We start from the raw sequence: 124853 nt of genomic DNA on the forward strand, positions 1-124853 counted from the left end.
TTGTCAGTCCTTTTTCTTATCTCATTTTTTTCTTTTGTTAATTTGTTTGATTTGGTTTTTAATTTTAAGTTTTTTATTTCTCTTTTTTTCTCTCTCGCTTTTAATGTATAGTTTGTTTAATACCATATTCAAAATGTTTATTTTATTTCTAAGTCTTTTGTTCAGACAGTGTTAAAAATAGTAAAAATAATGTCAAAGAGAGTAAGAAAGTAAAAATGTTATCCACAAAGGAGAAATGAGTGCAACCCGATTCCCGTTAGAAGCTGTTGAAACTAGTGTTGATTGCGAACATTGCAAAAAATTATTTAAAAGCCAACAAGGACTAGCTTGTCATGTTAAAGTTATTCACGGAATTAGCAAACAAGATTGTAAACATTCACAATCACAGGTTCTTCAAAGTAACGAAGAACTTATCGCTCTAGCAATGAAAAAATGTGCTCAATAACATAGTCAACAGTTGTTAGTGAAATGAAAAAAAGTGAAGAGTCTAGCAAATTGGTTGGTAAGAAACGCCACCAATATACTGCTGCCTTTAAAGCAGAAGCAATTAACGCCTATGGTTATGAGGAACTATAGCAGAGTTGTTTGGTGTAACATAAAGTCAGATGCAGAATCATCCCATCGCAAATTATTTTTGAAGGAAAGAAGTTCCACAAAATATCTTGAACTATACGAAGTTATTTACGAAGAATTTTTACAAGCCAGATCGAAAGGTCATTTTGTTAACTGTTCCTGGCTTTGGAGTAAAGCTAGAAATATACAATTAAACATTATTCTAAATGTGGAAATAAAACATCATGTTATGGTTCAATTTTTACGAAAAAAAAAGAGTTAAAAATGAGATCGAAACAAAGAAACAAAAGAATAAGAAAAAAACATAAGAAAAAAATGGAACCGTTATTACAGAAATGGCATGCGACATACAGAGAAAAGTGTATCAGAACAAGTTCTAAAGATCCAAGTTACGACAAAAAATGGGGACGTTACCAATCTGGACAAAGGCTCAATGTTGACCAGAGCCCATTTTTTTTTTGTTGTTCAGTGTAAGAAAACTTACGAGCATGTACCCAAGGGTCAAGGTGCAACACATAATACATAGATCCACAACCGGGCTCAGGATTGGAAAAAAGGTAATGTTCCCTTCAAATTAAATTTTCGGAGAGCAACCAAAGCTAGCCATCGTTTTTAGAGGTCAAAGAAAATGCATTTCAAAAGACGAAAAGTTAGCATGGCACAATGATATTTACGTTTACTTCCAACAAAATGCTTGGTTAGACCAAAACGTTTGTGTGCACTGGTGTGATAAAACATTCTTTTCATTTGTCAAAGAACAAAAGCTTGATAAATTTGTTCTTTTGCAGGACAATTTAAAGGGACAGATGCAGGAGAATTTTAAAGATGCTTCGTTGCTGCTAAAGAACTTCTCTGGTACGGTCCACCAAGTGCCACTGACCTTTGGCAACCAGTTGACGCAGGATATGCTGCCACTCTGAAAAGACTTATTGCCATTGAACATCAAAAATGGCTTGATAGAGATAATCATTCTGATAGATGGTTCAGTAATAAAATGCCCTACACTGCAAAAGAGAGACGAATTTTGATTACACATTGGGCAGAGGAAGCATGGTAAACTTTAAAACTTCGAAGTATGACAAACAAAGGAAGAAATGTTGGACGATGACTAGGTGTTTAATGACTTCTGATGGCTCAGAAGATTCAGTTGTTAAACCAGAGGGCCTTGATAGTTACAAAGTGCCGCCACCATTCATCACTGATCTTGGCAGTGATCAACCCATAGGAAATCAGGGTGATATTCAACCGGTGGAGGTAGATGATGCTATAAATGAAGATGCCAACGAAATTCTTCCAGATGACACCTTTATTGGTCCGGATGAGAAGGAATACGAAGTTTATATCTTTGATTTCATTGATAACATTTGTATATAGTATATATGTTTTATTTTTTATTATTACTCTACAACATTAATTCAGCTACATTAAAACCAAATACAGAGCACGTCAAAGAGCAAGTCAACTTTTTACTTTTCTTATACCCATTAACCTTTAGTAACGCGCACACTTTTAATAGTATTGAAATAAGTATTCTATTAGAAATATGTTTAAGCTTAAGCATATTTTTGAGCCTCTTTTAACTTTTTGCTTAAGCTTACCCAAGCCTGTTTCAAAAATTTCATATGCTTATAAAACAAACAAAAAATGTAGCGTATTTATAGGGGTAGGCGGTCCAAAATTTTATATTTTTTTTTGTTTAACCAGTTATTCTTAACTAATTTTTTTAGAAAAGTTCAAAAGCGAATTCATTTTTTGATATTTTTTTTGTGATTGACCTTCATCTTTGATTTTTAACATTCTAAAAATATTGAAAAACTTAAAAACCAGAAATCTTTGCAACGTATTCATTGTGTGTATTACGCAATTTTATGTTAAAATTTATGCAATTTAAATTTTGATTGGATAACTTTGATAATTCAAAGTTTAATATATGAATAAAGTTTAATATATGAATAAATACTAATATACGAATAAAAGTCGCATTTAAACAAAAACTAAGTCTTATCTAGTGTAAAAATTTGCTTTGATTTACTTAGCTAGAAAGTACTTTGTTATCAATTTTGCAAACTAAATTTAGATACCGATTAACTTATACCAATACAGGGGCCTGGGAAGCTTTTATAAACTGGGGGGGCTACACTGAAAAGGGCGCATTCCTTTGATGTACCCCCAAAAATAAATGTTGTTTTATATGTTTCTTAGGAGTTATACATATTAAAATTACATATTATTATTTTATATGTGTTGAATAGTGAATATATGGGTACTTTTGTACATATTAGATTCTATATAAAATGAGAATACAAAAGGCTGATAATAACCAGAAATAATTTATAATAGTATAAAATAGTTTAGGTTTTAGGTACATAAAACTGTATACACATGTAGTACTATAGTTCAAGTTCAAAATAAAGACACTAAAATCCGAATAAATTTGTTCTATAAGGATGATCCCTACAGTATTCTGTTATCACTTTTTCTGGATCAAGTTGGTTTGCACAGTTGAAATAGATGCGTAACATTGCCAAATTATTCAGCCTCTGCTGTTTCATCGTCGTTCTCAGAAAAGTTTTGAGTCTTCTCATTGTTGAAAATGCTCGTTTACTTACAGCATTTGTTGCTGGAGTAACTAGAATCAGCTTGAGAAATTTGACAACTTCAGAAATAGAAGATAATTGAGAAGAGGAAAACTGTTTGAGATGTGAGACAACATCACTGATATACCTTGGAATTTCAACAAACATTGTTCTGTATAGCCCAAGTTGCACATCTAGTAAGTCCGTGTCAATATCTGAGTATGTCTTCTTTATCCATGCTATGGTATCTGTGACATCTTCAGAAAGCTAAAGTTTCTTCAGCTTTTCAAGTTGTTTCTGTCCTGCTTGATCAAAACGATATTTGATAGTGTCAACAGAAGAATCAATTACATTGTAGTATGTGGCACGATAGTACTGAATGGCTGTCTCAGCATAATGATATGTGGTGCTACAACCCTCCTCATACCGTGCTGGCATCTTCCTTTTTCTCGGAAGCTTGGGTTCCTCGAGGTCCGGGATATCATTAACATGCTTCTGAATTTTTTACCACCACAAATTGAACCACTCTTCATTTCGCATATCCATGAGTGTTTTGACAGTCAACATTGCAATGTCCCTTCCTTCAGAAGCAAACAGTCTGCAAACAGTGGATCATCTTTTGCCCGCAATAGACAGAGTCCATAAAAATTGCTAGTATCTTTAACTTTCCCTTGAATTGCTAGTCCATGAGAAGATAAAAATATAAGGTTTTCAATAATTTTTCGTAGCATTTTCCGATTGTGGACTTTATGTTCTGAATGTTGACTGGATAACATTTCCACACATCTTGCTTTGATTTTGATGCATCAGACTCAACAGCGGTTCTATGGCATGCAGACAATTGATGATTTTTAAAAGCTTCAATACCTTTCTTCCAGTTAATAAATCCTTTATTGATGAACGACATATCAACTGAATGTGTTCCGATAAGTCTCTTCTCATTTTATTTAGACATGCACATGTGGCAAAGAACAGAATCATTGGCTTCATTATAATGAAGCCATGGAAAGGTGCCAAACCAATGTTGTTGAAAACATCGTCTCTTGTCCTTACCAAATGTTTTATATGGAAACTTGAATGATTGATCTGGTTGATTTTTAGGGCCTGAAAAACCTTGTACACACGGCGACTCGGGGAATGCTTCGGAAGATGCCGAGGGTTGTAGCGAGAAATAATGAAGAATATTTCTCAATTTAGATGCGTCTTTAGCTAACAACCGCCTATTATTTGCTTTTTTTACTTCTGCACCCGAAAGTTTGCGTTTTGATGGCATCTCTAGAATATAAATAAAAATTTTAAATAATTAATTTGTTATTAAATGAAATGGGGTCACAAGTTCGAGTACAACTACAGATTAAATTATTTTTTTATTTATAATTAAAAAACAAATTTATTTTTATTAAAATACTTATGATATATGTAACATTTAATATTTTGATTATATAAATAGATATATACATAATCTATCAAAATATATATTTTTTTAATATAGATAGCTTGGCCTTTGGCTACCATTATATAGTCTAAATGCTAGGCATGATAGCATATAGTAGTTACCTTTTTTTTAATAGTGACATTTAAATAATAAAACTTAGTCAATATATAATATAGTAAATACTTCTATTATATCATTATAATATATATAAAGAATAAAATAATTATTAGAAATTTTTTGCTTTAATATTTATATATATAGGAATTTTATATTACCTAAGAACAATTAATTAAAATTTGATTATTCAATTCAACAAAACAATCTTGATTTATAAATAACAATTTCCATCATTAAGAAACTTCTTATTTTTAGCCAATTTTGGAAGGACTCTGATAAAAAAAAATTCGAAAATAAACGTATTTCGAATCAAATACTTTAATCAAATTACTTTAGTGTGCATGCTCAACACCGTTAATGCAAGTTCTCAAACTTTTTTGTCTTGTTTGTTCTCGGTGATAACAAACATATTTTTTTTCCGGTCTGCAACATTTGTTTATAAATAATAAATGTTAAGTTTTAAAAGATATGTTAAGTTTAAACAATATCTATATATATTGTTTAAGACTCAACATATCTTTTGCGATGGAGTAAGAAAGTATGTATACATATTTTCTACAAAAAAAATAAAAAATATATATATATTCAAATAAAAAATATATATTAATCTATGGTAATTTAAAGACCGAAATTTTAGTTAAATAATTTTATGGCATTATAAAATAGGGGTGGTTCACATCACAGTAATGTTTAAATTTTGAGCTTAGACTTTTAAATAAACCTTAAAAGGTTTAACTTTAAAAGTCTAACTAGTTGTACGTCAATTTGTGTGTTCTTCAAACTCATATTAATAAAAACTTTCATATAAAATGGAAAAAACAGATTTTACTTGAAATAACTTTTTCGACCTTTAATATGTTTGCAGACATATGACTGGTTAGAAATTAAACATATAACTTAAAACTTGTTTGAAAAAGTTGTTTTCTCAATTTAATGTTTTATCTTCATTGAGAGCAGTACCATTTTATACCAAAATATGGCTCATCAACCATAAAGCAAAATTTTATATCCAAACTTAAGAAATTTAAAAAAAATTTAACTTTTTTTAATTTTAGACAAACTAAAGCGCTAGGAGAAAAAAAAAAAATTAAAAAAAATAAATTATTCGGGCTAAAAAAATGCAGTGAAACATAGCCTTTTTATAAAAACGCAAAATTCGTGTATTTTCCAGTACATGCATTAACGGCGTTGAGTGTGTGGTTTTTTCAGATAATCGGCTTTTTGGCGCTATCAAAACAATGTTACTTATTGGTAAATATCTTGTTAATCAATTGTTAAAAAATTTAACCAAGACAAGAAGACCAAAAAAAAAGTTAATATAAATATATATATATTTTTTTAAATAGATATATTTTAAACAATTTTTTTTTAACAATTTAAAAAAATTATTTTTTTTTTTCAGGGGCAATTTTTTAAAGGCACACCTAAAAAGGGCGCCATCATTTTTTCTCGGCGGGCTCTGGCCCACCCGGTTCCGAGGCCCATGCAATAAAAATGAAAAATATTGCAACCAGAAGTAACAAACTAGTAAGTGAATAAATCATAAATTAGTAAACAAATAAGTCAAAAAATTATAAACTTCTTTAGAAATCTCCCAGTATTTGAAGAATTTTATCAAAAAAATTGCCTTTACTCAAGGTTGTTTTTGTACTCAAGGCCTTAGACAACTTTTTTTGATGTTTGAGCTGAGCAACTTTGAAACATGAAGAAAACTCCGTATTTAAGTATGTTCATATATATAAGGAATGAGGATGCTACGCAAAAAATTGCGGTGATTAGAAACTGGGAACAATAAAAAACCCCAAACGATAGCCCCCCCCCCCCAGCCCCAAATAAGAGGGCAATGAGTCAAATTTATTATTTTTTAATTTTAAACTTCATTTATATTCATTGATAAATTTCAAATTTGATTCAATAATCTCTTTTTGATCGGCTTTTATGACTTTATAAAGCTTACAACCCCCCCCCCCCCCTTCACCTCAAATTGAGTAGTACTTGCCAGGGGCAGATCCAGGATTTTTATTGACAGTAGCAAAAATGCCGTAAATATTTTTTCCGTTTAAAAAAAAAAAAGTCCTTGCTTTTCACATTAGTCGGCAGTACTAAAAGTCCAGTTTGCCGACTGTACTATATGGTCTACATATGCCGACTCGCTTGTCTAAAAGAGCTAAATTTGCCGACTAAATGAAATTAAATTCATTGATGAGGGAGAAGGGAGGGGGAGGTAAGGGGAGGGTATTACACAAAATTCGCGCCAGCCTTGGATGTACAGTGGTTTGAAGTGATACACGAGGTCCTCTACCACTGCTCTCTTCATCCGTCCGTTTAGAGCGGAAGAACGTTGATTTACACGACGTTAAAACCATCCAGTTAAACTATTTGCTTTTTAGCGAAATGATAGTTTACTTGTCTTTTACGACCTATAATTACGACTAAAATCCTGACTGAACCCTTATCCTCAGTCGATGAATTACCATTTACTTGATATTCCGATTGCCAGTGAGTGTATTTATGCCAAATAATACATAAAAAATTATAATATAAATTTATCTATATATTTAAATCAATAAAATATTTGTGGTTGTTAAAATGTTTTGGTCTGCAAAAAAATTGAGGGTTGATATTTGAAAATGAAAATGAAAAATTTTATCTAAATATGTTTGAAATTCAATTTTTTAATTTAACTTAAATTTGTTTTAAAACACATTATGCTTTGTTTAATGGCTTCCTTTATAAAATATCTGAAAATTAAAGTAGACACTGTAACGATTTATATAAATTTACAAAAACAGTTTATAAATATTTTCATATTTTTAAGTGACATCTTTGGTTTCAAAGAACACTTAAAAAACATGTCTACAGATACTTTTTTTAAATTTCTAAATTCTGTTTCAGGCAATTCTGTGACAAATTTTCCTAACATAACAAATTTGTAACAAAAGTTTTTCTCTTAACAGCATTTTTATTAGCTAGACTATTTTTATCACATGTATAATTTGTGAAGTGCCTTGTGACATCCAAAAATCCAAAACAAACTTTCTTTGTTTATCAGTTAGATCTCTGAGGAAGCTTGTTGATCATTATTGAACCTGAAATATATGTCCAAATTTTTTACATTAAAAGTTTTCCATTATGTGACAGCAAGTTTGAAAAACCCCCACTAGTCTTGTTAACGTTTGAGATGTTAAAAGTTTCAGGGTGATTAAGAAGAGCATTGTAAGTATTATCAGAAAAAGACTTTTGCTTTCTGAGTTTATAACTTCGTATATTTTTAAAATTGAGGACAAAAGTCAAACAACAAAAGAGTTCCATTTGTAGTTTACCAAGTTTTTTCATAAAATGTTAGAGTTAGATTTTTATTACATATAATTGCCGAAAATGTAAAATCGCCATGGATTACGAAAAGTCTAAGAAAATCTTCAGAAGTCAAACTAAAATTGTACATTAAATATTTAAAAGCTAAAACGATTGAAAGTAAAACCATCTCTACAAGAATTATGCGAAAGTTTTTGAAAGACTTACAAAGAATCTAAAAAATATATACTATTCTAATTTACTTAAGCAAAACGAAAATCATTCCAAACGCACTTGGCAAATTCTAAAAGATATTACTGGTAACACTAAATCTAAATCATGCGCTTTAAAAAATGGCATTAAAATTAATGATGAAATCGCCGTGGCGGATACAGCATTTTTTGATCTTTGAGATAGCTAACTTCCAGACATGGAGCTAACTCCAAACATTTATATATATTTATACTTATATCAAATAATGAGGGTTTGCAAAAAATTGCGATGATTGGAGGCTGGGAACAAAAAAGCCCGAAAATTTTTGCTACACCTGCCCCAAACGTGAGAGCAACAAGTTGATTAAAAATTTTTTGTACTATTCTCAACTAGACTTATATTAATCGATGAATTTTAAGTTTCATAGTATTATCTCTCAGCGTTCAAAAATTATGACCATATAAAAATTACAACCCCCTCAAATTGAGGGGGGGTTTAAACTTTATATGGTCATAATTTAGTATGCTAAATTATGCAATATAACATAAGCAATATAAATATACAAAAAGTTGTTTTAAATTCATAGTAAACCACCAAAATATATAAGAGGTATATGTTAGCAATAGAGGTGGGTGTGGTGGTGATGTTTTGATACACCCTTGTATCAAAAACGACGGGAAAGCGGAATAGTATCGAAAATTAACTGATCGAAAAAATGATTAATATCGAAAAATAACTGACCGAAACCCATTTTAATGATTAAGATCGAAAATGTAATTTTCAGATTAATATCGAAAAGTTTTTATATCGCAATTCACAAATGCGGAACAATATCGAAAACAATAAAAACGGAATAAGATCGAAAACTTATTTTAATGACAAACATCGAAAGAGTGATTTTCAGATTAATATCGAAAAGTTTTTGTATCGAAATTCACAAATGCGGAACAATATCGAAAACAATAAAAACGGAATAGGATCGAAAACTCATTTTAATGATTAACATCGAAAATGTGATTTTCTGAATAATGTCGAAAGCAATAAAAACGGAATAAGATCGAAAACTCATTTTAATGATTAACATCGAAAATGTGATTTTCTGATAACACTTTTTTTTTTTTTTTTTTTTTTTGTATGAAAAACTATTACTAGGAAAAAATCTTAAGAAACTTTTAATACTAAGTCACTTTTCAATAAGAAACTTATTTAAGAGTTCGATGAATATTTCCTAACTTTTCACCTAAATTAACTTTACATCAACTTTACACGTAAATTAACTTTACACGAAGTTAGTTATCTGCAACGGAGAACAGCAGTTTAAATGAACAGTTTAATTTGCAGCACAATAAACAGTTTAATTTGCACGTGCAATGAAATTCAATTCAATTTTAAAGTTGAAATATAAAAAAATTTTAAGAAACTCAATATTCCAAAATGTCGTTAGAGAACTTTTTAAAAAATTATAGTGAAACTGAAGGAGAAAGAAAAAACTCAAAAGTTTTTTGGTCTGGTGATTTTGGATACACAAAAGATAAATTTTATAAAGATAAACTGCATCTTAAGTGCCGTTTTTTTACAAGAATGAACTGCAAAGGCAGAGCTTTTTTTCATAAAGATAAACTTCAGGTTACAACTGTTCACAGTTGCAGCTCAAGAGAAACAGATTTTGAAGTGCTGCTTGCTAAAAGTACCATGAAGAAAAAAGCAGAAGCAACATCTGAAGACCTGCGCTCAATTTTTCAAAACACTGTGAGTAAGTTTCCTGCAGTTGTTTCTGAATCTGTTAGTTTTCCTCAAATTATCCCAAGTCTTCAGAAAAGGAGAAGGCTAAATGAGCCCTCGAACCCAAAATCACCAAAAGAAGCTGCTAAAGTTCTGAATGACAAAGAATGTCATCGCTATGGAGATATATTCTTGGGATCAGTTGCAGAACAGGACAACGTAGCATTGCTGTTTGGGCATATGTTAGTCATTAACAAGGCGAAATCGGCCAAAGTGTGTTTTGTTGATGGAACATTCAGGTATTTATATGGAAGCTTTTTACTTTTTCAAAGAAAAAATTATCTAGTGGGCTGTCCATTAATTACGTCAACAAACTTTTGGCAATTTTTACCTTCCCCCTCCCCCTTATAAACAATTTGTCAAATTTCCAGAGACACCCACCACCCAGACCCCTCTTTTTTTGAGTAATGAAATTAAATAAAGTAAAGTAAAATAGTTGACGTCAACTTTATTTGACCTCCTCACCTCACCTTTGTCAACAATTGTCAAAAAAGTTCAGAACCCCTTCTATTTGTTGATGTAATTAATTGACAGCCCCAAGACGAAAAAATTGATATACTAAAAACGTTAGGTAGAACACTTTTATTTACAGTTGTAAGTTATAGTTACATTTATTGTACTTCCAGCATGACACCACGCATGGAGGAAAGCAAGTGGTGTCAGCTCTTGATATTTTCTGTTGAGTATTCAGCAGTGCTTGAAGATCCAATTCCAGATGAGGATCAGATAAATTTTGATCCTGATAACCCTCACCTTTGGGGCACATCTGTTCCAGCTGTATGTGCTTTAATGACATCCAAATCCGAGGCTCTATATAAGCTTGTTTTTTCCAAAATAAAAGAAGTTTTAGATTTCTCTCCAGCCACCATTATGTCGGATTTTGAACGAGGACTACAGAATGCTCTAAGAACAACTTGGAGTGAAAGCTTGGTGAATGGTTGCAGGTATAAGTTATTAATTTGTTATTACTTTGTCCCAGTTTCCAACATATCAAAGTTTTTCATAGTTTGTTATCAATTAATAATTTCCTTTAAATCCTTATCTTTAGGTTTCATTTTGAAAATGCAATCACCAAGCAATTAGCAATTCTTGGTCTTCAGAGGGAATACCGCCACCAAATTCAAGTAAAGAAGTGGGCACGAAAAGTTATGGCACTTTGTCTCCTTCCTGCAAACAAGATTTTGGTTGCTTGGGGATCTCGAGTTATTGAGATTGCACCATTCAGTGGCGAAATCAAAAGCAAACTACTTGCTTTTAAAAGGTATTTTGAGAGGTATTGGCTCAATGTAGTGACCCCACGAGGGTTCAGTGTTTATGGCTTGAATCACAAAACCAATAACAATGCAGAAGGTCTCAATAGACGTCTGAAAACAAACATGGGTAATCGGCATAGAGGATTTTGGCAGTTTATGGAATTGCTTAATCAGCATGTAATAGTGCATACAATTCAAGAGCTTCAACAGCTTGCTTGCAATCAGCCAGTCCGCCGTGACCAACGCGACTATAGTGCAATTGAAAAAATGCGTTGTTTTGAGAAAAACCTTCGAGACGGAGTTTGGACAACTGAGAGATTCCTATCAACAGTATCATATCTTTTTCAAAACTTCAAAGCTATGTAAGATAATTTTCCAAGTTTTTGTATAACGCTTCTTATTTATCAACCTTCTTTAACCTTTTTTACCAAACTAATTAACTTAACTTTATTTGATAATCTGTCTTTTTCAATGAAATATGGAAAATTGCATTTGAAGTATTTAAACAATTTTAGTGCTTTGGATGAAAACTTAACGGACGAGCTTGGTGAGAGTCTTCCTTTGCCAACTTCCACTTCAACAGAGTCACCAAAGTGCATTGTTTGCACCGTCAATGAACGAAATGCTTTGGTGATGCCTTGCAGACATTTTTTGTTTTGTCAGCCATCCATTCAACAAGTCCAGGAAAGCAACACACCTCATTGTCCCACTTGCCGAGGACCAATATCATCCATAATTGAACCTTTTCAATGATTCAGTAAAAGTTTCCTCTTAACCTACATTTTGAACACTAGAATGACACACAATTGTTCAAATTTATTAGAATAAATTTATTATATAAAAACGGTATTAAATTATTTCCAATTTCTCTTACTCCGCTTGGGATAAAAAACAATCAATAACGTAATTTCGTTAGTTAACACAAATACATTTTTTATCCGTTTAAATGGTATATGAAATTTAAGTGACGCAGTTACAAACAATGTTGTTTATCATCTGTCTTTCTGGTTAAAATTTTTGACTACCCGTGTTTTAGTAACTCTGGCTTCAGAACTTGGTTATTTTTGACAAATTTAATTAATAAAACTTAATTTAATTAATAAAACTTAATTTAATTATTAAAACTTAATTAAACTTAAAACAAATCTAATTTAAGAAAACTTATCAAAACTTCTAACAGCATCATTGGAGCTAATGAGTGAGCTAACCAGTGAAGTGAATTTTAAAAGTTATTTAATAACTATGTATACGCGATATAAAAGCCATATATACTATATAATATATATAAAATATAATTAGGTTTATATTTCGACAAACTGAACGAGTTTTCACTAATTCATACTTTCGTCTTAAAGTTTTTTAACAAAATATTTCATGTCAATTTTTCATTCAAAAGTTTGCAAGAAAAGGAAAATTAGAAACTTTGATCTTCAAACGTCATTGGTATTAAACAAAGATAAAATTTGACAATATATCATAAAGTACTGTAAAAAAAACCTTCGATAACTTGAACCTCCTGGGGACCAAAAGAATAGTTCAAGGTGACAAATGTTTGAATAATCGGGAGTATAATTAATAAATTTGGGTCCAACAGAAAATCAAAATAAGTTTTACTCGCTAGTTGTTCGAATTATCGGCTTTTTATTGAACTATGAAACCTTCTAAAAGTAATAGACAAGTCAATAATTATGTATCGACAAAGTTATGTATCAATTATTTATAATTTTTTTTTTTTTCTATTATGGTTTTTTACGACAAATTGATAAAACTTGAAAACATCATTGATATAAAAGTTATAGAAAAAGTTTGGTTCAATAACAGGATTTTTCAAATATAAAAACATAAGTTTGTATTAAGTTACTCCTTCAATTGAACAGCTTCCAGCAAGGGCGAGGGTGAGTAGGTAAAAAAATAAGTAAAAAAGTGCCATGAGTATTTTTGCCTACTAAAAAAAATGTTCTTGGTTTTCGGTCCAAATTTGCAGACTGATCTAATTGTTTGGAAAGTGGAATTAAACTAATAGACCCAAATATGCTGATTGACTGAACAAAAACATATAAAGTTCTCGACTGGATGATCTAAAGTTCATTGATAAGGAGTTCTATTGCTTTTATCACAGAGCTCCGCCACAAATACCATTTAATAAATTGGTTCTCTGTCTCCAACCTCAGCGGAAGTGTTTTTGTGCCACGCCGAGAATCGAACCCAAGACTTTGCGGTTTGAATCCGAATGCTTGACCACTACACCACGGTTGCAGAGATTTTAGTTACATATACTGCTATAGATTTACAAACACAGTGCATGCAATAGCGAGAGCAAATAAAGACTTATGCGATAATTACAACTTCAAACCTAGTAAACACCATGTTGTATTTGACTTTTTGAAAACCATTAGCAAATATATAAAAGTTAGTGAAGATGACACAGTTCTTACAAAAGCTGATACATGCGGACATACAGCATTAAATTAAATTTTTTTTTTTTGGAAAGCACATGAATCAGTCTATAAATAAACTTTATTTAGAAAGCTCATTAAAACAACACCCCCTACGTATGAATGAAGTTCGGACCAGAAAAGATAATTTTGTTACTTCTAATATTGATATCGAGAGCAATTTAAAAGTACTTACTGAAAACTGTATTTTATTTAAGGTTGAGAGATTTTAACTATCTTTGATAAATTAAGTAGGCTGACATAAAAATAAATAGGTAAACAAACGTCAAAATATGCAAACATACTTCATAGAACTGAAATTAAACAAAAATTTTTTTTGCATTTTGAGAGAAGTTTTGTAAAACATTTCGTCGCATGAGAATTATAGGGTTCTATCTGCATTTTTTTATGTTGTGAGAACTTAACTTTTGATATTTAATTTTAAAATGTTTTAATGCTATTATTCTTTATAGTTATAAATTACAAGTCGTTTATGTTGTTATGGTTTCATTATTAAAAATATATTACTATTCATAATATTTTTAAAGTTGTTTGTTTTTATTATTAATTATTAATTAAAACTTTAATTGTTAGATTCTTTTAACATAAAAAAATGCAGATAGAACCCCATAATTTCATGCGACGATTTGTCACTAAACATTTATCACGAAAAATCAAACTAAAAAATTTTTCAAATTTTTTTATACATATTTTTATTATCTAATTGCTTTTAATAGAAAACTCATATCAATAACAACTCTTCAAACAAAATGAATTATAAATATATGGCCAATTTAGGATGAAAGAACCATTTTTATAGCTTTTTTGTGCTGGTCTGTAAAATCTGGGTCTGTGTTTTATATAATCTATAAAATGTTGTACTTGGGAAGGAAACATTTTCAGCATATGGTTTTTGCATATTTTTTGTTCCGCTTGACGACCTCTTTCTGATTATATAGGTTTTTATTTAGTTTCCTAATTTTTTTTTTGCTGGCTCTACTAAGTTTGACGTCATGGGTCCTGGCCCCAAATGTGAAAAATTTTTCTTCTTATTTTTAACCTAAAAACAAATTAAAAGCAAAAATTTGCCCTAACACGCTTGTGCACACGAAGTACACAGTGACCCTCACTATTATCCGTAACCTTACGTGTTTTATATTATTTTTTTCAGCGAAAGTACAATGCTTAGAGCGCAATATGTTAATCCAATTCTTTTCTATTTTTATAAAATATTCTCTCCTAGTATTATTACTGAATATTTTTGTGTTATTAGCACTATTATTCCGAAACACTTATTGAAGCTCGATTATCTAATGCCTTTAGTTCTAGGCGAATGGCTTTGGGATTGAATCCCCGTGGTGTTTATCTTTTATTTTTGAAATGAGTATGTGGTCACTGCCCCTTCTCTTTTCTTTTCAGTCCTTAACTCTCATCTATGTCATCATGCTTAGCACAAAATAAGTTTTTATTACGCAAGATAAATTCAAAACAAACTGAGCAGCTGTTCAGAATGACAAATCAGTATTGATAATAACATTAAAAGTAAAGTCTAAAATTGAAAAAGATTTACAAACATAAATTGTTAATATATTGTTTATCTGTTAACATTTACTAACTGTTTGTGAACTTTTTCCTTTTAACCTGTGATATGGAAGATGACTTCTCTACTACTTCTTATAGGAAAATTTTTAAAGAGGATAACTGTAGTCAAAAATTTGTTGAATTTATATATTAAATTGTTAATTTATTTAAAATCGTCATTCTTTAAATAAAAATTTGGTAACTCACAACGAAACATCTTTTAAGTAACCAAAAGTTAATGCCACTCATCTATTGATACTGACCTAAATTATCGACACAGTTATAATCGTAACTCAAAAGACCTTGAAATAAGAAGTCATATTTCACAACTGCAAAGGAGCACACAGATTTGTATTAGATTTTTATCCTCAATGCACAATATAGCTGTTTAAAATTTAGGTTTTTATCTTTTTATTTAAATTTTCCTTGATTCAGAACTTTATTTGCAAGTTTTGAGATTTTATATAAATCTGCAGTTAAAATACTTGCCTGTTTAACTGTAACATCATCTTTGAACAAAGTATACTCAAATGGGGGAAGTCTGGACAGTTTATCGCTTATCGTTTATAGTTTAAAGTAAATCAACAAATCCATAAAATAAACTTTTTTAAAGTTATTTTTATCTTCTGATAGCAATCTATTAAATCTTTTAAAATTACTTGCATGATTGCAAAATCATGCTAGTAATTTTAAAAGATAGTCACAGTTTTAATGGTTTTATTTCTCAATAAATTACTATAAATTTTTACAACTGAGGCAGTTTTTATTATTGACGGAATGTTCCTATTACTTAAATGAATGTTACTACAATGAATGTTCTTAACAATATTCTATTGTATACCCTTTTTGAAAAGTTCAGACTTAAGTTTTTTTAGTTCAAAGCTCAGAGTATTCTGTATATTTCTGTAAATAAATTTCATTAAATATTAAACAGATATTTTGCAACATTTTGGGCCAATTTGGAGTAATGATTTTGCATATTATATTGTGTCAATATTACCAGAATGTGATTTCGATAAAGAAAGCAAGGGAAAATTTTTCCAAATAATTTTTAATGGTGTTATAATGTATGCTTTAAACATGGAAGTATACACTACATGGAAGTATACACTAAAATAATGCATACATATTAGTGTTTTGTGATTTCTACTTTATTACTTTTTAAGTTCTTCAAAAACTAAACCAAAAAGATTCTGCAGGATTTTGTAATTAAGTAGGAAAGTGTTCAAACATACATACGTCGAGGATAGTGCAAAACCGCGTAACTAGCATTGGATAATACCGTGTATCTACAGTACATTTTTTTTACTGGAAAAGTTTAAAATTCAAATTTTTTTTTATTTTAACAGATTTTGGTTTCATTTTAGTATGAAGAGCATTATTCATGTTTTTTGTAATGTCAACAATAGATATTTGTTGTTAAAATTATTAACATCCAAATATATTAGCCAATGCTAGTTACGCGGATTTGCACTATCCCCGACAATATGTAGGCATTTTTATGACTATTACAAAACATTATGTAAAGATAATAGACAACTCTTGTAAAAAAACTTCATATAGGTTCTCAGCAACTTGTATAATAACCTCAATAACTTCTAGTATGAAAATTTTATTAAATAGCATCTTGTAAAATAAAATATAATTACTTTTTAACATTTGGTAGCTACATATCGTAGCAGCAATGTATTTAAAGTTGTGTGCTCAATATTCTTTTAGTATTTTCAATGTTAAACATTCTGTAACAGAATGACCAGATGACTACTTGTAATAGTAATTTTTCCATGACAATTGGAGGAAGAGTGGGTATTGCTTATAATCTTTTATTAAAAAAGATCTTTCAGCATGCTCTTCTTGCTTAATTAATCATTTTGTGCACATATAACAGATGACTTAGTTGGCATATAATTTTGAATATTTACAAATAACTTTATCCTTTAAACTTTTTATGGTTTGTTGACATTAGCTGTAAATAAATCAATACATCTTGTTTTAAATTGTTTTATAAATAGCCAACAATACAACATTCAATATTTTTTGTTCTACTAATCGAACTTTAATTTTATATTGTATAAATTATACAATTATACAGTATAATTACTACTCTTTAATTCACAACCGCAAAAAACTGGCCTTTCTATTTATTCTGCTTTTGGAATTTTTTAATCCATTCCTTTTTTTCACATTTTCAATATTATTCCGGAAAGTCCCTTTTCGATTATATTCCGTTTTTCACAATTTCGATATTATTCCGGAAATGCCCTTTTCGATATTGTTCCTTTTTTCACAATTTCGATCTAATTCCGTTTTTAAAATTTTCGATACTATTCCTTTTTTCACAATTTCGATATTATTCGGTAAGTCCCTTTTCGATATTATTCTCTTTTGAGCTATTTCGAGATTATTTTGCTTTTCGGATTTTCGATACTATTCCTTTATTTACAATTTCGATGTTATTCTTAATTTCGATGTAATTCCAGAAAGTCGCTTTTCGAGATTAATCAGTTTGACTGTTTTCGATACTGTTACTGCTAGTCAAAAACGACTTGGTTTTATAAATATTTATATCTTTACTAAAATGAGTAAAATTAGTATACAATATAAAATTATTTTATACAAGTTCTTACATATACAAGTGGTGTTTCTATTACGGAAGAGGCGTAAGCCTCTCCCCCCTCCCCTTCCCGCCGACCTAAAAAAAATTGAAATTACTGTTTTTAAAATTTGAATAAATTTAAAAAAAAACTTGGAAATAAATTTAAAAATTTGAATAATAAATTTTAAAATGAAATTGGAAATAAACTAAAAAATAAATTCATACCAGACAAACACCAAATATTAAGTATACGAAAATAAAACTAACAAGAAATAATATTGTTAGACAACAATCTATATAGGCATAATAAAGAACTACATTTGAAAATTAATAGTAAATGACTAAATCATATAATAGGGATATAACTGACTGATCCTCTCTAAAGCAACTTCATCTAAACGAAAATTAAATAAACTTTATTTTTACAAAGTAATATAAAAATTTGCATATAGTAAATTATATATATATATATATGTATATATATATGTATACATATATATATATATATATATATATATATATATATATATATATATATATATATATATATATATATATGTATATATATATATATATATATATGTATACATATATATATATATATATATATATATATATATATATATATATATATATATATATATATATATATATATATATATATGTATATATATATATATGTATATATATGTAAATTATGTTAGTGTATTTTACAAATAGAGTGCTTAAAGAACAGTTCTTAAAGAACAGAGCAATAATAAATTAGTAAAAAACACTTATCTAACTTTTTTCTTCTACTTGAAGTTTCACCATTGCTGGATCATCAGGAAGAGTTCTCTTCGTCTGGATAATCCATCAAGAGGAAGAGAACTCTTTTATAACCGATGGTTATAAAAGTGCCACTATAGTATATTATACTTTTATTTTTTAGTGCCATCATCATCTAAGCGAGTTGGTAAGGTACAATCTGAACTTTTCAACATGATTGTAATTGCAAAATAAATACAAGATTTTATTTTTTATTTTAGTGCCACTCTCTTATGATCATGGATGGTCATAAGAGAGAGGCACTAAAAATAAAAAATATGGATGGTACTCCACTCTCTTATGACCATGGATGCACCACTAATGTATCTTTTAATCTATTGGAATATGTTTTTTACTTCTTTGTTGTCGTACTTTAAATATTCAATCAGATATTTCAAGAGTTGAAATATTTTTTGATATTATAGTACTAAAACATCATCAATATATCTACTCTGAGTTTTACATTTATCTCCCATATTTAGTGTTTGTCTGGTACGAATTTATTTTTTAATTTATTTCCAATTTCATTTTTAAATTTATTATTCAAATTTTTAAATTTATTTCCAATTTTTTTTTTAAATTTATTCAAATTTTAAAAACAGTAATTTCAATTTTTTTTTTTAGGTCGGCGGGAAGGGGAGGGGGGAAGGGCATACGCCCCTTCCGTAATAGAAACACCACTTGTATATGTAAGAACTTGTATAACATAATTTTATATTGTATACTAATTTTACTCGTTTTAGTAAAGATATAAATATTTATAAAACCAAGTCATTTTTGATACAAGGGGTATCACCCCCACACCCACCTCTATTGTTAACATATACCTCTTATATATTTTGGTGGTTTACTATGAATTTAAAACAACTTTTTTGTATATTTATATTGCTTATGTCTTTAAAAAGAACTTTTTCCTGAAAAAAGTGTTCAGTTTCATACGGGCAAGGTGGTGGTTTGGTGCCCCCTCTGTCCATCCAATACGCCCGGTGGTTAGAGTTTAACATAAAGTTGTAGCCAACTCTTACACTTATCTTTTGACACCAATATATTTGTGTTTCGATAAGAATTGATAAAGTTATGACAATTTAAGTGAAGAAAAACATTATTTTGACCACAGTTTCTTCAACAAATCCATATATAGCAAAATCGGTACTTAAACCGTCATAACTTTTGAACTAATAGTTCGATTTTGAAAATTTTTTACCTTCTAAAATACTGTAATAATCCTCTTTTTAATGATATATAATATTATAGTATTCAAACAATTTGAAATTTTTACTCACGTACCTAATATATATATATATATATATATATATATATATATATATATATATATATATATATATATATATATATATATATATATATATATATATATATATATATATATATATATATATATATATATGTAAATTATGTTAGTGTATTTTACAAATAGAGTGCTCAATGTTCTTAAAGAACAGAGCAATAATAAATTAGTAAAAAACACTTATCTAACTTTTATCTTCTACTTTAAGTTTCGCCATTGTTGGATCATCAGGAAGAGTTCAGGATCATCAGGAAGAACTCTTCCTGATGATCCAGCAATAGCGAAACCTAAAGTAGAAGATAAAAGTTAGATAAGTGTTTTTTACTAATTTGTATATATATATATATATATATATATATATATATATATATATATATATATATATATATATATATATATAAATATATATATATATATATATATATATATATATATATATATATATATATATATATATATATATATATAGATATGTGTGGGTGTGTGTGTGTGTGTGTGTGTGTGTGTGTGTGTGTGGGTGTGTGTGTGTGTGTGTGTGTGTGTATGTGTGTATGTGTACGTACGTATGTATGTGTACGTATGTATATATGTATATATGTATATATATATATATATATATATATATATATATATATATATATATATATATATATATATATATATACAGGGTTGTTACGACGTAATAAGTCTGGCAAATCTGTCGACATATTTTTAGACATATTTTCTGCCGACATAAAATATGTCCCACATATTTTCTATCGACATATTTTGACATAGTTTTATGTCTGAATTATTTGCTGCTTGATATTCTTGAAGAAAAAATCAATCTAACAAATTTATTGCGCATTTCAGCTTAATTTAAAGAGTAAAGTGAAAATACTTTAACAAATTTGTTGCATTTTTTGCAATCAACTTATTATGCTTCATAAAACTTTTATTTTAAACCCTATAAGCAAACATCAGTTGTTTCATAAAAGTCTTTTTCTGCCCTTTTTAGCGATGTATCATTTGATAGTATTGACTAATGTTGACTAGTATTGATGCATCATTTGATAGTATTGATAATTATTGATATATATATATATATATATATATATACATATATATATATATATATATATATATATATATATATATATATATATATATATATATATATATATATATATATATGTATGTGTGTATATATATATATATGTATGTGTGTATGTGTGTATATGTATTTATGTGTGTGTATGTGTGTATATGTATATATATATATATATATTTGTATATCCCCTTTTTACCTTCTATTTTTCAAAAAACTTTAAAAAAAATATATATATATATATATATATATATGTATATATATATATATATACTTATATATATATATATATATATATATATATATATATATATATATATATATATATATATATATATATATATATATATATATATATATATATATATATATATATATATATATATATATACTAAGATTTTTATGCAATTTTTTTTTATTTTTTTGTTTTGGATGTATAGTATATACATCAGGTTTTAATAATTTTAACGAATTATTTTGTTAAGAAAAAATTTGTAAACATCATGTTTATCTTCTACGAATATTACGAGAAATTATCACGTTTATGTTAGCGGTTCTCGACGACAAGACCTAACGGTCTTCTTCGAGTCCGGGCGTTCTTTTATTTTTTATCGATCTAATTTTGTAAATTTTTTTATTGTCATTTACTTATTATTCTTATCTTGTAATCTTGTAAACTTTATATTTTATAACGACATGTTGTTTAAAATGTAATAAAGAACAAAAAAAAAAAAAAAAACGAAGAAGACAGTAAAATCTTGTCAACAAGCACTGTTTTTGTGCATACAATACAGAATATAATATTTTCTTATTACAATGATCTTTATAAAATAAAGAATTAAAAAGATAGGGGCTCAAAGAAGATGAAGATGACAATACGTCATCGCAATCTTTTCATGTATACAATCAATAGAATATAGATATTACATTATTAACCCTAATGGGCATAAAACTGCTGCGCTGATCAGTAAACCAAATAAAGTTAAAAAACTGAAAAAATACAATCAACAAACTTCAGAGTTACTCAAGCTTTAAACATTTTTTTTTTGATTTGAAACTTAAATGAACTTAATGACTTTGCCATGCATTTAAATCTTTTTTGATAAAAAAAGATTTAAATGTATGGCAGATATCTAACTCCCAGTCTAATTTAAGTTGATACGCTGCAAAAATTTGACATTCTTTCAAAAATTTATGGGCTTGTGAGACAAAATTTGTTAAAAAAATGAGTTTTTCAATAAAGAATTTAATTTTCCAAATGAAATTTCGTATTCGAAATTCCACAACATAGTCAACTTTGCTCAGCTACAATTTTGAATAAATTTTTGAAGCGCCGCATTTTGATTACTTGTAACCTCCACATTCTGTTTAAATTATTTTTATCTTTTGCATGAAAAAAGAAATGTATGTAACAAATAAAAAAAGAAAAAAAAACTGAGCTGACTATAGCAATTGCTTCACTTGCTACAGCCTGGATATGCTACTTCATTGAAGACAAGTTGTCTTTATGAAGTCAACAATAAATTATTTTTTGGAAGTTTTTATTAAATAAGATTGGCTGCTCAGTAGTCGTATAAGCAATTTATAAATACGCACAAAAAAACTTGGATGGTTGCATCATTCTTGCAAGTATAATGGGTTTGGAAAAAAATACAATAATGGAATAACTGATGTATTACGTTTTTAATCACGTTTTTGCAATTTATAAAACAATAACAAATAACATTGAACTTAAGCGTCAGCGTGGCACTCGTTTCAATTGGCTTCGGAAATACCGTCGATCACAAAAATGTCTTGTGGTAATATTTAAATATCCATACCATTGTGAAATCAAGATTCAGATAACTTAGAAATATTTCGGGAAATGTGTCTCTATTAAAAAATTTTAAAATATAAAATACAGTTGGAACCAGTGACAAAAACAACTGAGACAGAGCGGGTAGCAAAAAAAAAAAGAACTGTAAGCTTTACATTAGTCGTCCAAGATAAATTATATCTTAGCTTTTAAAATTACAAGGCAGCCCATTTGCTAATCAGATGTCAATAAATATATTGAAAAAGAGAAAAATCTGTTAAATCTCAAAAACAATTGATGAATGGGATGTTTATTTTAGTAATACAGTAGATCATTTTTTAAAAATCATAATTGTTAATAAAAATACAAAAAAATGCAGTCTAATGTCTATAAAAAAATAAGGTAAAAAATTTAAAGTTTCTTCTTTGAAAGTCACAACAATTTACACAAATCACCTACGGTGACTTTTTCCTTTTAGTTTTTAAGCTGCTCCAAGAAGAACTAAGTGTCTTACCACAATGCATCGTGGAAAAGCAATTTAACGAGGAAGTTCGCACCTCCTGCCTTCCCAATGTCGCTTATTTGGCCAGAGCCAACATTAAAGCTTAGACCTCTTGATTCTGAGAAAGAACTCCAATCACAGCACTACGGCTGTTATGAAGTTATTTCGCATTTTCACTAATAATTGCTACAAATTGTTTCTTATATGGACTAATTTCATGCATAATGCCTAATTTTTGTTGTATTTTTAACTACACATTTTATTGATGAAGTGAAAAGAAAAAAAGTTACCATGGAATCTACTTTGATAATAGTAATGATTTCATTTAGTTTAACAATTGCTTTGTCAAAATAATCAACTTTATTGAAATTGAAGTAAAAGGCTAAATAATTATAATAAAAAAAAAAAGATTAAGTGATTTGAAATCAGCATAAAAAATTAAGAAAAAGTGGTTAAACTTTACAAAATCCAAGAAAGTTAATATTGGACCCCCCTAGTATTTACTTTCTTTTCTTAATTTCATTCTCATTTCATTTTCAACCACTTCATCCCAGAGTTTTTTACACTTTTCTATTTTTTCCTTTGCCTTAGTCTTCGTTAATAAACACACCTGTTCCGCGAAGTTTTTTTTGATTTTTGTAGAATTAACTTTTTATCGTTGAAATTTCAAAGTTTGATAACAATCGTTCCTTACGTTTTATTAATCGACCTGACCAGGGCGCACTTTCGATGATGATATCTTTGCTGATTTTAAGATTATTTAAAAATATCCTTAACTATTTTTTCGCATTCATCCCTTGAATTTTCTCGATACCATCAAAAGGCACTTAAACATTTTTTTTTTAAATGTAAAAAGAAAACAAAACAAAGACCAAAAGTTAGAGCTAAACATTAACAGTTAAAAAAAAAATTTTTTGTATGACTTTTGAGGTTTTTATCGATTTAATGTTTTTAAAGGCCGTTTTCCACAAGACGAAATATTAGCGCGAAACAAATTTTTTTGCTATGACGGAACGCCGTTTTGATTTCCACTTTAACTTCTTTTGCGCTACTTTTTTTTTATTGTCAACAATAAAAATGGCAGCAATAAGTTTACGCTGTACGTTTAACTAAAAGCAATCGTTACTTTTTTAGCATACTTTCTACTTTGGAACATGTGGAAAATTCTTTCCATGCATTGATTTTAGCATTTCTGTCTTTGTTCGTAAGATGTGATATCATTTTGTAATATTATAATTTAATATAAGGTTTTTTTATAAAAAGTATAAGATAATAAATGCTAAACTCTTATATGAACATTTCTGTTAAAAAAACTGTTGCTGCAAGAACGAACAGCAGGTTTAACTCAAGGTAGGATTTTTCACAAAAAGGTTTATCTTCGTTTGGCCACTTGAATCCCACCTCTGGGCAAGTTTTGCAACATCGGTTATAAAAGAGGCGTGAACTTCCAATTAAATTCTCATCCGCGGTGCTCTGTGGTATGACCGCAAGGTCTTCTTGGGGCACCTAAATAAAGTTAAAAAAAAAAAAAAAGATGAAATTTCTTATGAAGTGTAACTTTCGGAATTGACAATCTGCAAATTTACATTTGTAAATTCTTGATTTAAGTCTTGCTCCTTATTTGATGAATTTAGTAATGCTTGCCAATGTTCAGAGTGAGTTCATAGAAAATCAATAAGAACGCCAGGTTAAGAATTTTGCTTCTTTACCATTTTAAAAACAACGTTCTTTTGCTTTTTTTACTGTTGGCATAGCGTGATATAATATTCAAAAGTTTCCGTCTTGAAAATTGACAAGTGCTAAAAATAAATTTTTTTTTTTCTTTTTAACTTTTAAAAATTAACTTATTGGTGGGAGGCATATTTTTTGTGTGATCAACGCTTACTATTCAAAATTATGCACACTATTAGGGTAATATAATGCTATAATTGATTTTGTTATAAAATCAAAAAAACACTAAATACTTTCAAAAATATTTGGGTTATAAAACGACCTTAATTTTTGAATCAAATTATCTCTTAAAAAAAAAATTAAAAAAACAAACATTTTTGTTAATGTTGTTAAAATGCGGTTCTACTTTTTGCAATTTTAAGTCATCGGTTGAACGATGGAAGAACATACGTCCCTCAAACTTTTTTGTCGGCATAGAATCTCAGATCTTTTTTCTTTAGCCGCGTTTTATCGATTATCGATATTACGCGCTCAGATATTGAAGTGTCTACCATCAATTTAAGATTGTTTCTTCTTGAACAACTTTTTAAATCTATGAGTTTTTCATTTATTATACTAATAGTTTTTGATTGTATTTCTGACTCCATATTTTTTTTTTCGTTAAAGATTCTTTTCTAATAGTCAATGCGATAATTAATTTCGTTTATTTTTTTAATAACTATATCTTCTTGGAAGTTTATACCTTCCTTTATTTCATCGTTTACTTTTTCCATTTTCATTATATTTAGTGCGTTTTTCTGCATATCATTTTCAACTTTATTGAATCTATCTGTTATTAATTTCGTGTTGGCAAATGTTATTTTCGCAAAATTAATTTCAAGAAGTCGTCCAATCTCTTTTAAAATAAATACTTTATGATTTTCAAGCATTTTTTTCATTGACTTCTCAATATTTTTAATTGATACTTCCATAGTTTAGAGTATGACTAACTTTATTATTATTTATTCGAGTAATAAGAATTTAAAACAATGATAAAAAGGGTCCTTTTTTTTTACACTTATAAAAAAAAGTTTTTTTTTTAATACTAACGAAAAAAAGGCTTGCGTATCAATTTGCATAAGTTATACTCCCTGAATTTTTTTAAACTATTAGAATTACAATGGGATACGCTTTCCAAAAATAATAAAATACCTTGCGGAAACCTTTTACGTTTTGAGATAAATGTATTTAAAGTAGGCCCCAAATTCTGGAATGTATGATTTCAGCATAAGATTTTTAGACTAAAGAAAGGTTTTCCTCAGTTTTTTTAACTCTTTTTTTTGAAAGTTCTACCTATACTTCCTAATATAAAAATAAACTTAGGATGCAGTTGTCTAATTGCCTTTAAACTCAGTTTAAAAATCACAAAATTCAAATAGTAACTTTTTAAGTGTTAAAAGGTCAAACATTTGACTGACCATTACTCAGGAACTATAAATATTTAGAAAAAAAAAAAAAGGTTACAGGCTTCTTTATTACCCTATTAGCACTGCTATACAAAAAAAAATGAGAGTGATTGAATAATCACAATTTCGATGATTAACAATTTGAAACAAACTCGTTTGATTTAGACGAAATAAATTATTTTATGTAATAAAATACATTTTAAGAATTTAAAATAATTTTTTTTTCTAAATTAGTACCAAAAAAATTTTTTTTCACAGTAAGAAAAACGCGTTCAATCAATATGATGTTCACCACGCAAATCTCAATTATTTCTGAGTTTACCTTGACCATGGAAGTATAAAACTGACGGAAGTTCAACCGCATTAAAATTCTTTGGGGTTACGCTTGTACCTTTAATTTTGTAAACAAGCAAAAAACGATATCAAGACTGTACTTAAACGCCTAATCTTTATACGTAATCTTTTTACTAATTCTTTTGTAAATCGCCCTACCAGAGTAACTCCAAAATCAGCTACTCTAATTGATAACATTTTAACAACTGATACTTTTAACAGTGACTTAAATAAAGGTATCTTAAAAATAGACATATCTGACCATTTCCCCATCTTTTTTACCATTAACTTCAACTCAAAAATTATGACTAAAACTAACATGAAAGTTAGATTACGCAACTATAACCAAAAAAATGTTAAGTAATTTAAAACACAATTATCATTGCTTCATTGGAAGAACATCGGCTTTAAAGTAACGCAAACAACATTTACGATAATTTTTTTAATACATTTTACTCTGTTTATGATGCGAATTTTCCTTTATATGAAAAAACGATAAATCAAAAAAACATTAATTCTCCCTGGGTTACAAAAGGTTTAAAAAAATCATCAAAAGTTAAGCAGAAATTATACATAAAATATCTAAAAAACAAATCATTCGCCAATGAGAAAATATACAATGACTACAAAAATCTTTTTGAAAAAGTTTGAAAAATCTTTGAAAAACATTACTATTCTAAACTTCTTAATAAAACAAAAAATAATTGTTAACCTGGGAAATAATTAAAGAAATTACCGGTAAAACAAAGCCATGCTCAGGTTCCCTGCCACACATGATCAAAGTGGATAACAATAATATAAATAATTCTCAAACAATAGCTCACGAATTTAATAAGTTCTTTATTGAAATTGGCCATAAACTAAAATCTAAATTAATTTCTATTTCCGAAGCCATTTAAAGATTTCTTAGTACCGATGGATAATTGCATTCACTCAGATGAGTTATATAAAGAGTTACTATTTGAGTTCAAAAATGCCTTCAAAACACTAAAAAAATAATAAAGCAGTTGGACCGGATGAAATCAATGGTAACATAATTTTAGATTGCTTTGAGCATATAAAATATATTCTTTTTAAAGTCTTTAAATCATCAATCAAACAAGGAGTCTTTCCTTATTAATTGAAAATTACTAAAGTTATTCCACTATTCAAAGGTGGTGACAAATCTGACATTAGTAATTACCGGTCTATCTCTATCTTATCTATATTTTCAAAAATGCTAGAAAGAATCATGTTCAATAGAGTATTAAATTATTTTAGTTTAAATAACTTATTATACAGCAATCAGTTTGGATTTAAAAAAAATAACTCAACTGAGCATACAATTATTCAGTTGGTACGTACTTAATCGTAAACAGTTTTTAAACGTTTCCGTGGTTTCTGTGGTGTTCCGTAAGGTTCCATCTTAGACCCTCTTTTGTTTTTTAATTGTATCAAGGACTTGCATTGAGCATCAAGTCTTTTAAGTATTATGTTTGCTGATGACACAAACTTATTTCTCTTTAACAGTGACATCTATCTACCATTCTCCATGATGAACAAAGAACTTCAAAACATATCTAAATGGTTTAAAAGTAACAAATTAACATTAAATGTAAGCAAAACAAAATGGATTTTTTTCCACCCGCTCTCCAAGAAAACGTTCTCTACCCCCAAATCTACCAAAAATTCTTATTGACCATATTGAAAGAAAAAGAAATTCTGTAACTAAACACCTGGGGGTTTTCATTGACGAGAACATCACATGAAGGATGCAAGGGAAAAACAGGGAATGTCAGTTTTTGAAAATATTGAGATTTTTTTATTTACATATTGTACAAATCATAAACTACCTTCAGTGTTAAATTTGAAGCAAATAAATAAAAAATAATGGTCTAATTTAGTGATAAGAAAAGGAAAAAAAAATAACGTACTGGAAGTCTTTGAAAACTAAATTTGATTTATCTCAGTTTGCGAAAAAATGACATCCCCTGTTCTTCCCTTGCACCCTTCACATGGAAACATTATATTAACTATGTCTGCTCGAAAGTTGCAAAAATTATCGGAATTTTATATAAGGTGCGTACTCATTGAAATAAAAATAATTTAACTAAACTTTATTATTCTTTTATTCATAATTATATTTATAATTATAATTATTTTATTCATAGTTATAGAGTTATTGCCTGGGGTAGCACTGATCAAAGCAAGTTACAATGTCTCTATTGCCGTCAGAAGCATGTAATCCGTTTGATTAATTCTGCGGATTGGTTCGCACATTCCTCAATATTTTTTAATCTAATGAAAATCTTCGATATATATAAACTAAACGTATATAAAAATTTATCTTTTGTTTATATGTGGAAGTATGATTTATCACCTTTAATTTTTAAAGACCTTTTTATTTTGAAACCATTAAGCAAGTTTAACTAGAGGAATAATTATTATTTAAATGAACCACTCTGTCGAACAAAATTCAATCAACTCTTTATCACTTATCGTGTAGCTCATCTCTGGAACAAAATTATTTTGCCTAACTTCGACTTAACCCTAACTTATCCAGTTTTTAAAATTAAATTAAAAGATCTCATTCTCTCTATTGAAAATATCTTAGAATATTTTTAATTTATTTTTACGTACTCTTATTGTAAAAAGGCGTTTTTATAATATTTTACGTACTCTCCTTTGTAAAAGGCTTCTGACAATAAGTTCATTGTGATCTTCTTTTAGAAGCCTTGTTTGTATTTGAAAAAAATGTAATTTATATATATATATATATATATATATATATATATATATATATATATATATATATATATATATATATATACATATATATATATATATATATATATATATATATACATATATATATATATATATACATATATATATATATATATTACGTCAAATGTAAACAAAACTAAAAAAAACAAAAAAAAGACGTTGACGCAAAAAGTTACGTTTATAATATTCAATAATATTCAAGTATAAACTTAAAAAATGGCGACATCGAAACGGTAAACAACAACTTTTTTCATAAACTTCATATTAAACGAATGGAGTATTACAAGAATTGATGGAATTATGATATACAGCTAATGAAGCTTTAAGCTTTAGTAATTTAGAAAACATTTCTTTTTTTGATTTTTTAAAAATTGTTTTAGTTATTTTTTTAACCAAATGTTGTATTATGATTTGAAGCATATAATATGCTTTTAAAATAAAATGGTTCTATTTAATTGCCGAGTTTTAATAAACCTTTTGTTGAATAAATACAATAACTAATGGTTAAAACTATCTAGCATATTCTTAGAATAATTCTTTTGTTAATGTTTTAATAAAAATTATTTCAGTAAATTTTGTTGTTTTTTGTCTAGTGAAACTTCGGAGACGACTTAAAATTACTTTGATGTTTGGGGCTTGATGAACTTCCATCTGTTTTATACTACCATGCCTTGAAATTATCGTAGCAAAGAAAGAAGATAACATCTGTCATTAATATTTTTTTTCAAAAAAAACTATTAAACTAACTATGTCTGATACACTAACTATGTCAAATATTTTTACCAAAATATTTGACATAGTTAGTGTATCAGACAAACAAATGAAGGTCAACTTCTGTTGGTTTTCAAAATGCTAAACACATTTTAGTTTAAATATTTTAGTTTTGTATATTTACACACTAGGCAGGGGCGGATGGAGCATTTTTTTGATGTTTGAGCTAACTTTCAGACATGGAGCAAAATCCAAACATCTATATCTTATACTTACATCAAATATAAGTATAAAGTTTTGTTCCCAGGCTCCAACCATCGCATTTTTTTGCAAAACAAAAAAATGCGATGGTTGGAGCCTGGGAACCAAAAGCCTTAAAATTTAGGTGACATTTGCCCCAAACGTTAGTGTAACAAATTGATAAAAAAAAATTTTTTTTTTATTCTTAACTAAATTTATATTCATCGATAAATTATAAAATTCAAAAAAAAAATCTTTTTGCGTCCAAAAATTATAGCTTTATAAAATTTAAACCCATCAAAATAAGGGAGTTCAAACTTTATATGTTCAAAATTTTTGAACGCTAAGTGATAATTGTATGAACTTTAAAATTTATCGACAAATATATTTGAGAATAGTAAACAAATTATTTTATCAACTTGATGCTATCACGTTTAGAGAAGGTGTCGCAAAAATTTTAGAGCTTATTTGATTCTAGGCCCAAATCATTGCACTTTTTTGTAATGCATCCTTATTTGACAATTTAAATATATAAATGCTTGAAGTTAGCTCAATTTCTGGAAGTTAGCTATATCAAACATCAAAAAATGCTGCATCCGCCCCTGCAAGGAGTTATATATTTTCAATTTTGTACTTTAAATTATTTTTTTTTAAACTTTAAACTTTCGAATTTTAGCCTAATCTATATTCTTTTTCATTTCTACTATTATTAATTAAAATTTGATGATCCAAATATTCATACTACTAAATAGGAATGTCAAAAGCCAAATATTTATGTAGGAGTACGCAGTACAAATCTTAATTAAAAACAAGTTTTGCACTTCACTTTTCTCCATAAATAACCGGGCATTCCTATTTTGACAAGTCTACTGATAAGTTTTTATGCACTCGCATTGATTTTTGACCTTTGGCCATGTTTTTCAAGGATACTGTCCGACGAATATCATGACAACTTGACGTTTTAAAGCCGAATCTTTCCGTTGCCGTTGAAATTTTCAGGATTAAATATAAATTTTTTTTGCGCAGCATCAATAAAATAACATTTTTGTAAATTTGAATTATCTAAATGTTATGGAACCGTATGAAGTTCCAAGTGACAATACTACAAAAAACCAAAAAATTAAAAAAGATAGCTCGAAATTTTAAAATTTAGAAACTTATTATTTTGCAAATGATGATGGTTTAAAAGGAAATATTGACGCAAGTTTACTTGATGATAAAAGTGATCAAGATATATACTCAAGATATAGTACTCAAGCGTACTAAAAAGAAAAAATCACAAGAAACCTTACTGTCAAAGTATTTTTTAAGTAATTTTTTAAAAATACATTAGGATGATTACTAATTTTTTACTCATGGATAATCTTGAAAAAATTCTGAATAATATTTATTCACCAAAAAATTTTAAATCTATCAAATTTGCAGTGTGCTGATTTATCAGAAATCTCTTTTTTGATAAATACTTTTGATAAAGTGACATTTAAACAAAACTTTCTTGCTCTACCTTTTTTTTTTAAATCAATTGGTAATTAGAATTATTTTGAAGGAGTATAAGGATTTTAAACTTATTTCATTTATTCCTTGAAGCATAGTGCCCATACCCAATCTACTAGGCTATCTTAAAAAGGCAGATTGTGTGTTTAAGCTTTTGATACAAAATTCTATGGTAGATTCTATTAAGAACTCTGCAATTAATTACTGGAATTTCCTACTAAAAAAATAAATACTCCTCAGTTTTGTAAACTAAATGATAAAATTCTTCTTCTTAAATTCACATAACTAGAGACAATAGTTTTCCATTAGTGTTATAATAATATATACATACATGTATATATATTCTGTTCTGTTTTTTGCTTTGTTTTTGATTTCTTTTTTTTTTTCAACTTGTTTATTTTTTGTCCTTTTCTTTTATGAGCTTGTATTGTATACAAGGTCACTCTCCTCATTTTAACCAGGCTATATAAGAGTGAACCTTCCAGTCAGTATCATGTTTTTTAGCACCTTCATATGATATTTACTGGTAGATATATTACTATTATTGATGTTGATGTTGCTTATAATGTATTGCATATAATGTAAGTTGTGTTGAAAACCAAATGTTTAGTCCATTTAGTAGTATATCAAGTTGTTCTATATAAATAACCAGTCTATATAAATATAAGTCTGCAGAAAAAGATGTAATTATTTTATAAAGCCTTCCACATAATTAAATTGTCTATTATTGCTTTGATTTATTTTAATAAGTACATCTCCCAATTAAATTTATAATATATATATATATATATATATATATATATATATATATATATATATATATATATATACACACTTGATACTGATTGATATTTATACTTGATATATATATATATATATATATATATATATATATATATATATATATATATATATATATATATATATATATATATATATATATGCACTTGATACTGATTGATATTGATTGACTATATAGAAATTTAGTCTGGAGATATATTTTTATAAATAAAATAAAAGGTTTGTTAAGCAAAGGCAATTGCGATGAAACTATTTGATATTTCTCCATTTCTTCTCAAGAATAAATTACACGGCTTGCCACCAGGTTTAAATGGTTCAGCCTGATCTAAAATTATATACAGAACAGGATTTAAACCCTTCTTTTTAATACTCTGCACAAATTTAGAAGGCTTGGTGAAATTAGTTTCATTTTCCTTACTTTTTACTTTTACTTTATATATATATATATATATATATATATATATATATATATATATGCAGCCCTCGGAATTAGGGTCAGCATTCGGCAATGCCAACCTAACTGCCAACTTTAAAGTGTTTGAGGTCGGCAAAAAATTGCCGACCTAGTTTTTATGTTTTATGGTAACTCCTTTGTGTAAAATTTATCTATCTAATTTATTTAATCTAACTTTTATTTTCGATAGCTTGTTTCTCCATCAGTAGGTTCATCACGAAGCTTCTTGATGAACCTACTGATGGAGAAACAAGCTGTCAAAGATAAAAGTTAGATAAGTGTTTTTACTAATTTAATAATGCTTTGTTCTTTAAGAACATTGAGCACTCTATTTGTAGAATACACTGACATAATTTATATATATATATATATATATATATATATATATATATATATATATATATATATATATATATATATATATATAAAAAGAGAGAGAGATTTAAATATTACTAAAAATTGATTTGATATTATAAAGTGATATATTATAACTAGTTTTAGGTAATTATTTAGAGGCATTATTTTAGGCTTGTACAGCGTTTTCGGGAGCAACCACCACAACCCAAAAATTTTTACGTTGGCCGCGATTATGAGTTTTTAAGCTTGTCTATAGATTTTTTTTTCGCTTATTCCCTTTATATATATGTAGTATATCATTGCACTAAATTTCATATTATATGCATAAGTTGTTTTAAAATTGTTGTGTCCCAAGTTTTTTCTAATTTTGCTAGTGAAAAACTGTAAAAAAAATGCTGACTCAGCCTTAAAAAAATGCTCATTTTGTTATAAAATTATCCTTTTTGAATTCCTGCTTAATTCTAGTATTAAAAAAACTGATATTAGAACGATTCGCTATCACTATAAAAGAAAATAGCTTTTTTCTAGGGGTACTACCTTAACGTGCCGCTCTAATTGCTATGGGATTCTTTACACGGGATTCTTTACATGGGATTCTTTACATATTCTTACAACTGCTATGGGATTCTAAACACGTCTTACGTGCCGCTCTAACTGCTATGGGATTCAGAAATATACCAACGTCAATTCGTAATCATGCAAAAACACAATTCGTAATCATGTAGTAGAGTACAGCAAAAAAATTAGATTATGTTTAGTTCATCAAATTGAAGCGCGCAAGAAAACGGAATTCGGGGTAGGAGAGATATTTTCTTCGTCTTTTGACAAATGGACTTCACTTCGAAATCGTCGCTGCATGAATATTAAAGTTCACGGACAAAGCTCTCAGTTCAGGAATTTAGGTTTAGTGCGAATAACAGGTTCAACGCTAGCGGAAAAAGGCATTGAACTATTAGAAAAACCGACAGAGCTAGTGTTATGAAAAAAGTTGGAATCTGGCTGCTAATCAACAGTTATGTTTTGCCCGCGGCTTACAACTTGCTGTAATTAATGTTCTTTATAAAAAGAGAAAATTCGATGCAAATTAGCCAGATTTTAACAATAAAATTTCTGACAGTGATTCATCCGAGAATGAGGACATTGAGGACACGACCGAATATTAAACTAAAAAAAATCACCATCAAACAAGTTTTGTTTTTTAAATTAATATATATATATATATATATATATATATATATATATATATATATATATATATATGTATATATATATATATATATATATATATATATATATATATATATATATATATATATATATATATATATATATATATATATATGTATATATATATATATATATATATACACACACATATATGTATATATAAAAATATACTCCATTGATCAATATTCCAGTTAGCTAAAACATTATTGACCAAACTATTCTTGGGTTAAACTATCTAGTTCTTTACAATTATATTATCAATGTAAAATTTAAATCCTAATAGGAATAATAAGTTGCGTTAATTTATAATTTATTATCTCAGTATATGTGCGCGCATGCGTGTATGTGTATTAACGTTCAGGTACGAACGCCTCTATTTGTATATGTTAGTCTTGGTATACACATATTTGTTTATATGTGTTAATTCATGCACTTGTGTAAGAATATATGCAGGGGTGGTACGGGATTCATTCGTAGGAAGTATTATATTGAGGTGAGGGTTCGGGTTAAGTATTCCTCATGAGTAAGGCAGAGACAATTTTCTTGATTTAATTTAGAAACTAATAGTAAATTTAAGTACAAGATATTAATTTTGATGTTTTCTATTTTTATAAAACAAACACTCTTGAATAAAAAAGGTTTCATTGGATCGACACAACATAAAACCTGGTGGTCTCCAGTGGTGGAGTGGCTAAATATATTTTACTGACCAGGCTAAAAAATACAAAATTATATTAAAAATAAAAAAACTAGCAAAAACTAGCAAAAGATTAACCATCGAGCAGCGGAAGAATAACCGGAATGTAAAGTCAATTTGAAAATAAATTACAAAGAAGCGAAAAAAGAAATAACTATTAAGGACCGGACAATAGAACATTCTGAATAGGCATAGGTGTCTAGCTGTCATAGTATGTCAAAAAAAAAGCCATAACATGAAGACTAAAATCACAAACTAACTTGAAATTACAGTAGAAAAAAATTAACAGATAGGAATTTATATTATTTATATTTTTGTCTCAAGGACCGTCAACTTCTAACTACGCCACTGAATTAGATCTAGTTTCCAAACAATCGTAGAGAACAAAGTGAAAAGCCTAAACGTTTTTCTTTTTTTTTTCGTGATATATATATATATATATATATATATATATATATATAAATATATATATATATATATACATATATATATATATATATTATTGATTCAAGGGGCCTACCACCTTGCTGGCCGATAGATTATTGGGCCAGTCCGCCAGTCCTGTCTGGCGGTCTCTGGTCCATATAAAATATACTAGCAGTAAGCAACCCGTAATACGGGTTATTAGTAATTAAATCATTGCTTATAGTAAACGACAAAAAAAGACTACATTAACATCGTTAGGTTCTTTTTAAAATCTGTTACACACAGCAGGTACCATAAAAAGAAAGTCAAGTAAAGTCTGCCAACACCTAAAAAAAGAAATGAAAAATAATTACAATTTTTAATTACAAAAGTATCATTTGCATTTTATTGTTAGTAGAATATAACAGATAATAATATAACAGAAAATATAAAGAATTAAAAAAATAGCTATAACAGCCCAGCTCTATCAACACAAAACACAGAAACAATAGCGCATAGCATAAGATATTTGTAAGCACACATTACAGACATCACAATGTCTCTCCAAAATAATTAAAAAAGAAAAGATTATAAAAAGGCAAGACAACTTAACGTAAAAACACGGCCAAAAAACACCACAAATTAATAAGATATTTTATCGACTAAAATACTTGAACTAAGAAGATTTTATTTGTTCCAATATTGAACAATTATGGTTAAACAATTTGAATAATTATATCATAAAATAGCAAGCAACTCGTAAAATATTTTATATACATGGTCATTATCAATTGTGGTATTAAGAAATACGTAAGAGCTCAGTAATTACATGTTTTATTGATGCTCCCTGTACTAATTCTCATTTAACTCTCATCTAAGAGAGAGAGAGGGAGAGAAAGAAAGTGTTTCCAAAGCAGCATATTAAAAAAAGTAAAAGACACGCAATAAATAATATTAACTGGTTTTATTAAGCAATAAATAATATTAACTGGTATTATTTTAATAAAATAAAATTACTTTTACCTTTATTATTTGAAGTTCGAGCTTCTCTCTAACTTTTGACTAATGATTAATAGAGTAAATTTCATATCATTAAATTTACAAAATTAAAACCATGTTTCAACAGTAAGCAAACTCATCAAGTGATGACAAAGGCAACTAAAAAAAAGAACATAATTATGTTTGAATTTATAAAAAAATTTAAAATCATTTTAATTTAAAACTGTTATCAACTGTTACTATAAATAGTAAAACTCATTTTTAGTATTGTTCTAAAGTGTTTAAAATCAAATAAACAAACATTAACACTGCTTGCTGAACAGCATTTTTACATTTCAACAATGACTAATTTCATCTTGCCTAGCTCTATCTCTTTCATTTGGACAACAATTATTTTTGCCAATTAGAATTTACACAAATAAATTCTTCGCCTATTAATAGCCATTTCAATTTCACTGTATTCTTTAAACATACTACCAGTGGTATTACTATTGTTACAATTGGATAATAAATAAATGTAAAAGAATCTTACAAATTGTGATCTTTTCTAAGTTGTTTATCAAAAATAAAACAATATTTATTTACTAAATTGTAATTTAACAAAGAATCTAGACTGTAAGTGTAAAAAATGAAGCAATATTAGTCAGTATATTTTACTCTTAAGCAATAAATAAAATAAAGGAATTTAAGAGTATGTGTATATTAATATTTTTTAAGAGAAAATATTCATATTCAGAGAAATATAAAATATACTGATATATAGGCACATTTATGTATATAAACTTATTTGTCAACAAATTACAGACAGTTTTCCATGTTAAATACATGAAATATATATCTAATAAAGAATATACCCAATACAAAATAAAAAAAAATAGCAAACTTACTAAAATCAGTACCAGTTCTACTGTAAAAAATTTTTTATTATCATTAACCATTTTAATAATAACAAAAAATAACAATAAAGTGATCTGAAGTGACTAAAAATCCCTTCACCTATTTCTAATCGCTCGAAAAAATAGTTTTCAGCTCTTTCCAATTTCAGTAAAATATAAAACAAAACTTGCTTAGCTAAGTTGCTTAGTTCTTAATAATCTGAAAACAGAAAAGCAAAAAACCTGGAACAAACATTTTTTTATTAAAACTACTATATTTAAACAAATTAAATTAAATAAAGCTCTAGGACTTCCTACATTGTTGATGGCAAAACTACAACACTCCTGGTATAATATTATGATCATTTCCAAGGATATTTACATGTTTGTGTAAGGCATCATACTGCTCGCTTCTCTGTTTAGATTAATTGTCTAACTGAGAGTCTATAATTGTAATACTGAGATAATGTAACATGATTTCTAACCAATGTAGCACGTTCAGGGTTGTGAACCATTTGATTATGCCAACCAGCATCACCCCTTGGAAAAAATAGCGAATAAACCATAGGATCTAAGTTGGCAGACATACTTGATACATTTTTAAGAGGATGACCTCTTGGGTAAGTAAAAACTTCCCTGGAAGCAGGTGGAACACCATCTTTGCCAACAAATACAATTGCAACATCATGTGAAAGGAGATTATAGCAACGTCTATCTTGCCCTTCAAGTAAAGTCATTTTTATAACTGAGACTGAGCAACCTTCTATAGCTGTTTGGCGAATTACTTCAACTTCAACTTCAGCTATGTTTTTAAATGCAGGATAAATTGGGTTCTCTTCACTAATAACATTTTACAATCGAAACATTAAATCATTTAAGCAAAGATCATTACCAGATTGTCGCATTCTAAAATTAACTGCTGAAAATGGATCATAGATGTATAGTTAACAATATGTCGGCGGAACATCTTGATTTGGCCTAAGATTACATATAGATGAAAAACTTGACCACATATTTTAAAACATGGCGGCCCATGATTCAAGGGTTGAACTACATTAGCTTTAAATGAAGCAAAAGAAAGACAGGTGTTATAATTTCTAATATATTAAAAAAAATTCAGATTGGCATTTCCATCTGCATAATTTTCTTTAAATAAATCTTGTGGAAATGGTGAAGGTTGCAACAAAACTACCTTTCCACTATGGCAACATAAAAAATGTGTTTCATCAGGAAATTTCTTAGTACCACAATGCTGACAAATACAATTCATTTCTCCTAAATAATTACAATCTGAAATAGTATTACTTCTTGCTATACAATGCATACTTGCGTATCTAGCAGCATACCTAGTATTTTGTTGACTATTAATTTCATCTTGCCTAAGTCTATCTCTTTCATTTCTGCAACAATTATTTTCAACTCGCCTAACCAAGCTCTCCTCATTTGGGTTCGAAATATTTGCTGCTTGTCAAGCAGCATTTCTAGCATTTTGTTGATTATAATTTTCATTTCGCCTAAGCCTCTTTCACTTCTGCGATGATTAACTTGCCTATTAACATTTCCATATTCTAAACTAATATCTGCCTCTAGCCTAATACCATCCATTTAAACTTCACTTTTAATTGAAAGTAGTAACAAAAAATCTTAAACGAATTTTGAAGAATGTGATCTTTCCTATATAATTTTTTTTCTACTGTAAATAGCACACAAAAATAATTTTTATATATAACAAACTGTCATTTAATATAAATTATACAATACTCTTACAACTTTAAAAAAAAATATATATATATCAGCTAGGAGATGTTTGAAAAAAAATTAACTTAGCAAATAATGATTAAAAAAATTATTAAAAACCTGCAATTTTAATAATAAACATACTGTTAACACAAAAAAATTAAAAAAACAAACAAACATTGTTAACCCTTTTTTGCAAACTTCAATATTATTTCTTTAAAAATGTTATTAGTAAACGTTTTTAAAAAAACCACAAAACTTTACAATATTTTGTTTTAGATTTATCAGTTGATGTATTATGTACAACATAAATACATCATCTGATAAATCTAAAATAAAAAAATGTAATGAATAAGTAAATAAATAAGAAAAACATTAGATACAAAAAATGAAAGTCAATGTACCTTATAGAGAAAAACTGTTGTGATTTATCAGAGTAGTAGTTGTTAAATATTATTATTTCATGTTAGCTTTTAGAAAATAATTTATGCTGGTACATCATAATTCTAAAATATTTATAGCAAAATCATATAATAAACAGTGCTAAAGACAAAAAATTAAATTGAGATAAAATAAATTGCATATATGGCAAAACAATTTGTCTAGGCTTTTAGTGAATGATTTAAGGCAGTGATTTTTAATAATAAAATTACCTATTTAAGGCCGATAAGGCCACAGATGAGGAGGCTACTTAATAGTGGTTATAACCCTCTCTCTTTATTGCTTAAGAGTAAAATATATTGACTAATATTGCTTCATTTTTTACACTTACAGTCTAGATTCTTTGTTAAATTACAATTTATTGATGTAACTCTATAACTCCGAAACACGAACCTTGACGAACAAGGCCACTGCGCAGAGAAACAAGTTGAGTGCGGTACTACCAGGGACGTGGTGGGGATCGAACTCGGAACCTCTTGCTTATGAAGCGAGCGCTTTACCACTACACCACTACCGCATGCAAATAATAAACATGTGCAAACAAAAATTTTTAAAATGACGCGAGAAAATTTAAAAAAATTCAAAGTAAACAAAACAAATATATACAGCAATACTCTTTACCTTCATTTTGTTTTTTTATAAGAACTGTAATCCTCATAATAAAATTTAACCTTTACATACAATAACATTTGACATGCCATGTCAGTGTTGGTACAAAATTTTAATTTATTTTTCTAAATTTTCTAAAAAAGAACAAAAATAGTTAACAGCATCACAGAAATTTCAAAGTAGTAATAACCAATTTTATGGAAATAGCATTAGTATAACTTTTTTGTTGCATAAAAAATAATTAGGCCTCATCCATACCCCTATTTTCCTTCTAAAAAATAAAATATAAGCTCAATAAAAACAAAACTGCTAAAATAAAAAACAAAGCTAAAAGAAAAATTAAAGCAAACAAAATGTAAACGATTTAAAAAATTAAAAGGAGTGACCCTTTCTACTTTATATCTAAAAATGTTATATATAAATTGCTATTTTCTATACTTACTTTAATTATAATATGATCTTAATGATAATTATTTATCTTAATATGATTCTTTATGTAATATTTCTAAACTAATAAATAATAACTAAATTCCAAAAGGTAAAAAGTTTTAACTCACTTAAGAGATCTTTCTCTGATGAACGCATGCATTTGAAGAATGCGCTCTTTCAAAGCCTAGTAACTAATGAAACCACGTTAAACATTAAACGTTAAACGTTTCTGTCGCAATTATATTATAGATTAATTATATACTTTTATATAATCAAGAACTGGAATTAAATAGAAAGATATTTTGACATTTTAAAAAATAATATGTTTATATACTTACATAAAAAATAATATATTATTAACTATATTTCAACTAAATATTATTAAATAATTGATTTAGATAATAATCTTTATAAATAAAATTTCACCCGAATATCAAATAAATACATATTTGTTAACTATATAAAATAGACCAAACAAATATAAATAAATAACTTTTCAACTTCTAGTTTTAAGAAAGCTCTATCTATCTATCTATCTATCTATCTATCTATCTATATATATATATATATATATATATATATATATATATATATATATATATATATATATATATATATATATATATATATATATATATATATAGGTTCCTCTTTTAAAATTTTGTGTGAATCTTTGCATTTTAGAGTTGATATTTGTTTTACTCATCAAAATTAACATTTGTTGAAGGACCAGTACTCATGGAGTCAAGACTTTGATAATATAAAACTTTTTTTTTGCTATCTTTTTTAATGACTCCATAATTTTTTTTTGGAGATACTGTAGTTTTAAGAGGAAGCACAGATGCATCAAAATGACATGCCTGTTTTAAAAGAGCATAATACTCAACACTAGGTTTTAAATTATGTTTCTTCCCTTTTAAATGTTCACCAATATTTTTTGTGACTGAATAACAACCATCAATCGGGCATATTTTTGTATAATGTGATGATTTATTCTTTGTATGTTCTTTTAAAACTGTTTTTTTTCTTAATCTGAATTGATTTACTGCTGCTAAAGAACTTTCATTTGACCAAAAATGGACTTCTCTTAAGTGAAATGGGAGCTTTAAAAATAAATATCCACAGACAGGACATTTCTTTTTAGAATGAAAAAACGTTCTTTTCCTAATTAAAATAAAAAATATAAAAAAACTGTTTTTAATATATATAAATATACAATATCTATATATATATTATATATATACATATATATTATATATATACATATATATATATATATATATTATATATATATATATATATATATATATATATATATATATATATATATATATATATATATATATATATATATATATATATATATATATATATATATATATATATATATACATACACACACACACACACACACCATATTATATATACTATTTACCTTTTACAACCAGTGTCAACAGAAATGCTTGGCGAAGAGGTAACAACTTCAATTAAAGAATCTTTTAAATTATTAGCTTCTGCTGGCAAATTTTCTAAACATTTATCCATAAAATGAATGTCATGGCTACTGCTTGGCAAAGAGTCAGTCACATTCAATACAAAATTTTTAGTAACAACATTTTTCATGCATCTATTTGTTAAATCAATGTCATCGGTAGCGTTATTTGCACTCACAAAAATATCTACATTTGACACAATAGCTGTGGTTTCTATGAAAAAAATAATTAAAAGGATATTATTTAACAACAAAATACAAATATAATAATAGACTAAAAACTAATTATATAAAATTAAAGCTTAGTTGAAAATTATGCAACTTATTATTTTATTCCTTAAAACTTGAATTTTAGGATTGTTTTAAAATAAATGCATGTTTAATATAAACAAAAAGTCAAATCAGGATTAGTAAGTCAGGTTGGGTGGAAATAAAATTTCAAGGAGGGTGGAAATTTCTTTATGAAGGGTGAAAACTTTTTCAAATTGTTTCTCTGTGCTTTATTCTTTAAGTGTTTTGGAGTTAAAGAGTTGAGAGAGGGTCCTAAAGCAACAATTAAAAATAAACAAACATAAGAATAGCCTCCTTGACTGAAGTGGCGCCCTCGCCTTTGAGTAGGTGAATACCGAAACAGGGTGGGAATAACAGGTAAAGAATTTTTCTCTAGAACTAATAAATGGGGATCTTAAGAAAAGGTGGGAGAGGATTTTTTTCAATGTAAACTTTTAATAATTTTAAGTATTAGTTTATCTTTTCCAATTTTTGAGGCCTGATAGCATTAAAAAAAAGAAAATTTAAATCATACATTCCAATAAAGTTTGTAAGTAAAATATATAAAAGTAAAAAATACATTCCAACAAGTAAAAATTATTTAATAAAGGGAGGTCTCATTATAATAGAGGTGGGTAAGCATCTTTTAAATATTTTGCACATTTGATCCAACAAATGAGGTTTCTGAGAAAAACATTTGGAAACAAAATTATAATATCAGAATACTTTAGTAAGCAAATACATACAAAGAAAATTAAAGTTAAGTTGTTTCAAAAAATTCAAACAACGTTGCTTTCAAAAAACAAAAAGAGTACTTTCAATTATTATAGAACCTTACTAAACTATAAAAAAAAATTAAAAATTTTACCAGGTAAATTAGCATAAGATTTCATATTCTCTCCAATATCTTTTCTTGCTACCAATTGAGGGATTTTTATCTTTGATGGGGGGTGGCTCACAACCTAAATGATTTTGAACCAGACATAACTTTAAATAATTAAAAAAAAAAACAATATTAAAATAACTCTTGTCATTTCTGCAAAAAAATTTTTTAAAGGCTGTCATAGGAAAATATCCAGAAGTAGACAAAAAGTAAATTTACATATATATTTACAAGCAAGTAATTTTATATATTTTACAAATAAGTAAATAGTGTATTTGTTTGCATAAATAAAATCTATTTGTTATAAATGAAAGATAAGACTAAATCACTTTAAACTGTATTTTTTTTTAATGACCAGAAAGGCCTGCAAAAATGGTCAATGGATCGAAAAAATAAAAACTTTAGGACGAAGATGAGTACAAATCAATTTCAAGCTAAGATATGAACAATGGTGTGACAACATTTTAAAATTAACTCTAAAAAAATATCCTGATTCTGAAATTGTAGACTTGGATGAGTTAGATAAAGATTTTAGGATTTCAATTCAAATTTTGATGTAATTCAAAAAGGAAAAAAGTTGATGATTTTATAACAGCTTCTTTGGTTAAAGATATAGTCAAATTAACATCAATTGTTGCAATATTTATTCAACAGGTCAGGTAGCTATAATTTCAAGCATCACAAATGCAGGCAATATAGATTTTTAATAAGTTTTTGCTATCAGAAACAACTTCAAGAAAGCATTGTGAGATGATCACTAAGTTGGGTTAACGAAGGATATTGGGTAACGAAGTTTATTGCAGTTTTTGTAACAAGATAGTTTCTGTTTACTTATCTACATTTGGTATGTTTAGCAGCCAAATAAATTACAATTAAATTTCCTTGTTTATTAATACTAATAATTCTAAAATATTTTTATCAACTTATCATTTTATATATAGAAAATGAACTGAACAGCAATTATTAAATAAACAGTAAATAAAATTATTAAAACAAATAATTAGTAAATAAACAGTAAATAAAATTATTAAAACAAATAATTAGTAAATAAAATTATTAAAACAAATAATTAGTAAATAAACAATTATTAAATAATTAAAACAAATAATTAGTAAATAAACAGCAGCAGTGAACAAAATAAACTTAAGGTTGGTTGCAAATAAATAGCATTTAACTTACATTGACATCAATATAAGTGGATAAATTTGATGATATATTTAATAAATTATTTTCTTCAACACTAAAATAAATAAATTGCAGTTTTCAAAAAATAATTTTACAAAAAAATATCATTAATTATTTCAATATTATTTAAAATGATTGTTTCATAGTAAATTAATAGTCACTGGAACCGTTAAATTTGTTCTGAATCTTTTTAAACCTGATAATGATAGAAAGTAATGGCTTCCCTCTAATAATTCAACTTCAGATATCAAAAACATATAAATACAATTTAATTATGTTTTAATTAAAAAACAATTGCTTAAAGTGTGTGTGGGAACTGCGAGTGGTGATGGAGGGGAGTACCGGGATAGTTTTTCATTAGTTTCAAATAACCTGTCTAATCATTGTTGTATTACAAAAAATATAAAAAGGCGGCAGGATGCTTTTTTAAAAAAGTGGTGGGAAGACATCTCTCACTTCGAGCTGGGTTTATCAAATCCAGCTTTTCAGTTGATCTCACATATCTAATATTAATGTTAACTAATAATTAATATATACAAAATAACATACATACAATACAGTTAATTTCCAATAACTCTAACCACCACGGGACTAATGAAAATAGTTCAACTTAACGAATGTTCGATTTAAGAGAAGTAAGTTGAACTTTAAAGAATATAAGATGTTAGTTGGAGTTTTTTTAAATCAATGTTAAAATATAAACATTAAGTCACAGCGTATCATTTTAAGAGGGGAAATAAAATTTTGAATAAACCTAAACTTTTAAAAAAGGTTCTCTTGAAAAAGCATCTAAGATTATTAAAAACTAGTTTTTCATAATCTTTGAAAAACATAGAGGAGGTAGCGTGGATTGCATCACCTTGACCCATATGAAAAAATTTATGGTTCACACTCAAAAAATAACATCCTCAAAAAATTGTTCAACAGAATGACTTATTATTCTGTTTAAAATTGTGTCTTCTGACGGTTTTTAATAAAGAAATTTATAAGAACATAAAAAAAAAAATTATCTTACATCGGGTTACTATTACTGTTTTCTGAATGGCATTTTTATAATATTTTATTATAGCATTATTTTACGTTTGATTACGCCTGTTTTATTCCAATCGAAATTTAACCAAAAAAATAAATAAATTATTATGCTTTATATTTAATGAATTCTTAAAATAAAATTTTATTTAGTTATTTTGATATCATTATTACCCATACAAAAATTTCGAGTTATAAGAAAAAATTGTCAACAGAGGATACAAAAACGGATAAACTTGCATAACTCTACCTTAACAAAGTTGGAGTTATCCGAGGTTCAACTTAAGCGGAGAATTTTAATAGTAATCAATGAAACCATTTTTGGGGTCAAAGAAAACAACTTGAGATAACAAAGTTAAAGTTATTCAATGTTCGACTGACTGGGAATCAACTGTATATGTATAATACAAATATATTTTGAAAAAAATAAAACATAACCTTTTTTTTTTGCATGATCCTTTATCAGCAAAAGTGCTCAAAATCTGTTTTAAAAAATTTTTTAAACTAATTATAATTTTTATGATAAAAGTTATTAGCTTTTAGTTTTGATCGAAAAAACTTACTTCTGATGCAGTCACCACAACTTTTTTTTGCAATGTCTAAAAATTTAATGTAAAAAATAATAATAAAATAAAAGAAACTACCCTGAAAAAATAAAAAGTATGAAAAGTAACCAAAATACATAAAACTTGTTGAGAGGCTGTTCAATTAATACAGGACACCCTTTATTGGAATTTTATAACTCCCTTCCTTGTCATATAGTATGTAACTTGACTTTTTTTCAATGAAAAATATTTTAGTTTGCAATTTAGGTTAAATATGCTATGACAAGAGTTTAAATTAAATTTCACTTTAGCACACCACCTTCTCAAGACATTTCTTATTTAATTTCATTATTTTAAAAGCCCCAAACAATATAAGTTTAACACTAATTAAAAACTAATATAAATAAAAATTAAAAATAGAAATACACAAATAACAAAAACAAAATCTAAAAACACAAATAAAAAAATAGTGTTTAAGATGCTGTATGATTATTATTTAAAATTAAACCTTGCCAACATAAAGAGATTCTCTGATTTCATCCAGTGTAAATGGTCTTGCATAATTTTTCTATAATGAATTTAAAAAAAAAAAGTTAAATGTGTAAATCAAATTTAATGATATATCAAAATAAAATAATAATATAATATAAAACAATATAAAATTAAATAAAAATAGTAAATTTACACTTAACTTAAAAAATAAACATTACAAATAATGAAATATATATTCATGAATTATTAAACATTATATTAAGCAAAACATACTAATTGTCTCCATTCTTGATTTTTACTATCTCCATAATCATATCGTAATTCTATTCCAACAGGCAAAAAAACTTTAGCAAAAAAAAAAAGGTGTAAAACATTGTTTAAAATAAAAGTTTTTGGCCTACAATTTGCAAATTTCTCGTGGGCATCATTAACATACTTGCCAAAACCTGAAGAATGTGTAGCATCAATACTAAAAATATAAGAGAAAACTATATATATTGTTTAACTTTTTTTTTTTCTTCAAAATAAAGTATTTTAAATATTGAAATTAAAAATAACTTTATTGGCTAATTTTTTTTAACATCTTCACTTCCAATAAGGCTGCAGGCAACCACTATTAGAGTTGGAAGTTACTAGAAGAAATAGGATAAAGTTTATAGACCAAGATAACGACTAACAGATAATTTAAAAGATTGTAAATTATATGAATCAGGAACACAAGATAAAGTAAGCAAATTAAAAAAACAACACTAATGTTTGAAGAAAAAAACTAGACAAATAAAATTATTTAGACACTTCACAGTCAGAATAAAAAAATGAGACTTAATTGAATGATGGGTAACACGAGAATGAATTTTAATAGCCAGCACATGGGACACTAGCTCTTTAGAGCAAAGGCCATTGTAGTATTTCTATTTTTGTGTTATTCTATTTTTGTGTATATTCTTACTGCTGATTAAAACACTCTAGCAGAATACTTGTTTAACAGGTTTGAGCAACTATTTAGGTTTAGAAATAAACTAATAACGTTTTTATAAAATCTAATCAAGTTTGACCTTTATATATATTGATAAAGGAAAAGATCTAATAAAACGGTTACTGTCTCAAAAATCAGATTTATACAACCAATAAATACAAACATAGTTGAGCTCATGTATTTTGAATCTTCAAGAGTATCATTTATATTCAAATTATAAGAGTTTTTGAATTAGAGGATTACAATCCTTAATATTAAGTCCTAAAGAGAGAGACAATTTGTTTGATTTAAATAATTTGTCCAATTATAGGAGTTCAAAAACAAGTAGATTGAACTTGTTCTTGAACTCCTATAATTTGTTCAATTATAGGAGTTCAAGAACAAATAGAGTTGTTTACGGTTGAACTCTTGTTCAACTGTAAACAACTCTATTTGTTAGATAAAGTACTTTTTCTCCTAGGCAATGTGGCTTCCTCACAGCTAAGATGCCTGACATGCCCTTGAGCCTGAACACATTATACTTACACTGACACTTTAAATCCCTTATTAAAATTATGTAGAAAACCTATTCTGTAAAACTCTATATTTATATAAAAAATATCTATACATACCTCATCTTATCACTTTTGATATCAACGTCATATATAAAACAACCCATCCCTTTTTGCGAGTATTTAGCATGCCTGACCAAAGCCTCTTTTCTTGATATAATATCACCTTTATACTCTAAAAGTATTTCATTTGCTTCAAATGATTTCCGTGTAAATACACCAAAACCTGAAAAATAGTTAGTTGATCATTTTTTTTGTAAATATTGAAAAAAACTTTAGAAAATATATAATTTAAAATAATTGTTACAATTTCTTTTTTTGATTTTTTTAAAAATAATTCAGCCTTTGGAAAGAGTATAAAAGTTGATGACTAAATGGATGTATCCTTTTAGTTATATTCTACTTGTTCTTTTCCATGTGGACAGGGTATCAGAGTATAGGTTAGGTTGTATGAGTTCTTACTAGAGGTTTGCAATAAACAGGCACAACTTAATAAATAATAAAATTATATAATACTTATAAATCGGTTACAATTCGGATGAGAATTCAAAAAAATCAAGAAAAATCTGAAAAAGACTGAATAATGATTAACAACATAAATGTAAATTGTTATAAAAACAACATAAATATAATTGTTATAAAAAAATTTATAAAATTTATCAAAATGACGTTAAAAGTCAACACACCTATATTTCCATCAATAAAAGTTTTTGTAAAATTATTACACTCATCCTGTTTACAAGCATCGATAATCTTTGCATGGTCACTTAATTTTTGTGATCTTTTCTAAAATAAAATATTTATATAAATATAAAATATTAATATAAGTAAAGTGCTGTATTTGCCACATTTAATCCACTCCTACCCATGGAGTAAGAATGCATCTGTAGGAACATTATTGTTAATTTTATTAAAACATTTAAAAACATTAAAATATTATTTAGTCAAGTTTTTGAGGCATGTGTTATTCATACTAGAATCACATACTAGAATACATCATTACAATACTTTTGTCTTTGTTTTTATTTATAAAAAATCACAGTAATGTTTATTATTAAAAAGCAAGATTCTAGGTCCAGGATTCTAGGTCTAAATTTCAGTTGCATTATGAATAAAAATTTACTTAAACTAAAAAAAGAGAAACAAAATCTATTTATTATATTAGAAAAAAAAAATAAAGTTTATAATTACGTATAAATAACTTTGATCTTTCTTATTGTTTTTTCGTTTTTAGAAAGAAAAAGAAGCAATCATAATAAATTCTAATTATATATATATATATATATATATATATATATATATATATATATATATATATATATATATATATATATATATATATATATATATATATATATACATATATATATATATATTCAAATTTTAAAAATAAAAAACATACTGGATAAGGAGTCTTTTTTCTTTTATCGCAGGAAGCCATTAAACTATTTTTTTAACTCTTTAAGACTTAAAGCAAACATATGAAATAATAAATATATTATACTATTATATAATATACTATCATTATACTATATACTATCATATTTAAAAGAAGAAAAAACTTAAACACAACAACAACAACAAAAGTATATTTATGCAAAAATAAAACACAACAATAAACACGATAGAATATATAAAAACATGTGTCTATATCACCAGGTTATTAGCCAGGAGTATTTTTTAAACCACGTTTTTGTGATATTGGGAATGTTTATTGTTATTGTTATATGTTCTATATATATATATGTTCTACAGAATATTAGGAATTTTTATAATAATTGTCCTCATATATATATATATATATATATATATATATATATATATATATATATATATATATATATATATATATATATATATATATATATATATAATATATATATAAATATATATAATATATATATAAATATATATAATATATATAATATATATATAAATATATATAATATATATATAAATATATATAATATATATATAAATATATATAATATATATATAAATATATATAATATATATATATACAGGCCCTTTCAGCGACTGAGTGAGGCCCGGGCCATTTACAAATTTTGAGGCCCTTACCATAAAATAACTGCCATTGCATAATAAATAAAAAAACAGCAAATTAGTAATAATTTTTATTTTAAAAATGCTTTTCTTGCTTTTGCTTTTGCAAATGCACTGACAACTGTTGAAAAATCGAGTTTTCTTGCAATATCACAGTTAATATTCAACATTGCAAGTCCATTCAAGCGTTCTTGTCCCATGGTTGAACGGTAATAGTTCTTTACTTGTTTCAACACATTGAAAGACCTTTCTCCTGAAGCCACTGAGACAGGCAAACTGATAAAAATTCGCAAAGCAATTGATATGTTAGGAAAAACACCAGACAGTCCAAGTTCTAATATTTCTTGAAACAATTCTTTTGGTTTGCAATCTGATGTAAAGTTTGTGGAGTAAATTTGTTTCAGAAAGATTATCTCATCAGAAATATCAGACAGTATTTTCTTGTGGTACTTTTTTTGAAAGTTTGTTGTGGCACTGAGTAGTTCTTCATTGCTCATCTTGTTGAAGTGCCAAAGAAATCCAAAAATACTACAAATTTGTTGTTGTGACTCAAATCGACGTTTAAGACCTGCTAGAATAGAGCCGATTATTACATAAAATACATTGATTTTATAGTGCTGTTCTGAATCAAATTGTGTTTTCAACTTTCGAGTGGTAGAAAATTCTGGTGAAATGTCAATATTCATTGCAATTAATTTTGACTTTTTTCACGAATCTGTTGAATGCTGTCCATGAGATTTTTAATGTTTTCCATTTCAACATCTAGAGTTGCATTTCTTGCCTCAATTATAAGATTGGTTTGGTGAATCATTGTGAGGAGCTTCATCCATAAAGATGACATTACAATGCATTCAAATTTTGACAAATACTTTTGAATGGACTGAAGTTCTGACTGAGCTGATACTGTGAGATTGAGAGATTGCAGCTCTTTTAAAGCTGTTCTCAGTGAATTCAAGTGACGGGCAACTGGTTTTACTGCTTCAATCCTTGCTGACCATAGGGTCTTGGAAATACCATGTAGTGAAGCAGGTACATGTTGCTTGAGAATTTCCCACCTTTGTGGACTACTGCTGAAGAAATTGTACATTTGCTGCACAATTCCAAAGTAAAGAATTGCTTCTTTGCATGATTCAGCACAGTCAACACCAACAAGGTTTAAAGTGTGATTTACACAGCTGGCAAACATACAGTTTGGGTTTTCTTCTAGCAAAACTGCTTGCACACCTTTGTATTTTCCAGCCATGTTTGGACCATTGTCGTATGCCTGACCAGTACACAGTTTAAAATCTATGTTCAACAAAGTTAGAACGTGAAGAATCCTTGCTGCAATTTCTTTTCCAGTTTTTTTTGAGTAATCGTCAAAATAGAGAAACCGTTCTTCAATGGAAAATTTAGATCCATCAATTTTTATATAACGGATGAAAGTTGTTTGCTCCTTGTGAGAGCAGTCTGGTGTTGCATCAACAACAATTGAAAAATATTTGATGTTTTGAATCTCTTCAATAATTTTGGTTTGAACAAAAGATCCACAGAGTTCAATAAATTCATTTTGAATCCGGGTGGACAGATAATGAACTTGTAAGCGCTTTTTGTTCAGTTGAGATTCATGGACCTTTTTCACATGCTCTGATAAAATTGGATCATATTTGCTGAGGAGCTCAATTATTCCAGGAAAGTTTCCATTGTCAGGGTCATAAATGTGTTGACTGGAACCAAATAAAGCAAGCCCACATTCAGAAAGAAAAAGAATGACGTTCAAAAGGCGCTCAAGAAGTTTTGTCCAATTACTGGTTTCAGTTGACAATTCTGTTATTAGTAAATTATCAATCGAACTTTTTCTGATGGCTGCTCTACTGGCTGATTTCCATTTGACATAGTTTTGTTTGTGTAATACAGACATTTCATGTGCTGGTATTCGGTCTTTCAACTTTCTCCAACCTCTGGTGATATTCCAACCTAACTGTTCTGAAAAGGTGGATACCTTGGAATCACTTTTGTTAAAAACAAAGCAGGGTGCACAATAGAATGACTGTTGCACATCACTCCAGCAAAGCCAATCTCTTGTGCATATCTCACCATTGGGAAGAATTTTTGATCTCAGACGAGTAGGAAAGGCGTGATTATAAGAATCTCGTGGAATATTGTTTGGAATTAAAAAGTTTGTTTGGAAACTTTCTTGCATTTGAGTAATATTTCGTTTGTCAACAGTGCCAATGTCAGACACAATCAATTTTGATATAGTAGAACAATCTGATTCACAATTTTGGTCCAAAAAAGATTCTGAAATTTCATATTCTTTCTGAATATGAAATTTCAGAATCAGAGATGCAATTATCATTTGAGATGGCTTGCAAATTTGTTTCCCTCTGCTGACTGTTGCTTTGGTGAATCAATGAATTTTCACAATTTGATTCCAAGCTTTCTAAATCTGTAATTCCAGATTCAGAGACACAAGTTGTATTTGAGATGTCTTGCACATTTGTATCTATCTGGGGATTTTTGTTTTGTTGTAACATTGATTTTTCAGAAGATGTAGTTCCGGATATTTCAATATCTGATTTACCGTGTGTTGGGTTGGCTTGATTTTCCAGTGGTCTTAGAAATGATGTTATTGACTTTAGGCTCTTTGTTTCTTCTTCAATTTTTTGTCTTTTTTGCCTTTTGGATGCACCACTTTCAAATTTTCTCTTCATGTTTAAATTTAGCAATGACATTAGTTTTAAAAGTTTTCGATCTTGCTGCAAACAACAATTATTAATGACTGAATTAAAATAAATATCAGAACAAACTTAATACAACACAAATAATTTAATTAAAATAATAATTATGTGTATTAATAATCAACTAATTAAGTATATTAAAATATTGTCTCAACATTGATTAAAATTTTATGTAATTGCTCATGTTATCACAATTTAATAAAAATATATTAAATTTCCGATAAAATTTGAAGGCCCCTATTTAGGTCGAGGCCTAGGCCAAATGGCCCGTGTGGCCCCCCTCTGTTAGGGCCTGTATATATATATAAGAACATATATTTGTATATACAAACATATGTATATATATACATAATATACATATGTATATATATAAATGTATATATATACATATGTTTGTATATATATATATATATATATATATATATATATACAAACATATGTATATATATACATTTATATATATACATATGTATATATATATATATATATATATATATATATATATATATATATATATATATATGTATATATATATATATTTATATATGTATATATATATATATATATATATATATATATATATATATATATATATATATATACACGATTAAATAATTAATGCAAAATTTATATACATAATTAATCACAAAAATGAAAAAATTAAATTTATTTACAATTTATATACAATCAAGCAAATCGCCTGTAAAAAAACTAATCCAAATACGCCATTTTTAAAATAAGATTTAAACACATAACTTTTCCCGCTAAATTCAAGATAAGCATGTAGATAAGATTTAAACAAAAGCTCTTCCGCAGGGATCTTCTATAAATTACGCAACGCTAAATTTATTTTTAAAAAAATTATTAGATCTCTAGCTCATTTTTGAGGCAATTTTCATTAAACTTAATGAGCTATTTTTATTTTTTATGTAAGTTAAAGCTCTTGATGGGGAAAAAGAGAAGGAAAAAAAAACCTGGAATGTTATTGCCGCTGTTGGGGGCCCCCATAGGGTCCGGGGCCCCGAGCAATTTGCTCGGGTGACTCACGCTCTGCACGCCCCTGTCTCCTGTAATGACTTACCAACTTTACGATATTTATTTAAAACTTTAACAATATCATTTTTCCAGTCAGAATCACATTTTCTTGTTGGAATTCGGAAGCTGCTCATAAAGCTGTGCTTATTTGTATAGGAAACTGTAAAAGTTGGAAAAGTACAATTCCTTCCAAGCATATCTTGTTTGAAGCTTTGAAAAAAACTGTGAACTTAGTTTGTTTGGTTTGTTTAAACTTTGTTGATTGCTTGAACTTAGTTTTGCAAACTCTTTGATCACGTGACTCGAATAAGCGCGAACAATAACATACAACAATAGACTTCCAGACCATAGTTATATTCTATAGACTATGATCAATAAGACGATCAATAAGCGCGATCAATAAGCGCGAACAATAACATACAACAATAGACTTCCAGAGCATAGTTATATTCTATAGACTATGATCAATAAGACGTTCACCACGCAAATCTCAATTATCTCTTGGTTTACCTTGAGTATGGAAGTATAAAACAGACAGAAGTTCAACCGCATTAAAATTCTTTGGGGTTACGCTTGTACCTTTGATTTTGTAAACAAGCAAAAAACGATATCAAGACTGTACTTAAACGCTTAATCTTTATACGTAATCTTTATACTAACTCTTTTGTAAATCGCCCTACCAGAGTAACTCCAAAATCAGCTATTCTAATTGATAAAATTCTGACTACTGATATTTTTAACAGTGACTTAAATAAAGGTATCTTAAAAATAGACATATCTGACCATTTCCCCATTTTTTTTACCATTAACTTCAACTTTAAAATTATGACTAAAACTAACATAAAAGTTAGATTAGGCAACTATAGTTAAAAAAATGTTGAGCAATTTAAAACACAATTATCATTGCTTCATTAGAAGAACATCGACTTTAAAGTAACGCAAACAACATTTACGATAATTTATTTAATACATTTTACTCTGTTTATGATGCCGATTTTCTTTTATGTGAAAAAACGATAAATCAAAAAAACATTAATTCTCCCTGGGTTACAAAAGGTTTAAAAAAATCATCAAAAGTTAAGCATAAATAATACCTAAAATATCTAAAAACCAAATCATTTGCCAATGAGAAAATATACAAAGACTACAAAAATCTTTTTGAAAAAGTTTGAAAAATCTTTGAAAAACATTACTATTCTAAACTTCTTAATAAAACAAAAAATAATTGTTAACCTGGGAAATAATTAAAGAAATTACCGGTAAAACAAAGCCATGCTCAGGTTCCCTGCCACACATGATCAAAGTGGATAACAATAATATAAATAATTCTCAAACAATAGCTCACGAATTTAATATACTCTTTATTGAAATTGGCCATATACTTTCTAAATTAATTCCTAACACTGAAGCCTCATTTAAAGATTTCCTAGTACCGAAGGATAATTGCATTCACTCGGATGAGTTATATAAAGAGTTACTATTTGATGAGTTCGAAAAAGCCTTCAAAACACTAAAAAAATAATAAAGCAGTTGGACCGGATGAAATCAATGGTAACATAATTTTAGATTGCTTTGAGCATATAAAATATATTCTTTTTAAAGTCTTTAAATCATCAATCAAACAAGGAGTCTTTCCTTATTAATTGAAAATTACTAAAGTTATTCCACTATTCAAAGGTGGTGACAAATCTGACATTAGTAATTACCGGTCTATCTCTATCTTATCTATATTTTCAAAAATGCTAGAAAGAATCATGTTCAATAGAGTATTAAATTATTTTAGTTTAAATAACTTATTATACAGCAATCAGTTTGGCTTTAAAAAAAATAACTCAACTGAGCATACAATTATTCAGTTGGTACGTACTTAATCGTAAACAGTTTTTAAACGTTTCCGTGGTTTCTGTGGTGTTCCGTAAGGTTCCATCTTAGACCCTCTTTTGTTTTTTAATTGTATCAAGGACTTGCATTGAGCATCAAGTCTTTTAAGTATTATGTTTGCTGATGACACAAACTTATTTCTCTTTAACAGTGACATCTATCTACCATTCTCCATGATGAACAAAGAACTTCAAAACATATCTAAATGGTTTAAAAGTAACAAATTAACATTAAATGTAAGCAAAACAAAATGGATTTTTTTCCACCCGCTCTCCAAGAAAACGTTCTCTACCCCCAAATCTACCAAAAATTCTTATTGACCATATTAAAAGAAAAAGAAATTCTGTAACTAAACACCTGGGGGTTTTCATTGACGAGAACATCACATGAAGGATGCAAGGGAAAAACAGGGAATGTCAGTTTTTGAAAATATTGAGATTTTTTTATTTACATATTGTACAAATCATAAACTACCTTCAGTGTTAAATTTGAAGCAAATAAATAAAAAATAATGGTCTAATTTAGTGATAAGAAAAGGAAAAAACGTAACGTACAAAGTCTTTGAAAACATAACGGGAAGACTTTGAAAACTAAATTTGATTTATCTCAAACTGCGAAAAAATGACATCCCCTGTTCTTCCCTTGCACTAATCACATGGAAAATTATCGGAATTTTATTTAAGGCGCATACTCATTTATATAAATATAATTTATCTAAACTTTATTATTTTTTATTCATAATTATATAAGTTATGGAGTTATTGCCTAGGGTAGCACAGATCAACGCAAGTTACAATGTCTCTATTGCCGTCAGAAGCATGTAATCCGTTTGATTAATTCTGCGGATTGGTTCGCACATTCCTCAATATTTTTTAATCTAATGAAAATCCTCGATATATATAAACTAAACGTATATAAAAATTTATCTTTTGTTTATATGTGGAAGTATGATTTATCACCTTTAATTTTTAAAGACCTTTTTATTTTGAAACCATTAAGCAAGTTTAACTTGAGGAATAATAATTATTTAAATGAACCACTCTGTTGAACAAAATTCAATTAATTCCGTATCACTTATCGTACAACTCATCTCTGGAACAAAATTATTTTGCCTAACTTCGACTTAACCCTAATTTAACCAGTTTTTAAAAATAAATTAAAAGATCTCATTCTCTCTATTGAAAATATCTTGGAATATTTTTAATTTATCTTGTGATAAAAAATAATTTTTATTGTCATGTATGTTCAAGTTTTGTTTTAAACTTGTTTACAATTTATTTTCATTTATCGTAAGTACGATTTAATGTTTTTATGTTATTTTTTATGTACTCTTATTGTAAAAAGGCGTTTTTATAATATTTTACGTACTCTCCTTTGTAAAAGACTTCTGACGATAAGTTCATTGTGATCTTCTTTTAGAAGCCTTGTTTGTATTTGAAAAAAATGTAATTTATATATATATTACATCAAATGTAAACATATCTAAAAAAAAGAAAAAAATACGTTGACGCAAAAAGGTTGAAACAACAACTTTTTTTAAAAACTTCGTATTAAACGAATGGAGTATTACAAGAATTGATGGAATTATGATATACAGCTAATGAAGCTTTAAGCTTTAGTAATTTAGAAAACATTTCTTTTTTTGATTTTTTAAAAATTGTTTTAGTTGTTTTTTTTATCTAATGTTGTATTATGATTTGAAGCATATAATATGCTTTTAAAATAAAATGGTTCCATTTAATCACCGAGTTTTAATAAAGCTTTTGTTGAATAATTACAATAACTGATGGTTAAAACTATCTAGCATATCCTTAGAATAATTCTTTTGTTAATGTTTTAATAAAAATTATTTCAGTAAATTTTGTTGTTTTTTGTCCAGTGAAACTTTGGAGACGACTTAAAATTACTTTGATGTTTGGGGCTTGATGAACTTCCATCTGTTTTATACTACCATGCCTTGAAATTATCGTAGCAAAGAAAGAAGATAACATCTGTTATTAATATTTTTTTCAAAAAAATTTTTCTCTTCACAGTTAAATTTTTACCAAAATATTTGACATAGTTAGTGTATCAGACAAACAAATGAAGGTCAACTTCTGTTGGTTTTCAAAATACTATACACATTTTAGTTTAACCATTTTAGTTTTTTATATTTACTCATTAGGCAGGGGCGGATGCAGCATTTTTTTGATGTTTGAGCTAACTTTCAGACATGGAGCAAAATTCAATTATATCTTTATACTTAAATTGTGCGACCGTGGTGCAGTGGTTAGAACGCTTGCTTTACAAGCAGGAGATCCAGGTTCGAAACGAGCTTTGAACATATTTCGCGTCACGGTAAGGAAGGAGGCGTGAACTTCCTAGTTAAATGCACTTCCGCGGTGCTCTGTGACAAGATCGTAAGGTCTTCTTGGGGCACCTATAAAAATAAAATAAAAAATTAAAAAAAAAAAAAAACAACCAATTATTAAGTATAAAGTTTTGTTCCCAGACTTCAACCATCGCATTTTTTTGTTTTGCAAAAAAATGCGATGGTTGGAGCCTGGTAACAAAAAAGTCTTAAAATTTTGGTGACATTTGCCCCAAAAGTTAGTGTAACAAATTGATAAAAAATTTTTTTTTTTCTATCCTCAACTAAATTTATATTTATCGATAAATTTTAAAATTCATAAAAAAAAATCTCTTGACGTCTTAAAATTATGGCTTTATAAAATTTGAAACCCATCAAAATAAGCGGGTTCAAACTTTATATGTTCAAAATTTTTGAACGCTAAGAGATAATTGTGTGAGTTTTAAAATTTATCGACAAATTTATTTGAGAATAGTAAACAAAATTATTTTATCAACTTGATGCTATCACGTTTAGGGAAGGTGTCGCAAAAATTTTAGAGCTACTGATAAGTTTTTATGCATTCATATTGGTTTTTGACCTTTGGCTATGTTTTTTAAGGTTATTGTCCTTCGAATATCGTGACAACGAATATCGTGACAACGAATATCGTGACAACGAATATCGTGACGTTTTAAAGCCGAATCGTTTCGATGCCGTTGAAATTTTCAGCTTTAAATATAAAAAAATATTTGCGCGGCATCAATAAAATAACATATTTGTTAATTGAATTATTTTGAATGTTATGGAACCGTATGAGGTTCAAAGTGACAATATTACAAAAAACCAAAAAATTAAAAAAGATAGCTCGAAATTTCAAAATTTAGAAACTTATTACTTTGCAAATGATGATGGTTTAAAAGGAAATATTGACACAAGTTTACTTGATGATAAAAGTGATCAAGATATATATTTACTCAAGCGTACTAAAAAGAAAAAATCTCAAGAAACTATACTATCAAAGTATTTTTTAAGTAGTTTTTTAAAAATACATTAGGATGATTACTAATATTTTACTCATGGATAATCTTGAAAAAATTCTGAAGAATATTTTTTCACCAAAAAATTTTTAGTCTATCAAATTTGCAGTGTGCTGATTTATCAGAAATCTCTTTTTTGATAAATAGTGTAGTGACATTTAAACAAAATTTTCTAGCTCTACCTTTTTTTTTTAAAATCAATTGGTAATTAGAATTATTTTGAAGTAGTATAAGGATTTTAGATTTTCTTCATTTATTTCTTCAAGAGAGAAGCATAGTGCCCATACCAAATCTACTAGACTGTCTTAAAGAGGCAGATATTGTGTTTAAGCTTTTGATACAAAATTCTTTGGTAGATTCTTTTAAGAACTCTGCAATTAATGACTGGAATTTCCTACTAAAAAAGTTAAATACTCCTCAGTTTTTTGAACTAAATAAAAAAAGTTTAAAAAACAAACTAAAATTCTTCATAAATTCACTTAACTAGAAATAATAGTTTTCCATTAGTGTTATAATAATATATACATACATGTATATATATTCTGTTCTGTTTTTTGCTTTGTTTTTGGTTTGTTTTCATTTCTTTTCTTTTTCAAATTGTTTATTTTTTGTCCTTTTCTTTTATGAGCTTGTATTGCATACTCTCCTTGTCACTCTCCTCATTTTAGCCAGGCTGTATAAGAGTGAACCTTCCAGTCGGTATCATGTTTTTTTAGCACCTTCATATGATATTTACTGGTAGATATATTGCTATTGTTGCTGTTGCTTATAATGTAAGTTGTGTTGAAAACCAATAGTTTAGTTCGTTTAGTAGTATATCAAAATGTTCTTTATAAATAACCAGTTTTTTGAGCTATTTTTTTGCTCTATATTAAATATATTATTTAAAGTTCAATAAATTATTTATTACCACACCAAGATATTTCTTTTTTCACAGAATTCAAGTACTTTCCATTAAAATGCTTAGGTTAGGAAGCATAAGTTAATTGCATTTTTGATTGTTTAGATAGTGTACTAAGGATTGAAATTGAATTATTCAGATTTTATTTAAGACCATTTTGACTTGATCACTTTGTTAGCATCTCTGATTCTTTCTTAAGTTTATTCAGTGTTTTAATGTAGCTTTCTTCTATGCACACTTTGGTATTTTCTGCAAATCCTGTCCTTGAATTCGAATACAAGTTTTAGGGAGAAAGCAATCCAGTCAGTCATTTGGTGCCAGTACCCCCTGGTTGGCAGTCAGGTCAGCAGTTAGGTCGGCATTGCCGAATGCTGACCCTAATTCCGAGAATTTATATGTATATATATATATATATATATATATATATATATATATGTATCTATCTATATATATATATATATATATATATATATATATATATGTATATATATATATCAGGGGCTATTCTAGGAAAATAATATAAGTGCCAGTACCCCCTGGTTGGCAGTCAGGTCAGCAGTTAGGTCGGCATTGCCGAATGCTGACCCTAATTCCGAGAATTTATAGGTATATAAATAAATATATATAACTCTATATATATAAATATGTGTATGTATATATATATATATATATATATATATATATATATCAGGGGCTATTCTAGGAAAATAATATAAGTGCCAGTACCCCCTGGTTGGCAGTCAGGTCAGCAGTTAGGTCGGCATTGCCGAATGCTGACCCTAATTCCGAGAATTTATATGTATATATATATATATATATATATATATATATATATGTATGTATGTATATATATATATATATATATATATATATATATCTGGGGCTATTCTATGAAAAAAATATCAGCGCCAGGACCCCCTGGTTGGCAGTCAGGTCAGCAGTTAGGTCGGCAGCGCCGACTGCTGACCCTAATACCGAGGGTTGATATCTATATATATATATATATATATATATATATATATATATGTATATATGTATATATATATATATATATATATATATATATATATATATATATATATATATATATATATATATATATATATATGCACTTGATACTGATTGATATTGATTGACTATATACAAATTTAGTCTGGAGATATATTTTTTAAAATAAAATAAAACGTTTGTTAAACAGGCAATGGTGATGAAACTATTTGATATTTTTCCATCAAGCATAAATTACACGATTTGCTGCCAGGTTTAAATGGTTCAGCCTAATCTAAAATTATATACAGGACAGGATTTAAACCCTTCTTTTTAATGCTCCACACAAATTTAGAAAGCTTGGTGAAATTAGCTTCATTTTCCTTAACTTTTACTTTTACTCTATATATATATATATATATATATATATATATATATATATATATATATATATATATATATATATATATATATATATATATATATATATATATATATATATATAAGCAACCCTTGGAATTAGGGTTGGCACTTTCGGCAATTCCAACCTAAAAGTGTTTGAGGTCGGCCGTTTTTATGTTTTATGGTAACTCCTTTGTGTAAAATTTATCTAATTTATTTAATATAACTTTTATTTTCGACAGCTTGTTTCTCCATCAGTAGGTTTATCAGGAAGCTTCCTCTCCATCAGTAGGTTCATCAGGAAGTTTCCTGATGAACCAACTGATGGAGAAACAAGCTGTCAAATATAAAAGTTAGATAAGTATTTTTACTAATTTATTATTGCTCTGTTCTTTAAGAACATTGAGCACTCTAATTGTAGAATACACTGACATAATTTATATATATATATATATATATATATATATATATATATATATATATATATATATATATATATATATATATATATATATATATATATATATTTATATTTATTTTTATATATATATATATATATTTATATATGTATAAATTATGTCAATGTATTTAGTATTATAAAATTATATATTATTATTAGTTTTAGGTAATTATTTAGAGGCATTATTTTAGGCTTGTACAGCGTTTTCGGGAGCAACCACCACAACCCAAAAATGAGCGCTTAAAAGATATTGAAAATTTCTGGTGGCTTTCTTCTCCTGATGATTCTATAAAAGGGTTGTTTCAAAATTGTGATAACTCTTTTATTTCATCTGATGTAAATATAAGATCTTTCGAAAAGGTAATATGTTTTTAAATTGAAGTTTGTTTCATTTATTTTTCATAAATCATTAATCTATTCTAATTATATGTGAAGTATTAATTCATATACATTTTTTCAAAACATTTTAATTTTTTTATTTTAACTTTTTGTAACTTAAAGGAATTAAAGTTAACACAGTTAAAAATATAGCAAAATTATATACATATATACATAAATAAAAATATAATTATAAGTCATTATTTTATCTAAACAATCATTACAAGTGGTTACAGTTTCCACGATTACACAGTTTTGTCAACCTAATAATCAGAGGTAAATGGTCATATGTATTTGTAAGATAGATATCTGATTTTAGTGGTGTTCTTGGTCACCAGGAAGAGTGGCTAAAAGTAATCATTTAGCTAATGTTGGTTGCCCGCTGAAATCATAAACGGGACACTTCACAAAAAGCTGAATAACTTTTTTGAATTAAGATTTAATTTAAAAAAAGTTGTTTTTTAAAATGTTGATTAGAGCAATTATGCAGTGTAAAACAATTTTTTAAAAAGCTTTATATTTTAATTGAAAATAAGATTTTGTTTTTTTTAAAAAGTGTCTGGTTTTAAGAAAATTATTCCTATAGGCAGACGGTTGCAAAATATTTGAAAAAATATTTTTTTAATCTAAGTATATATTATTAAATATAATAAAATATTTTGCTATATTTTTCTTTACTATCTTGCGTTGTTACCAAAAGATTTTTTGGTTAGTATAAATAAAATAATTAAACTATGGAAAAAATGCTACAGATGTTGTTAACTTCAGTTGTAACCCTGAGATCATTTCAAAGTTAAACTCTTTTCTGGACAAGCTATTTGATATGGCAAAGTGCATTGTTTCTTGTAAGGAGGCAAGATGTACAGGGTGTTCGGGATAAATTTGACAGTTTCGAAAGAAAAAGGAAAATCTTCTTTGTATCTATTAAATTTAATGAGTTGACAAAAAAATTACAAGCATAGTAAATTACAATACTATGAACAAAATTCACTCAAAATAACCACCATTAGCATCGATCACTGCTTCAATCCTGCTTCGGAATTTCGAACAAGCTAATGCTACAGTCTCCCTGGGAAGGGCCTCAAAAACTGTTTTAATTTTATCCACTAACTGGGCTTTTGTATTACTGGAAATGCGATTGGTGTCTTTTTCAACTGCGCCCCATACAAAATAATCCATGGGGTTAAGGTCTGGGGAGTTTGGAGGCCAAACATTTGGACTGGTGAAGTCGTAGAAATTTTCAGACAACCATTTTTGACTTTTCACAGAGGTATGGCAAGGGGCCGAATCCTGTTGCCATACATACGGCCTACAATTGGCTACCCTTGTTATCCAGGGCTTGACTACAGTGTTCAGCAACTTCACGTAGCCATCTGAAGTCAACCTGTGGCCCTCTTGGAAAAAATGCGGAGCCATCACATTGCCTTCAGAGGATACACATCCGAAAACCATCACAGTTTGGGGAAATTTAGTCTGCATTACACGAGGAATGTCCTTTGTACTGCATGCAAGCCACCTGTTATTCTGCGTGTTGTGTTTTTGATCCTGGCAAAAGTTTTTCTCATCGGAAAAAAACCAGATTGTTTGTGGTTCTACAGGATGTTTCACTTTGTTTAGAAGTTTCTTCGCGTTTATCAAACGTTTTTCACAGGCCTTTTCTGTGAGTAGCTGACCTTTGTGGCGCTTGTATGAGTAGTAGCGAAGGTCTTCATTGAATGCAAGCTTTATAGTAGAGGATGCAACATTCATTTCATGTGACAAAGCCTGAATTCCAATGCCAGGGTTCTTCAACACCTGTTCCTGCAGACTTGCGAGGAATTCTGCTGTACGAACGCAATCAGATTTTCTGCTAGGGATCTTTCTTCTTACTACATCCTCATAGTCACCATTGCAAGCCTCTAGTTCATACCTGATTGTTTTTACTGTGTTCAGGGAGCATTGGGCAGCAGTCATAATATCCTTATTTTGAAGGCCGGCACGAATCATCATGATGCAAGTTATTCTCTTCCATGATTCAGGTGGGTTCCAGTCATCCATCCTTTCTGACATCTTGTATATGAATGAAGAAGGGTTCAAACTTTTAAATGACCTGCAGTGTGTATTAATACCTCTAATCTACAAAAAAATATAATCAATTATAAATATGTCAAATTTAACCCGAACACCCTGTATATCTTGTGTTTTCAAATCTCATGTTTCTCGTCAATGCAGGAGGAAGAGAAAAATATTCCCATAATAAAACTTCAATTTATGAAGTCAAAGAGAAAAATTTGGAACAAAAAGTAGTATGTAAATGGGTGCTTGAGATTTTAATGAAGCCAGCAGATAAGAAAAAATAATAAAAGAAAGAAAACTGGAAAAAAGAAGTCACGAATAGAATACCTATGCTTTTATCCTCAAGAAAATGATTTTAAAGTACTAATTAATAATATTAAGAATACTGACAATGAAGATGTTGTTTCCACGGATAATTTTGAGTACACAAGCAGAATAGTTTCTAAAAACTCATTGAATATGGAAAAAGTTGCATTTTTATCATCAAGTGGTATCAAATAGAACAACTGCTGCAATTTTAACATTAACACTGAAAGCAGCTAAAGAGGCAGACTTTCTTAAAAAGAATATGACTGACAGTGAAACAGTGACAGATAATAATAAAATTGACTTTCCCAAATTGAAGATAATAAAACAATTAAAATCTGAAAATGATAATATTGTTAAAAAAGTAAATTTCTATGTATAATGTTTGGTGTAAGAAAGGATAAGACAAAATTTTCTTTGATGGAGATGAAAAATTTCACAGCAGGCTTGTACAAAAAGACTATTATTTGGTTTGTGCAAACCCAGGTGGTTTATATCTGTTTCATTTTATAAATGACAAAGAAAATAGATCCAAGTTTATTACCCCAGCAGAGCACATAGCAGAATATATATACATATATATATATATATATATATATATATATATATATATATATATATATATATATATATATATATATATATATATATATATATATATATATATGTATGTATATATATATATATATATATATATATATATATATATTTATATATATATATATATATATATATTTATATATATATATAAATAGATTATAGAAAATATAAATGTGATAGAATCAACCCTAGTTGCTGTTGGCTGTAATTCTACCAATGTTAATGCTGATGAATGATAAATAATAAATACAGGTAAATATATGATTAAAATGCCATGCATGTATTTTAACAATTATTTTTTAAACTGGAAAAGAGGTATCATTTATTTTTTAGACAAAAACTTCAAACCATACTTATTTGGATAGTTACTTAAATTTACTTATTTGGATAGTATACTTAAATTTGGTTATTAATGGGAAAACATTTTCGAGCAACAAGTTTTCTGGCAATATTGATAAAACTGTCCCTATTACTAATGATTTCAAAATTAAGATATTAAAATTAATTTATTAGATATTGATGATAATACTTTAAAAACTTTGTCCAGTGATCAAAGTTCTATATAATGAAAAATAAAAGCTATAGAAAATAAAATAATACCCCACAGTTTAAAAGAAATTCAAGTTGGTCCCCACAATTGTAAGCTGGTTAAAACTTTGACATGTTGACATGCAAGTCGACATGCAGAATCTAGTGTTATCAGCATGGACTAAATGGAAATAATGTTGAAAATTTGAAACACCTTTTACAGTTCTGTGTAGGTGAATATTCTGTATTATGGTTTAAAATTAAGGTATGAAAATTTTATATTTAGTTTAATAATCATTTTTTTATGTGTATAAGACATTTATTAGTAAAAAATGTTAAGCTAAAATATAAATGGACAAATGGACCATACCTTATTATCAAACAGTTAGAGCTTGTCTGAAAAATAAACTTAAATATTCAGCAAACATTTTTGCCCTGTTTGTTGCTCTGCCTGGAATGCTCACAGTGAATCCATTCTTCAAGCAATACCATTTAGCAAAGATAAAGAGAAGAGAATGTTTGCATTGAAGACAATACTTTCAATAAAAAATTTAAGTTCTCTAAAAAGTACTGCTGTTAAATCAAGAACAATTCCAAAAATTAACACCAATGCTGTAACTAATATGGAATTGATTGATTGGAGTACTGATATTTATAAACCTTTGCTCACATGCAAGATTGGTAAAGAAGAACTTATTAAGTTCTTAGAGGTACTGATGGAAGTTCCAGAATTTCATTACATGGGCAATCCATAGAAAGTATTGCGTTCCTACACATATAAGTTACAAGAGCTTGTAGCATGTTTTACAGACTAGAAAGATGGGATGGGTTTATGAAGACAACAATGGCTCACAAAGAATTTTTTTTCTGTTTTAGATTAAAAACAGAATTTGCTTAAGCTTTTTCAGGCTATAAGTTCTAATCTTATTGTAAAATTTTATTGTATATTTAAGTAAATTCTTACAAATAACTTATAAATGATCAATTGGTAAATGCAGCAACCAATTAACAATAATTAATGAGTTTTTACGTTTTTAAATTATTGTATTTGGGGTGTTTTGCTACATTACAGTCATAATATTGTTAAGCAAAATATTACAGCAAAATATAACTTTTAAAGTTATAAGTTTTAAAGCTAAAATCTAAGTGTCTTTGGGTTTATGTGTAATAAATTTATTTAGCTTTAATGACATATATTTCTGGTGGTTTCTTAGATACTTAGTGGATTTTAAATGCTTACAATACAAAAGCATAGGTAAATTTTTTCAATGAGTTCTAAATCATTTTAATCCATAAACTTTTATACTATTAAATATTTTTACAGAATTAAGGGGTGGATAAAATTAAAAGATCAATGACACAGAACAATTTTGCTGAAGTTAAAAAAAAATATTTATTTGAAGAGCAAATGAATAAAGTATTTTGGATTGTAAAACATCCTTATTATGTTTGAGAAAATATTAAAAGATAAAACAAGAAAAGTGAAAGCAAAGGTAGAAGATATTGCTTATTTAAAAGACCAGCGTGGCGCAAAAAAAAGTGTTGGAGGTAGAAATAAAATATATAAGTGTTCTGTATGAAGAAGTAAATGAAGCACATCAAAGTTAAATAAAAATCTATCAGCTGAGTAAAGAATGATTTAGATTAGCCAAGTTTTGCTAGTTACACTGGCGATAAATTAGGCAAACGAAAAGCTCTCAAGCTGTTTCAAGCTCTATTCTAGCACATAGAGTTGGGAGAGGGTTATAACCACAAGTAGCCTCATCTGTAGTGGCCTTCTTGGCCTTGGGGAGGTGAATTACAAAAAAAAAAACATACTTGGTATTTGAATCCCACTTTGGTAGTTTTTGCCTCAGCAGATAAAGAATGTAGGGAATGTAGTGATATGGCCGAAAAACTGTACAGTTTACAATGTCCTAGTGACAGTTTTCCTTTAGAGTGCCAGATATGTCCGAGATAAAGCTATTCAATACAGACCAAGCTGTATTGAATAGCTTCAACTTCAGTAAAGATGAGCTTTCTAATTTGACTTCATTAACAACAGACAATTCGTGGCTAGTTTTTGACAACTTAGGTATGGAAAGACAGAAACTCAATGGTTGAAGGCTCCTAGAGTTTAGGATGTTCAACAACTTTTATCTAGAATTTAGAGTCAACGGGCTTGATGTTGTTAATCACTTCTCTGAGTAGGCAATTAAATTAGTTCAAGACCTAATAAACATATGATGTTTTGAGGAGAAAAAGCAAAGCACCTTTATCTTCACAAATAACTATAAGAAAATCGGAAAAGGCAGGAAAAAAATAGATTACGAAAATATCGCCAGAACAAATAAAATCTATTTTATGTTTTTTTGTTAATAACAATTTTTTAAGAGAGGATACAGAGTTTCATAAATTTATTTGGATTGCTGTATTTTAATTTAAAACAAACTTTACTATTGATTTAAATTTTTTTTTATTTTTATAAATTTTAATTTTTTTCTTAGTTTGAGTAAAACCTGTGTGGTTTTTGATTACAGAAAATATATCTTCGTTTCCTGTCCAGGCCCTCTCTTGTACATATTTTCCATAATAACCCCTGAAGCTGATTATAATTGAGAAATCAATGTAGTGAAATTAAAAGTCGAAAATATAATGTACTTTTATGAGTTTTAAGAGAACTTTTACTATTTATTTCTGAAAACATTTTTAACGCCATATTATCAACTTATGTTTGCCTTCTCACAATTTATTTATTTATTTTTAAATAAGGGGGCAATTATTCAAGGGTGAGTTCTTAACGTTCAATTAAAAAAAAACAACCTTTTTAACGAGATGAAAAAAGTTGATTGATTTGAAACTCTAAATAATAATAAATAAATTAATAAAAAATAAATTAATTAATAAGAAAAATAAAACTATAAATAAACAAAATAGTTGAATGCAAAACAAACATAAAAAAAATAACTAAAATTAAATTTGATAAAAATAATTTTCTTTGATATGATTGAAAATTTTAAAAGTTAAAACAAAATTGTAAAACAGAGCATTTTAAATTAGAAAAAAGTTTAGATTAAACTAGTTTAAAATTTCTGCATATTATAAAAGGCTGTTTAAATAATCTAATTTAAAAAGTTTTGGTGTAATGTAATGGTATAAGGCATAGGTGAAATCACTATTTTGTACATAATATATATATAAATATATATATATATATATATATATATATATATATATATATATATATATATATATATATATATATATATATATATATATATATACCTCTATAAAAATGAGGTCGGCAATATTTTGCCGACCTCAAAAAGATTGAGGTCGGCAAAATATTGCCGACCTCATTTTTCCTAATTCCGAGGGTTGTATATATATATATATATATATAATATATATATATATATATATATATATATATATATATATATATATATATATATTAGTAACTTTTTAACTAGTCAACACCAAAGAGTGCCACAAGGCAATGAAGGTATCAAACTGGGGAATGGTAACAAGCGATGTTCCCCAAGGATCAGAAATTAATCTTATTCATTAAATATATTAATGATTTACCAGAGATTTTAGAACACTCTAAGCTTTTTGCAGATGACACCAAGTTAATAGGGAAAGAAGCTAACTTTGAGAACAATCAATTGCTTCAGAATGAAATTAACCTAGCCTACAAATAGTCTGAGATCTGCTAATTGCAATTTAATAGTGAAAAATGTCATATGCATTTTGGAAAAAAATACCATTGCTATATTTATAAACTAGGTGACAAAATAATAGCAGCTGATACCAAAATAGATCTTCAAATTACAATGTCATTAAATCTCAAGTGGAAAAGTCACATAACAAATTGTACATCAAAATTTTTTTCAATGCTTGGAAAATTTTCCAAGCATTGAAAAATAAATAGATATATATATATTTTCTAAAAAAATTTTTAAGATATTATATGTAACATTTATAAGACCCCTTCTTGAAAAAGTTCAATATTGTTCCACTAAATATCAGCCCAACACAAGGGGTCAAAGTTTCAAAATCAGAAAAAAATTGTTAAAAACTGTAATCTTCATCATCAGTTCGTAACCAATAAAGTCTTATCAATGTGGAACAAACTACGTAATTTTATCATCAAAAACAAAAGCTTGAACTTATTCAAAACTCGTATTGAGAAACATCTATATCTATTTATATTTATCTATATCTATATTTAATATCTATAGCTATCTATATTTAAATATCTGATTTGTAATTTATAATTTGAATTATTTACCTAGAAAAACTAAACAATGTATATACTATTATAAAAGTGAAATTAATTACTATTAATTTCACTTGTAGTTTTTGAGCTACTATGGCTTTCTATTATTCTATTATATAGTGTTTTATTATTTCTATTATTATGGGCAATTCCATGTGAAAACATCCAGGACATGCAACCCTAAGTCTCAGATTTTGCTGATTTTTGCACCTCTCTAAGATTTTGGTAAGTTATGAACATTCCCAAAATTTTATCATCTAATTCCAAACGGTTTCAAAGATATGATTATTCAAACTTTGCCTTGAACCAACAAAAATCAATCAAAAATTTTAAAAAATGGTTTTGGTCTTTGGTCCTGTTCTTTGTGCAATGGAAAGCTGAAAATATGCACACTTACATATTTTTAGGCAATCAATTCAACAAAACAATTTAAATTATTTAAAAATAAACATAACGCCTGTAATTTTGACCTTTATCAAAAATTTGTAAGAAACGAGTTTAATTACAAAAATGCCAATTTAGCTCAATTTTTTATTTTTATATTTCTTTAGAAGTTGTTCTCAATAGTTTAGTTAGAGTTGTTACAGAGAATTGGAGAGTGGTCTTTTCTTAAACAGAAAAAAAAAACATGGTCAAATTTATTTAAATTTGTTACTTATAAAACAGGAATTAAAAAAAATCAAAAGAAAATAAAGTGGTGCTCTTAAGTGCTTAATACACAGAGGTTGATGTTTAATAATTTTCGGAAATTTTCCTTACTCACTCTAAGCTTATAAAGAACCTCTCCCCTCATATATTAAGTTTTTCTTGTTATGAACAAAGAAACTATATCTCAAAACTGAAAAAAAAAATTACAGTTATTATTTTCTAATTATTGAAACCAGTTTAGGTCTTGAAAATTAGAAAATTCAAAATCACTTATAGGAAGAAAAAAAAAACTCTAACTCACCTGTTTATTAAGGCTACCTTCCCCTCCCCCTCCCCCTCCTTCCTTTCCCATTCCCCTCCCCCTCCCCCATTTATTACATCTGGATAAAAATTCCCAACCATCCTTTTGTAACTTGAGAGTAACTTGACAGTAATAAAATTCAACCAGTTTTGACCATAACAAGTTGTTCCTTTAGTTGTTGCTGACTTGCTTTTTCTGTTTTCTTGGTAAGTTTATAAAATCCGATTCTAAATTTCAAAAATTACCATTTTGAATTGCAAAAATGCAGATTTATAGGCTCAATTTTTTTTAAAGTTCTCTTGAATAATTTAGTTAGAGTTATCACAATTAATTAGATTGTGGTCTTTCCTAAAGCAGAAATAAAAAACATTTTCAAATGTACAATATTAGTAGATAAATTCATTGAGGAAATTTAGAATCGAAATCTGACTTTTTTATTTAATAGATCTAAATATTTTATTAAATTTTTATTATTTCACTAAACAAGTTTTGACTTACTAAATTAATTTTAATGAATAATTAACAGTTGTTTTTTTATAGACCAGTGGCCAACAATTGGTTATGACTTGTATTGGTTAAGACTAAAAATTGATAAAAAACATCAATATTTAATAAAGTTGTTTACCATCACTTTCTGCATTTCATTATTTTATCACTTTCTACATTATAAGTGTCGCAACATGTTTTATATGCTCCATTTTATTTAATTTATATAAATTAAATAAAATAATAAATGCTCCATGCATTTATTATTTTATTTAATTTGGCATTTAATAATTTACAAAATTGAGCCTAAAAGATAATTCATAGTTAGAATGTAATAGTCATTAGAATACCATAGCAGATATAAACAATCTACCCTTGTTTGTTTTTTACGTAAAAATATTAAAAAAAAAAACAATAGTTTTCACATCAGTAGACGAGGGGTTATTGCTAATTCAGTAGGTGGTGTTTTTAATTCTGCACCAACTTTTTTAATTGTATTTAGAAGTTGTAAATAATGGAAAAGAAATGATTATAAAACATACTGGTCACTTGCACTCAAAGTTTTGTCTAACAAACTTCTTTAACTTTTTCAATCAATAGACAAATCAAGTTTTTATCCAGATGTAATAATTGAGAGGAGAAAAGAAAAGGGGAGAAAGGGGGGTATTAATAAACAGGAGGGTAGGAATTTTTATTTTTATAAGTGAGTATTTATTTTCTAATTTGTAAGACCTTAACCGGTCTCAAAAATTAGAAAATAATAACTAAAAATTATTATTTTTTTAGTTTTGAGATACATTTTCTTTGTTTATAACAAGTAAAATCAAGGATGCAGAGTCCCGAAAGGACTTCGGCTTTATATCTCTATTTTTTCCTGGTCTCTGGTGTCCAGAAGCTCTAAACATATTGGTTGACTTACGATCTGCAAAAAGAAAAAACTTCATAAGATTTAATAAATTTATTGATTTAATGAAACTATTGTTTTTATGGCCAGAGTTCCGGATTCTTTGCCACCATTATACCTCTAGAGAACATTGTGACCCTTCCAATTATTGTCCATTCAGTCTTCTTTCTATTATTAGCAAGTTCTTTAAGTCTTTGATCAACAAATTTCTCACCTCCAATCTTGAGTCAAATAACTTACTATCAGACAATAAATACAGTTTTCGATCCTTTCACTCTACGGCTGGCTTGCTAATTGCTGTGACTGATAGATTATATTGTGCATTAGATGCAGAAAGGCTAGAGTTATTGCTCTTGACATATCTAAAGCTTTTGACAAAGTTTGGCATGCTTGCCTTCTCCATAAGCTTACTTCATATGGTGTATCTGGTAACATTTTTGAGATTATCAAATTGTTTCTTTCTAAATGCTTTATTATCATAAGTCATCCTTGAAGGCCAACACTCTTCTTCATATTTTCTTCTATCTTTGGTCCTGTTTTGTTTCTTGTTTACATTAATGATCTTGCTGACAACCTTACATATAAAGTTGCTCTTTTTGCTGATGACTCAACTTTATACTCCTGTCTTGACAAAAAGTTTTCTATTTTCGATTGCTTAAAACAGACAGCTGATCTTAAATCTGATCTCATTTCTGTGACAGATTGGGGCTCACAGTGGCTTGTAAATTTTAACTTCAACAAAACTCAGTTATTTACTGCAAACTACAATTGCAATACTGTCGATATTCCTATATTAATAAATGGCAACCCTCACACTCTTCTTTATGTCTCCTTGGATTATTGTTTACTACTGACCTTTCATGAAAAGTATATATACAATCGATTGCTAAATTTGCATATGTAAAGGTTGCTTCTCTTTATTGTGATTGCCATTTTTTTACTCCTGATTCTATTCTCTACAAATCTCTTATTCGTCTCTGTATGGAATACTGTTGTCATGTTTGAGCTAGTTCTTCTAATTATGCTCTTTCTCTTTAAGACAAGGTCCTAAAACGCACTGTAACTGTAGTTGGACCCGCTCTATCTGCTAAGCTTGAGCTTCTTCCCCATCTTCTTAAAGTTGCATCTCTTTCCCTTTTCTACAAATACTATCATGGTTGCTGCTCAAATAATCTATTATCTCTAGTTCCATCAACTAAAACACATTCTCGCTTGACTCGTCATTCACTAAAGTCTTATTTGTTTACTGTATCTCTCCCTGCATGCTCTAAAAACTTTTTTCCTCACATTTCTTATTTTCCTGCTCTATAACTCTATTTTTTTTTTCTAGAAACTCCCAACTTAACAGTAGTTGCAGTCTTGTAAGGAGTGAATAAGAATTAAAAAAAAAAAGAGGTCTAAAATTAGTGATTTTACTGTATACATACTTTTTAGATAAAGTAAAAACAATTTGTTACATTTTTCTACTAATGTTAAGGTTATTAATTTCATAAAATAAATTCATATGCCAACTTTTATGGGAAAAATATATATTTCTGCTAACCAAGCAAGAGTGTATATATATATATATATATATATATATATATATATATATATATATATATATATATATATATATATATATATATATATATATATATATATATATATATATATATATATCCAGCAATGGTGAAACTTAAAGTTGAAGAAAAAAGTTAGATAAGTGTTTTTTACTAATTTATTTATAACCATGGGGGCCGGGGGGCCTTGGCCCCCCAAAACTTCTTTAGGTTATAATTGTTAGGGAAAAAAATATATGTAAAATATATATTTTCATATATGCAAAAATATGTTTCAAGACATTCCATATCTTTGATTTCTTTTAGAATTTTATTTGTCTACGGAATCAATCAACTTTAATGTCTTTGCTGAATGCTAGTAGTGACTTAAAAGTAAATGGTGACAATGTTTCGTTGCATTGTTTTAATGCTAAATTTTATTGTAAAAAATGCTCTTAACGTGCTAGTACCATAGAAGCTTACATTATTAAGAAATAATTCATTTTCACACTATCTGCAAAAATAGCTCTAATACTGTATCTAATTTTAACAAAGCATTTAACTAAATTCCCTTTATTTTTCTCTTCCTTTCTAAAATGTCCCATTTCTAAACTCTCCCAATAGTCTCCCTATATAACATTTTTTTTTTTAATTTTTTAATTTACATATTATAAAATTTTAATTAAAGAAACATTTATTACCTATATACTTTACCTAATTTATACAGGAATTTTCATAAGTTTTGTGCTAATAAAAGGTTTACTCATCTTACAGATTCAACAAATTTATTGCTAAGTAAGGTATTAAATTAAATATATTGCTAAGTAAGTTAAGTAAGGTAACAAATTTATTGCTAAGTAACTTAATTTAAACTTAATTTTACTAAAAGATGTTAACTAACATATTTAGACATTCATAGAATTATATTAAAAATGGTTTTTAAATATAAAGCGTATATAGCAACAGCTAAATTTTGCCATGGTCGCCAGTTTATCACACATTTTATATGTTTACACAGCCTGTTATCATACAGATTGCCATGGTTATATGACATGTTTCTTTTTTTAGCTTCATCATTAAAATATAATTATCAATTTACTAATTTAATTAGGAAATTAACTATTTATTATTAAATTAGTAATTGAATTTATTAATTTAATCAAAGCAATTTGATGTAAATAAATTGTCCTATTGTGCAAGTCAACTGCATCAAAATAATAGTTTTAGCCTTTGAGAAAATCATCATCTAGTGCCATCGGACAACCATGCCTATAACTAATTTGCAGGATTTTATTGGATGAAAAAAGAAGTTGCTTTTTTGTTTACAAATTTAATCTGCCATTTGTAAAAATGGCAAAATGTTATATAGTTAATCTTGTGGAAGCCATTTCTAAATAGGCCCAAAGCTTGAATTTTTGGATTGAAGTAAGGCATCTAATGTATATAATATACAGTCCGCGCCAAAGGAATAACGCATGCAATAATTTAGTAACAAAAATAGGTGTATTAAATTTAACACAATAATTAATGCATATTTAAACACACTATAACACAAGAAATAAAATACAAAAAAAGGACAATATTGTCTTTGATTTTGTTTAAAACATGTAAAAAATAAAAATAAATAAAATGAAAAATACATTGTGCCAAATAAATAGCACACACATCATTTCAGCAGATTTTAGAGATTACTAATACGTAGAAACGTACCTAATAGTCAATCTTCTTACCTTTCTTCATGATAACCTAAATGCAGCGCTTAGGTATGGAAGAAATAAGTGTTTCAAGCAAAGATTGGGGGTTTTGTTCCATTTCATCTGGATGGCCATTTTCAGTTCCATGACATTATTGTATTGTTTTCCATTTGCAAAGATGTGATGAGACAAGTAACCCCAAATGTTTTCAATTGGATTCAAGTTGGGTGACGCTGGATGATCAAACAACTGGATGTCATGTTCTGTTATAAATTCCATCACAGTCTTTACCATATGTATCGGTGCGTTATCTTGCATAAAGACAAACGTATGTCTATAGTTTGCATGCCCATATGGCATTAAGTAATCAGAGAGTCTAATAATATAGTCTTCAACTGTTTGTTTCCCTACTAAGAATTTCAATTCAGATAATCCAGCCTTGGAAAATGCATCCCAAATTATGACGCTACCACCACCATTTTGTCTGGACAAGAAAGTCTCAGGCTCTTTTCGTAAGTCATGCCAATAATATTGTTATCCATCTGGACCATCAAGATTAAATTTCTTCTCATTAGACCAAATAATTCAGCCCTAATCAGGTGGACAAGACAAATGTTTGTTCACATATGCCATACGTTTCTCCATGTGATGTTTCTCCATCGCCGGCGCTGACATATGCTTTGCATACCTTAGATGTTTGGCTTCATGTAACATTCTTTGTATTATACGCAATTACACATCAATATCCAGCTGGGAGTTGATCAATTGGGCACTACAACCAGAGTTTGAAGCCACTTTCAGTATGTGACGTTTGTCACGCTTGGTTAATTTTGAAGCATTTTAGTTGGATTTTGTTTTCAAATATGTATCAGGATCCTTCAAAATCTTCTTGATCATCTTCTGACTCCACTGTATATGTTTCAATATCTCAGATGTTGATACATTGGCAGTCTTGAATGCCTTGATCTTGACTTCTTCAGTATTTAACTTAGTTCCACATCCCGTAGTAGTCCTCTGTAACATGTATAATTAGTTCACATATGATGGCCCTTTGGTCTATGTTAATATATGTATCACTTACCTAGCGTTAGAATTTGTCTGTTGCAGTCAAATTTTAAATGACTGATGCTTGCTATCCATTTGCCACCAGAAAATATCATATGGTCTACCATACTTGATGCGAGAAAACATTTGGCACCAAAAACGATGTTTCTTATTACTTCTCTGATTATGTATATTATTTTTGTGAAACAATGAAAAGTAGATGTTTTGCGAGTTGGTCTGTCTTTTGAGCTTGGGTGTAAGGTATTTCTATGTAAAATATTCACAAAACACTAAGAATAAAATCTTTTTTAGATTAACAAGTTTTATAATTTAAAAATTTTTATTTTTATTTTTAATTGTGTATTATTTTAGTTAAGTGTTTTTTAAAGAAACAAAGATTTTTTTATATAGAGATTGCATATAAAATTTCAAAAAAGAAAGGAAAATTTTTATATATAAATATTGCATTTAAAACATTTTATAAAAGGTACATGTTATAGTTCCACAAGCTGTGTTAGATTGTAATAATTTATCTAAAAATGACATTAAAAGCACATTTGATCTGATGTTCAGTAAAATAATAATAAATTAACTTGCTTGGTATAATACTTGTAAAACACACACAAATCGCCTATGCAGTATTGGTTGAAAAATACAGTATAAAATTAAACCATTTTAAAGTATAAAATAAGTTTTTAATTTATTGATTTATAAAGTAAAAAATGGCCTAGCAAGGTTGTGGCGAGTGATACTCAATTCTTTAAAGCACTTATTTACACATTGTGGCAGAATTTATAACCTTGAAAACATTCGTTCTTTATTTTTATTGCTAAATAAGTTTTTAATTAGTTCAAACTTTGCAAAAATGTTACTTTACTTTTTACCTTTCATTAATCAATAACGTCATTAAATCAAGAAAATATTGTAAAAGACTGTAAATATTCAATCAAGTCTTTTTTTATACAGTTTTACAGTTTTCAGTAACTTAAAGGCCGATTTAATAGACGTTTAAAAATGCTCTTTCCCCTTTAGGGATGGGGGTGCAAATTATGTTAAGCCTTAAACAAAGTTAGCTATGGCAATGTATATGCTTAGCAAATAACAGGATAAATCAATTTTAGAAAATTTTGAAAATAAATTATCATAGTTGCTATAAAAAAACCCAACAAAATACCAAAAAAAGTGATTTTCAAAAATTTTTATAATCTGTTTCACAATATTTTACCATAAAATTGTCGATAATAACTGTCTAAATAAGATAAAATTTTACCCATTAATTATAAAAAAACTTTTCTTTTTTTAAAATTTTCTGGAAATTTTCTGGAAAATTGAGTTGAAAATGTCCAGCAAATTTTCATCCCTAGAAATTTTTGAGAGAAAATAATGAAATGTACTTTTTAGGAAAAAATCTTTAAAATGAACCATATAAACTTCAATTAAGAGTAAACAATGGGCAATACTTGGCAAGTGTTTAGAAACGCTTCCAAATTATAGACTTGAAGATTTAGGAATTTCTTTAAAAGTGATGGACCCACATTATTGAGAGATATAATAAATAAAATTAATTTAGTAGATGATACGCTTGATAAAGAAAATCAAAAGGAATTAAAATATTAAAAATAAAACATTGAAGAAGAACAAATTTATTTTCATCTGTGTCAAACAATTAAGAAACTGTTTGACACCTTATATTTTCTCCAAATGCAAAAATATCAGAGCTGGAGCTAGATTTTACACAATTAAAAAATTCTCTTAAAGATATTGGGGAAAAACTTAATATCGAAAAAAAAATTAAAGGAAAGAAACTTTTTTTAAATTTCGCGACCTTGTTAATAGATTACTTAATGATAGAGAATTATTCTTTGCCGATAAAATTAATATAAAATTCCCATAAAATTATTATAATGCCGATAAAATTAATATAAAATTAATGCGGTAGTGGTGTAGTGGTAGAGCGCACGCTTCGTAAGCGAGTGGTTCCGGGTTCGAATCCCACCACGTCCCTGGTAGTACTGCGCTCAACTTGTTTCGTCAAGGTTTGTGTTTTGGAGTTATAGAGTTGAGAGAGGGTTATAACCACAAATAGCCTCCTCATCTGTAGTGGCCTAATCAGCCTTGGGGAGGTGAATAACAAAAATAAAAAATATATATACATAGACATTTTTCTGCGAACAGATGGTAACAATTGCTGTGGTTCTTACAGCTGTTGGAGCAATTATTGTATCTATAGTTGAAAGTCTTTCAAAATTAGGCAGTGTTCCTAATCCAAGTCCTCCAAAACCATTTCTTGAAAAATAAAAAGAAGGTTAATTTGGCTGGCTGGAAAAGCAGGCTCCGCTCTTCCTGGAATAATTAGAGCTATTATCAGCTAGATTTTTCAAGCAGCAGCAAATGTGGTTGGGTTTTTAGCAATAAACCTTTGGGCTTTTTTACTAGCAGTAGATAAAACAATAATAAATTTTTTTTTTTTATGCCTGTCAAAAATACAGGTGTAAAAATTTTTTTTTAGCTGTAAAAAAAAATGATACTTATAGAAGCCATTATCCTCTTTTTTATCTGTGGTGGATGCTTCATTGATAATGGTCAATAGGTTAAAATATAAACAAAAAATGTACTCCTAAAAGTTCTACAATAAATATAAAAACTAATTTATGATATTTATTATATAATGCATTATATAATTAATAAATAATAAGTTAATTCTAATTAGGAGCTATTTACAGCTAAATTTAGCATTTGAATATCAATGGATTATATAAATTAATCAATTATTATTAAAGCAATTAAAATCATATAGTTCAATCATGATTTTGATTTGCTCAATTTAAATCATGATTTAAATGATGATGGTGATGATGATGGTGATGATGATGATGATGATGATGATGATGATGATGATGATGATGATGATGATGATGATGATGATGATGATGATGATGATGATGATGAGGATAATGGTGATGATGATAATGACGGCGATGATAAAGATGATGGTGATGATGTGCTAATTAAATAATTATTTTTATATAATTTATATACTCCTGTTGTTAAGAAAGACTGAAGCCTCTGTTGATGAGTATGAAACAAATATAATACAAGAAAAAGCAGAAAAACTTCTTCATCTCAGGTTATTATTTTATTTATTTTCCTTTTCATTTATATAATTTACTTTTTTATTTCAATAATTTTTTTCTTTTTTTCTTTAAATCCATTTTGGTTTGATCTGTGTTTTGATATATACTTTTTTAATCTCCACAGTGCTGCTGTGGTTTCTAGATCAAAACTGGATACCAAGAATACTGAGAAACCTACGAACCATTCTTCTAATAAAAGTATACAAATGTTACATCCTCATTCAGTAAGAGGTGAAAATCTTGGAATAACTGGTGCATCTCAAAAATCACTTAGGCCAGAAGATGACATTTTATACCAATGGAGATTATCCCGTAAAATTGAAAACATCAAAACTTCAGAAAAAACTTTATTGCAAAATAATAGAATTAAAAAAAAGTCTTGCAACATTAATGTATTAAATAAAGCAGTTGATTCATCCCTTCGATGTGCATGCCATGCCAATTCAATTACTTCATCATCTAAATGTTTGTTTTCAGATCTTCAAACAATAGAAATGTTACAACATCAAAAATCAGGTTCAACAGTTAATTCTTTATGTGAGCAAAAGGAGAATCACTTTTCTTATATGCAAAAGGAATGTCCTAATGAAGTTTGTGTTGGAAGCTGCCTTTGTTGTCATTGTACAGCTCATTGCCAAAGATCTTGTCAGATACTATCATGCAGCAATATGATACAGCAAGCTGCTGAAAAACCTTTTGATTTATCAATCAAAAGCAAGAAAAAGAGTTTTTGCATTGAAACTTCTACCCAAACTTCTAACCTTGTTTCCTCTATGGACAAAAAAAATGATAGACAAACATCACAAGTTTTGACAAATATTAATTTTACCCAACCATCTCATATCCAGATTCTTGCTTCTACTTCTCCATTAACTACTTCTACTTCTTTTACTACTTCAAAAAATATTTCTACACAAACTTCAGACAGATCTGCAAAAAAAGTGCATTTAAAAAAAAGTATCTCTAATGATTCTGCTCTTACTTCTTCTGTAACACCAATATTAACTAATAAAAAACCTGCCAGTCATCCTGAAAACCCTACGCTTGGTTGTAACATACCTTCTAACTGTTTTTTATCGAAAAATAGTTATCAAAAATTACAAGACAACAAATTTTCTGTTATTTCTAACTATTCTAATTTAGAAGATAATGAGAAAATTAAACAAACAGTTCTAAAGAATCAACTTGATCCTATTATAAAAGAAGTGAGTCAAGTTTTTATCTTTTTACTTTTAATCTAAAATATTTTCAAATAAATTCAAACATTTCTGTTTAAGGTTCTGAAAGCTCATATTTTTGCTAAAAGTATAGATGATAACAGTATGATTGCAGAGCCTTCATTAAATCTTAAGCAAGGCTATAAAGAAAAAGAATTACAACAAGTAATACAAGAAAATAGCAATGAAAACTGTAATCACGTTGATGTTTTTTCATCCATTCCATTCCAAGAGTTATCTGCAATGAGCAATAATCGTATACCTTTTCAGCAACAGAACTTAATAGGTAAGTTTGTTAAAAAGTTTTTATATTTTTAGTTTACTGAAGTTTTTATGTATTATGTAATTTAATTTTCACTGCAAACTAGTTTGTGAATAACAAAATTTTTGAGTAAAATATTTATTTGTAGGACTAAGGGTTAGGAAGGGGAAAATGGTGGAGTTTGAACTTAAATATGCAGACATGGATTGGTTAGGTAGGATTACATTGTAACAGTTTGTCTTATTATGTCTTCTAGGTTTCTCTATCTAATCCCTTTGATTGACTCTTTGCATCTCTTTTTTCACTTTACTCAATACACTTGACTTTCAAACTTGACTTTTTTTTTTTATCTATCATTCTAATATAAACCTTAAAAAACTCTTAACTCCACCCACTTTATACTGTGACCATTAGTCCTCCTTTAACTATTGTTTGTTCCATTACCAAGTTATCTTTGTATTAGTCCAATTTTTCAATGATGAAAAGATATTAAATACACATACTATATATCAATAAAAATTTTCAACTCTCCTCTTTCATGAAATATCTAGGTTTTAATAGTTAGCTACATAAAAAAGTAAACTGCCTAAGTTCAATTTATCCTTTGAAAAATCCAGAAACTGTGTTCAGCATTATAATCAGCTCTAATAATTGATACTTATGATTTAAAAAAAAAAGCTTATTGTCACAAGACTTTAGAAAAATTTTAGTTCATTCTTATTAACACTGTTGTCACATTATGAAATGTCACACTGTGACAAATAATGTACTATTTAGAAATCCAAAATACCAGAGCAAAGGACTCTATGTAGTAGATCTAAAACAACACTGGCATGTTAAAAAAATAATACAACTCATGTTATTAGCTTATATTTTTTTAACATGCTTTGTTGTCAGGCTGTTATGTCATGACATAAAAGTTTAAAAAAATAATTATTTAACTTATTACTAAACTGAAGCCACAAAAAAAAGGCTTTGTTAACTTTGATAACCCAGATTATTGTGCTATCTGCTGTCTTTGATATTTTTTGTACTTTGCTCAAAACTAAAGAATAAAGGTATGTTTAACATACACAAGGCTCTTTTTTGGGGTATATAAACCCCTCTAAGGGATAGTAACTCAATGGAGCCCTAGATGAGTAATATGTGCACCTTTAATAGCTGTTATGTTTTTTTGTTTACCTTTCAAGGTCTAATATGCCTCTTTATCATGCTAAATGGTGAAAGAAGTAAAGTAAAAGACAGTTGGAAAAACTGAAAGTCAGAAAGAATCAAGAGAGAAAAAAAAAGACCTGGGGAATGAACAAGAAAAAGAAAGAGTAGAAAGAATCAAAATCTGTAATTGTTACATCACTATCTTATAGATCTGCAAATTTGCAAATTTCTTGGAAAGAGTCAACAATACAAAAATCACCAAGAAAGAGAGTATAAGCTATATAAAACTTTTAAAAACAAAATGAAAAGATGCTAAGTTTTATGATCTTTATGGTTTAAATGACATTACCAATAATAAATGTGTTACTTGGTACCATAGGAAAAAGTTGTGAAAAGTAATGGAAAAATTATATTAAGTTGAAAATAACGGAGGAGTTAATAATCTTTACAACATGATTTCAAAATCTCTACTGCCATTTTTTGGGCATTTTTTTTTTAAACAGAAACAGTCAAAGTCTTTATTACCATAATTATAAGATCTAACTTCATAGTAATAATGACACCGCTGTTAATCAAGTAGATTTTGCTGAAAAGTTTTTAACTTTGTTGCAAGATGAACATTGGTACAGAAGCAAGTTACTGTGATTGCTGATGCATTTTGGTACCAAGACTCATGTTTGTCAGCTGTCATAGTTTCAGATGATTTAGGCCATTCAAGGGCTTTGTTCTTGTATTTGTTCATACCTTAATATCATGTTGAATGAAATATGAAAGAGATTCTGAAAAAATAGAAAATAGATTCTGTAAATAATGAAATTATTTTTTTATCTCAAATTGCTACATATCGTTTATGCAGAGTTTTATTTGACATAACATCGTCACCTTTTTTATTGATTGCAACATTAGTAACTCACCTGCAAAAATATATCCGAGTCAATATTTATCCAAGACAGCTACAAACCTGATAAACCAAGAGATGTTTCAAAGTTGTGATCAATAATATATAATTGATTAACCTCTGTCTTTCAAATGAAGACTGTTCAATGAAGAGTAAAGGTGCCAACTACTCTGAGAAAGAGCCGCTGCCAACTACTCTGAGAAATTAAAAGAGGCAACTGCATCCTTGTTCACAGCAGTTAATGAAATCAAATGTGATGAGGATTACTGCTCAAAAGTAGTTTTTCATCTGAATCAAATGACAAGCTTAAAATGAAACCAAAACTAAACTAAACCAAAACCAAAACTTTAAGTGCAGAAACATCAAGGATCTGTGGACGTTTTTACTCTTTAGGTAGCTTCCACACTTAGTATAACAAATACTAGTGAAAAAGAAAAGCTCTTCATATTTGTTTAGGCAATAATTTCTGCAGGTCCCAGGCTTCAACATTATACAGAAGAGCTTATGATTATTGCTGCTTGGAAAGAAACTCAAAAAAAGTCAAGTTCTGTGCCACTAATTTTGCACTCTTTTGTCTTTAATAAAAATTTGTTTAAGAAGTTAACATATTGCTTAAAATAGAACTAATTTAAAATTGGAATTTTTCCTCCAGTAAACTTGTTTTAAAGGTTTCATAGCCATGACAGTATTATGAAAAAATTTACCTTAAAAAGGCTTTGCGGTAAATAAAACAATAATTTTTATCTTCACTGGATTAAGTTCGGTTTTTTATAAAATTAAACTTTTATTAAAGTAAAAATTTATATTGAATAACAAATTACAAATATTTCATGAAAATTGTCATTAAAAAACTGCTTAACATATTTGCAAATAATACTATTAAATAATACTAGTATAATAATAGTAATAATATTATTTTTAACTATTAAAATTATAAAAAATATATTATTTCTTTATTTTTGTATTTATATATATGTATATATATTTATGTATTTATATTTATAATATGTAATATATATATATATATATATATATATATATATATATATATATATATATATATATATATATATATATATATATACATATATATACATATATATATATATATATATATATATATATATATATATATATATATATATATATATATATGTATATATATATATATTTATGTATTTATATATATGTATTTATATATATGTATATATATATATATATATATATATATATATATATATATATATGTATTTATATTTATTTTATTATTTTATTACTTTATTTTGTATAATAATAAAGATTCAGTCAAAGTGAGATGTTAGTTTGTTTTTTGAAAAAATAATTCTAAACTGAGTGTGGAAAATGGAGACAAAAATGATGTTTAAATTTCTATATTTTCTAGAAGATAGTTATGGAATGTATTGTAAATTTTTTTGCAAGAATATATAAATTTGTATTTTTGAAAAAAAAGTTTTGCGGAAATACAAATATAAATATATATTTTTCAATATATATATATTTTTAACTTTTTCAGTCATTCCCATACAAAAAATAAGAATTGTTTCTGAAAAATTAAGAAAGCCATCAGTTCAAAGCTAAATTAAGACAAATATAAGGGAAATAAATTCCAAATTTCTTCAGATTTCTTTTTGCAAATTTTTTCCGGATTTTAAAATCATTACCTGGATGATCACTGAGGCTACCCTAACTAAATACATCTTCAATTTAGATTTAAATGTGATAAAAATAATGGTTCGCTTCAGCAAATTCAAAAATATTGTTTGCTTCGAATCAATGTACAGAAAAGCTATCTAATATTTTCATTAAATATATCATTCCCAGATCAAATGAATAAAGAATGAATGACAGGTTTTATCAGTTACAATAAAAAAAAACCATCATGTCAAATATCATGTTAACCTGAAATCCAGACTTTACCGATTACATAACATGAAATAATTACATGAAAAGAGCCACACATGCTCGAAGTGATGACAGACTTGGTGCTGTTCAAACTGTTAGTGTTCAAGAAATATTAGTGGCCATAAAGTTAAAAAAAGTTCAAAAAAACAATACTTTGTCAACAATTAATTATACCAATGAATTGTTTTAGAAATTAATTGGAAAAAATAAGGAAAGTGTAGTGTTTGGCATGAAAAGATTGCTGGTCAGTGCAAGGAATAGGTAATTTTTTTTTTGTAACATCTTCACTTCCAATAAGGATGCAAGCAGCCGCTATTAGAGTTGGAAGTTACTGGAAAAGAAAAGATTAGGTTTATAGAGCAAGATAACGATAAACAGACGACTTAAAAGATTGCAAATTATATGAATTATAAAGAACTGATGTTGTAGAAAAAAAATTGGAAAAATAAGAATTTTTAGAACACTTAGGAACAGTCAAAATAAAAGGATGAGACTTAATAGAATGATGAGTAACACAAAATGAATTTTAGTAGATGGCACAAGAGATGCTAGCTCTTTAGAGCACTGCCCATTATAGTATTTATAGAAAAGAGAAAGAGAATCAATATTATGGCGTTGTGATAATGGTTGGAGGTTGGCTGCAAGAGCAGGTCAAACTATGTTTACAATGCATTTTTTCACCTTGTCCAAGAGAGAAAGGGCATCATTGGAAGATCTGCCCCAGATATGGCTACAGTATTCCATACAAGGGCGGATTTGAGATTTATAAAGATAAAGAATAGAATCCAGGGTAAGAAAGTGGCAAGCACGATAAAGAGATGCAATGTAACCAGATGCTAATTTTGCAGTGGATTTGATATATGGTTTCCAAGAAAGATTGGAAGTAAGAGTTAATCCTAGAAGATGAAGGGTAGATGACTTATCAAGTACATTACTGTTCATAAATATAGGAAGATCTAAATTATTGCCATAACAATTGGCTGAAAAAAATTGTGTTTTATCTTAATTAAAGTTCACTAGCCACTGTGAGTACCATGCTATAGCAGAAGTGAGATCCTCTTCAAGCTTAAAGGCCCCCTCCAAGCAATCAGAGGGTGTTACCTTCTTATCAAGATAAGAATAAATGCTTGTATCATCAGCAAACAATGCCACCTTAGATGTGAGAATATCTGGAAGATCATTATTGTTATGATAATTAATTTATGTTTTTTTGTAAGAAAATTTGAACAGTTTTATAGTTAGTGTGACAATTTCTTATTTTTCCGCTTTAAGAAATTAGACAATAATTTTACATAGTCAATTCAGATGCTATTTTGATTTTCAGGCCAGGTCAGGTTTAGGATTGTTATGATCACCTTGCTCTAGTAACATATAATCCATTACAATCTGCCTCATGTCCTGTTGCTTTATAAGATTTTCTTTTCTAGGGAAAGGCTAGAAGAAGTTAACTCAGACTTGAATATCGCATATATTTTAATAAAGAATAATACTTGAAAAAAAATTAAAGACAGTGTCTTTAAAAGTTGTAGAAGGACAAGAAGGATTACAAACATGCAATTGGTGAGCAGAAAATTTTTTTGACTCTTCATCTAACAAGCTGCATAAATGTAAACCTACAAAACATAGTTTTGAGTCTAGGAGGATAAATACCGAATTTTCTTGACTCTAAATCTTATAGATTTTTGCTAAAGTTAAATTTAGCTCTCAAGCTTGAGCTATATGTCTTTCTCATATTTTGCAGATAACACTAGTTACTTACCTTCAGTCCTTTATTTGAAACTTGTATCTGACCCTCCAACTCTGCTTGTGCTCAGTTATTTTCTAAAGGCTTTTGAAAAAGCTTAAACGATCTGATTAACAAATGCACATTCTCTCATTCATGGATCTAATATTATGTCTTTTTACAAGGATAAAACTGAGTTTGCAAATCTTTAATTTATCTCTTGAATCTAATAAGTACATTCTTACTGATATTCTAAATAAACAAGTTAATCCACTGGTAGATAACCAAATCTTTCCTCATTACTACCTCATTACAAGTTAATCCACTGGAAGATATCCAAATCTTTCCTCATTACTCTCTAAACTATGTAACAAGTGTTTAACTAAATCATTTCATAGAAATGGTGAGGCAAGCACAATTATTCTTGACATATCTAAATCTTTTGATTATATTTGACATTCTGGTCTGCTATATAGCTTGCTTCATATGGTACATCGGAGAAAGTTAAAAATTAATTTAATTATTAGTTAATTGAATCATGAACAGTTAAATGAACAGTACTCTTCTTTATTTGCAGTAACATTTGAAATACCACAAGGTCCAATTGTTGGCCTTGTGTTATTTCTCATGCTTTTTCTAATAACCTCACCTTATTTGCTGATTAATCTCCTGTCTTGAAAAATATTTTATCACTTTCTGATTGCTTAGAACAGACAGCCAATCTTCAATGTGATCTCTCTTATATGACAGTTTGGGGGTTGCAGTATCCGGTGAGTTTTGACCCAAATAAATCTGGGTTGTTTGCAGCAAATAGTTATTGCAATATTGTAGATATTTCTATATTGATGAATGACAGCATTTTAACTCTACTTTATGTCTTCTCAGATTATCATTCACTACTGATCTAACATGGAAACCATTTATACAATCCATTTTTTTTTTTCCCAACAACTTTGCTTCCAACAAGGCTGCCAGCAACCACTATTAGAGTTGAAAATTACTGAAAGAGAAAAGATTAAGTTTATAGAGCAAGTTAACGATTGCCAGACGACTTAAAAGATAGCAAATTACATGAATCAGGAAAGCAAGATGAAGAAAGCAAATTCCAAAGAACCGATGTTTGAGGGAAAAAACTAGACAAATAGGAGTTTTTGGAGCACTTAGGAACAGTCACAGAAAAAGGATGAGATTTAATTGAATGACGAGTAACACAAGAATGAATTTTAGTTGATGGTACAAGGAATGCTAGCTCTTTAGAGCAGTGCCCATCATAGTATTTGTAGAAAAGAGAAAGAGAAGCAACATTAGGATGATGTGATAATGTTTGGAGGTTGGCTGCAAGAGCAGGTCCAACTATGTTTACAATGCGTTTTTGCACCTTGTCTAAAAGAGAAAGGTCATCATTAGAAGATTCGCCCCAGATATGATAACAGTATTCCATACAAGGCAGGATTTGAGATTTATAAAGATAAAGAATTGATTTATAAAGATAAAAAATTGGGTTTTATCTGAATTAAAGTTCACCAGCCACTGTGAGCCCATGCTGTAGCAAAAGTGATATCCCATTCAAGCTCAAATGTCCCCTCCAAGCAATCAGAAAGTGTTGGCTTTTTATCAAGAAAAGAAATGCTTGTATCATCAGCAAACAATGCCACCTTAGAAGTGAGAATATCCAGAAGATTGTTAATGTAAATTAAGAAGAGTATAGAGCCAGGGATTGAACCTTGAGGAACCCCTGAAGTACAGGATATGAAGAAAAGTGCTGTCCATTGAGGACAACTTTTATACTTCGATTGGAAAGGAAGGATTCAATAATCTTAAAGGTGTTACCGGATACACTGTAAGAAAAAAACTTATGAAGAAGACCAGCATGCCAAACTTTATCTAAAGCTTTAATAATGTCAAAAGCAATAGTCTTAACCTCTCCACCTTTATCTAATGCGCAATAAAACCAATCAGTTGTTACTGTTAGCAAGTCAGCTGTAGAGCAAGAAGATTGAAATCCATATTGATAATCAGAAAATAAGTTGTTAAATTCAAGATTAATTGCCTATAATAGGAAGAAAACTAATGAGACAATAGTTAGACAAGTCAGATCGCTCTCCAGAATTTTTGAAAATAGGGATAACAAATGCCGCTTTCCAGCAGGCTGGAAAGCAAGACTCTGACAAGCACATGTTGAGTAGTTTTGAAAGTATTGATGACAGCTCTGGAGAACACTTCTGCATGGCAATAACAGGTATGTTGTCTGGGCCACAAGCTGTAGAAGAGTCTAAGCAGAAAATCACTTTAGATACAGAACCTGGAGTGGTGCGAATGTCAAGCAACGGATCAACCTGTTTGTTGGCTCTATCAGGTAGAACGCAGCTAGTGGAATTAAGAGACAATATTGATGAAAAGTTCTTAGCAAACTATTCAGCTTTGTCTTTAGGTGAGGTGACAAAATCTGAACCATACAAGAGAGTTGGAATAACAGATTTGCCCTTATTAATACTATTAAAGATTCTCCAGAAGTCACGAGAGCCTAATTTTTAAGATGAAATATGAGGTTTTATGGCCTGAGAATAGTGGGCTTAGGCGTTAGACAAAATCTTTTTACAATGGTTTCTAGCAATAGTTAACAGATGTCTGTTTTCTGGAGAATTGTTTTGCTGATAGATATGGAAGTAATGGTCCAAGAAGTTATGTAAGAAGCACATTTGTCAGCAGGAAAACAAAAGGTTTCTACCCTAGGGTCATCACAAAGAAAATCACAGAAAGAGTCCCAGTCAGCTTTAAGGTAGTTGTAAGAGGTATGATAATAGGGGATTTCTGATGATGAAGAAGAATGAGTTAATAGTTTTAGAGAGATCAAACTGTGATCAGAAGCACCTAAGTTTGAATATTACAAAGTTTGTATCTTCAAAGTTGCCTTTCTTCTTATGGTGTTTGCCATTTTCATACTCTTGATTATCTGCCTCTATAAATTTCTCATGCAACCTTGTATGGAATACTGTTGTTATATTTTAGGTGGTCCTTCTAATGAGGCCCTCTCCTCTTTAGACAAATATAAGTATTGTTAGACCAGCTCTAAAAGTCAACCTTGAGCCTTTGCCCTATCATCATAAGATTGCGTCTCTTCTTTTTTTCAAATAGATTGCTCAAGCAAGTCATTATCATCCATTTCATCATCGTCATGGCTGCTGCTCAAGCAACCATGACAATGATGACACGAACAAATGTTAACATCATTTCTTCCATTAACTAAAACTCAATCGCAAAATTTGTTATTCAGCTAAGTTGTAACCTTTTACTCTAACTGTTCCTTCATGGTTGATAAATATTTATTTTAATTTTTTTCTTTAGGCGTTGATGTTTTGAAATTTTCTACCATCATATTTCTTCACTTTTCTTTCGCTTTCTTTTCTTTTCAGAAAAAAAGAACTTTGTTCTTTTTTTCTGTTGGAAGTCAATTTGGTAAAAAAATTACAAAAACAACAAACACTAAAAAGAAGTCTAAAAATGCAGTTCCAATTTTAATTTGCAATGTGTTATGTTATACCTAAATAAATTATCTATTAAAGATTTATTATGATCAAAACTGTTAGTATTAAATCTTTAATTAAAAAAAAAAAAATTCTAAACAAAAAATAAAACATTCAAAAACAAAACGTAAAAAATAATTGGATTCTAAATGACCATTTATTAATTTAAGTATTGTAAAACTTTAATTTTATGAAGTACCTAACATTTTATAGAAAATAATTAACTAATCTACCAAAACAAAAAAAACAAAAATAAAAACCCAACAACAATTTGTTTTCAAAATCTTTTATTAATTTGAAAAATTGCACATTTGCTTATATTAAGAAACTTAATACAAATTATTTGTCGTAATTGTATTAAGCTTATTTTGCTAACAATTTTGTTTCTTAAGTAATTAGCGTCAAATAACTATTACAATAATAAGTATTAAATCAGTTTCACTTTTACTTTTGAAATTTCATATATTGAATGGCAAGCTAGCAAGTATTATTTTCAAGATTTCAAAAATATTATTTTTGAAATTTTTATATAATTTCGCTTCATTTGAGTACCAGATTGACATATTTTTGAAGATTTTTTTTTTTGAAAATAATAGGGACCCATTAAATATTCGAGGGTCTTGAGAGACCCATTAAAATATTTTTTATTCAAAAAAATTTTATATCTAGTGTTTTTGTATTAGATAGAACACATTAAGGGGGTCTCTGTATATATTTTTCAAAAATGTTGTTTTTTGGGACACCCTAATATATATATATATATATATATATATATATATATATATATATATATATATATATATATATATATATATATATATATAAATATATAAATATATAAATATATATATAAATATATAAATACATATATATATATATAAATATATAAATAAATATATAAATATATATATATAAATATATAAATATATATATATAAATATATATATATAATATATAAATATTATATATATATATATATATGTGTATATTATATGTATGTGTATATTATATATATATATATATATATATATATATATATATATATATATATATATATATATATATATATATATATATATATTTAAACAATTTTAAAATGTATTCTACAAAATAGAGTGCTCAATGTTCTTAAAAGAACAGAGCAATTATAAATTAGTAGAAAATAACCTAACAAAAATTTTTTCTCATTTTACACAGTGTTTCATCAATTAAGACTCATAAGAAATGAATGATCAAATTATTAAAACTTCAATTAATAACAAAAATTAAATTACAGGAAGTCGCAAATGTCTTAACAACTGTAAATTTTCACACATTTGTGGAATTTGCTGACTCTTCTATAAAAAGAATTCTTTGGAAATGATTACTTATGCTTTTTTAGAAAAATATTTTTTAAAAGGGGCACTTAATGTAACTATTATTTGAGCTCATTTATTTTTATAGTTTTTTAGGAGAAATTTTTTTTTGTGCCTGCATTTAGAAATTAATTCTGATTTTTTGTTCAATAATTGTTGTGTTTTTTACAATTACAATTTTCTGTGGTTTTTTCATTTAGGATTTTTTTTTTAACACAGCATTATTGTGACTTTTTATAATTCTTATAAGCATTTCCCACCCTCTAATAAATTACATAAAATTTTTTATTCGAAATACAATTAAAGTTAGGTACAGTTGCACAAAAAGTATGGAAAGAATTATAAAAAGTCACAATAATGCTTTGTTAAACAAAAAAGAAATCCTAAATAAAAGAACTACAGAAAATTTTAATTGTAAACAAAAAAACAATTGTCCGATGAGTGGAAGCTGTTCATCAAAAAATGTGGTATATGAGTGTGTTGTTTCCTCTAAGAATGTACCTGATAAACAATATATTGGCATAACAGAGGGTGAAAGGAAAAAACATTTTGCCAATCATAAGCAATTTTTAAAAATAAAAAGTATTCAAAAGACACCATGCTGTCAAAATATATATGGGAATTGAAAGATAAAAATATTGATGATTTTATACTGAATTGGTCCATCCTTAAAACAGCCCCTGCATACAACAATGTTTCCAAAAAATGTATACTATGCCTACAAGAAAAATTTGAAATTTATTTACAAATAATTTAATTACACATGCAAACCAAGAACGTTTATTGAACAAAAAATCGGAATTAATTTCTAAATGCAGGCATAAAAATAAGTTTCTTCTAAAATACTATAAAAATAAATGAGCTCAAATAATAGTTACATTAAGTGCCCCTTTTAAAAAATATTTTTCTAAAAAAGCATAAGTAATCATTTCCAAAGAATTCTTTTTATAGAAGAGTCAGCAAATTCCAAAAATGCATGAAAATTTACAGTTGTTAAGACATTTGCGACTTCCTGTAATTTAATTTTTATAAATTGAAGTTTTATTAGTTTGATCATTCATTTCTGATGAGTCTTAATTGATAAAACAGTGTAAAATAAGAAAAATTTTACAACACTTTATCTTGAATCTAATAACTTACTTTCTGATCATCAATATGGATTTCGATCTTCTCGTTCTACAGCTGATTTGTTAACAGTAATAACCGACAGGTTTTATTGTGCATTAGATAAAGGTGGAGAGGTTAAGGTCGTCGCTCTTGACATATCTAAAGCTTTTGATTAAGTTTGGCATGCTGGTCTTCTCCATAAGCTTTTTTCTTACAGTGTATCTGGTAACATCTTTAAGATTATTGAATACTCCCTTTCCAATCGTAGTATAAAAGTTGTCCTCGATGGACAGCACTCTTATTCTTATTCTGTAACTTCAGGGGTTCCTCAAAGTCCTTGACCCTTTTCTCTTTTTAATTTTAATTTACTCTTTTTAATTTACATAAATGATCTTCCAGATATTCTCACATCCAAGGTGGCATTGTTCGCTGATGATACTAACATTTATTCTTGTCATGATAAGAAAACAACAAATGTATGTATGTATGTATGTATGTATGTATGTATGTATGTATGTATGTATGTATGTATGTATGTATGTATGTATGTATGTATGTATGTATGTATGTATGTATGTATGTATGTATGTATGTATGTATGTATGTATGTATGTATGTATTAGACTGCTTCATTTTGATGTCATGTAAAAATTAAAAGGACCATGGAATTTTATCTGCTGTGCAGACCCATATTTTATTAGTAGAATTTTTTTTATTTTGAATTTGGACCCCTTTTAGGGGTTGCTCAAGTGCCTCAAAAGTCATACTTTAGACTTTCGAACCCTTTTTTTATCACAATTTGAGCATGTTCTGAAACTCATAAAAAGTACTTTTTTTTTCTTTTAAGAGTTTCTACTTAGGTAGAAAAACCAAATAAAATTGCATGGTAATTTTATTTATGGAAAATGTTATATATAAATCTGTCTACAAAATCACTAATTTATGCAATTTTTTCCAATTATTGCGCATTACAGTAACTTTTTAGATAATTTTAAAGTTTTTTGAAAGAAGCATCACATATATGTTGCATAAAACTTCAAGCAACTTCATTCAACAAACTTTTTATTAAATTATTATTTAAAAAAAAAAAAATTTTGGTATAATTTATTCATTGTTTTTTTATTTTTCTTGGTGGTCTTGCTTTTTACTCCATTTGCTTTTGTAGTTGTTTAAGAATAAAAAGAAAAGCTGTCTCCTCTTTACATTTCTAACAAAAGCCATTGTTGTCCCTTATGAGCTTGACTGTTCTTTTATTGCAATCATCAACTTAATTTTAATTATTACTATTTTTGTTAATACTATTGTAAAAATGATTTACGTAAAATAAACAGTTTGTTGTTGTTGTTGCTGTTGTTGTTGTTGTTGTTGTTGTTGTTGTTGTGGTTGTTGTTGTTGTTGTTGTTGTTGTTGTTGTTGTTGTTGTTGTTGTTGTTGTTGTTGTTGTTGTTGTTGTTGTTGTTGTTGTTGTTGTTGTTGTTAACAGCAAGATGAAAAACAGCATCCTGAAATATAAGGTAGAAATCATTGCAAGTGCAATATTTGAATGGTTGGAGATTCATCCACTGACAGTCACTTTTACTCCAACCTATCATAAAAACCACAAGTCACAAATTTACTGTGAAGTCTAAAGAATTTAGAACCTTAATGTTGGCTCTCATTTGTGCTGATGAATATTCTTTCTTCACATTTTTGATCAGCTAGGACTATAGCACAATAAGACAAGGGTCCAGAAACCATGTGTGAACAGCATAGAATGATCTTGATGTAAAATTAGTATGGAATGATCTTGATAAAAAAAACCATGTTGGTTTTTACATAATTGGTAACCTTTTTTTGTAAAATACTATTTTTCTCTAGCATATACATATTTTTTTCACTTTTGTGGCTAAGTTTCTTTTAAATTTTGAGTAAAGAGGTGTTAAGAAGATTATGGATTCCTGTGGAAACTTTATCAAAATATTATCAGCAGAGGTTCTCTAAAAAAGTAGCTCAATAACTAGGTACCTGAACTTGTTGGTACTTATGATGTATTTAATTTGTAGCAATTTCTTGATAAGAATTTTTCTTGTTTTTTAGCAAACAGCAAGTTCTATAGAATTTGTTGATTGCTTGATTCTATAATAATTGCTACATAGTACATATTAAATATACACAGGCATCTATATTTTTAGTGAAACAAAAAGTAATATTTTAATCTTTTTTACACAAAAAATATACATACCTACGTATAGTTAATTATACCAATATATTCTGATTTACTTTAACTTTTGGGTGGGATTACAAGGAAGTACTATGTTAAGCTTACATTCTTGTGCTTTCTGAAGGCAAGTACATGTATGGAAAAAGGTAGGGAATTGAAGCTTTATGGCAAAAGGAAGGATTTTGTTGCACATTATCAAATACTTAGCTTTTTAATAAATAAGTATATATAATAAATTGATTTTCGGTATCTACTACCTAAAGCTCCAGCTTTTGATGGGTGAAATAGCCAATCTTATGATATCAATGAAGTGGTAACTTTTGTGGCTGCCTTCTAAACTACTGGTTTCTTAAAGCTGAACTAGGCTCTATTGCTCCATATCAGGTAAGTATCAACTTAAAAAATATGATATGCGTAAATATAGTATACAAGGATTTCAGTATGAAATGATTTTGATATTTAATAAAGCATAATTTTTTCTAAACAAAGAATTTAACAATTTTTTCTTTCATCCAGGGTATGAAATCTTTTTAACAAATAAGAAGTAAAGTCAGATTTGAGCAGAATAAGGCTTTAAATCTATTAAACAACACACATAATTACACTATTGGCAAATATCCATCAGCCTAAATGAGAGCAAATATAGAGGTCCTCAATTTTTTAGGTTTCAGTGGATCAAATCCGCCAAGCTTAGTTTAATTAGTCACAGAAAATTCGTGCTTCTTGTTCCTTATGATAGCCTAAAGTAAAAGTGGCTCTCAATGGATGAATCCGCTTCCCTCTGGCTCCAAATACCGCAATTGCAAGCATTTCTACCTATGATTTCAGGATATTGTTTTTCATCTTGCTGCTGTTAATCATTGCTCTGAAAGAACTGCAGCCGTGGCGCAGTAGAAGCGCGATTGTGTCAGAAGCGAGAGATCCGTTATTTAAAGCTAGCTTTTGGCAAGTTTTACTACATCAGTAAAGGAGGAGACGTGAACTTTCTGTTAAGTGATCTTCTGCGTTGCATTGTGATAAGACCATTTAGACTTCCTGGAGTATTTATGCACCTAAAATAAAAAGGTGAATTAAAAATAAAAACTGTTAAGCTCATAAAGGACAACATTGCTGTTGCTAGAAGTGAAGAGAAAAGACAGATTTTGCTTTTATTCTTGAAAAACTGCAAGAAAAACAAAAAATCAATGAATAGATGCAACAAAATATTTTTTTTCAAATAATAATATAATAAAAAGTTTGTTGTATGAATTGCTTGAAGTTTTATGCAACATATATGCGGTGCTTCTTTCAAAAAACTTAAAAAATATCTGAAAAGTTACCATAATGCGCAATAATTGAAAAAAATCGCATAAATTTGTGATTTTCTAGACAGATTTATATATAATATTTCCCATAAATAAAATTACCATGCATTTTTATTTGGTTATTCTGCCTAAGTAGAAACTTTTAAAAGAAAAAAAAATTATATTTTTAAGCTTTAGAACTTGCTCAATTATGCCGAAAATGGGCTTAAAAAAGGGTTCAAAAGTCTAAAATATGACTTTTGAGGCACTTGAGCAACCTTTAAAAGTAGTCCAAAATCAAAATATATATACATATATGTATGTATATATATATACACACACGCATGCTTACTACTATACAAAAACAATGCTTGCGTCAACATATAAAAGTTGAGTGTCCTTATGCAGTTTTAAATTTATTAATAAACACTTGTTCTACTGTTTGTTAATTTAGTTTGTTTCAATTTTTTACAATTCTATTATTAATAAATGCATATCTTGGTAAACATGTTTTTATGAGCTGCTTTGTAATGGAATGCTAGTGTTTTCTTTAAAATTTACAAACAAACCTTATTTTTTTGATTTACTATCCTGTGATGACAACAAAAATAAAAATGATGAATTTATATGAAATTAACTTTTTTTTTTAAAGTTCTTTTGTTTAAAAAAAGACTTTTATTAATGTAAATTTATGTTCAAAGCAATTATCTATTTAATAAATGCATGAAGGATTGTTTTAATGGAATTTGAAGTTGTTTAATTTGTTTGATTTTTCATATTGACAAATTTCATTTTAAATTTTTACTAAATTTAAACATTTAATCTTTTTTACAACTATTCAATATTCAATCATGAATATTGGTGTTTACACACCCTGTGCATTTACACATATCAGTCAAGGCAAAGTTGTTTTTATAACTAGAGATTCACCATTGATCTACCAGCCAGAGCCTTCAGGAGAAGAAAGATTTTGTAAAGGTTTGTGAGGTCTTCTTAACACTAGACTTTAAAAATGAGTTCTAAATATTTTTTATTTTAGAGTGATAATAGGTAGTGCACAGCATCTTGATATATTATCTAGATGCTCCGCAGTTAACACTATACATGATAACTGTGAAGTTACTCTCATCTCAATGAGAAGAGAAATCATCTTAGCTTAGCCAAGGTTTATATGTTATTGGGCATATTTTTTGATTCATGTGTTGACTACAAAAGGCTCAATACCTTGAAGAGTAACCTAATTCAGCAATTAGTAAACTGCAATCGCTTGTCAACAAAGTCTGCAGAGCTAGGGAAAGAACTATATAGAAAGCTATTTGAAATTGCTGACATCAATAAAAACGTGTTTCAAAATTTTGACTTTAAAGATAATCGACTTGATAGATTTTTTTGACTTTATTGGGAAAAATAAGGCTTATGAAGAGGTTTGGAAGGTGTTTAGGTTAGTTTTTGTGCTCTTGCATGTACAGTTGTTGATCAAACGTGGTTTTAGTATCAATAAACAACTTTTGGGTCAAAACTTAAAGAAGAAGCTACTTGTTGACCTAGGTATCATAGACCACCTTTCATCTTCTAGAGGAACTCCTGAAAGCATTAAAATCAGCAGAGAAATGCAGCAACATACCAGAAAAGCAAATAGTTCATACCGGGAAGACTTGCAAAAGCAACAATCAAAAAAAGAAAGTGACAATGTGGCATTTAAGCATAAGGTTGTTGATGATAAGTTAAAAGATGTTCTAGCAAAACGCCGACTTCTTCAAAGTCAAATTTTTATCTAACAAATCAGATAAGCTTGCCATTAGTGCAGAAAAAAAAGTGACTTTACACTTTTAAAAGAATCAAATAAACAAAAAATAGAAGGATATTGATGGGATAAGTAGAAGAATATTGATGATTTAGATTTAATTGGAAAGAAGCTAAAAAAGAACTAGACATTATTTTAAATCTGACATTATTCTTTCATGATATTTTATTACTGTTATGATAAAAAGGCCAATAACTAAATGTTTCATTTTCAGTTTTTTTTTTTTTTGTTTTTTTTTTTTGGGAAATATCCTGGAAAAGTCTTGGAATTTTTTTTGCAAATATCCTGGAAAAATAGGAATTTAGTCCTGGAAAGTCCTGGAATTTTGATTTTACTTTTTTTTTGGGAACCCTGTTGCTGCAGGCAATGTTGTTTGAAGATTTGTATGTTTACCAGTTATTTTTCAGACAGATAAGATCTTTTGGGTAGTCATTCTTCTGATAATTTCTGATAAAACAACTAATTTTTTTTCTAAACTCAGTTTTATCATTGCTTCTTTTAATTTATAATATTTGCTCAATAGAGTCTGCACAAAAAGTAATCAATATTTGAATGATTAGTTGCCCCATAGAGCTTTTGTACATAACAAGCGAAGATGACATACCTTTGAGCTTGTAACAACCTGTCTTGTAATGCCTGTTGGCTTGTGTTGACACCCTGGACACAGTCACTTTTTCTAGCCTACTTTAGTTATTAGTTTTACCAGTTTTTTGCATGTTTTTTAGGTAAGAAATTATATTTTTGCTTTTGCTTGTGATGTGACTTTTCACTTTCCAAATAGTACCATTAGATGTCTTAAACTCATCTACTTCTTGAAGGTATAGTTTGCAAATTTTGCATCAAATATCTTTGCATTTGAATATGCCAATCTTCTTACTAGTTACTTCAATATTTGAAGAAGTAAGTCTTCTTAGTAAGTTAGGAGGTTGTTTAAAAGCTAATACTGGGTGAATATTAGAAAAAACATTTTTAATTCTTTCATTATAAGATACTTTGAGCAAAAGGTTAGCTTATGTTATTAAAGGTTGACAATTGAGATTACTATAGAATGTTGTCACTAAAGAAAATATTTCTTTAGATTCCTTTTGTGGTGCTGGTCCTTGTAGTTTTGCATTATGGAATACCTTTTCTATAATTCCATCAGGGTATTCACAATCTTTTAACCATGACTTTAGTTCTATTAGGCGTAACTTTTCAATTTCATAATTAGATGTAAAAACAATTATTCTTTTAGCTAAATTGTAATGAATATTATTTTAAATGTGAAATGGGTGATGACTGTTATAGTTTCAATAGTCACGGCTGTTTGTTTTTTATAGTTAGGTTTTATAGTTTTTATCTGTTTGAATTTTATTATAATTTTCAAGAATGATTGCAATGTCTAAAAAGTTAATTACACTGCAGGTGCTATCATTTTTTGTAAATTCCTTGCCAAAATCGATTGTAAACCCAATAGAGTCATTTAATTCAGTTAAAGAAATTTCATATTTTCTGATGTCAAAATGCTTTGGCCAAATTATAAAACCGTCATCAATATATCTAAAATAAAATTTCTTTATACCATCTACTTATGGTTAGAAAAATACTGAGATAGGATTATTGGAAAAAGCTTAGTCTCTTCTAGGAACCCGATAGTAAGACATGCATAATCTGGTACAAAATCTGTACCCATGGCTGCACCAGTTATTTGGTGAAATAATTGTTTGTCAAATATGAAATTTTTGTTATTTAGAATAAAAGATGCTGACTCAATTATGAATTCAGGTGTAAATCTTTTATCTATCAAGTCTTTATATTTATTTATCCAAAATTTATAATTGAATCAGAAAGTATAATGTCACATGTCATTATACTTTCTGATTCAAGCTCTCTTGGAATTTTTCTGAGGAAATCCCAGTCATCTTTAATAAAAGATATTTGTTTCTTTACAATAGGAGACAAAATTATATGAAGAAACTGGCTCAAATGAGATGTAGATGAATTTATTCCAATTATTTATAACTGGTATACCTTTGCGATTTTTTGGTGGTTTTATTTCAATAAATAAAGAGTCTGAGACTTTTACCTTGTCAATAATTTCTTGACATTTGTAAATTTTGGAAATTATATAGAAATTACCTGATTTCCATTTAAAGTTTGTAATATATTTTATCTCATTTGTTGTAAGGCATTTATGTTTATTTATCAAATTAAATAGATTTCTAAAAACTATTTTATCAGATTCCAAACTTATTTTTTCATATGTAGTAAGAGATAAAAGTTGGTCTTTATGAACAAGTTTGTTAATATAATATGTTGAATCCATTACAACTAAAGTATTATCTTTGTCAGCTTTTTTAATAACTATGTCTTTCAATAGTTGCAGTTCTTTAATCCCGTTTCTTTCTTGTTTTGTAATGTTATCAACATATTGAACTTTAATAGGTTTGATTGATTTGTGTAACAATTTTGTTTAATTCTGGCAAAGTGGTTTCGGCACTACAATTGGATTTACTTTTAATTATACTAATGTCATTACTTGTGGTACCAAAAAATTTTTCTTTTAGTATAAGTTTACTTATAAAAATTTTAATATCTGAATCAATATGTAAAAAATTACCATTTGTGGTTGTTATTTGTATATATATATATATATATATATATATATATATATATATATATATATATATATATATATATATATATATACATATATATGTGTGTGTGTATGTGTATATATATATATATACATATATATATGTGTGTGTGTATATATAATATATATATATATATATATACATATATATATGTGTGTGTGTATATATAATATATATATATATATATATATATATATATATATATATATATATATATATATATATATATATATATATATATATATATATATATATATATATATATATATATAGATATAAATATATATATATATATATATATATATATATATATATATATATATATATATATATATATATATATATATACATACATAGTAACTAGTAACAATAATATACTGATTAAAGGTTTAATTTCATTCAAAGTAAATGAAGAAAATACTGTATCTTATCACTCTGAATCTTGCAAAATAACAGCTAAAAGTTGTGTTTGCTTTGAGTTAGACAAGCAAAGTCTCTCTTTGAAAAATCTCTGTTCTCTGTGGGAGATATTTATGAAAAGGTGTATTAAGCAAAATATTGTTTTCATTAACAAGGTTAAGTTGTCCTAATAATACTATTGACAAAGCATTTCCCAATGCAAAAATCCAAGGACCAGGTCCCCAAAATCTAAAGAAATTTTTTCTTTAATTACAACGTTTTACACCAATTTAAATTGCCAACTTTTTAAAATTTTTGTAATACCATGTATTTTTTTTTTTAATTCAAATTAAAAAATATATTCATAACCTAAGCGTTTCTCATTTAAGCATAAAATATACTGTTAATAATAATTTACACACAAGTAGCATAAGTCATAAAACCAATACATGTAACATCATATGTACTAGAGAAATTGAATTTATTGAAAACAAATTGAATCTTGAAGAATATCATAAAAAGCTGCACTATAGTCCAAGATTCTAAAGAGTTGTATAATTTTCTTCAATTGTTTCTTAATTTAGTATGAACTGTGATAGAAGGTGTTTAAAGTAAGCAGGCAAGTTTGAATTAGTTGAAATCCTTATCAACAATAAAATTGTCTAATTATAACTATTGCTTATTAAATATAATTTTAGGAGTTCATTATAAAGAAATTGTTATTTGTTGATTTGTATTAAACTTTCTTTATAATTACAGAACTATAAAAGTATTGCGCAAAAGTGCAAACATAGCATTTTATTATTATTCAACTAATATGGTCGTTTATATAAATTGTAATTAATATTTGTTTTTTTAAATAAAATATATAAGAAATCAACAATAGTATCTTTAACTTAATAAGTATTTGATATTTATGTTTAGTGCTGGGCAAAACGCAATATGTAGTTCAAGAAGAACAAAAACAAGGAAAAGAACAAAAACAAGGAAAAGAACATGGTAACTTATGATAATTTATGAAACATCCTTGAGTGAATGGAGTTGCATGCCCAACAAAAAAACATGTTGGATGCTTCAAATTTTTTTAATTTGCTGAAGAACAGAAAGATGATTAGCCTGATTTCTATGGAGCCTAAAGAAATATAGAGCAAAATGTTAAACTTTCTGCATGCATTTAATTAAACTATTTAGGCAAATATTAGCAAAACTTCTGAAACAAAACTAATGCCTTGAATAAACTGTTTGACATGACTAAAGGCTGATGATTGTGCAAAGAAGATAAGAATTTATATAAATTGAAAAATTGGAGCAAGAGCCAGGTTGGTTATTTGACTGACAAAGCTACTAGTGCCAAGTCTATCAACTCATCAAAGCAAAAGTAGGCTAGAAAAAGTGACTGTGTCCAGGGTGTCTACACAAGCCAACAGGCATTACAAGACAGGTTGTTACAAGCTCAAAGGTATGCCATCTTCGCTTGTTATGTACAAAAGCTCTATGGGGCAACTAATCATTCAAATATTGATTACTTTTTGTGCAGATTGTATTGAGCAAATATTATAAATTAAAAGAAGCAATTATAAAACTGAGTTTAGAAAAAAAATTAGTTGTTTTATCAGAAATTATCAGAAGAATGACTACCCAAAAGATCTTATCTGTCTGAAAAATAACTGGTAAACATACAAATCTTCAAACAACATTGCCTGCAGCAACAGGGTTCCCAAAAAAAAAGTAAAATCAAAATTCCAGGACTTTCCAGGACTAAATTCCTATTTTTCCAGGATATTTGCAAAAAAAATTCCAAGACTTTTCCAGGATATTTCCCAAAAAAAAAAAACAAAAAAAAAAAAAAAAACTGAAAATGAAACATTTAGTTATTGGCCTTTTTATCATAACAGTAATAAAATATCATGAAAGAATAATGTCAGATTTAAAATAATGTCTAGTTCTTTTTTAGCTTCTTTCCAATTAAATCTAAATCATCAATATTCTTCTACTTATCCCATCAATATCCTTCTATTTTTTGTTTATTTGATTCTTTTAAAAGTGTAAAGTCACTTTTTTTTCTGCACTAATGGCAAGCTTATCTGATTTGTTAGATAAAAATTTGACTTTGAAGAAGTCGGCGTTTTGCTAGAACATCTTTTAACTTATCATCAACAACCTTATGCTTAAATGCCACATTGTCACTTTCTTTTTTTGATTGTTGCTTTTGCAAGTCTTCCCGGTATGAACTATTTGCTTTTCTGGTATGTTGCTGCATTTCTCTGCTGATTTTAATGCTTTCAGGAGTTCCTCTAGAAGATGAAAGGTGGTCTATGATACCTAGGTCAACAAGTAGCTTCTTCTTTAAGTTTTGACCCAAAAGTTGTTTATTGATACTAAAACCACGTTTGATCAACAACTGTACATGCAAGAGCACAAAAACTAACCTAAACACCTTCCAAACCTCTTCATAAGCCTTATTTTTCCCAATAAAGTCAAAAAAATCTATCAAGTCGATTATCTTTAAAGTCAAAATTTTGAAACACGTTTTTATTGATGTCAGCAATTTCAAATAGCTTTCTATATAGTTCTTTCCCTAGCTCTGCAGACTTTGTTGACAAGCGATTGCAGTTTACTAATTGCTGAATTAGGTTACTCTTCAAGGTATTGAGCCTTTTGTAGTCAACACATGAATCAAAAAATATGCCCAATAACATATAAACCTTGGCTAAGCTAAGATGATTTCTCTTCTCATTGAGATGAGAGTAACTTCACAGTTATCATGTATAGTGTTAACTGCGGAGCATCTAGATAATATATCAAGATGCTGTGCACTACCTATTATCACTCTAAAATAAAAAATATTTAGAACTCATTTTTAAAGTCTAGTGTTAAGAAGACCTCACAAACCTTTACAAAATCTTTCTTCTCCTGAAGGCTCTGGCTGGTAGATCAATGGTGAATCTCTAGTTATAAAAACAACTTTGCCTTGACTGATATGTGTAAATGCACAGGGTGTGTAAACACCAATATTCATGATTGAATATTGAATAGTTGTAAAAAAGATTAAATGTTTAAATTTAGTAAAAATTTAAAATGAAATTTGTCAATATGAAAAATCAAACAAATTAAACAACTTCAAATTCCATTAAAACAATCCTTCATGCATTTATTAAATAGATAATTGCTTTGAACATAAATTTACATTAATAAAAGTCTTTTTTTAAACAAAAGAACTTTAAAAAAAAAAGTTAATTTCATATAAATTCATCATTTTTATTTTTGTTGTCATCACAGGATAGTAAATCAAAAAAATAAGGTTTGTTTGTAAATTTTAAAGAAAACACTAGCATTCCATTACAAAGCAGCTCATAAAAACATGTTTACCAAGATATGCATTTATTAATAATAGAATTGTAAAAAATTGAAACAAACTAAATTAACAAACAGTAGAACAAGTGTTTATTAATAAATTTAAAACTGCATAAGGACACTCAACTTTTATATGTTGACGCAAGCATTGTTTTTGTATAGTAGTAAGCATGCGTGTGTGTATATATATATACATACATATATGTATATATATTTTGATTTTGGACTACTTTTAAAGGTTGCTCAAGTGCCTCAAAAGTCATATTTTTACTTGATTGTCTCTTCTTGTCGGGTAGTTGATTGTGGAAGACCTCATTCTTCTTTAACCAAGGGTTCTGGTTTGTTATTGATGCAAAGGCTTTTCTACTTGTCTTGTCAATTTCACCCAGTTTGTAGGTTTTGAACACTGCAGACTTCCAGTCTTCTTTTATGATTATCTTATGAAAATAATATCTACAAGCAAAGTATTTTTTTATAAAGGTACTTCCTGAGAACAATAGCAATATTTTGAATGCATCCGGTGTTTGCAGTATTTGCATCCTAGCAATAATGTTTTGCTTAGCATTCCATTGGTGGAAAAAGTTAATTTATTTGTTTGTGATTGAGCTGCTCCTGATTTTAAGCTTTATTTGAGAATCCTTCCTTGTAGACATTAAGGAGTATTTCCAATAACAATAGTAGGAAGTCTACCTGACAGTTTTTTTCCAGTGATTACAAGAATTTTTCCATCCCAGTAAAAACACTGCATATTGAGGTGATTCAAATTTTTTCTTGGTGTCTAATGCATTGTATTTTCTCAACATTTCCCAAGTGTATTCAATAGTTGATCTACTCAGAGATTCAGATATATATATATATATATATATATATATATATATATATTTATATATATATATATATATATATATATATATATATATATATATATATATATATATATATATATATATATATATATATAGAGTAAAATATTATATTTTATATGTTAAGAGTTTTAAAAGAAAAACATTGCAAAGAAAATAAACAGTTACACAACCAAATAGATACTATACCAAAGATGATGTACAAATTACTTAACTACAACTATAAGCTCAAACTTTATTAACTTTTACTTTTTTTTGACGATCCTGGGAAATTTTGGAGACAAATCCTGGGATTTCGGGGAGAACAATTTGTACAAAATCCTGGGATTTCGGGATCCTGGGATTTCGGGATCCCGGGATTGCCGTCCCTATATAACAGCTTTTTTGAAAGTTACATTTGTGTATAAACATCTTTATTATTTTTTTAATGAACCAATACAGTTCTGAGTGAGTAATGTTTCGTCAATTAGAGGCTTGGAATGCCTAAACTTCAGTTCCATTCAGGGGGTTTTCATAGTTTAGAATAGGAGAGAAAAGTAGATTTAAGGGAGAAAGGCTTGTGTGAAAGTAATGGAAGCGCTCAAAAGTATAGTTAGATCATAAGCAGAAAGAAAAGAAATAAACCAAAATAGTTCACAAATCTTCCTCTAAAAATAACCAATAAAAAATTACAGCATAAGAATTTTTTTTGAAATGTATTTAAATACAACAGCAATACCAACAAAATATGAAAACAGAAAAGCTTACAAAAGATATACTAGTTTTAGAAACTATAAAAAACAGTAAACAAACAAAAAAAACATTAAAAAAAATTAAGTAGGGTATATTAACTTTTTAAATATTTTGTTTATTTAAATATTTATTTGGATTGATATTTTGTTGTTGTTTATTGTTTTTTTTTTACTTAAAATGTTTACAAATTAGTTTTTGGCAGATAATAAAAACTATATCCATTAGGGATATGACTTTTTTGCAACCTACTAGGCCTGTATCGTAATTCAATGAACTTTTATGTAAAAAGAACGAATAGATGTTTCATTTTGACATATTTTGAAAAAAGGTCACCCCAAAACCAAAAAATCGAATTTTCAATAGGTACACTTTTGTACAGTAAATGAATATTAAAGGCTGAAGATGTTGTAAGAGTCATACTCCTGTTGTTATTTTATTTATTTATGCAACATGTACTGTGATATAACAAAAAACATTATGTGATATATAATTATACAAGTATTACAAAATTAACAGTATCAAAGCGTCTAGTACAACAATATACATAACTGTCTGTGTCTATAGGCCTACTGTGTTTAGTACATGGGTCACATGATGCTCACGTCTCATAAAGAGTCTAGCGCTTATTACTTAGAATGAATCGAAGTTGCAGTTTGTCTTTCTTTCTGCAGGAAGCATACAGGTCTTGCATCACCTTGATTGCACGTTCAGCTATCTGATTACTTCGTGGTATGTCGATGACGGATGGCTCTTTCTTCCAGTGATTTTTGAATGACTGCAATGCCTTTTTGTAAGGCTTCAATACATCAGATAAATTCTTGAAGTCATTGTCATTGTACTTTTGACTACTAAACCAATGTTCTGCCCACTCATATGAAATGAACCTGCAAACCTTCTCCAAATTCTTTCTCGCTTCAGGCATAAGAATGAACGCCAGAATGGCGAGAATGGCTCTTGAGTTCCATCTGGCATTGCTCATATTAGGAATGTTCTGAAAGTGAATCAGAGGGAAGTTTCTTTGTTCTTCATAGAACCTAAACACTCTTGTTAAATGGTACAAAAACTTCATATCGTCTCTCCACCCTGATTTATCAAGAATTTCTACAGTTCCATTCACAAACTTATCCTTCAGTTCATCATACTTATTCAACAGTTCAGACACAAATGGGTATTCAATGTTTGGAGATTTGGTATCACCCCCAAGTTCTTCGTCCATCACCAGACGGAGAATCCTGTCTAGTACGTGATGCTGACAACCGATAAATTGTGGTATTGTGACACCCTTTAATTTAAACATACGTTGCAACTTCACAACAACTCCATTTCTCTTCCCAGTATTGACGTTTGTTGTATCAGTAATGATCATCTTAATTGAATTCCACAAATTGTATTCATCAATAAGTTTGGCAATTTTTTCAGCAACAGTTTCAGCTTTGCCATCTTTTAAACGCAGTGCATCAAGTTTCACGTCAGTTCTTTCATTCTGAAGTACAACTACCTGATATTCCTTATCATCTATTCGTTTGCCATCAAAGTGTAAGGACCACTGTTCCATTTTAAGTTGTTGTATCATTTCTTTTTTTAATTTACCTGCCTCTTTGAATATGGACTTGTAAATTGCTGATTGACTTGGAGTTGGAATATCAATACCTTGTTGTGATAATACATTGCATATTTTAGCAGCTTTCTTTGTGGAAACTCCACTTGATGTAACCATACTTACAGCAAATTTACTTTTGTAGTGCTTTCTAGTTTTTTTCTGAGTGTCCTCATCATCGTCTTTATCACCGTCGTCGTCTTCATCATCTTCACTCTTACTTTTGCAGTTTTCAGATTCAGTACCACTGTCTGTGGTAGACAGGACTTGTGATGTGGAAGGTATTGCTGTTCCAGACTGGACTTTCCTTCTCTTGGAAGGGTGAATGGTTTCTTTACTTGCCACTTGTCCTGTTGAGTACCCCACCTGTCCTTTACTTTCTTTTTGTAGGTGGTATAGACGTTTATCTTCCGAGGATAACCACTGGCCATTCACTTTCGTGATGTCAAATAATGCATTGAGAACATCATATTTTCCACGCTTGACACATTCATCATAGACCTTCAGCACCTTCATAAGCTTTGCTCTTATCACTTGATCAGACACACATGGAAAATTCAGTTTATTGTCCCACAATTTTGTAATTTCCTTAGAAATTTGGTCTATTCGTTCTTTTCTTCCTTTAACATATGCTCCGAGAAACTGGTATCTTCCTACGATCTGCAATTGAAGTGGTATTCTGGATTTTTCATCGAGTGAATATTCTTCTACAGCCATGCTTCCTCTTCTTCTGTGTGACTCTTGAAATCTCACCAAATTTTTAGTCCAAGTCTTCTTGTTCTTTGTTACTGTGGTATGACTTTTCTTGTGAGACATCATATAATATTGTTACGACTTTACGGATAGCTGAGCGTAAATATCCGTTTAATAAAGTCGTTTAATTAATAAAATACTTTAACTGTATAGTAATCCAATTATAGTTCGATAATCCAGTCAATGTTGATAACAGTTCGATAATCCAGTCCGTATCCTAACGATAATGCTACAACTACTTATACTTCGTACACTTACAGCGTCTTTAGTTCGCTACAGTAGTTCCTTATTAGCTCAGTTACACGCAGAGTACTTCATAGAACTATTCACATTATCAACACTGAGCTCTGACAGCAGCTCGCTTATATAATTATTTAGAGCTTCCAGAATGTTCTACTAAGTTCTATAATCTTCTACAGTCTGTTACAGTCCTCTATATCACCGTGGTAACACAATGACGTCATCACATAACAATTCCAAGTATTTGCCGGCACACGGCCGTTTCGTTGCCATGGTAACGTGTGGCGTTATATTTATAAATTCATAACAAAATAATGAAATAAATAGAATTAAGCTGAGAATTAAGCTTAAGATTAAAACATCGGTCAAAAATGAATGTATAAAAATGGTAAATCAAATTTTTATTTTGGGGGTGACCTTTTTTTGTTGCAGAAAGCTATTTGGGCCTTTTTTCATGATTTTAGGTAAAAGTTCATCGATTTATGATACAGGAAACATTTTATTTGAAAAAAAATTAAAAAGTCATATCCCTAATATCCATACTCGCACTCACACACTTTTTTTTTTTTTTTACTTTATTAGGTCCCTTTTCATGCATAAATATTGCCTGCCATACCTTAATATTGATATGATGTCAAGAGTAGTTTTCAGGAAGATCTTAATCATATGCTTTGATGGATAATAAGAATTGGGTTGAGGCAGGATATGGTTAAAATTATGATTTTTATACTATATATTTGTATGTATATATTTTATCTATTTTAGAAAGTTCTAGTGAAAGTGAGTTTGTTGATGATGAAATATTGATTGAGTTAAGAAATCGAAGAAAAATTTTAAAGAAAAAGTTAAGGTAAGGACTTACAGGAAACGGCTTAAATATTTGTATAAATGTGTGTGTGTTATATATATATATATACACACAAGTGTGCGTGTGTGTATGTATATGTATATATATATATATATATTTTATATATATATATTTTTTTTATTATACAGATAACCCTCGCTTCATAAGTGAGAGGTTCCGAGTTCAATTCCTGCCATGTCCCTATTAGTACCGCGCTCAACTTGTTTCTCTGCGCAGCGGCCTTGTTCATCAAGGTTTGTGTTTCAGAGTTATAGAGTTGAGAGAGGGTTATAACCACAAGTAGCCTCCTCATCTGTAGTGGCCTTTTTGGCTTTGGGGAGGTGAATTACAAAAAATATATATATAATATATATTTATATATATATATATATGTATATATATATATATGTATTTATATATATATATATATATATATATATATATATATATATATATATATATATATATATATATATATGTATATATGTATATATGTATATATGTATATATGTATATATGTATATATGTATATATATATATATATATATATATATATATATATATATATATATATATATATATATATATATATATATATATATATATATATATATATATATTAGACTGCTTCCTTTTAAAGTCATGAAGATCTTAAGTACCATGGATTGTCATTTGCTTCACAGACCCCTGTTTTATTAGTAAAATTTTATTTTATTTTGAATTTTGATCACTTTTAGGCGTTACTCAAGTACCTCAATTATAGATGCTTTTAACTTTTTTAAAGTTCATTTTTAGCACAATTAAGCTTGCTCTATATGTAAAAATGATTAAATTTTTTTTCTTTCCAGGTTATTGCTCAGTTAGAAGAAACAAATAAAATTGCATGGTAATTTTTTTATTTGGACTATTTTATATAAGTCTAAAATTTTTATTTATAACCATATCCTTCTACACCTGTGGCTTACTCGATGTATTTGAAGGAAAATTACAACAATGTTAAATTCTTGCCTAAGAAGATCAACTAGCTTGCCTAAGAAGATAAACTAGAACAAGTATCAATGGAATGTATGTAGAGACTTGAAGATAATTGGCTTCCTTTAGAAACTATGTCTCGTTTGGAAAAAAAAAAAAGCATGGCAGGCATATAGACATGAAGTGAATGGATAACTAGGAAATAACGGAATTGAAGACTACAAAGAACTAGTGGAAAATTTGGTGGCAATATATCACGCTCTTGGGTGTTGAATGCCAATCATGCTGCACCTTTTTCACTCTCATCTGGATTTCTGCAGACCAAATTTAGGAGAAGTATCTGAAGAGCATATTAAAATCATGAAGAGCATATTAAAATCATGGATGGGATAAAGCTGTGATGGGCAATTATGTTTGGGGTTTGGTTGCAGTGACTTTATTCATCATAAGAGGAAGTTGCACTCAGTCCTTCATTTTTCAGAAAATTAATGGTACCATTCTGTTTAGCAATACTATTAAAATTTAATCATTATTGTAAATGGTGTTTTTTGATAATTGTGTGCAAAGGGTTGACAGTACTCAGAAGCGGACTCCAAATTCATATTTAGCACCCTCAACTTCATATAAAACTGATAAAAATTATGCACATAACTGCAACTTTTATAAAATTTTGTTGCTCTAAAATCATGTCACATTTATTAAAAATCTAAAGATTGATATAAAACAAGTTCCTTCCTTTTGCAATGAAGCTACAATTTCAAATGTTTAGAAACTATACTTTTAACTATGGAAGCATGCTGCCTATGTCATGTTCTTTCCCCAACAGCTGTATTATCAGTTGTCTTGAGAATATCTTTTGAAGTTAAACAGTATAAGGTTTTTGGAATTTTTTGTTCGACTCTGGATCAGGGTATGGAAATTCATCATCTTCTTTCTCAGAACCATTTGAGATAAAGAATTTGCATGAAGTCATGTCAGACAGTAAGCTGTCTGACATGGCGTCATGCAAATGATTCAATTTCAAACTTAGATATACTTCTGTTAACAGAGGAAAAGTACCTTGTGTCAGTTCCATCTATTCTAGATTATCTCTCTTAATTAGTCCATCAAAAATATCATAATCAAAAAAATTTAAAGTTATGTTACAATTGAAATTTTAAACATTAATTCTTTTTTCGCTTTTTTAAAAAAAGTTTAAAAATTGCCTTTGCTTAAAGGTTTTTTTGCAAAGTAACCTGCTCTGTGTAGAAATAAGAAAAAATAAAATATATTTGAAACTTTGTAAACAGACTTTTATAAAATATTTAAATTAATAAAATTACCATGCAATTTTATTTGTTTCTTTTAACTGAGAACTAACTCTAAAATAAAAATAAGTTGAATTATTTTAAGATAGAACTCAATTGTGCTAAAAATAGGCTTAAAAAGGGGTAAAAGGGTCTAAAATAAGAACATTTAGGCACTTGAGCAACCCGTAAAAGTTATCAAAACTGAAAATAAAAAAAATTCTACTAATGAAACAGAGGCCTGCGCAACAGAAGAGACTCCATAGTACTTTAGGACATTTCATGACCTCAAAATAAAGCAGTCTAATAAAAAAATAAAATAAAAACATTCTAATTTCTTAATTTGCAGTTTTGTGGTTTTTCAAAAAAACTTTAAATTCAATTAGTTTCGTTATCATAAATTGAATTAATGCGTTTTGTTATAATCTAATCTTAATTTTGTCAGTTTAAGTACCATAGACAAGCTAATAGCTGTTTTTTACCGCAAACAGTATATTTAACGCCTTCACTATAGGTATATATATAGGGTGTGATAGTTGCCCCAACTTTGTCGTATGATGCTGTTCATAATTTTAATATTGTATTTAGGCATAAAAATTACATATACATAAGTTTTTTTGAAGGTTTATCCATAATTGAATGAGCATCGGCAAATTGAAAATAAAAAATTTAGCCCACAATTTTTTTTTTCCCCCTTTGTTTTACAATCTAATAATATGGTTGGGTTCAGAAAAAAAAAGAGAGTTGAATCATGCTTAGCAAATTTTGCCAAGTTTTCCACTAAAATCAATTTATTTACTGGTGCGCTAGCTGGTACAGGACAAACAAGCTATCACTGCACATAAACTGAAACTGTGAACACAACAAATCTTTTCAATTTTCTTATTTGGTTGCTAATAACACTTTAGGCTTTTGGAAAATACTCTTGGATTTGTCCAGACAGAAGCACAAACTTCAGAGTTTAAAGCAGTTTACCCATCCACCTTGCTTTGTGAAGGGCACTGGGACCTTGAGGTTCTTTGGTTCAGATCCCTTAGTTATTATGTGCAGACAAAGCAGTTCTTTGTAGTCACCTCGTGTGAATGATTGTGTAAGAGATTTAGGAAAAATTTTAGCTATCTCTTGCTGGCGTTCTTCTTCTATATGCATCATTTGAGGTTTATTACTTTGCTTGTTCATCTGATGACAGTTGAGGGAAATGTTTCTTGAACCAAGAAAAGTGATAAAGATATAAATATGCAGCAAATGAGACTCCATGGTACTTTAGATCTTCATGACTTTAAAATGAAGCAGTCTAATATATATATATATATATATATATATATATATATATATATATATATATATATATATATATATATATATATATATATTATATATATATATATACATATATATATATATATATATATATATATATATATATATATATATATATATATAAAACACACTAACATAATTTACATATATATATATATATATATATATATATATATATATATATATATATATATATGTATGTATATATATATATATATATGTGTATATATATATATATATATATATATATATATATATATATATATATATATATATATATATATATATATATATATATATATATATATAAAGTATATGTAGAATACATTTTAAAGTTGTTTAAATATATATATATATATATATATATATATATATATATATATATATATATATATATATATATATATATATATATATATATATATATATATATATGTATATATATATATATTTCATCCATTCCAATGCATAAGCATTTTTAGCAATGGCAATTTTCTTTGATGATTGAGGTTCTATACCAGTGAGCTTCAAATAAAGCTTGATTCCAGTGCAAATCTTTCAGGTTTGAAAAAATGCAGAACAAGACCTGTCTCTGTATTGGCAGTTTAGAACCCTTTATTTTCTTGTTATCATCAGGAATGGTGCCAAGTAACAATATCATATATTTGTTGTGTACTTTTTTATCCATGATTAAATACTACAAAATACAATAACAATATTAAAGTATATATATATGATATATTTCTTAAAAAATATCAATATATATATTTCTGAATAGAGTTGCTACAATTCATAGTCATTTTTAAATAGTAATAAACTAATCTGAAATAAACACCTGATAATAATGACATTAATATATAATAATAGGTAAAAATGATAATAATAGTAATAATAATAATAATAATAATAATAATAATAATAATAATAATAATAATAATAATAACAGTATTAGTACTTATATTATACAAACTTGAATACATTTTTTTTCTTTCTTTAATTAAAGTATTTTTACTTACAATAAAATTTTTTTTATAAAAAATCCACATAATTTATGCAATATTATTATTCATAAATTTTATAAATAAAAATCCACATATTTCACGTAACACAAAAACTAGTAAACTTTAAAGAAGCCTGGTGCAATAAAAAACAAATTAAAAAAAAAAGATTTATAATAGCAATAAAATGGACCCACAATCCCAACATATTGGATAAAAATAATAAAAAAACTTTGTAAGGTTGCCACAATTTTCATGAAAATTCACAAGGATGCTTTTTAGACCAATATGCAATACTAAAATTTTGAACATCCTTCTATGATAAAAATTTAATGTTTTTGGGGTTATATGTTATTATATATATATATATATTATATATATATATATATATATATTAGGGTGTTGACTTTTTGTAAATTTTTGGTATCTTCAGTTTCCAATATAAAAAACAGATGAACTTTGGTTTGAAAGTAACTGAAAAGTCATTGGTTTTATTTAATTTTTGAAAAAGGTCACCCACCATGACCCTTGGTTACACACTGGCTCCCATACATCAGTGAATATTTTTTTCTTCAAAAGTATATCAACCTGGGTCTCAAAAGAACCAGAATTTTATAGTGATTTCAAAATTCATAATCTTTTAAAAACAAAATTATTATGTAATAATTTAGAGTGTAATAATTTTGTATTTTATCAGTCAAATAATTTTATATATTATCACTATAATTTAGAGTGTTGTTTTAATTTTTGTATATTAAATTTAAATGATTTCTTTTTATTCAAAATCATTATTCTTTCTGAAAACACTACAAGATTCTTTTGAGACACATGTTGATATACTTTTTTCTTTTAATGTCATTTAGTCATACGCAGGACCAAGGACCCAGCGTGTAATCATAGGTCATGCTGGGTGATTTTTCTCAATAATTAAATCCACCATAGTAGATAAAATTTATTTTTTTTAAAAAAAGGCTACCAGAAACGGTTTTCATTTTGGAAACTACAATATTTTGTGCAATTATAAACTAAATTTAAAAAATATTTTGTCAACATCTTTCAAAAGAAAGTTTATTTGGCCGGTCATACATTTTTGGTGTTCAGGGGGGTTTATTTGGCCGGTCATACATTTTTGGTAACTTCCAGAAATGGTGCTTTAATTTTTGTAATATTGATATCAGTATCAATATAAGTATGTTTTACAAAGTATTCAGTGATCAGAGCCTGGGAACAATATATAGCTGAAAAATTGTCCCAACTGTCCCAAATTTGGAAAAAGAAAAGAAAAATATTTTTTTTTTGTAGTATTAAAGTAGATCAAATTTCATTGGAAAAATAAATTTGTCTAAAAAACAAAATCATGGTGATCAAGATGATCTATTTGAGAGGGTTGTCAACTTTACAAGGTCATAACTTTTGAACGTTAATATATTTTTTTCACTAAATGATAATTTTACAGATGATTTATAGTCTTGTTTATAATGGTAGAGTTTTTTAAAAAAGATGCTATTATTGCCTCCTCCCCTTACAAATACTTAGACCTTGGGGCTCTAACAAATGCTTTGATCTTGGGGCTCTAATTGATAATATTGTTCCCAAACTCTTGATCACCATGATTTTGTTTTTAAACGTATTATTTGTAAAAGTGTGAAAATACATATCTGGAGGTTACTTATCTTGAACAACAAAAAATCTTGAAGTTGGTCTTTTGGTATATATTCAATTGTTTTTCAATTAGAGAATGGTTTAAACAACACGAGTTATTGTCTACATTTATATTTACTTCCATTTACAATCAACAATAGCTTCTAAAGGAAACACATAAAAATTATAACATTTAATTTTAAAGTAAAATTGTTTTAAAGAAGGTATTTTGGATGATTTAACAATGGCTTTGCGAATAGTCTTTAAGACTACTAAAAACGTTGTATCCACTCTCCTAAAACTGTTTAAAATTGCAATGAACAGATTTAGAGGCTTGTTCAGAATAAAACCCAATCCTTTATTTGTATTGGAATTTGACATCATAAGTGAAAGAAGTTTACATGTATGCTTGATAAGAGCATGCATTTTTGGTGGCACTTTTAGGCCAAGTTTGACATAATCCTCTTTGTACTCTTTAATGATTGACTCGTATTCATGTAACAAATAAGAACGAAGACATGCAACTTTAACAGATTTTAAACATTTAAAGGAATTAACTATAGAAATGATATGTTCATCTTTTTCCAGTTTGGAAGATTTTAATAATTCTTCTGAACATGAATATTTTTTAGCACTTTTAAACATTCTCCACCTTTAAATTGACCACCCTGCAGCTTAGGCATTTGAAAACCTAAAATTTGGTTCCACTGGTTTGGCGTTAATGTGGCTTTCATAAATTCCAAATACTTTTCAAGATTACCATAAATTCTCCTTGTATTTCTACAGTGTAGATAAAGTTCCATCGGAGCAAAAATTTCATTAACCTTTATGTCATCAGGCAGATCAACTAGCTAAGGTTAACACAGTTAATATAAGATGCAGCTAAAAGCTTGGATTCTTTTTTTAAATCTTTACAGCATTAGCTGATGAATGGATGATGAATGGATCAGAGTTTTGAGCTCACCATGAGTTTGAAAATCTTTCATTTTTTCTTTGCTAGTGTAACACCAAGGACAAGGATGCGTTATTAATGCTGCACTTTCAATTCCAAAAAATGTATTGGCCAATTTATTTAAAATCATTTAGCTTCAAATTAGTGATAATTTTCTCAAGATTTGAATAAGATTCAGTCACATTAAACTGCTGAGCCAATATCAAAAATTTCTTTAAATTATCGTCTTTGTATTTTTCATTCCTTTTTCATAGCTCAACTTTTTATTTTTGGTATTTTGTCACTTTTTATATATTATTTAAACAAAGTTTATAAATTCTGCCTCTAACGTTATTGAACAGCTTTAAAGTATAAGCTTTAAACAATTTTCTCTTCTTTATTACTGTCTCAACAAGTCCTTTAATATTTTTAAAATAAACCAATTGTCTGGAATCTTTTTCAAAAATTATTTGTTGCATCAAAATAATCATTTAAAAATCTTCTACCTTCTTCACTTAATTTCTCTTTTACAATACTTTCAAATAAGTCTCTCCCCTTCTAAATGTGCTAAGAACTTTGGCTCTTTTTTGAGGTGATTTTTTCAATTGGAAAAAGTGCTTTTGCAGAGCTTTTCAATTGTTCAACGGCAAGTACTTTACCTTCGGCAGCAACCTTGATTTTAGTTTCCTTCTCCACAAAGTTTTTTTTCAATATTTTTGAGTATTGCAGTTTGATACCTTGTGTTGTAATAAAAATAAAATAAAATGTGTTCTAATAAAAATAAAAATTGAAAACCTATCTAGGTTTTCAGTTTTTTTATTTCAAATATTTTATATAAATTTCATATTTGAAATATTAGATTAAGAATAAAAAGTTTGCCCTACCTTCTGTTAAATTTTCTCTACTCTTTGTGAGAGTGCAAGGGGTAATCCTTGTCAATGATGACCCTGCACTTATTACATTTTTTTATTATTCTAATTGATGATGCCTTTATTATTCCCAACTTGATTCTTCCTCTTTTTCATATGTTGAAAATAGATTAATGGTCGTTCGAACAGTTTCACAGATATCACAAACACAGAATGATTGGTTACTGGTAAGAATACTAACTTTGACTTGAGAAATTCATACGGTTTACTCGGAATAATGTTTCTATCTCCATTTTCAAGTCTTTCTAATGCTTTTCTACATTTAACTACAAATGCCATTATCAAAGTTTTCATTGTTTAAATCAAATGATTTTAAAAAGAACTTATGTATTCTGTTTAATGTCAAACTTTCCTCTTAAACTTCTGTCTGATCCTTTTCTAAAACAAATTAGGTAAACAAAAGCTCTATTATCTTTGTGACTTTTTTTAATGTTTAACATTTTGAAACGATATGAGCAACACTAACTAATTTTTGAAATGTTTTTTAAATATTTTTTAATATAATTTACCATCAAATTAGGGCCCCAAGGTCCAAGTATTTGTAAGGGGAGTGACAATAATACTATTTTTTTTTAAATTTTACCTTTAAAACGTCTGTAATTTAACTATAAAATTCTCATTTAGTAAAAACATTACTTGTCATTCAAATGTCGTGACCTCGTAAAGTTGACAACCCCAGTCAATTAGGTTTTAAACTTTCCTTGGTTGCCATTTCTGAACAATAAAAGTTTTTTTTTGGATAAATTGATTTTTCCGATAAATTTCGATCTATTTTAAGAAACAACAAAAAAATAAAATATGTTTTTCTTCTTTCCACATTTTCAAAAATTTTCCCATTTTTTAGCTATATATTGATCCTATATATAGGCTCCAATCACTGTATTTTCTGTAGAACAGACTTATTTGATACCAGTATCAATATTACAAAATTTAAAGTTAAAAGGTGAGGGGAGGCTAAACAGGCAAGTCATGGATTTTTGGTGTTAAAGATAAGTGTTTTCCAGAGATTGCACTATCTCTGGAAGTCACTTATAATTCTAAGTTCGTGGTTTCAAAAATGCAAAACGTTTCTGGTGGATATTTTTTCTTAATAAATTAGTTCCGCTACGGTGTGAAATAAAACCAATGCCTTTTTAGTTACTTTCAAGCCAAAGTTCATCTATTTTTAATTGTATAATTGTTTAATTTAAAAGTAGGGGGGTATACGCAGATGTATTTATTGAATCCTACCTGTATTTTACTGTAGAGCAAGAGAATGACTTTCCAAGGCTTGATACTATCTTCTATTCTAGATAGAAATAATTGCAAATTTTTTTTATCAAAAGGTTTATCATTCTTTAATACTGAACTGAAAAATATAAACGTGTTTGGAACTTGTCTAAATTTGATTTAATATGGCTTTGATCTTTATTATAATGACCGCAAAGTTTAATCAAAAATTGGTCACTTTAATATTATATATATTAATATATAATATTTGTATAATTAAATAATATTCATATTGTACCAATATCAAGATATTGTAATTTATATTAACAAGAGTGCCCTTTTTTTTGCCTTTTCCTCTATAATTAGAGATGTCACAAATATTCGGGGACTATTCGGTATTCGGCCTATTCTGCTACTTTTTTTACTTCAGTATATGGCCGAATGCCGAATACGAAAAAATGCCGTATAAAAACGAATTACATAACTATTTTTTTGTTTTAAAAAATAATTGGCATATTTGACACTTAAAGTATAAGGTTTTGATAAAAGCATTTTCATTGTTTAATAATAGCAATTGATTGCGAATTCCTAATAAGTTAAACATATTTCAAAATGAGCCATTTACTAAATACATTGCTACGGGTTTGTTGTCAAATTTACATTGCTACGGGTTTGTTGTCAAAGCAAACAGTTCCATGCGAAAACTAATTTCATTTGAAATCGAACTTTTCGCTTCCGCATCTTGATACGTATGCATACTATTTTATTTTATAGAGATTGGTTTAATCGTTTACATTTCTTTTTTTTACAAAGTAGAGACGAATTATCACAGGTGATGATTCATTGGTGACAAGCAGCCTTTTACTGAGAGGGATTAACTCTTCAATGATATATTCTTTCTCGAAGCTATTAACTTTTTGTTTTGTTTTGCTTGTTGTAAGTTAAAATTAGTTTTAGAACAAGTATCAATAAAAAAAAAGCAACCGTATAATTGACATTTATAGCAACTTCTAAAATTTCCTTCGCTATAGATAAATATATAGTCGCTAATAAAAAAACTTCTAAAATTTCCTTCAGAAATGCAAGTTATACCTGAGCTTGTTATTTTTGAAGTCTTTTTGAATGATTTCAAGAGTATGATACTTTTATACAATACTATAGTTAAAACAATTTGATGTAGCAGTCAGCATATAATACTTGCTGTGACACGGCCTAGTTGCTAATGAACAAAAACACAGCGTAGTTGATGTACCCACTTCAATGAAGCAGGTCGGAGTCTTCAAAATTAGGTGTCCGAAAAAAAATACTGAATATTCGGTGCTTCGGCTGAGCGCTTAGCCAAATATTTGGTATTCGGCAAAGTCACTATTCGTAACATCTCTACTATATATATTGTGCTGAAAAGTCAGAGAAAATTATTAATGAAATATGTGGAATTTTTTAAAGTAGAAGTATTAACAGAGACAAAAGAAAATAAAGTAGTTGAAAATGATTAAATAAAAGACATTAAATAAATAGATGAAAATGATTAAATAAAAGATGACCAATTTGTATCTGCCTCTTTTAATAACGTTTTTAATATTATCACACGTTTCTTATTTGGCACCAGTTAATGTATGGTTATAAAGTATATTACTTGAAATAAAACAAATAAAACAATAATAATATTGAGATAAATTTTAGTACACAATGTATTAAGGAAAAAAATATTTAAAGATCAAGTAAAGATCTTTCAATATTTTTTCTTAAAAGCAAGAAATTTTTAGGAAATTTTTGATTTTTAAAAAAATGTTGTATATTAGCCTAAATACACTATATATTAGCCTAAAATTTACAATCGCTCTATATTAAATAAGTTACTATTATTCAATAATTCTTTGTGTTACATTATTTAATATTTATTTTGAATTTCAAACATTACCTTAAAAGGAATGTAATTTTAATAGATAATATATATATATATATATATATATATATATATATATATATATATATATATATACATACACTTTAGCACAGCCGATGACATTTTGAGTTTTGTCAACCGATGACGTCTTGGATTCTGTCAACCGATAACATCTTGGATTTTGTCTATCTCGGGTACTACATAATAAATTATTTGTACATATTGCATCAGATAAAATGGAGCTTTAAATGATTGACGATTAACCATTAAATATTTGACCATTTTTGTTAAATATTGCTTTTTTACAAATTTAGCAAAGGACGCACAAATTCATTTAATTGTAAACGATAATGTGTTCAAGTGTATAATTATTGCGTCATAGTTTACACTTGTTTCCAAACTGTGTAATCATAAAAGTATCGTTAAATAGTTTTATTTTTTTGTATTTCTTTTAGTATTTTTTATAGTATTTAGTATCTTAGATTCAATATTCGCAGTTTAATAGATTCGATATAAAGGTAAAGTTAAAAAAAAAAGATAAATACATGATTTGGGTGACATTTTAACGGCACATATGCAATGCCAGATTAACCCTGGCACAGCTGCGTTCATGCGCTCGGTGCCCAAAAAATAGGTTCTTAGTAGAGGCCTCCAATTTTTTAAACAATTATGCCACTGTAGCTGTGGGTTTTTTCGAACCTGTATATCACTACTGCAAGCACATAAAAATGTGTTAGGTGTCCTGCTTTTAATGCATAAAGCAATATGACTGAGCGAAGAAGAAGTAGTAGCATGTTTATCAAACAATTAAAATTAGAAAAATTAATTTTTGCTGTTAGTTGGCTTTTGAGTTTTCAGTTTGTTTTTCGTCTTGTATTTTTTGTCATATTTCGTCATATGTATATTTTTATTTTTAAGTGGTCTAAGAATGGCATTGAATCTTTCAATCCAAATCATTCTAACGAGTATGAATTTTGGAATATTTACCAAAATAGCCTCTTTACACAACATATCACGTTCCCTACTTTCCAGACAACATATTTATGTTGTCTGGAAAATCCAAAAAATATGTTGGACTTATTATTTAGCTACAACAATTCTAATTTAAAATTGTCTCCTGATGCAACACTAGGTAATAACACTAAGGGTCACTTTAGTATCACTTGGAGAATCTTAGTTTCAGAACTGCTACCCGAAAACGAGTCTCAATCGTTTAGTTACAACAAAGGTGATTATAATTCAATATCAAACTTTATTACATCAATCAATTGGGATATTTTATTTCTATGCAAAAGTGCGGATCAAATGTTCAATATAATAATTTCTTATTTTCGTACTGCTTGCGAATTTTTTATTCCCAAGATTAATAAAACAAAAAAAGAGTATGATCCTTGGGTTACTCCACATATTAAAAGCTTAATCCAAGCAAACAAATAGGCTTGGCATATCAACTGCTCAATTAAATGGAAGAATAAAGATCTCTAAACAAATTTCAGTCGTCTTAATCTTTCCGTGAAAGCTGAAATATTTACAGGAAAAATATTCCATGAAAAAAAAAAAAAACATCAAAATCTCATAACAACCTGGAACTCGTCTACAAACACATTAACAACCAGCTAAAAATTAAATATAAGATTCGTTCTCTCAAAAATGCTTCATGGAAAATTACTGAAACTCTTCCCAATATACTTGAGCTTCTTAATTCTCAATTCAAATCTATTTTTACTCTTGAAAGCTCCGAAAATTTTCCATTGTTAAATAAAAGTGATGTTAAACCTATAGTCACTCAAGTAATAATAACTTGATTGATTAATAGTCAATCAAATGAGAAACGCATTTTATAATCTTAAAACTAATAAAAGTGCTGGATTTGATAAAATTAACGTTAATGTTGTAAAATCTGTTTATGATATAATCAAGCCTCTTTTGTTTCAAATCTTTATGATTTGTTTCAAATCATTGGAGTGATCATATAAAAAGCATTGAGAAAAAATTATCAAAAAATATTGCCATGATATATAGGGCTAAACCATTTCTAAACAATAAATCTTTAAAAAGTTTATATTTTTCTTTCATTCATTATTATTTGATTTAGTGTAGTATTGCATGGGCAAGTACAGATCATTCAAATTAAAAAAATTGTACAGTAAACAAAAGCATGCGTGCAGAATATTATTTGGAGCTGATGAAATTGTACCATGCAAACCTCTTCTGCGCCTACTAGGCGCATTAAACGTTTATAAAATCAACTTACACCAAGTTTTAATGTTCATGTATAAAATAAAGATGGGACTATCTCCTTAAATATTTCAGTCCTATTTTAAAAAAGTAGTGCATAAATACCCGGCAAAATTTTCAGATAGAAACTACATTGTCCCTAAATATAATTCAAAACAAATTACGTATTCAATTCAATATCATGGACCTTATTTGTGGAGAAATTTCCTAATATTGCACATATGAAAAAAGTTAGTAGACAACAGTTTAAAAATGAATCGGATTTTAATATATCCAATTTTTAATGCTTCTTTTAAACTAAGTATTTCTTAAACTAATTGTTATTTATTTTTACATTTACAATTTTCAATAAATAATGTGCAAATCATAAATATAATATACTGTTATTGTAAATGCGTACGCTTGGGGCTCGGTGATAAGACAAAATAATGTCTTCTACTTGCCCCGCCAGTGTTTTTATTCATAAACTTTTAAATTATAAAAGATTTTAACATAAGTCTGTTGTGAGGTACAGGATTAAGAGCTTTAGCAAAGTCGAGGTAGATTACATCTATAAACTGGTGCGATGCTAGGGAAGACGAAATAATGTCAAAAGTCTCTATTAGAATGGTTATACAAGGTTCGTGATGAAGGAAGTCATATTGATTTGTAGAAAGCAGATTGTTATCGTTGATGTGCTTCAAGATTGTATTATTTACAGCTTCTTCGAAGATTTTGCACGCAACCAAGGTTAGTGTAATAGGTCGATAATTTTCAGGAATTAGTTTGTCTTTTTTTTTTACTTTTTTTTATATATTTTTTATTATTTATGTATATTTATATGTATATATATATATATATATATATATATATATATTCATATATATATATATATATACATATGTATATATATATATATATACATATATATATATATACATATATATATATATACATATATATATATATATATATATATATATATATATATATATATATATATATATATATATATATATATATGTATATATATATATATAAATATCTTAATATATATATATAAATTTATATATATATATATATATATAATTATCTTAATATATATATATATATATATATATATATATATATATGTATATATATATATATATATATATATATACATATATATATATATATGTATATATATATTTATAAATATATATATATATACAAATATATGTATATATTTATAAATATATATATATATATATATATATATACAAATATATATATATATTTATAAATATATATATATATATATATATATATATATATATATATATATATATATATATATATATATATATATATATATACAAGTATATATATATATATATATATATATACACAAATATATATATA

The 124853-nt window shown here is 27.7% G+C and overlaps 4 protein-coding genes and 1 long non-coding RNA gene across 8 annotated transcripts; 2 read left to right on the forward strand and 3 right to left on the reverse strand.

Moving 5' to 3' along the window:
* The first annotated feature begins 9618 nt into the window (after positions 1-9618).
* LOC136074849 (uncharacterized) lies at positions 9619-12034 on the forward strand. Its single transcript, XM_065787092.1, has 4 exons — positions 9619-10229; positions 10617-10934; positions 11039-11605; positions 11759-12034. The coding sequence occupies exons 1-4, from the start codon at positions 9643-9645 to the stop codon at positions 11994-11996; spliced, it is 1710 nt and encodes a 569-aa protein (XP_065643164.1). The 5' UTR covers positions 9619-9642; the 3' UTR covers positions 11997-12034.
* A 19685-nt stretch (positions 12035-31719) lies between these two features.
* LOC101240170 (uncharacterized) lies at positions 31720-121677 on the forward strand. 4 transcript variants are annotated; one of them, XM_065787778.1, is made up of 8 exons: positions 31720-31820; positions 62480-62648; positions 80091-80161; positions 80293-81373; positions 81446-81671; positions 102579-102653; positions 109959-110043; positions 121341-121677. In XM_065787778.1, exons 1-8 carry the CDS (start codon positions 31735-31737, stop codon positions 121375-121377), a joined length of 1830 nt encoding a protein of 609 aa, XP_065643850.1. In that variant the 5' UTR covers positions 31720-31734; the 3' UTR covers positions 121378-121677. The 4 variants fall into 4 exon arrangements, with proteins under 4 accessions (XP_065643850.1, XP_065643849.1, XP_065643848.1 ...); XM_065787776.1 differs by lacking the exons at positions 31720-31820; positions 102579-102653 and adding exons at positions 59279-59521; positions 81796-81861; XM_065787775.1 differs by lacking the exon at positions 31720-31820 and adding an exon at positions 59279-59521.
* On the reverse strand, positions 36223-37640 carry LOC136074850 (uncharacterized). The gene is made up of 2 exons (XR_010635500.1): positions 36980-37640; positions 36223-36303 (listed from the first exon to the last, which is right to left on the reverse strand). It is a non-coding gene; the product is annotated as an uncharacterized LOC136074850 (long non-coding RNA).
* On the reverse strand, positions 41699-49940 carry LOC136074851 (uncharacterized). The gene is made up of 11 exons (XM_065787093.1): positions 49872-49940; positions 49156-49255; positions 48530-48695; positions 47216-47411; positions 46959-47018; positions 46469-46504; positions 46344-46387; positions 44871-44931; positions 43677-43770; positions 42482-42752; positions 41699-42210 (listed from the first exon to the last, which is right to left on the reverse strand). Exons 1-11 carry the CDS (start codon positions 49908-49910, stop codon positions 41745-41747), a joined length of 1533 nt encoding a protein of 510 aa, XP_065643165.1. The 5' UTR covers positions 49911-49940; the 3' UTR covers positions 41699-41744.
* On the reverse strand, positions 93802-114317 carry LOC136075239 (putative uncharacterized protein DDB_G0275629). The gene is made up of 2 exons (XM_065787779.1): positions 114137-114317; positions 93802-96584 (listed from the first exon to the last, which is right to left on the reverse strand). The coding sequence occupies exon 2, from the start codon at positions 94855-94857 to the stop codon at positions 94606-94608; it is 252 nt and encodes an 83-aa protein (XP_065643851.1). The 5' UTR covers positions 94858-96584; positions 114137-114317; the 3' UTR covers positions 93802-94605.
* Positions 121678-124853: the final 3176 nt, after the last annotated feature.

This window comes from Hydra vulgaris, chromosome 01 (assembly GCF_038396675.1).
Source record: "Hydra vulgaris chromosome 01, alternate assembly HydraT2T_AEP".
NCBI classification, from domain to species: Eukaryota; Metazoa; Cnidaria; class Hydrozoa; order Anthoathecata; family Hydridae; genus Hydra; species Hydra vulgaris.

What these genes read in the sequence shown, in the direction of transcription:
- LOC136075239 (XM_065787779.1), bottom strand. Translation starts at nt 94,857, where the DNA reads ATGATTTCTACCTTATATTTCAGGATGCTGTTTTTCATCTTGCTGTTA.
- LOC101240170 (XM_065787775.1), top strand. Translation starts at nt 59,304, where the DNA reads ATGGAACCGTATGAGGTTCAAAGTGACAATATTACAAAAAACCAAAAA. An exon ending in ATATAAGATCTTTCGAAAAG is followed by an intron (nt 62,649 to 80,090) that starts GTAATATGTTTT and finishes TTGTTAAGAAAG; the next exon opens with ACTGAAGCCTCTGTTGATGA. An exon ending in AAAACAAGGAAAAGAACATG is followed by an intron (nt 102,654 to 109,958) that starts GTAACTTATGAT and finishes TATCTATTTTAG; the next exon opens with AAAGTTCTAGTGAAAGTGAG.
- LOC136074849 (XM_065787092.1), top strand. Translation starts at nt 9,643, where the DNA reads ATGTCGTTAGAGAACTTTTTAAAAAATTATAGTGAAACTGAAGGAGAA. An exon ending in TTTGTTGATGGAACATTCAG is followed by an intron (nt 10,230 to 10,616) that starts GTATTTATATGG and finishes TTGTACTTCCAG; the next exon opens with CATGACACCACGCATGGAGG. An exon ending in AGCTTGGTGAATGGTTGCAG is followed by an intron (nt 10,935 to 11,038) that starts GTATAAGTTATT and finishes CCTTATCTTTAG; the next exon opens with GTTTCATTTTGAAAATGCAA.
- LOC136074851 (XM_065787093.1), bottom strand. Translation starts at nt 49,910, where the DNA reads ATGGCTTCCTGCGATAAAAGAAAAAAGACTCCTTATCCA. An exon ending in TTGTGGTGACTGCATCAGAA is followed by an intron (nt 46,388 to 46,468) that starts GTAAGTTTTTTC and finishes TTTTTAAAACAG; the next exon opens with ATTTTGAGCACTTTTGCTGA. An exon ending in GGATCATGCAAAAAAAAAAG is followed by an intron (nt 44,932 to 46,343) that starts GTTATGTTTTAT and finishes TATTTATTTTAG; the next exon opens with TGTTGAAGAAAATAATTTAT.